This window comes from Gouania willdenowi, chromosome 3 (assembly GCF_900634775.1).
Source record: "Gouania willdenowi chromosome 3, fGouWil2.1, whole genome shotgun sequence".
Classification (NCBI taxonomy): Eukaryota; Metazoa; Chordata; class Actinopteri; order Blenniiformes; family Gobiesocidae; genus Gouania; species Gouania willdenowi.
Window position 1 is genome coordinate 36,394,551 of NC_041046.1, and position 144,179 is coordinate 36,538,729.

Below are 144,179 nucleotides of genomic sequence, written 5' to 3' on the forward strand. Positions count from 1 at the left end.
CACAGAAGTTTGCGCGATAAGAGGAAATTCAACTTCGTAGTGTAGGCTCTATAGCTGCAATTATAAAAATAAAAAGAGCACTCAGAGAGAGCAAACCTTTGCCAAGCGCAAAATATTCTCTTTGCTAGGTATTGGCAGTTATCTAGATCAGTGATCCTCATCATTCAATTCAACTCAATTCAACTTTATTTGTATAGAGCAAATTACAACAAAGTAATCTCATAGCACTATCAAAATAAAAAAAAATTCATAATAAGAAAGAAAAAACCCAACAAGATCCAGATGAACAAGCATTTAGCGACAGTGGGAAGAAACAACTCACTTTTAGGAAAAAATCTCCAGCAGAACCAGGTTCAGCAGTGGCAGCCATCTGCTTTGACTGGTTGGGGTTAGTGGACAGAATGTCCAACAGAACAGGATAGAGAGATAGAACATCAGAGTGTCTCTGACTAGTTGAGCCGTGAACCACAGATCAGGAACTGCCATCATCAGCTTAAAGGCACCTGAAACAGAGCAGAGAGAGAAGGGTGAGGAGAAGGCACTGACTGCAGAAAAACATGATACATTATTATCAAGTCAGCCTGCATTGGCCTTGGGCCTCACTCCCAATGGCCTAGACAACACTTATTGTAAAAGTGACAAATCTCTTTCCGTTTATTGGTAAACTAACAGCGACTCCAAGGTCTGTAAATGCAACCATTCACAGACGAGCCCATGTTTGCTCTCGTGGTTAGTTTATGTTGTGATTCAGTCCTGTTTATGCGGACTGTAATTCATAACCAGCTACATCAGAATTTGAATCTCGTCCCGTTTATTGAACCAGAAAATGCAACCGTTAACAGACGAGCCCATGTTCGCTCTAGCGATCAGATTATCATTAAGTCATGGTACCTTTGAAATTGCGTAATCTGTATCAGATCCTGATGAAATGTGGTTGAGTAATTGAGGAAGCAACCTGACATAAGAGAGTCAAACTGAGATGAGTTTTGGAAATTCTTTTAAAATTTGCCAATGATGAAAGATTTTCGATTTTTGAAACTGATGCAGAATCAGTATATTGGTCCAAACCTCCTACAAAATGGAAAGGAATATTTCACAGCATAAGAACTGTAAGATTACATAAAAAATACAGATTTTGACAAAACTTGTAAAACCGGTGAAAATAAGTTCTCCGAGGAGCTAATAAAGACAGAACAAAACCACACAAACACATAAAGTAAAAGGCAGTGAGGGTTTTGAAAGTGTCCAGAAATGCATCACAAAATATCTCACGGCAGAAAGTTTCAGAGGATGGGCGTAGCAACACTAAAAACATGGTCCCCAAAGGAACGGAGGTGAGAGTGTGGGATGGAGATGAGACTAGAATGGGATTAGCGAAAGGCCCAGGATGGAGTACAGGATTGGAGAAGATCAGATAGATACTGAAGGCCAAGGGCAAGGATGGACTTGTAGGAGGTTTTTGTATTTAATTTGGAGGAGCCGGACTGGGATACCGTTGAGATAGATGAGGGTGGGTGTGATCTGCTGCCAGGGCTTGGTGAGGGTGAGGACCCCAGCAGCTAAAGTCTGCACATATTGGAGCCTTTCCAGAGCTTTGTTTGTAACCCCTCGAGGCAGGAGGAGATGAAGCTGTCAACCAGAGCTGAAGCAATGTGATCAGGGTGAGAAATATGGAGAATATTTACAATAAATGATGTTCCTTCAATTTACAATAACCCTGAGAAAAAAGTTGCCTCGTGTATGGAATGCGCTATACAAATAAATTTGCCTTGCCTTGCCTTGAGATGACATCGATTCATATGTTTTTGTTAAATGTTCTTTTGTGCTTGGGAGATGAATGTGCTTCTTACCTTCTTACCTCCCAATAACTTTCTGTATTTAATTTTTCATGGCTAAGATTATGCACATTACACTGCAGAGCATCAAATGTCAAGACTGCACAATCTTGTTGCAAAATGTCACAAATTTGTTTGTTTTTGTGTCTTGATATTTTTGATGGCGTTATTAAGAAAGTATCCCAATATTCTGGAAAAACATTGCCACTATATCTGTCAGTGCTTTGGCTCTCCATACTACTGAATGCACCACTATTGTAAACTATTAAGAGAGAACTGAATCTGGGTCATGTCAGCATAGAACTTTTAATGCTGGTGTTTCCAATGACCTGGACATCAGTCAATTTCTTTATTTCATCACCTCTGACAGATGACTAGATTTATTAACATAATCAATAACCCTGATACATGTTGTAATCTAAAACCTGATACATGTAACGCTACGACGATGAAGGTTCTCGGCTTCCTTCATAGCATCCTGCTCTCTGACTCCCTTTGTCTTCTGGTGCTTTCCTCCTTCAGTTCAGAGTGCAGGGGTGACCCCCCCACGCACTTTTCACCATTTGCGGGTCTGATAACCAACAGCATGGTGGGCGTGTCTTCCATGGCCTTTGTTCCCCTCTGATTCCTGTTCCAAGAACATTATTTTCACCTCTCGTCTACTACTTTTTACGATGGACTAAATCTCGATTGTACACAAGCATTCAGGTTACAAGAAAACATTCTGACATTCTAACCTTAGCTCATAGAAACAGTGTACAGAATATGACAGTACATGCTACAAACTCAAAACCCAGAGGCCAAGTTATAGGGTCGGTAAACTTGATGATGGGTGCTGCATACTAGAATGTCAGATTAGTATTCCATAATGAAAAATATTGATATTCTTCTTTCTGTCCTAAAATAGCAGACGAATTCTTGTTAAACTAAGAATTCAACTAAAATCCATTAAAAAAAATTGTTAAATAACCTGTTAAGAGCCTTTTAAAGCAGCATTTGGTATAATAAGTCTATCTGTACAGCCATTTGGATCATTCACAAGTTTAGTGGAAAGAAGAAGATTAGCCTGACGTAGAATTCCTACTGAGTAACACACTGAGGCATAAAGGCGTCAAAATCCTGTAAAGCAAAGACTGGGATTCTTGCCAATTGAAGTATGCTGACATTTCACGCACTTCCTTTGATGTCTCTATCCTTGTACAATAAGGGAATGTGACTCATTCACAACTTGCAAACAAAAAAAAATATCAAAGAGATTTCATACTTTTTTCCCTTTACCATGTAAATAATTCTTTTAAATGTGCATTTAGTATCTCAAAATACTGTGAATGATCAAAGCAGACGTCAGCAAGATTTCTGAACAAAGACAAAGAAAGACTGAAGAGAAGTGGAAAATATATAGATAAGTGATTGTTCATTAGGGGAAGACATGCAGGCAACCTGAAATAAATCAGAAAACAAACAAAATGATAAACTTGTGAATTTACATAACATTTAAAAAAAAAAAAAAAAAAAAATCAGAAATAATCTGTGAGGTTATCTAATCACATTTTGTATCTACTTTTTAGAGTTTGCTTCTGATCCGGTTTCTACACAACTTCAGTCCAATGACATCTATTACTTAGTTTCTTAACTAATAAGCATGACAGATGAAAATCAAAAGCTCCCTGGCTGTAGAAGTGTGGGTGTATTTATTGGAACAAATCCTCTAGGACTTGCTTCAGATTTATTAGAGGAAGAGTGTGTTCGCCTTTGGGACTCACAGCATTTTGTTTATTAAGAGTTGACTGAACATGAACGTCTTCAGGCTGGCTGATTCACATTTTATGTCTTACCCTCATCATTACTTTGTTTATCACAAACTTATCCTATTATCAAAGAACATGCTTCAAAGAGATTTTTTAATGATGTTGGGTCTTGATGGATGCAAATGCTGGATTTTCAATTTCTAGTAGAAATAATAAACATTATTATAGTTAGATTAATTTATTATTTTTTATTCTCCACCCACTCTGTCCTACAGGGTAACAAGTATATATACTGTAGTCTGTCTGTGCTGATTTTGGGAACAAGCTGGGATCCACAGTCTATGAACATAGATGGAGATAATCACATTAACTCCCGCGTGTATTCTTACAGCCAGTGGACTTCCATTAACACTATTGAAATATGTTTTTGAACTGTAGAATGTATCAAAATAAGTTAGAAAGAACCAGGTCCACACAGGAGAATCCAAGGTTTGCTGCTTCCTTTGGTATCGATTCGATACTAAGTGAATACATGGCCAGTACTGACGATATGAATCCGATTCAATACTTTTTATTATCTAAGGTTATTGTGTCATCAGGCTGCTGAACTTTAGTTGTAATAGTAAGTTTTCCTATGGATTATTTTGTTAAAAACTAGGACACAATATGGGCAAAGCTTAAAAATTACTATGAAATACTTGTTTGGAATCAGTAGAACAGTAACAAAACCATTGTAATGTGTGATTTTTTTCTGAAATGAACAAGGTGTAAAAATTCTCACTTAAGACCAAATTAGAGTAGACACCTGAGAAAATACAATACTAAAATATAATACAATATCTCCCATTCGGTGCAGTTTTTCTCTGGATTTGTCTTTACTAAAAGGAGTGTACAATATATGGCACCACAACAAATGTTATAATGAGGCCAAGTCACCTTTTTGTTGAAACGGCATCAATGACTGTAATCAGGAAAGAAAGAAAACAAGAATCAATCTTCTTACACTGATATCATTCAGTATTGATATCAACGCTGGTATTGCTCCTATAGACAATAACATGATTCCAATTAACCAAATATAAACATGTTTTTGGATTGTGGGAGAAAACCCACGCAATAATGAGGAGAACATGTAAACTTCACACAGAAAGGACCCAATTAAGTGTTCACCCCGGGGCTTGAGCCCAGGACCTTCACGTGTGTGTGAGGCAGATGTACTATACCACGTATCAAACTCAAGGCCCGGGGGCTAACTCTGGCCCTTTAGAGCATCAAATTTGGCCTACAGGATAAAGTCGAAATGACAGAAAACATGAATCATTGTGTAAAAATACCTAGTAATTCAGTTGCAGATATATTACCCAATGTCATTTTAATCGCAAATTGTTGAAAACTTCCAGAACAGAGCATTGCACCCCAAATCATGACTGACTGTAGATATTTCACACTGGACCTTAAGCAGCTTGGGTTCTGTTCCTCACCCGTCTTCCTCCAAACCCTTGGACCTTGATTCCCAAATGAAAGGCACACTTTACTTTCATCAGAAAAGAGGACCTTGGACCACTGGCCAACAGTCCAGTCCTTCTTCTCCTCTTTTTTACTGCAAAAACTGAAAAGTACAGTAAATGGTGATTTCTTCACAGTATTCTAATTTTTTAAATTCCTGTTTTTCTTGGTTTTATGAGCTGGAAGCCCAAATTATGTAAAAATAAACCAATAAATACTTGAAATTGTTTCAATTGAGGTGGGTCAACATGGCAACAAACAAAAAAAAAGATTTTTATTGGATATTTTATTTTAAATCATATTTGGTCATTTCTGTCTCATTAAATAACCTTGTTACTTCCAGTTTATACTGTATGTCTGCATGGGTTCTGCAGTAATGGGTATATGATATGGAGAGAGTAACTGGAGAAAGCCAACCTTTAACTCAATTTTTTTTCTCCAGACGATGACCTTTGTGCCCCAAACTTTGACTGGTTGCATTTGTGACGCACTGTACCACATACCTAGAAATGTCTGACCTTGGATTGCACACCGTCTCTAGAGGCTGAGTTGTCAAAGAAGAGGTCCCATGTGTGGAAGGTTGTGCATTCTAGTAGTGACACTGTGTGTCTTCCTTTGTCCTTTTAACCCTGAAAACTCCATTATAGCTGAGTGTGATAGCAGAATCAGGCGCATAAGCTGCCCAGTGTGGCCCTGCCTTTAGCTCTGTGCACCTTCCAGGTAACTTAGATTTAAAGGTAATGCTTGATTCAGACCAAAATAATTATTCTACATCTTATTATCTTTAATGTTAATAAAGGTAAATACTTCTCAGTTAAGGCACTGCAGCAGGACGTACCTGGGAATTCAAATATGATCTCTGAACTGTATTCGTTCCTTGTATGTTTTGAAACATGCTTTTCTAAAATCACAAAATGCAGTTTACTACATGCTTTGCGGCCCCCTTTAACCAGTCTATGTTATAAATATTCATGTTTCACAATAGTTTAGTCTTTTATTCAAATACAGGTCGTGGTTGAAATAGATTAAATATTAAAACTGTAATAATCAAGCAATCCAATTAGCTGAAGATCCTCAATTGTAAACTGTTTTGTCTTGACTTCCATCACAAAGCACACAGTGTATGCCATGTTTACTTTAATCTGACATCACATCAAAGACAATGTCATTGCAGTAACATAGTGGTACTTGACATAACTAAAATGGACTGTGAAAAGAGTTTAGTGCATAGCAAATATCTTCATTAGAGACCTGAGAGTCGGCAGATGCAGAAAGTTCACCTCTGGCCCTCGTTTCCCCTTTAGTCCTACAGGGATTCCCCTTTTCTTACCTAAAGCTGTCAGTTGAGAGTGTGCCAAATATATGCACTTACTCTTTCCTTCATTTTTAAAACAGCTACTAGCAGTACTTTATCATGCTAATTCCAACATATCCTTTCATGTTGGACCCTGACAGCATCCTCATGGTTTCCAGAAATGATGTTTTAAAATTTAGATGCTGCTCTTCCAAAGCAATGTCGTTTTTTTTTCAATGATGTGTAGTAGAATCCAATTTGTAACCAGTAGGAGATAGCTTTATCAACCATTATCTTGTTGTTTTATTATTTATGAGAAAACGTGCTTGTGTCGGTATATGGTGACAAATGTGTTGCTGTGCTGTTTACTAAAAGCGGTATTGTGTGTTGATAAGCACAGCAGTGATGTCCTCTGATGTCCTCTACGCTCTCCCAGCCCTCTGACAACACTTCCACTATAGTGCACGTCACAGTGAGAATGTGTGAATAAATGCTTATTATGTATGTCACGAAAACACATCAATGATGATCCTTATTACTGAATAAATATTGCATTTGTGAATAATCAGTACATTTTAAAGGGGCCATATGTAGAATTTTGAAGCAATTTCTGCCACGAAGAATCCTCCACTCTCAAGGCGTCAACGGGACGAATACAAGTATATAGTTATTTCAGAAGATGACATCTTCAAGTATTTCACCTCCAAGTGAACCAGTAAGTAACCCTGCTCCTAGCAGAGGCTGAGAAAAATGACTTCGCACCCGCGATGGCCTTCAAGGACAGCTCTGCTGTAAATAGGCTTATACTCTCCCAACCGGTGGAAAAAAGGTACTACAGGTTGGCCGGGCCAGCAATATATGTAATCTAAAAAAAATCACATATGGCATGACAGGACATGTTTGTTAACGCTCAGATTTTGATTTTAGGTATTTCAGACATATTTAAAAGTTGGAAGTTTACAATAATTCTACATATGGCCCCTTTGGGTTTTTTTTTATTTATTTATTTTTTTTTAATTTTTTTTTTACAAAAACAATCTTTTACAACTTACTTAAATTGTTTACAGTTTTTACAATATGCTTAAAAACTGTATAGGTGACTCATTTCACCAAACACAGAAGAAGAAAATAATCTCAGATAAAAGAGTGAACCCCAAAATGAAAAGAAATGTATTTGGTTATGATATAGTGTTTCTTGATGGATTCCCAACTTGGATATTTCAGTCAAACTATTTCAATTTGGCATATTTTGTTGTAAAAAATAATGTGGGAGTGACTGCCTTCTATGGGTTGGAACTATTACATTTTATTATTGGCTGATAATGGTGGTTCATGACGTTTTGGTAACTTCTTACTTCAAGAACCCCCACTGTTGGCTCCGCCCCTTCTATAAAAACTAGCACCTGTCGACTCTGCAATCTGTGGGAGTAGTTTGGATCGAGAAAATTGTGAATAAAGAGGTATAGTGAGTATTGAGTAGGTAGTTAGCATAGCATAGATTGTTCTTTTGATATTTTAGTATAGACTGGGTGTGTCGTAAAGGTCCAGTATTATGCTGTCCATCTTTGTTCTAACAACCCCAACAACATAGTATTTGAGATTTATTTTCCCAAACTCGACTGTTTTCTGGAGTTTTAGCCCTCTGGAAAGTGACTTTCTGAGCAATTCTAAAAATGGGTTGATTTGCGGCCTACTTATGTGGCTACCTTGTAGCTTACTACCACCGGTATGACTGCGTGAGTGACTGGTGTGAATGAATAATGGTTTCTGTACGTGCTTTGAGTGTCCTTGAAAAAAGCTTTATAAATCCAAGCCATTATTATTATTATTATTATTATTGTTATTATTACTATTTAAGCGGCTATTGTGATTGTGAGTCAGAAAAACTCTTTTTCATGAAGTGTGTGCACTGCGCGCTAGCTGTAGCTGTCTGCAGAGCCAGAGCAGCAGCAGCAGCCACAGAAGCAGAGGAGTTCAAACACTTCAAACATTTACTGGAGCTGCTAAGTTGCTTTCTTCTCATCATCTCCGCTAGTGATTACAGGAATAGTCCATTCAAGGTGATAGTTCACTGTTTTGTCCAACCATTGCGTCACATTGTATCACAAAGACGGCCAATATCAAAGGCAAAACGAGGAAGAGTTCCCGGTGTGTGATGTCACGGGACGGGGAAAATCCAACTTGCCAGTTTGGAGCTGATTTTACAAAATGTGGAATAACAAGAGAGTTAGGAAACGGAACTTTTTCAACTTTGGCCCTCTGAATGAGGCTAAAGAGATGTAAATTACTGTAGCAAAACCATTGTAAAGTGATTTTTTTTCTAATATTGCATCTTTAACTTGCTCTACAAGACCCACCCATGATCAGGGCATTTGTTTAAATTTCCAGCTAGCCAAAACCTTGGGGTTTAGTTATACGTTAACCACTTGGCAATAACAGAGAGGAAATCAATACAAAGGACTTTTAAATAAGATTTTGTTTCACCTTTTGTTCAACATTTCATCGACAACCTCTGAATATTTTAACTCCTTCGCTGCTAGCCATTTTCAGAATGGCTACCCCCCTCCCTGCCAGCCATTTCAGAGCATTTTGACTGATTTTTAAAGACCGGATATTTTGTACTATGACAATCTGATTCTGAATTACTCTACTTTCATTGGAATTTTTTATTTTTTTAGCTTGCTTTGTTCTTCTGTAATCAGCAGTTGAATAGAGGCAAGTTTCACGCAAATTGCCAGTTTGCTTTAATGACACCTCAACATTGTTTTCTTTCTATAAAACAACACTGAGACTGGGCTTTTGAAGGCAGAATTATTATTATTTTGCTATCTTTGGGTCAGAATTGTATAGTTTGCTTACTGTATTTTGGTCTTCCTCCAACTCTCTCCCCCCGTCAGTCCCCACACACGCAACTTCCTCCTCCCGACATGCCAAGTATCACTGTTTGTCCTGGTTTGTTGATCGTTTTCTCTTACGATCGCAACACTCTCAATAGTCCAATTAGTTCCATACATGCTCTGGTCGAGTGTGAGCTGCTGGTAGCATCACAATCTTCCCTCGTAGCGCCATTTTCAGTCTTGTCCCTGGCTTTTCCCTCCCCATCGATGGTGATAATCATGGCTAATCTCTCATCCAAAGGTGCGCTGCTGCCAACTACATGGTACCAGTTGGTCACTACGTCATAGTACAAGCCTGATTTTCATGAGAACTCCATCACACTGTCTCCTAGCAACCTCTGTCGAAAAATACAATTGACCTATTTTTACATCAATGGCAGCGAGCATTTGGATTTGAAATGACGTATTTTTACGTCAATGGCAGTGAGTGAGTTAATGGATGACAGTGATGATCAAAATATGAGCAGCGTCAGACTTTAATTCTTATCTGTCTTCAGGGAAACAATGATGGAGGAAGAACAATACTCACTCACTGGCCTCACACTGAAAATAAATTAGTACAGACTCTTGAAAGTACACTTTAAACCTACCTCTCTTTGTGAAGAAGACTTATGAATATTTGTGGGTGATGCCCATGCCCACAAATTCAGTCCTCACAGTGTATTAGTCTCATCGTTATAAAATGACGGTGGGATGGATTATATTTAAGCTGTAACTCAAGTCCCCTCGGGGATTTTTTGTTTAGTTCTTACATTGAGTAAAGGTGCAGTTCGCAATGTTGGAAAGCTAGCAAGATTAGCGCTATAAGACCTCCTCGAAGCTACACCCCCTTCTCCCCCTCCCCATTCAAAGCCACATCCTCACAAGCTTTAACACACATCTGATGTAAAAATAACAATGCCACAAAGAAAAAAACAATTAATGAGCTGTCCAAGAAAAAAAGAGCAACCTCCGTATCACTTATCAGGCTTCTCAGATGCCTCATTTGTTCTTGAAATTTGGGGAGACAATGTCATGTGATGAATGTGTACGTAATCCTAAAACCTGGATCTTGTGCTCATTTGAGGCCTGACAGTTAAGGAACATGACTGAGTTTTCAGGCATTTCTTAAATATGAGGTAATTGTCCAACGACAGAAAAAAAAACTTTTCTCATTGCAGGTTGATATTACACACATGAGAGGCATTGTTGCAGTTTTTTTTTTTTTTCTTTTTTGTACATTTGAGACCTATCAAAAAATTATTGAAGTGTGTCTGAATTTTGTGTTCTTTTCTTTAAATGATGTAGACATATAATGCAGTTTGAGTAAACTCTAAAAATCTATAAAGCATCTCAGGCTGCCTAAGAAAAAGGTCTTTTTCCCATCAGTGCATACAAACTAATCAACTATTTGCTTACAAAACTGTGCATCTCAGCACTTCTGCCACTGAACCTGGCAGAGTAATCACTCCAAATCCCAGTTTGACCCACTGTGTTTTTCTTTACAAATTTGGTGAAGAGATGATACACAATGAATAATGGGCGGCAGGATGAACAACATTAACAACCTACCTGTGAAAAGTCTTTTAACATTTAGCACTTTCATGATCAGACAATGAAGTGCCACTGCTTAGCTTGCATTTAGCGTGTCAATGTTAATTTGCAAACTGCCATTAACTCATTATCAGCAGTGGGACTTGTGAAACAAAAATGTCATGTTTTTCCTTGGTGGTATCTAAACCTCAAACACAGAACTGATGCACTTTGTTTGTTTCTCCAATTAACAAGATAAAAACTAAGGCCCAACAATACAATAATACAAAAATAATCTGTTCTGATTCATTTTGGACTTTTATTCTTATATTTGCTGTTGTTTTGTGAGTTTTTATTGTTGTTTTATAACATTTTCTGTCATTTCGTATAGTTTTCTCTCATTTCGTTGTCGTTTTGTGTGTTTTTAGAGTCATTTTGTGTACAGTATTGTGTATTTTGTGTCACCTTGTGCATTCTTCTGTAATATTGTATTCTTTTTAAAGTCATTTTGTGCGAGGGCCGCATGTGCTTACACCTGCTTTAGACAGTTGATTTAGTAGAAACTCTTCAATTGTGGCTGTTGGGAATCTTGTTTTTTGGGTGAAAAAAGGTTGATTGTTTTTGCCAAATGAAAGCAACCCATCAAAATGCAGCCTCCAAAGCAGCGCTTCATACAAAAGACAGAAAACGTTCTTTTATACAATCAACACCTCTAATGCTTACCAGTCCCTTCCCATGAGTCACATGCATGTTATACTCCCTCCCACCTTTTTGTGTTTTTAGTCAAGCCTACATAACACACATTTATCACGCACTTGTGACTCATGTCTTGAATGAGTTTGAAGTTGTTGATGCACCAGCAACCTTAGACCAGTGATTCTCAACTGGTGGGTCGCGGACAGCTGGTCAAAAATAAATAAATACTTAATGTTGGATTTGCCTTTTATTTTCAAAGAAACTTTTCTTTTGACAGGCATGCTGTGAAATGCATGTTGCACAAGAAAATACATGTATATAGATTTATGGGTTGCTGTTCTGTTGTAAGTGTGTGTGTGTGCGTGTGCGTGTGTGTGTGTGTGTGTTCGTCTTTTCAACAGCTATTCAAAAAAACTACATTTGGTTGGTTGAATTAAGTGGGTCACGATTGAATGACCGTGGCAAATGTGGGTCCCAGGCTGAGACCAGTTGAGAAACCAGTTATGACCAGAGGTGGGTAGCAACAAGTTAGATTTACTCCGTTACATGTACTCGAGTAACTTTTTGAAAAAAATAGATTCACGAGAGTAAATTTATTGAGACACTTCTACTTTTACTTGAGTAAATTTGTAATTTTTTTTTTTACTTTTACTCCTTTACAATTCGAGAGCGGTGATTTAGTTACTTTTAATGTCAGTCTATTTATTTTTGCTCTCAGAAAAGCTGTTTCATTGGTCATTGGTCTATGGCTTTCCTGCATCATCCTATACAACAGGGAACAACCAATCTAGTGTTGACAATCAAACGCGAGAATTCCGCCCATGGCAAAACATCCAGCATATCTTAATAATGTGACCATGGCACACAATGAGCAGCCATCGACAAGTTCAGAGGAGACAGTCCACCCCTGGCCTCATATAGAGTCCATGTTTTCTTTCACGCCGTGCAAGAACAACAGCTATGTTATGCGTTGCTGCCTTTACCAGCCGAAACGGGTTGACATTTCTGCATGCAAGAACTCCACTTCTAATTTATGGAAGTATGTCGCGTTGAATTTTTTCCCAAGCTAAAGCTAGCTTCAGTCAGTCAACAGTCTTTCGTTATCGGCTAAATTTAAACTCTTTTTTTTCTCAAAAAATGCAGGTCACCTTGGAAAGCCTGAGCTTATGTCACTCCTAAGTTTTAGCAGTTATTTTTGGTTTTTCACTTCATTTATCTATATACAATTAATACTGATATAAAGTAAATAAGAAAATGAGGTTGAGCATCAAGAGGAGGGGAAGACTTGAAGAGGGGATGGGGTGGTATAGAGAGGGGTGACGAGCAGAGGTGTGCAGGAGGGAGAGAGAAGGGAGGAGGGTGATGTACTGGAGGGAAAGGAAATTATGTAAAGAAGAGAAGGTGAAATTGCTTTTATTTGTCACGTTTTCCTTACAAAGCATTTGAATGTATACGTTCTATAAGAATAGATGTTGTGATTTTGATGTTTTTGGAATAAATAAGATGTTAATCAGTACTTGAGTACTTTTTCACTTTACTTGAATAAATTTCCTTTACATGTACCAGTACTTTTACTTGAGTACCGTTCTTGGCTACTCTACCCACCTCTGGTTATGACCTCAGCTATAAGACTACATATTGTTTAACTGATGCTTAACATCTACTCGGTTATGGTTGAGATTGTAGAGATTGAGTTTTTTTTATTAGATGTTTTCAGCTACACTCAAGTCTGCACTACATAGACCTAGAAGTAAAAATCAGAAAGTCAAGCCATTCCAAATTTCCAAAATAAAACAACAAAACAAACTTTCTGTGTATGTGACTTATCATCTTGCTCAGAGACTATGCTCACATTTATATTATTATATATTTTAGACATGTTCTTGTTTTCTTGAAAATCAATTTCTGCTAGAATTGACAGGGGGACACTAACTGGTGTGGAGGTCAGCAATACAGGCTTTTGGATATTGATAGGATTTGATAACCTCAAAGGAGACATATTAAAACAACACAACATTACAACACAAACCTGCATTTGATTGTTAGCTGAGGGCATAATTTAAATCTTTAATATACATCATTAATCAAACGCAATTCATCTTCTTAAAGAAAGCTATTGAGATCATTGTGGAAGGTTTTTAACAAAGGTTTTTTCTGAACTGAATGCAAAATACATTTAATAAATAGGCAATAGGTTAAAAAACACTGATTTAGAGGCTCCTGAATAGATTTATTTCTATAGTTTTTATCCTTTCCAGTAATCTCCCCCCGGGTGTTGGACCAAGACTGGCACTTTATTTGTTAATTTTCCACTCTCTACCTGTAGTGCCATCCCATACCCCCATTTGAGAACCACTTGAATAGTCGACCAGTTGATAAGGAAACATAGTGGGCAAGAATAAATAGTTAGTTGGCAACATCTCTAGTGAGGAATGTTTGTGCCTATTTTCCAGCAGAGACAGAAAGACAAAGTGGGAGAGTTTAATGGTGTGTCCCAGGGCGAGGCTCCCCTGTTCCCCCTCATCAAGCAAACTGGTAGTGCTTTAGCCCCATTATGGCTACAGAGTACCCTGAGCCAACGCACGCTCCATGGCCCTCCCCTCACTCATTCACATTGGTGACGTCCAATCACTGGGAGGATGGAAGGATGCACTACTTTACAAAAGATGCAAGGTAATGGGCGTTATGATAGAGTTAATGGAATAGAATGGGTTGGGTTGATGATCATTTTTTAGAAGGAATCATATAACAGCACAATCTAATCACAGAAACAAATAACTGCCATAGTCTGAGAGGGCAACACTTGTCTATCCTTACAGGGTCGATTACAGTCATAAACAGGCTTAGACTCACTTCAATATCTACAGTCTGACAAACATGTTTATTTTTTAGCTATTGGCTGTATCTAGGAGCTAAATCTCTAATAGTGCTCTCTTTCTTTATATCTCTCAGAAACTCTTCACACACTCATTTGATAATAGTGTCCATCAATCTGTCCATTATAGAGCTGAACTGCTTCTATACTTTCTCTTCATAATTTTTTTTGTTGTCGTTGTAAATTATGATTTCAAAAATTAGTAAACATTGCTTTTTTTATCAACATGTTGGACATATTTTATTCCTCAATTGGGAAATGTTTCCAGAGCTTTTAACTTGGTCTCTACTGCCCCCTAATGATAACTTTGTATAAACACTGTTTCAGAATCAGAAATACTTTTATTCCAGAGGAAAATGACTTGTGTCACAGAGGCTCAAGAAATATTACAAATTAAAATATCTATAAAAAAAAAGGCAGGGACATTTAATGGGTGGGACTAGAGATTACTTTAATATGCAAAATAGGTTAAACTGAATTTAAAAGTAACTCCATCTTCAACCATGATTAGGGTCATTGCACAGTAGAACTCACAGTTGACACAAAACTATGTTTACTCTGGCAGGTTGGAAAAAGACACACAAGCAGTTACAGGCACACAAAGGGCCTGTTGTTCCCTCATATACAGTAAGTGCTTTGAACTGTCAGACTCACGTCTTCAATCACTGGCAATGTCTTATATAGAAAAAAGTTAAAAAAAATAAAACCAGTGTTATGAATAAAATGCCCTTGTATACAGTTATTTGAAGTGAAAAGTATGACTATTCTACACATATTTATTAAACAAAAATATTGGCTAAAGAGTTACATTTTGATGAATGACTTAAATTCAATTCAACATTATTTGTGAGGGGCAAATTACAACAAAGTCATCTCAATGCACTTATCAAAATATAAAATTCATAATAAGAAATAAAAAACCCAACTAGATCCACGTGAACAAGCATTTAGCGACAGTGGGAAGAAACAACTTCCTTTTAACAGGAAGAAATCTCCAGCAGAACCAGGTTCAGAGGTGGCAGCCATCTGCGTCGACTGGTTGGGGTCAGTGGACAGAAGGACCAATAGAACAGGATAGAGAGATAGAACATCTGAGTGCCTCTGACTAGTTGAGCCGTGAACCACAGATCAGGAACTGCCATCATCAGCTTCAAGACACCTGAAACAGGAAGAGAGAGAAGGACGTGGAGAAGGCACTGACTGCAGAAAAACATGACACAGTATTATCCAGTCAGTCTGCCTTGGCCTTGGGCCTCACTCCCAGTGGCTTAGTCAGCACTTATTGTAAAAGTGAGGAATCTTTTCCTGTTTATTGGTAAGCAAACATTGAAAATGAGAGCATTTACAGACAAGCCCATGTCCGCTCTAGCCATTAGGTTATGTTATGATTCAGTCCTGTTCATGTGGACTGTAAATCATAACCAGCTACATCAGAATTCTAATCTCTCCCTGTTTATTAAATCAGTAAATGTGACCGTTTATAGACGATCCCATGTTCGCTCTCGCGGTTAGGTTATGTTATGATTTTGATTTTGTGGAAAAAGGTGTGACACTAGTGCTTGGTGGAGATTCTTAATATCTGTGTAGAAGGCAGATAATTGGTCTTAAAAAACACACTGAAAAGAGCTAACAAGCATAAATAAAGACAAAGGTGTGACATGTGACATCATAATCACATTATTATATTAAGTATATTTAATTAAAGTAGACTATAGAGAACAAAGAGAGTTGGCCATATTCCCTGTTATATCTTTCAGAAAGAAAAACTTAAAAAATTGGTTTATTATTACACTGGATCCCTTCTAACTTGTTTTTGTCTTTCCTTGCTGGCAGGACATTATAGTGTTTCTTCAAACTGGTGTGAAGAAGTTATTTATTTCCTGTTCCCCACCCTAACAGACTAGTTTTCTTAATTTAGTTCTACATGGATAGACTTCATTGTCTCCTAGGTAGATAAGGAGTCTATTATGTTCTTCTTGTAAAATTTACAACGGCTGCGACGTGGCTATAATCAAACTCACGGTCTTTTAAAGTGCTGTGGTTTTACACACTCCTCTTCTAATACACACCTTGGCTGGAAGTTGTTCTTTTTTGGTCCTTCTACCTTTACAAACATCTTATCAGAGCACATCGCACAGATTAATGATCAGCTGGAGCACAAAGAGCCACAGAGAGATAACCATTTACGACAGTGCACTTTTAAATCTGCCTCCATTCAAAACACAATTTACAATAGCAGTCCTTGTCTCTTCCATCCCATCTTCATTGGAGAAAGAGGATTATCTAGCCATGATTACAGGTCTCTATCTCAAAAAGGCTTGCTTTAAAATCAATACCTCAGCTCTCATTACCACAGAATAGGATGTATATGCTTTGCAAACGAATCGGTTCTTTTTACATTTTACAGAGATGCACAAAAGAAAAAGAAAAAAAACAATATGAATTTAATTTATTATCTTTGTGAGTTGCATGTTGATTCATTTCCTTTCATCATTGGGGGATTGTTGTTCAGCCAAGCTGCATGCAAACTTGTAATAGTTCTACATAGCAGCAACTTTAGCTCCATGTGGTCATCGCTTCCTCCTGCTACAGCTTCACAGAGATTGTCCGTAGGCCAACACCAAATATATGTTTTTTGTATTATGTACAAGCTGATAAAATGTGATAAAGAAGTAAAGAAGATCCAGCATAAACAAACTATAACATTTAAAATTTCATTTTTGCAATTATTTTAACAGGAAGTTCCTTTGAAATCAGCAGTATTACAGTAAGTATCATTGGAATCTTACATTCATTTTAAACCTAATTCTGACTTCATCTGTCCATCAAGTTTCTTGTTTTTCTTTTGTTACATTTTCTATTTATTTATCATCACCATCATCAATATTGACCATATTATCATCAAATTACAAAAATATGGTTACGGGCCGTGGTTTAAATAGTACTGATATATCCTACTCAAGTAGAAGTACTGTTACTTGATTGAAATTGTGCTCAAGTAAAAGTAAGTCATACATAGAATACTCAAGTACAAGTAAAAAGTATCTCAATTAAATAGTACTCAAAGTAAAAGTTACTAATTACTTTCACCCCACATTTATTATTGATAATAAATCTTGCCACGGTTCCCTTGCATACAGTAAACATCTCATGTATAAACTTAAAAAGGAAGAGATGAAATCTTGACCAATTGGAACTTAATTTATTTTCCACAAAGGCATCTGTATAAAATAAAAGGTTTGTCAAAATGTAATTTTTTTTTTTTAATAACACCAATGATTTCAATTCCAAATTTTTTTAAAAATCTCAGGCTCTAAGTATAGCATAATATAACATATATTATATATAACATAATAGGTAGAAACAACCTGTAACAAAGAAACTTATCTGGGTGTTGATCAGAAGTGGCACAACTAAGAACATATGAACATGAAACGGAAATAAAAAAATAATCACAAAAAATACTAATTTATTCAGCAAGGGTTGGGTGTAGAAAATGTATTGAAATAATTTACTTCTTTTAAAACATAATTAAGTACAAGTAAAATTACAGATTTAGAAATATACTCAGAAAAAAGTACACATAAAAGCAACTAAAAGTACTTTCACCTCTGGTTAGAGGCAGCTTTTATCAATAAACTAGTGTGAAAAATTTCACTCAATTTTCTTGAGATTCCTTAACACGTTGAAGTGAGTTTTGAATTCTCAGATAAAAATGCAACAAATCTTTATTCGAGCACAATTTTTTATTTAATTTTTATTAATTGTTAATTAAAAGCAGATCCAAAATGCAGCCATTTGTGGATCTTATCTACTCTTATACTCAGCAGCTGATTGAATCAGTGGTTTTGTTGTTGGTCAACAGCGCCACCCTCTGATAACTATATATTATTACATCATGACAAGCTGATATCTGCATACTCACATTTCTTCTCCAAGGCTAGCTGCCCCGCATCATTAATCACTTTAAACAGTTACTTTTAAAAAGAATAACCTTCTTTCAATGTTTGAATCCATCAGGTTCCCTAGTATTCAAACAAGAGAGAAAAACACTGTGTCAAATATGATGGTGAACAAAGGTCTCTTGTGAAACTCGGGTCAGAATTTTCCAGTTCTAAAACTGAACTTCAGACCTGTGTGGCTACATGACAAAGTGGCCGATGGTAAACATTTTACTGACAGCCACGAGAGAGGAAAATAGCTTACTGTTGTTTAGGAGAAGAATGATGCAGCAAATTGGAGGTGTGGTTCAGTGATTCCTGTCTTTAAGAGCTGTAAGGGCCCTTTACTTTGTTTCATTAGGTACATAATGACTATATGACTCATTTAAAAACTCATGCATAATCTACACTGTTTGACCCTTTGCAATTCAGGAAGTCAGGTTTACGTCACAGATGACATTAGCGGTTATACGGGTGCCATCTTAAAATAGGGGAAAACAACTTGTATGTCAGGTGACAAAAATGTCTTTTTTTCAATACATTAGTGATTCATATCCCCAGTATGCACATAACTATCAAGAAACACTACCAGAAGAGGCCAGGTGACGATAAGTTATCATTGCTAGGGATATCTGAGTGTCCATATAAAGTCCCAGCCAACACTTGGATGAACAATCCAAAACATTGGCCCAATTTCACCTACGCAGATCTGTACAATTACCATATTGATGAACCCCGTGAGTAACACGCACGGTAAAAATCCTGCTGTAAAATCCTGACATGCCATTAATTACAGTGTACTTTATAATGACACTACATTATTATTGCCATCTAGAATGAAAATTAAAGCCACCGAGATGCCCCTAAATTCCTAAATGCAGATCTTAACTGTTCGCTGACCGGTTATGAAATGTAGAGTACACGTAGGAATGGGACATTTTTGGAGACCAGTTTGTAACCATTTCCACCCAAACAGACTCCAGCATTTTTGACCGTTCTATGAAGGAAAACCAGTTTTTTCTTTGTTTTTTTTTTTTTCTTTTGGGATGATATAAAAAAGGCAGTGGCTATGGATACATTAAACATATCCATAGACTGCCACTCTGTGCATATGTAGTACCCCTCCTTGGCCAGTTTAGGTCACGTGATAGGTGCACCACGTGACTTAAAGTTCTGTCAGTTGTATTTTAGCTCATATTTGTTCTTAGCTACCCTGCTAACCCTTTTATTATAGCCCTATCCCTGTGTCTAACCCTATCCCTATCCCTAACCCACGAAATACCCTAAAATGTTTATTTTTGTTGGATATGTATTTTTAAAGGTGGAATTTGCCATGTTAAATATGTTAAAATGAAAAAACCTATATGTCAAAAGTGGGATTCAAACCCACTTTAGCGGAAGGAAGAATCCTTGAGTGCGGCGCCTTAAGACCACTCAGCCATCCTGACACGGTGAAAACACAGGCAAATTACACTTATGTAGAAAAGGTCGGGAAAACACATCCATATTCCCGGGGGCCATTGATATGTTTAACGTATCTCTAGACACTTTCTATAAAAATATATATCTGTATTATTTTTACATTGGATGAACAGCCAAACACACAATAGTTCTTCGGCACGGTGAAACCTTTTCTGTTACAACGGGAGTCAAAACGTAGATAACGTTGTTTTATCCCCAAACAAATAATGGCGACTGGCGTTGTGAGGCAGAAACGTCACAACTTACCTGAATATTTTCAATATCTAAAAATAAGATTTTCATTTGTTAGTGGAAGGAGGCCTAAAGTAACAATGACAAGACAGAAAGCATAGTACATCCAACTTGTGTTTATCTATAAAACAGGTCTCTATGACAACATAGATCTAGGTATAGATCTCCTTACAGAACAAGAGCTATTTCTGAGAAGAAATAAGATGGGCTTTTGTTTATTCAGGCAACATTTTTCTGGAATTTTTTTCTCCTGACATGTTTCGTCTGTCATGTGTCCCTATGAAAGCCATCAGAAAATGCTACTCCCTACTTGTAGGGACACATCAAGGCATATCACCTCTGAGGAAGACTGGCAGTTGACATTTCCTGAAAAACCTTGTCTGAATAAACGAAATCTCAACATATACTTAAAAAAAGAAGACAAAATGAACTTACTGGAATTATTAGGAATAAGATGGACTGCTGTCTGAGTTTTTGTAGGTTTCTCACACATGAGAATAATCAGTGAGCTAATGCTAAACATTTTTAGTGGAACTACTACATGAATTTCAAGTACTTTTTCTTATCACTTTAACAAAGTTGAAGAATAGCATCAGTGCTGGTCTCGACTGGTCTTATTGGAAAATCTCGAGTCTGGCCAGTCCGTCCGAGACCAAGATATGATGGAGTGAAAATGCTCTCTAGTCCAAGACAAGACCAAGACCTTCAAAATGTGGTTGTGAGACTGATGTACAACACTATTGCTCAGTGGACCTGGGACAAGGGGTTGACATTAAAGAGATTGTGAGTTCTACCGTTGTTTCTGAACAGAATTTGCATGTTCTCCTGGGATAGCGTGAAACCAGGACCACTTTTATACCTTGAATCACCTAGGTTCGGATTTACATTGTTCTTAAGCCGGTCTCAAGTAGCCTGGCGATAAGCCACACCCACTTCCTTACTTTTTGTAAGAAAGGGGAATGATAATGCCCTTGTTTCTGCTCACTTCCTCGGTTTGAAAGAAACCGTACCAATGGGGGAGTGGTGGCCTAGTGGTTAAGGACGCTGGGCTTGTAATCGGAGGGTTGCCGGTTCAAGCCTCACCTGGGCCATCACTGTGGGATGCTGAGCAAGTCCCTTAACCCCGAACTGCTCCCCAGGCGCCGCAAAATGGCTGCCCACTGATGTACTAACATTACATGGCCAATTAAAGGCGAAAGCCCCAATTTCATCTTTCATCTTCATCAATAAGAGCCATACAGAAAGAACGCCAAGGCGTACGCCATGGAGAAGATGTTCGCAGCTGCGCTCTGCTCTGTTTTAAAAGACCTTGGGCCTCGTGTACAAAGACTTGCGTGAAATATGGCATGAAAAAAGAGTACGTCTCAATCCAGAGACAGGCATACGGTCTTAAAAATTCAGATGTCTGAATCTGTGCGTAGGACTGGATCCACGCACCTATCCTTTGAAAATCTGAATCAGCGTGGATGTGACCACACATATGCCCCCTCCCTGTCCACGCCCCCATTTACGTATGGCAGTTATATTGAAATGAGATCAGCACAGGGATTTCCCTCAGCGTGATCAGTAAGAGCTTCAGCTCTTGCTTCCAGTAACACAGGAAAGAAGAGATCTTTAAAATTAGGCAGTAGCTATCCGTACGGTTGCTATATCAATATACCGACATTCTATCCTTACGCAGTGCCCCTATTTGTCCAGTTTAGGTCACATGATAGGTCAGTCATTGGCCAGTTTAGGTAGCATGACTAAGACTAAGACTGACCTAACCGTAAACCCAACCCTAACGCTAACTCTAAGACGCTACGTACCTGTACTTTGGTAACCATACCAATAGCACCGAGGGTTGTCCGTACGGTAATTGTACAAATAGACACTTTTTTAAAATGATTAGACCGACAGTAACATGTATGAAGAAGATGATTCAACATTGAAGGTACTTTAATTAATACAAACACACAGTTTGCTGAATGCTTGACTGTGGGTGTGTTAAGAAGTGGGAAGCAGATTAAGGAAGAGACAAAAAAAACCTATATTCTACTACTACTGCTACTACTACTACTACTACTACTACAACTACAACTACAACAACTACTACTACTACTACTACTACTACTACTACTACTACTACAACAACTACAACTACAACAACTACAACTACAACTACAACTACAACTACAACTACAACTACTACAACTACAACTACAACTACAACTACAACTACTACTACTACTACTATTACTTTTACTTTTGCTATTACTGCTACTGCTACTGCTACTGCTACTACTACAACTACTACTACTACTACTACTACTACTACTAATAATAATAATAATAATAATAATAATTTCAAAATATGACATTCTGACATCGGGCTTAATGTTTGTCTCGCTGCCCTTTATCTGACCATCGACAGGCTGTGAATGTTTAACAGGTACTGTAGGTGTGACTCAGTGGAAAAGGCTTTGGTACTAAAGTGCTTTATAAGTAACACACCTCCGCCCATAGTATGCTCAATAAATCCTTACCCTTTAAAGCATCAACTATGTACGCCACCTCAGGACTTGACGTGAAAGACCGCACATTTCCACACCCACTCCAGGTTCTGTACATCAGGATTTTTTTTTTTTTGCTGTGGATTTTGACGTACGCACATTTTTGGGCGTACGTACCTTTTGTATGAGGCCCCTGGATAAATTGTTGAAGCCATAGCAAAAAGAGGATTTAAAATCACAAGTCTGTACTGTACTACACGCCATTTTCTTCTGCTGGCTCCTTTTAGGGAAAAATATCTACACTTGTTTCGCTATTGTCATCACGACCGCTCATCATTTGATTGGTTACTGTTTGTGTTTGCCCCTCAGAACTCAAACACCTTGTGAGCGCTTCTAGACTAATCGCCTCTATTAAATATTAAAGGAGATTAGGATGGAGTCAAGGCTAGGTCTTGAGTACTACATCACGTGATGTAGGTACGCCTGCGTAAACCTGCTCAGGGTTTTCTCAAAAGTCTGTCTGCTGCCATGATCCCTACAAACTCTACCCTTCAAACCCTGATATATTTACTACAAACATTGTTAGCTTGACTTTATTCATGAAAATAACTGAAAGTAAACTTTTATTAACAGTGTGCATGTGCGTGTGTGTCCGTCAAGCCGCTGATTGTTCCTTCATGCTTCCGAGTGATTGCACCCACCATCTGGCTTTCTATCATAAGCAGCACTTTACAGAGAAGACTTCATCATGGTGTTTGACAAATCACATGACACAGTGTATCACTCATATGCTCAGTCAGATGTTCAGCACTCAGAAAAACTGGCCCATGCTCAACATGATGACATAATGACATACACAAGTCAAAAATAGATCACATGAGCAAACGTTTAAATGGAAGTAGACGAGCTAAAATGAAAGCTTCCTGATGTGGGAGTTGAGAAACTGATATTCCTGTTAAACGGAGGACGGTGTCACTGCGAGGCTGAGACTGAGTTCTAAAATAGCTGTCATCAATCTGTGTGTGTGTATGTGTGTGTGTGTGTGTGTGTGTGTGTGTGTGAGAGAGAGAGAGATAGAAGGGAGAGAGAGATGTGCTTAGGGTTAATAAACTCTCAAGCTAAAGTCAAATAATGTGAACTGGAATTACTGCGGCTGAATGAGGATGAAGAGAGAGGAAGGTGATCACACTCAGTTGCTAATGGAAACAGACTGATAAGAGAACAAAAAACTGGTTTGGGCGGCTGTCATTTCTCAGCCTCCTTCAGCCTGTTGTTTTGTTCTGTTTGTGTTTTTCACACAGTTCTCACACAACTAATCAAGCAAAAGCTGTATATCGTTCACATATAGGTGAGGACACACACTGTGCATGGACAGGCAAATAACTGATAGTCACTAAAGTGACCTAATATAGATTTGCTTTGCTTTATTTCAAACGTGTGAGTAACACAAGTAAGTAAACTGAAAAAAATAAAAAAATAAAAAATATTCGGGCAATATATCGAGATTCAAGATATATCGATATTACTATTTTGACGATATAGTACATTACAATATTAGCTATAGCGATGTATTTTTTATTTTGTAGCTTATTTTGTATCAAAATACTTGTTTTAGGAGTCGCCGCTTTCACTACTTCTCAGAACAGCTTGAAAAGCACAGTTAGATGAAAGATGGACCCAGACCTGCCCCTAAACAAGCCACACTACAGACCTCACTCACACGTGCTGTCCCTTATAGTAGTATACCCCCTTTCTCTTATTTCTGAATCCAAGTACCCCCTTTGCCGAGTTTGCCGACTACAACATTTTGCATAGAAAACTATTTAAACACAACTGTAGAGCAGAATGATGGAATGAATGAGTGATGACACACATTTCAAAGAATCTCTTTTTGTAAATAAGTGGAAAGAAACAGTATTTAATGCAGTGGTTCCCAGCTTTTTTGGATCGTGACCCCATTTTGATATCAAGAATTTTTGGCGACCCCAAAGACATTTTTTTCAGGAATTAGTTTTTTATCATGTTTGATTTTTTTTTTTTTTTTTTTTTACTGCATTTCAGTTGAACTAGATTTATTTTTCACAAAGTAAAAGTATGGAATTATAGTTGTTTTCATGTGTTGTTTTGATTTTTTTTTTTTTTTTTTTTTTTTTAAAAGAACAATTTTAAAATTTTAAAAATCGAGAAATTTTGAGAAATTTCAGGCAATCCCAAGGTTGAAAAACACTGGTTTAGTAGCTCCTGAATAGATTTATTTCCATAGTTTTTATCATTTCTGGTCATATCACACCTAGGGTGGGACCAAGAATGACACTGTGTTTGTGTTTTCCACTCGTTTCCACGTACCCCTTGGGGTACACGTATCCCCATTTGAGAAACACTGTCTTATAGGAGAAACAGCCAAACTTGACAGGTATATATATATGTCCCACCATTAGTTTTTTCCTATTGAGTTGAAAAGGTCATACCCAGAATAAGTACGTATAAAAGCATGATCGTTTTTCCAACTGCAATTTTATTTTTAATTGTGTGTATTTTTCCCTTTCCAGAAATATTTTATCATTATCACGAGCTCATTATTGTCTCGTGTATCTTATCATATACTAGAAACTCATCATTGCACTGATCCTTTTACTGCTGTCTGTTTCTCTCCTTTTATTGTGGCAATGATTACCCTCCTTTATCATCACCATACTGATGGTGTTAAGCTACATTGTACCAGCAGCTGCCCTGGAACAGTCTGATGGAATTATAGCAGAATCACCTCAATCACTACAAAACTAGTTCAGTCATATCTAATTATATGTGGGATAGAGTCCTGCCCATGAGCACAACAGCAATGGCGGGGAGGCATTTAGTAATATTTAAATAGCAAATTGGACGACATCCTGAAATTAATTTAAAAAAACCTGTGGACTGAAAATATATCAATCCTCACGGTGGTTAATAATCCCAATTTCCTGATTGATGTCCAAATATTAAAATCTCAATTCGATTATACACTGATTTTTGATGATTGATAGAAGAATTATCAGAATTATTTACCAACTTGGTTTCAGAGATCAGACAAATTCTTTATTTATCAAATCAGGGTGATTATAATGTAAAGTTTAATTGAAATGCAAACATTAGTTTTTATGTTTAAAACCAAAAAGAGCGAGTTCAAAGATTATTTGTGAGTGCATCTTAGAATGATGATCACAGGAGGACGTTTTATTTTAGCACTTCATGAATGGAATAATTAAATAAATAAATAAATCATTGATTTAACATCAGTCAGCTGCTAAATTATTCAATATTTTTCAGTGTAATTGAAACATTAAAATTAGGAGGAGTCACCATGGTTTCTACAATTTGAAAAACAATTTGAAAAAATGTAGTTAATCAAAGTTTAAAAATCGATTATTTTACCACTCCGGATGGTGAAAATTATGAGTAACCATGGTTACCACAGTTTTGTGTATTTTCCTGTTTTCCATCTCTGACGTGAACTTTAGAAAGTTTAATGAACAACATTTCTGTTTGATTTCAAGTTCCATTATATTTTCCACGAAATTATTATTTTTGGTTTTACAATGATCAACGGACATTGTGAAACTACAAAAAAGGATAAAAAAAAAAAAAAAACAATCAAATGCATCACATCATCACGTAATGCACTGCGCCAAACCAGACACAAAACTCAAAAACATCTGTATTACAGTTCATAAATGTAGCTATACTTGGAGCCTCAGAATTATTTTGATTTTGAATTGAATTAATTGTTGTTATTTTATTTGAAAAAACAATTGTACTTTTTGACAAACCATTTAATTCATACAAATGCCTTTGTGGACAAATTAAGTTACAATTGATCTGCTCTCTTCCTTTTTAAATGTATACATGAGATGTTTACTGTATGCAAGATGTATTACCAAAAATAAATGTGGAGGGTGAAAGTAACAACTAACTATTAATTTGAGTACTTTTTAATTGAGCTACTTTTTACTTGTACTTGAGTATTTTGTGTATTACTTACTTGTACTAGTACTTGAGTACAAATTCAATAAAGTAACAATACTTCTACTTGGTGGGATATATCAGTACTCTTTACACCTCTGCAAATCTGTATGTGAACGTCCCCTATCACTGTGCAAAACACCATTTATATTTTTGTCCCTGTGAACAAAATGTGTCACACCTCCCCAGGGCCTGCCTGGAACTTCCTCCAGCCAGCAACCATCCATGAAATGAGAAAATCTATAATGCATTTAATTCACTTCTCTGTAAATCAAGACTCGCTCTCACAATGGCACTGAAGAGAATAGCAAACACTGCATCATCCTTCTTTCAACCTTTTTTTTTTTTTGCATTTTATGGCATGCAGTAGTTATTACTCACTGCTTTGTGCACACTTGCATGGAAGCAGAGAGTCTCCTGCTCCATTGGTACTTTTTTCCCTGCAATGAACTCAGCTTTTTGGCAAACGCATGAGTCTGGGAGTTGAGAAATGACTTTGCAGCTCTCTAATTATTTAAAGTGGATGCCTTGCATTGCCTTGAAAATAATCACACTGTAGTACTTTAAAGGTCCCATATCATGCTATTTTTCACCCATCTCCATTTGTTCTAAGAAACCTCAAATACTATGTTTTTGAGGTTTATTTTTCCTAACTCACCTGTTTTCCAGAGTTTTAGCCTCTGAAAGGTCACTTTCTGAGCATCTCTACACAAACAGGCTGATTTGCGGCCTACTTATGCAAATTCATGTTTATAGACAGGGGACACACACACACTGACACACACACTGACTTCTTCCTCCCTGGGTAGTGGTGTAGGGCCAGAGGACGGCCCGCCCTCCTCCCACCCACTCCGTAGCCGAGCTCGTGCTGCTTTATAAACATGAGACAGAGCGTAGGGGCGGGGTGTTTATTTTTTTAATTTTTTCACATATTATTTAATTCATTTTATTAATATATTTTTCTCTTATTTATTTGCATTTTTCTTGTATTTCAGTTCAAACGTATCGTGTTTAAAGAAATACCAGAGTTAAAAGTTCAATAAATGCTTGTTCTCAAATCAATGAATAATCGTCTTTCATAATCGTGATTACAATATCAATCACAATAATCATGATTATGATATTTGCCATATTCGAGCAGCCCTGTCACACACATTAATATATATACATGGGGATCGAATTCAAATTGATTCTCAAGTATGAAAGAAAGGGGCGGAAAACACAAATGTAAAGATATTTGGAAGTTTTCATTTTAAAAGCAGACAGTCTGCCCTTTAAAACCCACCAAGGACAAAGGCAGTCGAAGGAGATCATATTTTGGCTCAATTTCCTTGAGATTTAATTCACTGGATTACTATCACGGTTACATAATGTTGTACAGTCATCCATGAATTGTTACTGATGATTTATGATTGCTTACACAGCACTGTCTTGTTTGTTGTTGTGTAGAGCAGCAATAAAAATAAGCCACTTTTCCCCCTCGCACAGAATGTTTTCCTTTGTGTCCTGTGTTCACTCTGCATGTGCGCAGCTGTTCAGTGTGGCTCTCACAACTCAATAAACAGTAGTCATAGAACGCTTAATGAACTAATGAGTGAGCCTTATCATCTCTGTTTTAGACCCTGCGTATGTTTTATTGTTTTTGGGCCGCTGCCTTGCTTATTTTCTGTCTTTGGTGCTCTGTGGTCATATGTCCAGCACTGGAGTCTTGCACATTAAACATACAATATTCAAGCCTACATACAGTGCATTAGGCATTTGATTAATTTCATGGTCATGCAAAAAAAAAAAAAAATCATCCTTTAAGAAAAATAATTTCTAAAATGTGTTTATCATGGGATAAACACATTTTAGAAATATTTTTCAACATGGGAAATTCAGTTTTTAAAAAATGCTCATCTTAAAATGAATAATGTTCCTGTGATTTATTTAGTAACAAAGGGGAATATCGACTACAAACTACACTCATCACTGGGTTTCTTAAAGAAGCTAAAATAATAATAATAATAATAATAATAATAATAATAATAATAATAATAATAATAATAATAATAATAATAATAATTAATCAGCCAAAAAATCAAACTAACGAAAGGTACCTTGGTCTCAGGCGTTAACATTTAAAAAAATAAATAAAAAATGTTTCTTTTTATGTTTTAATGCTATTAGATAGTGTGTGTGTGTGTGTGTGTGTGTGTGTGTGTGTGTGTGTGTGTGTGTGTGTGTGTGTGTGTGTGTGTGTGTGTGTGTGTGTGTGTGTGTGTGTGTGTGTGTGCGCGTGTGTTTTTTTTTGTTGTAAAACACTCTTATTTATGATCAAATGTGTTGTTTTGGCAGTCATGGAATAAAATTTGCCTCAGTGCTGTACATCCCATATGTGCTGGCATTGCACTGTATTATAATTTAATGTGTTTATACAGTACATTTCATGTTATACACATATTGCACATAAAACTATGTCCTAATCAACCTGTTTGAAAGATGATGGATGAATTAAACTTTAAGTGAATTTGGGTTTCTTATTAGCAGAGGTGAAAGTAGTAATAATAATAATAATAATAATAATAATAATAATAATAATAATAATAATAATAATAATAATAATAATAATAATATTTGTACCCATTTTCCCCCAAGGGGAAATTATTTAACTGAGCTACTTTTTACTTGTAATTGATTATTTTATGTATAATTACTTGTATTTGTACTTGAGTAGGATACATCCGTACTATTACACCGCTGCTTATTAGCTACGTCACAGTTTCTGGAAATAAATAGATTGTATCGTGTGTTAGAAGAACGGCTGGCACGTGGTTTAGAGTGAGTTAATAGTAATTAATGGTATATAATGCATGTGCATATAAATATGAAGTCTGTAAATGAGCATTTGTTGTTTTTTTTTAGTTTGTTTTTTATTTCATTCATAGAGCATGAAAGAAAAAAAGGTGAGTGTTTTCCCAGTCCGATCTAGATTGCATATATCTATGGTTGTTCAGTCGTGCCTGGGAAACGTTGTGAATGCGCATGTCAGGATCGCTGCAGAGATCCTGCTGCTGCCTCGGCTCATACGATTAATCGCAGGGATGGTGTTGACAGCAGTCGGGGGTCGGCGGACGCACAGTAGTACGCGTTAATTTGATGTTTGGACCTGATGGGAGCTCATTTTACACGGTGACAGGCACAGAATATCCGTAACTTCCGCTGTTTGTAGAAGAGGGCGACGCCGACTGTACGCGGACTCGTTCACTGAGGTACTGATGGAATTCCCCACTGCTGCTAGATGGAGAAACCGAAGGGTTGGACTGGTTATACATAATTAATAGCAAACCCATCTGCTGTTGAAATACCAGGAACATGCATCTGCACCAGGTGCTGACGGGTGCTGTGAACCCCGGAGACTGCTGCTACTCAGTGGGAAGCGTCAATGACATTCCTTTTACGGTGAGTCGTTTATTTTTTGATGACTTTCTTGAGGCTAACCGCGGACTAGCTAGCCTTACTTATGTGGCTCGTGTGTACAGGTGGGCTAGCGGCGCTAAAGCGCAGGGGCTAACCGGGAATTAAGATAAACAGACGGTCCTGAAATATGAGCCTACCGGCAGTAATCAGAGCATCCTCAAACAGTCAGAAACAGTCAGTCACCGAACTAGCTCCGATGCTCCGTGTTCTTGTGCCAACGCACGGTAGCGTTTGTATAATTCATCGCTTACAAGACAGCGAACGCTAGCCACTCAAATGACCTTTAGCTGCATCTGGTAACGTTAGTATTACTGCAAGGGAATCCCTGCTACGATATCAGCGGGTAATTGCAGTTCGACGTGCCCGTAGTATTGTGTTCTCAGAGATGCTGTACATTACAACCCTACGAGTGTCGGCATACATGTGCGTTTTTTTGTTGTATTTCCTATTATCTCCATGATTTAAAGGCAGTGTGTGTGGTTTCTGTAGTAGCTTAGCTCGCTACCATTTGGCGTTAAATCCTCACGGATCATTAGCTTCCTGTCATCAGCTGCGCCAGGCGTGACGTAGACAGCCTTATATGGATACATGAGCCAGCAGCACAATGGCAAGAGCTGGTCATACAGTGTCATTTAAAAGTACATGTGTACTTTTACTATGGCTGCACTATTATGGCCTAAATGATAATCATGATTATTATTATTATTATTATTATTATTATTATTATTTTTATCAGTATTGTACTCACAATTATTTATCATGTTAAGGGAAAATCTGTATTTATTTTGCACTACTTTAAAAAAAAAAAAAAAACAATATATGAACAGTTTAGAGTGCAAAATGAAGCTTTAATTAAAATATATACAAAATAAAAAAGAAATTAACCCAATAATTTCAAATGTACCAAGGGTAAAAAAAAAAAATACATTATTACAGAGTGCTTTCACTAAATGCAACTCATTGTTGCGTTTAGTCTCTGCTGACTAATGGTTGAGAAAATGCCCGATTTGATGTGCAGCAGATCCCACATTTTAAATGTAAATATTGCTGACAACCAAAATCGTGATCATGATTAAAATTTGATTAATTGTGCAGCTCTAGCTCCTACTTATTATTTATTATTCTGATTCAAACATCCTTTTATCACTGTGTAACTTTGTGTCATAGAGATGTCTAGTTTACATAGTGAATGCCAGCATTTTACTCGCTGTCTACTCCAACAGTTTTACTTAATCCAAATAAAAGCTTTATGATGTATTAAGATGCTTCCACTCCTACATTACAGATTTATCACCTCCACATATCCAAAGGTGTAAAGAGTACTGATATATTTTACTGGAGTAGAAGTACTGTCACTTGATTGAAATTGTACTCAAGTACAAGTAAGTCGAACATAAAAGTCAAGTACAAGTAAAAAAGCATATATATATATATATGTGCCATGTGATGTGGGTGACAGCATAATAGGCTAAGAACATATGGATTATGTTCAGTTTGCCTTCAAAAACAGTTTATAAAGAAACTATGAAAAGAATATAATAAAAAAAAAAAATCACAAATAATAATAATTTACTCAGTAACGGTTGGGTGTAGAAATGTAACTTTACAAATTTTAAAACTTACTTAAGTACAATTACTGATTTAGAAATATACTCAAAAAAGTACAAGTACTCATAAAAGCAAATCAATTACAGTCACGGGTACTTGTAATCCACTGCTTTTTCCTCTGTCCAAATGAAACTTTATGATGGATTTATATGTTGTCTAAGGTGCTTTCACTCCTAAATTAAAGATTTACCACCTCCACATATCTAAGATGATCAAGGATACAATTCAGTTTTCATACATAAACTACAAGGTTGGATTGATATGTGAAGTTTTATCAGTAGTGCAATGCATGTGATCGCCTACAATTCACAATTACCGGTACGTATGTGAGATAACTGACAACTTAAATTGACTTTTGGTGTGATTGCGTTGGCATTTGCTCTGTTTGGAATGGACTTGTCCTGTTAATATTTGCGATGATCTCTGTGAAATAGGTTTTGTGAATAGTTGGGTGGGTTTGTGTGGTTTCTTTACCATTTTATAGTGAATCTTAAAATCCTTATTAAAAAGATGCTATGCAAACTACTTTTGCTAATTAGAGTTTACCATTTAAGAGTATAAATGATTTAATTTTTCTGTCTGAGATGTAGAATAACAGTACATTTACATTGAAAAGTCAGAGTCCAAATCGATTAAACGAGAAACAATAAAAACATATATTACAGGTAAGATTGGGGAACAGACAGGGGTAAATGTCTATTAATATTGTAAATACTAGGTAAATAGAATGTACTCTTGTGAAATTTATTCTTAGCCGAAATTGCAGAATTCCAAGCGCTGAAATGCAAGAATAATCTTGTATAACTTTTTGAGAAGTTTGATTTTCTAACAGTTGAGCAGTGATGCTGCACCACCTACATGCCTAGTCCGTTTGGTTACGGTGTTAAGTTCATGTTTCTGTCTCCTCTGTCTGTTGCATTACAGAATTGCTTTTTTCTTTCTCACAGATCAAATCATTTGAATGAGAACAGACAGATATTGCACATGTACAGTAGGTTCCAATCTGCTCTAAAACATGGTCTTGAAGTGTAGGCTTTGGAAGTTGCCACAGGATACAGATTTATGTGCCTGGTGTTTTCCTTCTGTGTTGGAGGGTATTTGAAGAACACATTATGTCTAATGCAGTTACAGTCACACCCACCCCAAGGGTTATGTCCAGACACACTCTACTAAACCCAGCCCACGGGTGCTCCATCACCATCAGGGAATCAATCATGAAGGGATCGTTTCTCCTACAGCAACAGACATCATATCAAATGCTTTATTTAGTGTATATTTATTTGCAAAAACAATGAGATCAAATGTGTTCGTATCTGTGTCAGTCACATCGCACACATATTATAAAGACTGCAAAGCCATTACTATGTTGTTAATGTTTAGCGGAAAAAGAGAAGTTTTCATAAATAAGTCTGCCAACTATTGCATAAGTCTGCCAACTATTGCCTCAATTTCAAGTGTCAAGTCTCAGAAAGCCGTGCATCAACAATCCACTTTAGCACATTTCTGCTGTTCAGTGATTCATGCTTGATCAGGTGACCTGACAAATGGATTAGTTGTGGTGACACACCTTTTATTGCTCCTTGTTTTTAACCTCTATCTATTTTTTTTTTTTTCAATCTCAAAATGCCAAAACCATTTTGTCACTGCAGCTTTGTTATTATGTATCTCACAAAAGTGAAAGTAAATGTTCTATTAGATCTTTTCATTTGACAACAGTGAAGTAATGACACTTTGCTACAATTTAAAGTAGTCAGTGTACAGATTATAATACAGCACAAAACTAGAAAACACTGTCACTGCATTATCACCTAACTATTAATATACAGTAGGTAGAATTGTACCCCATTCTTTAAAAAAATTGTGATGAAATCTGCAATCCAGTTTGGATGTAAAATTTAATAAGCATCGCTCAATTATTAACTGAGATATTAATTTTTGAATTTTCACCAATGATGAAAGATAGGGATTTAGAATAAAATGTTTATTTATTTTAAACCAATCCATATTTAAACTAGATCCACCCCTTAGTTTTTGAGTTTGACTGTTTATAGACAAACACCCCTTCGTGAAAATGTCTAAATTCAGCCCAAAGTGTCAGCATTCTTATTCTTATTTATGTTGGAATACTTCCCAACATGATAACTACCAACATTCCTGAACTCCTGAAGCAGCTTCACAGAAAGTCTTTGAACGAGCCTCTCAGCTGTGTTTGAGCAGGGGCACATCTAAGACCTGCTGGACTGGTGGCCCTCTAGGACCAGGTTTGGACACCCCTGCTGTAATCCATGTCTTAAGTCTGTTTATCTTCAGCAAACAGTGTGTGCAACACTTTTAGGAGAGGCTTTCTCTGGGACGATGCAGTGTGCGCCGTATGGTCTGAGCACATTTTTATAACAACAGCACTCAGAGAACGCAAACCTCCGCCAAGCACCAAATCTCCTTTTTGCCAGATATTGGTAGTTATCTTGATCAGTGATCCTTCATCATGGTACCAGACATTTCAATCCTCATTACTAATGAGGCCACGATGAAATGAGCAATCCGGATCCAATCCTGTTTATGTCCGAAGGAATAAATGCAACTCAACATAAATGAGTCCAATTTTAAAAAGATTGACCAGTTATGAACCTATATATGAATATTTGAAATTTTGCTAATAATTAGAGAGGGATTTCAATAAACGGATCTAGAATCTGCATAGTGATCCAGTTCCCCCCAGTTCCAAAATTAAATGGAACGTTCCGTGGCGTAAGGTCTATCGTTGGTAAAAATGTTGTCACAATCTGTTCCTTTGATGTAATCATGCTAACAGACAAACAAATACATGAATAAATACCGGTGAAAATGTGACCTCCTTGGTGGAGGTAAATAGCCTCTTCCCAGTATCTTTTATAAGAATGTAATAAGGCAGCTTTTGTTTAACCACTGCAAATTAATTTCAACTTAAAAGTGTGATAAATTGCTGTTGGCTAAATCAGTGTGGCCTATTGTGTTTATTAGTGTGGAGGTGCTTTAAACAAGGGTAAAAGTCTGATCTGGCCATGTTTTGTATATGTGCTGCTAGTTTCACATTGCAGTTATGCTGCAGACAGCAGGGTCAAAGTACACGTCAATAGGGGTTTTCCTGGGATTGTGAACACCATAGGTCAAAATGTACTGGCTTTTAATCACTTTGTGCTAAAGAATTTAATTATTGCTCAGTACAAAAAAATGTGAGGCGAAGCAGCTGTGAAAGTGGAGCATTCGCGCATGATTGCACCGGACAAGACAGGGCTAAAAATGGTTTTTGATGAAATTTATGAAGTTATCTGTTCCTCTTATCACCACCACAACACATGACTGCTTTCACCATGTTTCTTTTGAAGCATTCCCATAAAAAGATGCTAAATTTCTGCCTCTCAATGCCTTACATTATGCAAACACGCTCTAAATGTGTTAATTATTATCAAGTATTTTATATTATATTCTTATTTTAAATAGGTGCCCGCTGCCCAGTTGAACTTTTTTTTTTTTGAGTGGTTACATAGTGTAATGCATGATCTCTCTAAAACAAAAGTGGATAAAAACCCCATTCCTATTAGTGCAAATCATAGTGTCTGATTTCACTTCTATTCTCTGGCTTACTATCCCACAGACTTTAAAAAAACAACATATTTAGTAAATGTGACACTTCAGTAAGCTTTCAGTGAAGCCCCTACTCTGCTTCTAAGGAATTGTTTGATAAAGTGCTGTGTCATGTTTTCTTTTTACTCTACGGCGTTGTTCCAGTTCCATCAATATTATTCTGAATTTGCTCTTCTGAGAAGTGTATCATTGAGGTACTTTAGGAAAGTTAGCAGGAGGAAGGAAGGAAGGAAGACGCAGGCTTTGCTTCAAGACAATTTTTGTTTGGTCAGCAGTTGCAAGCTCAGTTTACTGAATCTGTCTCCTGTTATTATAGTTTTAAAATTGCAATAACAATCTGGGATGGCCAGCAAAACATTTGCATAATACATTTAATCACCAGAAGATGATTCAGCCTTTTCAAAATGTGTCCAGGTGTCATTTTTAAAGCAGTCATGCAAATATTATGTGGCTCAAATGAACGTTTATACATTATTAGTGGCAGGGTGCTGTTGACATTTTTTTTAATGTTCAATATCTGATTTTAAAATATCAGGAATCAAAAGTGTAGTCTCATAAAAGATGTACTATTTATATTTGGTGTCAAAATATTCAATGCATGTAATTCATTTAAATGCAAATTTTGTAATGTCTAAAGTTTGATTTAAGAATGCTGTCTACCGTATATTACAGCAAAAGTTTCTTAGACTGTTGAATGTGTTTTGCAGTGCACCAATTCCTATCTTTTTTTCATAAAAACCCAAGTGTACACAATAAATGTAAATACATGCACTTCTGTTAAATAACACTATTCCAGTCACACAAACAGGATTTAGATTTGTTGATAACTTCATACTTTGTCTTCTGCTACAAGTGAGACAAACCAGACTACCGGTACTAAATCCACCTATAGCTGCACATAAAGTTCACCCTGATATCTCTAAGTATTCTAAGCGTAGTTCCATTCCTTTCTTTAGTGCTGTGTCACTGTGTGTAACATAAATTGTAATGAAGGAGACGCATGCATTGAAACAGACCCAGACCAGATAAACTAATCAGTAATGACAGGTTATGCCTTGTTTACTGTGTAGAGTCAACCTTGTATGCTCTGCCCACATGCTTTGAGTGTGTAATAGAGGTGTACATTGCCATTAATCTGACGATACAATTCACGATTTGCATGTCATGATACGATATATCCCGATACTAAACAATGCGATATACAGTATATCTGGATATATACCTTTTATTTTCAATTTTTTTATAATTAGCAAATGAAAGTGTGATATTTCCTTTAATTTATATTCTTTTAGGGTGACATTTGAACATTCTGTCCAGGGACTACAGATGAAAAATTAATGTACACTGTTCCTGTTAAATAGGCCAATAAATAAAATGCAATACAAAATGCTATTAATAACCTGCAAGAACAAGTAAATGGTAACTGTAATTCAGGTATCAATATATATAAAAAAACAAGTAATATGTTTATCAAACTGTTCAATTACATTTTTCAAAAATGTTTAACTTTTTCTTCTACAACATATTCTGATTCTGTTCAGTTCTTAAATTCTAAAAAAAACAAAAAAGTAAGCACATACAGTACATCTATAAAAGTACCTAGTATGTTTTATGAAAAAAACTGCAATAATAATCTAAATTGTATTGAGGTAGTTTAACGAGGTCTGATGTAGTTCACTGACACCAAGTGAGTAGGTGTTCACCTGCCATAATAATAATAATAATAATAATGATAATAATGCATGTGCACATGTTGGCTCAATCAAATTATTTTTCTTTTTCATTAAAAAAAACATGATTGATTAATTTGGACATCTTTTGGATCGATATGATAATCGCTAGGGCTGGGCGATATGGACCACAACCCATATCTCGATATTTTTTCTCAAAATGGCGATATACGGTAAGGGTCTGCGATCTGCCGATATTAGATCATTAAGGATTAAAACACGATGACGATCACCCAAATCTCGGAGATCGTAGAACCGTCTGTAGTTCACATTTTAACCCTCATGGTGCCATGTCTGCGTCATATGTCTGTGGTCTGTACACAGCACATCCAATGGTTTTTTTTCACACCGCTCCCCCTCCCCCCCAGTGCACGGACACACAGTGTTAGCTGTGCTGCTTCCTCCTTGTCTGTCTGTTTGTTAAACTCCATCAGTTCTGAGTGTTAAAGCACTTAGAGACGTTTGAGGAAACACTGCATGTATTTGTCTTCTGTAACTAACTCTCTGCCGCTCCGCAGCAGCAGAACGATAAGGCTCTGCTGCTGTAGCTCACGGGGCTGTTTACACATTCTTAGAGGGACAGTATCCCGAATGTGATTTACATTTCAGCCGTAATGAAGGAAAAAGTCAAAAGTGACACAAAATGTTGATATTGTGCTGCTAGCGATTAATAAAAGGGTCTTTGTGGCATTTTTGTCAACTAGGTTTGACCCATTATTGTTTTTGGCGGCAGTAGCTCAGTCCGTAGAGACATGGGTTGGAAATCGGAGGATGGCCAGTTCAAGTCCCAATGCGGACCAAAATACAGAAGTTGTTCTCTGGTAGCTGGAGAGTTGCCAGGGCACTTCTCTAGCACTGTCGAGGTGCCCTTGAGCAAGGCACCAAACCCCAACACTGCTCTGGTGCGCTCCCTTCATTGTAGAAGCAGCCCCACTCTGACACCTCTCCAATGATGCATGTCCACAGGTCCTGTTTGTGCATGTGTGTGATTCGGGCCTATGTGTGTGAGAAGCATGTCCCTAATAAAAAATATAACAGAGTGTAACATAATTTCCCTTCAGGGATTAATAAAGTAATTAAAATTAAATTTAAATTAAATTTTCTTGTAAAACTATTGAAAAAACAAATAAATAAATGGAGTTTATATCACCTATAGGCAAACTGTGTGAAATGAGGAATTGTGTTACAACAAACACAAATGGAAATTACTAGACTGATCTGCTGCCTTGTTATGTAGCAAGTGTGGCTAATGCTGATGCTACACTACTTTAGTTAAACAAAGTAAAAAGACTGTGTGACTAAAATAACTTTGATGTTATTTGTACTTGGAACTTCATGAATTGCTTACATACATTGTTTTTTAATTATTTGAAAATGACCTTGTCTGAAATGGTCTTTTATTCTTTTTTCCATTTAGGGCGATGATTTTAAGTAGGTCAATTGGTTTGTTTTATTAGTAAATAACTTTAAAATAGTCTAAATGATTTTAACGAAAAAATTGTGATAAAATCGTGATCGTGATTTTACAAAGAAAAAATTGTGACCAGAAAGACAAATCTCTGCTGATTTGGTGATGCAAAATGCCACACAGACACATTTTTTTAACAAACTTTTGCCTTTTTCTCCTGTAAAGGACAGCATGTGTGAGTGAGTTCTGTAGTGTGTCTTGTAAAGACAAAGGTATGGGTTAGAACGCACTGTTTTGAGAAATAGTGAAAGCAGTGACTCCTAAAATAAGTGTTTTAAAACAAAATTATCTCTTTAAAAAAAATAACGATAAAGGCGATATTGTAATTTTCTATATCGCCAAAATAGAAATATCGACATATCGAACGGTGAAATATCACAATATATTGCTGACGAGATAGTTTCTTACACCCTTAGTAAGAAGTGCACAGTGGTCCAGAACCGTGTGAGACATTCCAGCTGTAATGTTGTAAGAGTAATGTCTGCAGCACTAGTATAGCTGCACCAAACAACTCGTCACCACCTGTCACTCCAGGACAATAGTGCAGTATGTGTAGAAGGTCTTTTGTCTTTATTTTGGGATGTCGGTGCATTATTCCGTTGCTGTTGTGCGACCGTCCGGCTGTGAGCCGCTACTCCAGTTCCCCTGAATAATGAAAGACACGAGCCGTCCTCCTCCAACGGTGCGGCTGCCTCCAGGTCAGCCTGTCTGTCTCCCAGGTGCTGTTGCCATTCCTGCCCTTTTGCTCATGCCAGCTGCCACCAACCTGCATTGTATCAATTTTCCTTTCTGCCACAAAGCCGTTGTTGATACAAGATGTGACCTCTATCTATTTACAGAACATTACATGGATATATTGATGCATTGAGCTGTAAAACTGAATCTTTTGATGCGTCTGTTACATTTTATTACAGTATGTAGCTCCTGTGCAGAGGTGTAAAGGGTACTAATGTATCCTACTCAAGTAGAAGTAGAAGTGGGGACCGTGGCTCAGTGGTAGAGTGGCTCATTCAATAACCAAATTTTACCCACATTGCCTCGTATGAACTGTGCATGAATGTTGGTGGTGGTCAGAGGGGCCGCAGGTGCGAAATCCCTGCCAGTCTGCCCCAGGGTAACTGTGGCTATATTGTAGCTTACCACCATCGGTATAATTGATGAGTGACTGGTGTGCATGAATAATGGTTTCTGTAACGTGCTTTGAGTCTCCTCGAAAAAAGCATTATATACAGTAAATCCAAGCCATTATTATTATTAAGTACTGTTACTTGAGTGAAATTGTACTCAAGTACAATTCATACATAAAATACTCAAGTACAAGTAAAAATGTACTCAATTAAATATTACTCAAAGTAAAATTACTTTCACCCCCATACAGTAAACATCTCATGTATAAACCTAAAAAGGAAGAGACCTAATCTTGCACAATTATAATTTATTTTCCACAAAGGTATCTGTATAAAATAATTTTTATTATTAGTATTTGAATAAAATTACACCAATGAATATCATTCAAAATAAAAAGTATAGTATAGCTAAATTTATGAACTCTAAAACTGGTCATTTTCATTTCATAATGTCCGTTGTCATTTTAAAACAAAAATATTAATTTCCTCAGCAACGGTTGGGTGTAGAAATGTATCTATTTACTTCTTTTAAAATGACTGATTTAGAAATATACTTAAAGGACAAGGACCCATAAAAGCAACTCAATTACAGTAACGTGAGGACTTGTAATTTGTTACTTTCGCCTCTGCTCCTGTGTTGGTTTGATACAATTGTCAAGCTGTGCTGCTATTACCACACTGTGCTAATGTAAGTGTAGCATTAGTTCCCTTTCAGTCGATTCACTCGGTACAACACATATAGTATGGGATATCACGCCCCCGCGTGGCCTACTGAAGAAAACCTCTAATCACGCCTTTAAGGCAGATGATCTGTGATGACGTAAATGAGGCTCCGCCTGCCTCATAAATACGCTGTCATCACAGTCATCCTTCAGTTCTTACGCTCTTCACCTCGCTAAGAACACCTCTACCGAGTGGAGCTAACAAGCTGCTGCTAGTTAGCTCTGTCTCTGCCTTGGCTACTGCCTACTTAGAATTAGTTTAACTGCTCCTGTTGGTGTTAGCAGCTGCTGCTGCTGCCCGCGGAGCGCTAGTTCTATTAACAAGCTTCGGTGTATCAAAATGAGCACGAAGGCTAACGCGAGGAAGAAGTCTTCTGTTCGCCCCTGTCCTCAGGGGTGCGGCTTCTCCTTACACGATAAGGACCAGCACGAAGCATGTCCCGTCTGCCTGGGAATAGTCCACGCCAGGAGAGCGTTGACACAGCCCGAGTCCTGTGCGTTTTGTCGCCAGCTTCGGCGTTCAACCTTGGAAAGGCGGGTCACTTTCGTGGAGAAGGTTCTGGGAAAAGCTGCGGTCGCACGGCATGACCCTCTCCTATCCGAGTCTAGGGACCCGGCTTCGTCCGAGTCTGGTGATGAGGAACCTGTGGTCGAAGTCCCCGCTACTAGCTGGGCTGACCACATGGAGTACGTGCACGGGTTGGCCGAGGTCGAGCCGGAGTTCTCCGAGGGCTCTAACCTGCCTCTGGTAGGACTAGAAGCCGACCGTGAGGACGATGACGTGCTGGACATCGGTCTGGACGTTCATGGTTTGTCGGAGGATGAGCTAGATGCGTTGTCGCCTGGAGAATGTGCCGCCGCTGCTGCGCCGGTTAACCAGGACGACACATCTTTCTACTCTCTGTGCCGCCGTGCAGCTGAGAGGCTGGAAGTGGAGTGGCCCTCTCCTCCCCCGGTTCAAAAACCGTCACGGTTTGCGGGATTTTTTCTCCCTCCCGAGCCTAGGGTGGTTAAGAATAGCCTGCCCATGTTCCCGGATTTTATCTCGGAGTTGACATCAACATGGAACAAACCACTGTCTACCCGCGTTACGGTGCCCGGCTATGGACAGTTTTTGGATTTGGATGGAGCGGAAAAGGCTGGCTTAGTCAACCCTCCACCTATGGAGCCTTCTCTGGCTGCGTATCTGGCGCCTTCTCACAACCATGGCGTGAGCGGCCCCACATCGCTTCCTTCCAAGCACTGTAGATTTTCCTCCTCGCAGCTGGATAAAATCTACAGAGCACAGGCAGGCACCGCTCGTGCACTGAGCTCTGTCACCATGCTGCAGACCTATCAGGCTATGCGGCTGGCTGAGCTCAGTTCGCTGCTTCCCCCCGACAGCTCTCTGGCTCCTCTTCTTAACGAGGTGAGGGTCGCCACGGATTATATCCTCCGGGTGTCCCGCTGTGCAGCGCTCTCCCTCGGCAGAGGAATGGCGTCTACCGTGGTGTCACAGAGACACCTGTGGCTGACTCTATCGGATGTTCCAGAGAGAGACCGGGCCGTTTATTTGGACGAGCCGGTATCTCCCATGGGTTTGTTCGGGCAATCTCTTGACGCCATTCAGGCACGTTTTGAGTTAGGGAAGAAACAAGCTGAAGCCCTGCGCAGCATCATACCCAGGCGTGACGCTAAGCCCAAACAAGCGGCAGGTGCACGCAGGCCTGCAGCGCCACCTCCGCCGCCCTACAAGAAGGCTACACCTCCGTCAGGTTTCGGACAACCGGGGAAGGTGCAGCCTCCTGCGCCGCAGGTTCCTCGTCATGCTCCACACCACTCGGCTTGGAGCAAAGGTCCGCCGCAGGGCTTCCAAAAGGGCCCAGCGCATAGGCGGAAGAAGCCACACACCTCCTAGCAGTGGGACTGAGTGGAGAGGGACTGAAGCAGCAGGGAGACGCTGCTGTCCCTATTTTGTTGCCGCCGAAAAGGCGCCGGCCGAGTTCTGTTCAGGGGCCCAATCCCAAAAGGCATTGTTCTCTCCTAACACAGTCTCCCAAGCACAATCCCCCCATGCACACAAATGCACATCTGTTACCTCTGTTTATAAACCCCAGTTCGGGGGTGTTGAATGTTTCTCAGGTTACTGTAAAGTTTTGCAATGTTCGTCACTTTCTTGGTGCCCCCTTTAAAGGTTCACTCTGTGCCTACTGCAAATATGCCCGTGTGGCACTCAATAAAAAGTGCATTTTGTATAAAAAAACAAAGAAAAACAACACAAGCTCCAACTCATGTAAACCTGGTCGGTCATGTGAGGCTGCTACCCCCCAGCACGCTAGAGGGCAGCAGCACTCCACCCACAGTGCTACAGGTCAGTCCGCTCGCTGCCCACCTTCCCAGGTGGCGCGCATGCGCACTCACCCCTTGGGTAGAGAGGACCGTTGCTATGGGTTACCGGTTACAGTTCCGGGTCAGACCTCCACGCTTCACTTCTGTAATAAACACAGTGGTAAAGAAGGAGGCTGCAGCTGTAATGAGGGAGGAAATACACACGCTTTTGAGCAAGAAAGCGGTGAGAGTGGTGCCCACTTCGGAGATGAAAAGAGGTTGGTACAGCCGTTATTTCATTATTCCGAAGAAAGGGGGGGGACTCCGTCCTATATTAGACCTGCGAGTGTTGAACAGGTATCTGCGGACGTACAGGTTCAAGATGCTAACACTCAGACAGCTACTGAGCGCTATCAATCCGGGGGATTGGTTCACAACTATAGATCTCACGGACGCTTATTTTCATGTGGCAATACACCCGGACCACAGGCAGTTTCTAAGGTTTGCATTCGAAGGTGTAGCCTACGAATACCTTGTGCTTCCGTTCGGTTTGTCGCTCGCCCCTCGCACCTTTACCAAGTGTGTCGAGGCGGCGTTAGCTCCTATGCGGGAGAAAGGCGTGCGTGTCTTAGCCTATCTGGACGACTGGGCTCTGTTAGCGAGTTCGAGAGAGCAGTCAGCAGCAGATCTGTCTCTTGTTCTGTCCCATATCCGAGCTCTGGGCTTTTCAGTGAACATGAAAAAGAGCTCGCTGACCCCGAGTCAGCAGTTTTCTTTCCTCGGTCTGGAGATATGCTCTTTAACCGGCCGAGCGCGTCTGTCGGAGGGCAGGGTGGCCGCGTTTCACCGCTGCCTCGCTCAGTTTCAACTGGGACGCAAACTACGTTTCCGATTGGTCCTGCAGCTTTTGGGCATGATGGCGTCTATGATTGCTGTAGTGCCGCTCGGACTGTTAAAGATGCGCGCTTTTCAGCGCTGGTCTCGCTCACACCGGCTGTGTCCACAGCGTCACCTCCAGCGGATGTTGATAATAACTCCGTCTTGTATGATGGCTCTCCACCCTTGGAGGGATCCCGGGTTACTAAGCCAGGGCTCCCCGGTAGGGAGGGTGTGCTTTCGCAAAGTGGTGACCACAGATGCCTCCCTGATGGGATGGGGGGCTCTGTGCAACGGAGCAGCAGTGAGAGGACTCTGGACCTCAGTACAGAGCAGGCTTCACATAAATTATCTGGAGCTGCTGGCAGCTTTCTTGGCCCTGAAGTATTTTCGCTCTGTGCTATCAGACCAACATGTTCTGATCAGGACGGACAACACTACAGTGGTCTCGTACATAAACAGGCAAGGGGGTACACGATCACTTCCCCTGCTAAAACTGACTCACTCTCTGTTGATGTGGGGCAGTGTTCATTTTCTGTCTCTGAGAGCCACTCATGTTCCAGGACGCCTGAACCTGGGTGCAGACCTTCTCTCCAGAGGGGGTCCCCTTGTGAGGGAGTGGAGATTACACCCTTTGGTAGTGGCTCAGATATGGGTTCGATTTGGCAGGGCGGAGGTGGACCTCTTTGCTTCCAGGGCAAACGCCCACTGCCCCCTGTTCTTTTCCATAACAGACCACAATGCACCTCTGGGTATGGATGCGCTAGCGCACCCATGGCCCAACATGCTCCTGTATGCGTTTCCCCCAGTAGAAATGATACTGCCTGTGTTGGAGAGAGTGCGTCGTCAGGGTCTGTCCCTGATTCTGGTGGCCCCTCGGTGGCCTGCGAAATCATGGTATGCCGAGATAATCAATCTACTGGCAGCGGAGCCGTGGCAGCTTCCTCTACGCAGGGACCTCCTTTCGCAGGCAGGTGGAGAAGTGGTTCATCCACGTCCGGAATTGTGGCAGCTACATGCCTACCTGTTGAACGGTCAAATTTAATGGCTCAGGGTCTGCCCCCAAGTGTGGTGGCAACGATCCAGAGTGCTAGGGCATCATCCACTCGTGGCTTATATGCTTATAAATGGCGAGCATTCGAGCAATGGTGTCAGGACCGAGATGTACTCCCATTTCAGTGTTCGATTGTGGAGGTTTTGACTTTTCTTCAGGAATTGTTGGATAAAGGTCTGTCCTTTTCCACTATTAAGGTTTATTTGGCGGCTATATCTGCCTGCCATGTTGGTTTCAATGGAGTGACGCCAGGTGCGCATCCGCTGGCCATGCGTTTTTTAAAGGGAATTCGCCGGCTGAGGCCTGTGGTGAAATCCATCATCCCCTCATGGGATTTAACTGTAGTGCTGGATGCTCTCTGTGGCCCCCCTTTTGAGCCTATGGAGTCAGCAGATATGAAATTTCTGTCATATAAGACTGCACTACTTCTCGCTTTGACCTCCGCTAAGCGAGTGGGCGATCTTCATGCTTTATCAGTGCATCCTTCTTGTACCCAGTTCACTTCAGATGGTTCTAAGGTCACATTACGCCCAAACATGGCATATGTGCCTAAGATCATCCCTTCAGCTCATAGCTCCACGATTTTTGAGCTAATTAGTTTTTGCCCTCCTCCTTTTGCATCTGAGGAGCAAAGGAGGTTACATTCCTTGTGTCCTGTACGTGCTCTACGTGAATACATAGACCGCACTAGGAGTGTGCGTTTATGTGACCAGCTGTTTGTGTGTTTTGCTAATCCAGCTAAGGGTAAAGCCCTGTCTAAACAGCGGCTTTCTCACTGGATTGTGGAGGCTATCTCCCTGGCCTACAACAGCAGGGGTCTTCAGTTACCTCAGGGTGTAAGAGCACATTCGACCAGGGGCGTATGTACATCGTGGGCTTTGTTTAGGGGGGTATCTTTGAGTGACATCTGTCGTGCTGCCAGTTGGTCATCACCACACACTTTTGTTCGGTTTTACCGTCTGGATGTAACGGCCCCTTCGGTGGCCCATTCGGTTCTTTCCACTGGGTCTAGCATGCACTAGAGGTGCTGGAGGTTGGCTTCCGGTTCATAGCTGCTCTGCGGGGCGTGTATACATGTCCCATACTATATGTGTTGTACCGAGTGAATCGACTGAAAGGGAACGAAATGTTATGTCTATAACTTCTGTTCCCTGAAGGAGAGGAACGAGGTACAACACTTCTTTGCCCCGCTACACAGATGGGCTCGGTGAAGAGCGGCTACTGAACTGAAGGATGACTGTGATGACAGCGTATTTATGAGGCAGGCGGAGCCTCATTTACGTCATCACAGATCATCTGCCTTAAAGGCGTGATTAGAGGTTTTCTTCAGTAGGCCACGCGGGGGCGTGATATCCCATACTATATGTGTTGTACCTCGTTCCTCTCCTTCAGGGAACAGAAGTTATAGACATAACATTTCGTTTTTGTTTATATTTGATTCTTATTGTACATGCAATACTTTAAAATCTTATTGACTGTATTAGTTCGAGCCCGACTGATCAATCGGTGCAGCCGATTTTAGTTATCACCAATTAATACAGAATTAAACTTTGTTTTGATTCATATTTAGGGTATTATATGAATTTGCTTTCATCATGTACACTATATGTCCTGTTTGTATGTTTTTTCGTCTATTGGCAAGTGGCAGATATAGATATTGGCTTTTTAAAATCCCGAATAGAGGTATCAGCATAGCTCGGTCGGGCTCTATTATTATTACAAATCGTGCAGCACAGTTCACTGTATGCATCTTGATATCAATGGATTTGACACTTTGTGCTGTCTTCCCATTTGCAATTTTTTTTGTAAACAGCAAAAGGGTTTTTACTGTGTTCCTTTTTGGTTTTGCACCTTTCCATCATTCAGTTAATTAAATTCTATCAATGAGAGGTCATTTTCTATTTCTTGAGGCTTACTAATGTGACTTGATTACATTGTTATCACATTTACCATACACTCACACTTTTGACTTCTGCCAGCTTGGTGTTGTGTTGCTGCACATGTGGGAAGTGTTAGCAGTTGCAGTTTGAGATTACAATAATGCAGAACTATTGGTTTTGTTTAGGTTTTGCGTGTTTTTTTGCTGGTCTGACTTTGTTTCTCCACTTTGCTGTTTCTTTTCCAGGCCTATGGCTCAGGGTGTGATGTAGTGATCTTGGCCAGTGACTTTGATTGTGTTCAGATCATCCCAGGAGCTCAGAATGGAAACATACAAGTGGGATGTGTGGAGTGCTCCCACCAGCTTGGCAGGGTAAGTGTCATCTGAGCACCGAGACACAATCCCACAAGCAGTTTTCCTCCTCCTGTGTTGTCAGAAGACATTAGCAGTTAGTGTCGGGGATATGGAAGCACATTTAGCTGCATTTGCTTCAGCCTTCTTCTGCCTGCTGTTTTTTTTCCTTTCCTGCACCATTCCCTTCCTGCTCCCCTCCTGTGGGATTGTCTGTGCAGAAGCACTGATGATGTGAGTAATGTTGTGATGATGAGCACTGATCTTTATTTTTAGATCGCTGCGTCCTACGGAAATACGGTGTGCATCTTTGAACCTCTTTCTATCAACCCAAATAAACGCCACGAGGTAAATGGGAATATTAGTTTAATAGACAGATATACTGATTGCATCATGTGCTGCGAGTTTAATCACATGTGTGTCAATAACAGTGCATGGTTTGTGTGTGTGTGTGTGTGTGTGTGGCTCTTTTAACACTAACAGCAGCTAAACTATCAGTGGCAAAAGACAGGACAGTTCTTCCTTGATGCCATCACCTACAACCTGGCGTGGGATCCACAAGGTACGTTCTGCTTTGAATGGTTAATCCTTTTCCTCCTCACCCCCCTTTTTTCCTGTGTTATGTAAGATTAACATCGTGTGTGTAGCCCCGTGCACTGTTCTAGACACGATGGGGCGTGAGGTGTGCATCACAGTGCTTTTGTGTCCTCAGGGAACCGTATCCTAGCAGCCACCGAACGGCTCCAGCTGTGGGCCCCTCCGCTGACTTATGCCCTAATAGAGGAGGAGGATGGTCAGATGATTGAAGACAGGCCTCACCCTGTCCTCAGTGACTGGAACTGTGTCTGGCAGTGCAAGTACGTCCCATTTTAAGGTTGCAACACAATAATGGAAGCATGTTTCTAATTAAGGTTTGGCCTATTGGGGCAGCTTTGGTCAGGGAGTCAATGCACTGACAAAACTGACAAATTTGTGTCAGAATCAGATATACTTCTTTCATCCCAGGGAGAAATTGCTTTTTTTTTTTTCTTTTTTTTTTTTGATCCAGAAATATTTAAAATGAAAAGAAGGAGCAATAAAACATATAAAATAAAGAAAAGGAAAAGAAAAGTATAGTATAGTGATCCATTTACCAACTACACTTTAAAATCAAGAAACTGTCAGGATCAGAATTAGAAATACTAAACAAAGAAAGCAAGAAACAGAAAGGAAAAATGTACATAATGAAGTAAAAAAATGTTAGGTGCACACATTACAGTAGGAAAAAATAAGATAAATAATTATAATAATACAGATATATTCAACAAGGAATGATTTCCTGTGGCGTTCTGTGGAGCATCACGTGGTGGGATCAGCCTGATGCTGAAAGTGCTCCTGTGTCTGACTAGCACATCATGGAGTGGATGTGACTCATTGACCAAGATGGGCTTTACCTTGGACAGGGTCCTCCGCTCTGTCACCATCATCAGAGAGTCCAGTTTAATCCCCACAACATCGCTGGCCTCGTGGATCAGTCTGTTTAGTCTGTTGGTGTCTGAGACCCTCAGTGTGCTCCTCCAGAAAACAACAACGTAGAGGATCGCACTTGTAGAACATCCTGAGCATTTTCCTGCAAATGTTGAAGGACTTCAGTCGGCTCTGGCCCTTCCTTTAGAGGGAGTCTGTGTTCTTCCCCCAGTCCAGTTTATTTTCTTATCACAAGTCCCAGGTATTTGTATTCCTCCACAATGTCTACACTGACCTCGTGGATCAATGGTGTCAAACTCATTTTGGTTCAGGGTAAAATATGGACCAGTTTGATCTCAAGTGGGCCACAGATTTTAGGTGGGGAAAACCACATTGTGCCCTTGTTTTCAATATCAGTCCCTGTACAACTTCTTGATTTTGTAACTAATTTTTGTGTTATTTTGAGGAGTTTAGTGGAATTGTTTGTGAGAAATTTCAACATTTATGGTAAAGTTTGTTTCCACAATTTGCAATTAAAAATGGCTGCATTCTAGTGCTATAAACATGGGAAAACTGCGAGCCATTCAAAATATTGTGGAGTTTCTGAAGTTGAGATATATACAACTGAATTATTTGGTAAATTACACAATAATTTACACTTTTCCACTACGTTTGGCAATGTAGAATAATTCATTCATTTTGGGATGCAGTTACTTAAACTTTAAAAGACATCATCTCAAAAGGCTGAAAGCACAACTTAGTAACTTTTTCACCTTAATAAATCCTTTTCATAGTCCCTGTGAGGGTAATACAAGTGTTTATGGGGTGATTGGGGGTCTTTTCCCCCCTGCTGTCTCTGGCCAGAAAACAGCACTTGCAACTTTCCTGCCTCCGACCCGGTGGCAAGACGTACTGCTTTATGGCAGCCCAATACAAAAGAAATGGTGCGTTCACCTGCAGTCACTTCAATCGCCTGTGATGAGTTGCTTGAACACAGTGGTGCTTTTTTTTTTTTGTGGTCACTTCATCTCCATGGACGTCATTAGGAGGGAACGCGATCAGCCAGTTGTCTCCTCTGTGTGACAGAGGAGACAACTGGCTGATCACTTCCCTCATCATAAACAGCTCTGTTTTTATGGTTTTAATGTTCAACTTACTGAGTTACTAATGGATGAGTTCACTCAGAAGGTAGGCTTATTCAAGATTAACCGCTTTAATTTTGCCCCGGTACGTTTTGGAGGCCTCCCGCTGCCCGTCTCACTGAAACGGGAGGGAGGAGCTGCTGCCTCAGGGTGTGCGAAGTCTTTGCAACAGTGATATAACCAAAAGGGACCTTTAGGGGAGCACTAAGCGAAAGTTACTTTGTTCTGCTTTAACTCAGGAACCTGCTTTTGTATTTTGGTAATTTATCCCAAATACTCTAAATGTGAATGGTTGCTTATTGACATTGGTATACTACAAGCCAAACGTCTCATTTCACTGAACTGGAAAAGCTGTAGGGCTCCCAGCATTGGGCAATGGGCTAAACAGTTGACAATTCTACCACTGGAATGGATAACATATCTCCTGAAAGGAAAAATGACTTGTTTGAATCTAAATGGAGGCCATTTATCACATATGTGGAATGTGTGGATCTATCCGAGGATCATAATGAGGATGACTCTTGAGACTCACTGGACTTGGGGACTATACCTTGCTTGAGTTTAATTTACCTTTTTGTCTCTTCTTTCTTGGAACTATGGAAGTCTCTGTACACTTTTGTAACTTGTCATTCTTTGTGAAGAAACAGAAGCACAGACATGTCTGAAAGTTTGTACCATTGTTGTGTGTTGTAAAAGCTAAAAATAAATAATATATTGTTGGAAAAAAAATTACACATTAATTAATGTTATCTCATTTCTACTGTCTCCCGTGGGCCGAATTGGATGCCCTAAAGGGCCACATTTGGACCCGGACCTTGTCTTTTGACTTTAGCTCAGTCGACCTGACAAAGCTGTCCACAGCAGCCCTGTACTTCACCTCATGCCCCTCCCTGATACACCACAATATAATATATATAGGAGCAGAATGTAGAGTTTTGTATAATGTATTTTCAAAGGTGTGAAATATATTATTGTTATTTGATGGTACTGACGAACTAATCCCATCTAGATTCACTGGAATGAATTCATTTTAGTGACTCTTCATTTTTGCAGCCTCTGCTTTGATCTGTTCAAATAGGCACAGACATTGAACACCATATTAGTTATTGTCATATGATGACACATGGAAAGCCAAAGTGAAAGAGTTGTGAAAAGACCGATATGACCACAGGCTGAGAGATGAAACAGCTGGCAGGAAAACCAACTTGTGTTGTTTGCACTGTGGATGTTCCCCAATAGAGAAGTGAATATAGCTGATGTCATTGTTTGTCCCTTTGTATGTTACAGGACTGCTGCGTCTGTTCACGTGGCCAAGTGGTCTCCTGATGGGGAGTACTTTGCAACTATGGGAAAAGTATAACAAACCTCACCAATAACAGATGGAATTAATTTTTAGTTGGTTCACTTGAGGTTGGTGTGCAGAAAATGTTTTTAACGTGTGTGTTTGTGTGTGCAGGATGACTGTTTACTTAAGGTGTGGTATCCTACTACGGGCTGGCGTTCTGCGGTGGTGGTCCAGGACCCATTGGACAAAAAGTCTCCTCCGGTTAACTTCTCTTTTGTTTACCTGGCACATCCTCGCTCAGTCACCGGAATGTCTTGGAGAAAGACCAGCAAGTACATGTCAAAGTAAGCTGGCACATGCACTTATTAAAGCCAGTGTGGCAAGTAGTGTTTTCAACACTTTAACATTGACATGATGTGTGTGTCACTTATTGGTGATTTTAGCTGGTATGTTTGTTTACTTGTTCATTGGATCCACATTAGTTTCCATCGCGGTAGTTGCTAATCTTCCTGGGGTCCATACAAAATATTGTAGAGTTAAAAATAAACAGAAACCTTGCATAAAAAGCTACATCAAGACACATTTTAATTACACCAACAAATACATTAAAAAAAACATGATATATACATTAAGATCAGTAAAAATATGGTTTTACTGACCATTTAATAATAATTCATTTCATTTAAAAGCACCTTTCAGGCCACCCAAGGACATGTTACAATAAAAACAAAAATAAACAAAATAATACAAAAAAGAAAAGAAAAAACGCATACTTTCTGATTTCAAGATAATCAAATTTCTGCTACTGGACACTGCAAATTTTATAAAGAAAACTTGTGAATACTGATGCAAGTGTTGTGTTGTGCATAACCCGTGGCCAAGCTGCTGTTACTATTTTTTAAAATGCACACCATGAATCTCTGACCTGTAAAGCAGGCGTAGTGCCAGGTGTGAGGTTGTTTTTAGGTGCCCACAGTTTAACAGGAGCCCAAGCTCGAGTTTTTGTGGCTTTGTTTTTGCACGTCATTGTTTCCCTGTGGCCTCCGAGCAAATGAAAGATGTCAAATCATCTGTGGAACCACAAACAGGAATGAGTTTAGAATGACAGTAATTTAATTTGACATGGACACAACTGCAGTGTATCTACCAAAATGAAAACATAATGATGATAATAATTAAAAAAAAAAAAATCAAACAAAGCTAAGAGAGAAATCTTGTTCGTAAAGCCTGGACCCGTTCGAAAAGGAGTAGGAGGAAGTATCAACTATAGAATTCATGTAATCGACTATACGTTCATCTGTCTAGACATACACATACAAGTATATACACAACTATTTACATTTTTTTTTCTCTTTAATACTTATGCTTTGAGAAGATAAACTTTATGTATTTATGTTTAAATTCAGACATTTTTTTGATATTCATCCATCCATTTTCAGACCCAGTTCTTCCTGGGTTTCAGGGTCGCAGGAATTTTTTTATTTCAACAAAGTGATCCACAACCTAGTACCGCTTACTGACACACAAAATATTTTTTTGTTGTCCATGCATGTAGTGATCGAAAGTTAATTTTGCCTCGTAAGTTATGAGTCTCAGCTTTTTCAATAAATAATTTCTGAATATTTTTTGGGAGGAGAATTTCAGCAATTTAACATCGTCGCACATAAAAAGAAACTGTTCTGGATTTGTCTGGTAATAATTACAGTCTTTGCTTCTCTTTTTGAATCAAGCTATTTCTGATTTGCATAATCATCAGAAACTTTCCGTAAAGAGATTTACAAGCTAAAACCTTCTACATTGTACGTTTTTAGAGGTTCCGTGTGCAATGTGTTGCTGACGTCGTGTGAGGATGGTGTGTGTCGGTTATGGTCGGAGACTTTGCTACCTGAAGACAGTTTACTTGGGGGACAGATCTCAGAGAACACCCAGTCCTTCAGTTCCAGTCTGCCTGGTTTGGGAGGCAACAAGGACAAAATCCAGCATGCCCTGGAGGTATAGTGAGAGAGAGATGGCAACGATGGACCTATTAAACCTTACAAAATCTATCCCTTTTGTGAAAGCGTTAACTCTATTCTCTGTTTTTACTTATTTAAGTCAATTCACCACCTAAAGCATTTGCGGCGTGGTCGGCGACGATCTTCTGCTCTGGTGGCCCACAGCGAGCTGCTGCCCTCTCAGCTGGGCACGCAGGACGCCCACACCCACCGCCACATTGCTCATCACGCCAACGCTTTATGTCACTTCCATATCTCTGCCAGTATTAACCCAAACACAGGTAAATTCGATCTCAATTCATTGATTGATTGCAGGGTTGGGGTCAATTACATTTTTAAATTACAATTACATCTTCATTTATCCATGTTCACCTACAAATCAATTACAATGTGATCAGTGTTTTTTCCAAGTACAGTTCTTATTTTCCCCTGAAATCAATTCCAATTACTAAAATGCAATTCCAATTACATTCTCAATTAGTAAAATGCAATTCCAATTACATTCTCAATTAGTAAAATGCAATTACAATTAATCACAACTACTGAGCCTTTTATAAATAAGCCCATAAAACTTAACCTTCCTCTTGTGTTAGCTTTCTTGTGATTTCTTAGGATAACCAGTCTGTATTCATGATGTCTTAAATCATCTGTAAAATACACAAAAAATATTATCTATCATCTAATTTCTTTTTAATCTCTTGTTTACCTAGTTGGACTTTATCCATGAAAATATTGGTATTAATATTTTTCTTGTGGGTGTCTAAGCCTTTTTTGAGTCTGTATACCCCTCAATTATAATTTTTTTTAAATGTTAAAATAATATAAATATAAACTTGATATGAAACATATTTTAATAATTGCAAACTGTTTGTGTAAGCCATAGAACTGTAACATGGTTCCCCAGTTTTGGATTTAATTTAATTGTAAATGGCAGTTTTTAAAGAATCTTTATGACAATTACAAAGTCAATTATCTGAATTCAATTCCGATTACAACAGCAACATGTTTTTTTCAATTATGATTGCAATTATAGTTACGTAATAATTGTAATGAATTTTCAATTATGTGATTACACTAATAATTGACCCAAACCCTGAGTGATTGATTAATCTGTAAGGACAGCTCTCAGCTTTAACTTTATTTAAAATGCCTTTCTCTCTTCCTCACACAGATATCCCAGCCGTGCTCGCTGACTCCACAGTGTTCAACCCAGAGGATGGCACTGGTGGTGGAGGCTTCATGGTTCACTGGCTCAACAACAAAGACCTTAGCTTTACCACCTCTATGGACATCTTTATGCTACAGCTCCGCAAGTTTTCTGAACAGCAACTGGACCAGGCCACTGATGACCCTCTGGATCCCGAAGGATCCCCAATGAAGTTTGACTTTGGTACGAACCATAAAAACAACATTTGACACATTGTAAAGTAAAGCAGTGTCCTATTGTTAAAGTTCACATGGTTTTTCTAAACTACAAGACCTAGATGAGATGTCTGACAAGGCATCATCGGAACAAGGCGAGGAGGGCGAGTCTGCGGAGCAGGGAAGCACCAAGGCGTCTTCTCCTGGATCCAGCTCCAGCATGCCTCTGCCTTCTATGCTGCTAGAGCGAAAGATGGAAACACTAACTACTGAGTGGAACAAGAGCCCAGACATGCTGTTCACTATCCACCCCATTGATGGATCCTTCCTAGTCTGGCATGTGAAGTATTTGGATGAATTTAACCAGGGCATCTTCAGGCAGGTTCAGGTGAGCAAGAAATTAGGAATATGCCAAAAAATGATGATGATGACAAAAAATTACAATGATCATATTTTTCCTCACATGGTCCCACTGGGAATTGTGTAAGATAGGGTTGGGATCATTCATATATATCTGTAAAAAAACTTTGTTCTGTTAAGACCCAAAGAGGAGGGGGACAAAGTCTTGGGTCAGATATTAGAGCCCAGAGTTCACAGCAAACATGGTGACGCCGCTTTTGGTTGTTATCCTGCAAAGAAGCGGAACAAACTGCCAGCAGAGCTGAAGTCAGCATCCAATGTGAAAATTTTTAAATCCAAGTTAAAAACTTCTCTCTTCTCTCCTGCTTATGACTGAGGGAGATTTAATGTTTTTATTGACTTTTAAACTTTGTTTAATGTTTTCTGTTGCACTTTTTAATCCTACAAAGCACATTGAATTGCCTTTTGTATGAAACGTGCTGTACAAATAAATTTGCCTTGCCTTAATTCAGTTTGACACCCAGGGTCGGATTCACTAAGATCTGAAATAAAGGGTGGTAAATCAGTTGCGTCCCTAAATCCTTTGGTGACAGTTTCTTCACCTGCTGCGAGGAATTCACTAAGATTGCAGCAATGATTAGTGCACGTGCAGAAGTGGTGGAGACCACCCTATTTAAATGAGTGTTTGCTTGTTCAATGTGGAGACGTTAGTGCACAGAAGCACACAATGCCATTTGAGGAAGTTAAATTTGAGACCGATGGACTTCTCTGTCTGCTGCACAAACATTTAATAATGTAGAAAACTAAATAAACAATTATTATTGTTATTTTTAAATCTATTGATATTTTTTGTCACCGTTCCATCAGGTCCTGTAACTTTGCTCTGATCAGTCCATGAAAAGTAGGCAGATTTGGACAGAAACTGTCCTATTGATTTGTTGATACCATTGATCTGAGTTAATACATCAATCAGTCTGCACCATTTGAAGATGATCTACTGACCATCATCCAGCAGGTCTGACCTTCTGAGTAGCGCTGTGTCACCACACTCTCATAGTGTATGTGAACATTGTGCAATCACTGAGTAATTTACGCATCTGATCAGTTGATTCTGGCCTGATTATTCTTCCATCAGCGCGACACCAGAGTTTGACGGTCTATCTCAACGGTTTTTAGCCCTGATTGTGTTTTTACATAGTTCTGATTTTCTTTTCCCAGGTGTCCTTTTCCTCTCGTATTCCAGTAGCGTTTCCCACTGGAGATGCCAACTCACTGAGTAAAAACATCCTAATGTATGCCTGCACTCTGACTGAGGGTGAGAGTGCTGGCGGGAATGAGCAAGGCAGAATGTTTCATGATGTCTACCGTTCGGCCTCAGCGACAGCTAACCTTGGTTCACCTGCTTTGAGTTCGTCCTCTATGAATCGCCCTGGAATTAGTCCAGCCGTCATGATGGTTTCTAAACATGTTGATGGATCTCTCAACCAGGTAAAGGAATACATTTGAGTTAATTTGATTTTTCATTCTTGCTCTGTTTATTATATGTATGGACCAGTGTTTCTCAAATGGGGTGTGCACTGACACTACAGGGGGTACTTGAGAGAGAGGATACTCATTCTTGTTCAGGTGCCAAATACGGAGCACCTTAATCTCAAATGGGCCACAGATTTTTTGCGGCAAAATTAGTAATTTCAACATCATTGTGCCCTAGTTTTCACTTCTATACATACATAAAATACAAAATATATAAGAAACCGACAATATCCAAGCAATAAGTGATAGATATCAGTCCCAACAGGATCTTCACTTTAAATTTTGTAGATTTTGTGACCATTTTCTAATTAATTAAGGGAAATATGTCATAGTTTGAGGAAAATTTAAGGATTTTGTAAGAATTTTGAGTTTTTTTCCCAATGATTTAACATTAAAAAGCGCTGGGAAAACTGAGTCCTTGCTAATGTTGTTGAGTTACATTTACACAATGATTCATGTTTTCTCTGTCCTTTTTACGATCTCCTGTGGAGAATTGCTTGCTTCAAAGGGCGAGATTTGGCCCCCGGGCCATGAGTTTGACACATATGATTGAAATTATCATGATTTGATCATGAACTTAAAATACAAGAGTTAGATTCGGTCACACCAGGCTTCAGATTACCCAAAATAAAAATAAAAAAACATACTAAATACCGTTTCATTCCACTTATTTACAAAAGGAGATTCTTTAAAATGTGTATTTTCACTCATTCATTCCATCATTATGCTCCATAGTTGTTGTTTTTTCATATTATTCTGATCAAAATGTTGGAATCTGACAAAAGGGGGTACTTGGATTCAGAAATAAGAGAAAGGGGGTACTTTGAGAACCACTGGTGTAGACTATAAGGCTTTTTAAATTACACATTGTAATTTAATGTCACACCAAAATCTAAAACTTGGGATAAGCTGATGTTTTTAAAATGCTTTGTTTTCCTTCTTTTCCAGTGGGCCGTGACATTTGCTGAGCGTTCTGCCTTTTCTAATGTACTGACCGTATCTCACAAGTTTCGATACTGTGGCCATCGCTTCCATCTGAACGATCAGGCCTGTCACACGGTTCTCCCCCTGCTGCTCACCTCCTCCCACCATAATGCCCTACTTACCCCTCCCTCTGCCCCTGGCAGCCTGGAAGGGGAGCAGCCACCCATCTTTCCTCTTCCAAGGGGGCTTCCAAGGTAGAAACGATAATTGGGGTTGGCAATAAACAAACAAACATGTAATTTGCTGAAATAAAAAAACCAACAGGCTTTCATTAAGTTATATTTCTGGATTCTTTTCATTAACAGGAAGCAACTTCGGAACGCAGCAACAAGAACCTTTCATGATCCCAACGCTATTTACAGTGAGCTCATTTTGTGGCGAGTGGACCACATCGGACCCCTGTCCTGCACAGGAGGGGTCTCTGAACTAGCCCGCATCAACTCCCTGCACACATCTGCCTTCAGCAATGCTGCCTGGCTCCCCACTCTCATACCAAGCTCTGTACTAGGTAAAGATTGACTGTAGTTTCAACATAAGTGTGCTTGAGAGTAGAGTTGGGCGATATATCGAGATTCAAGATATATCAAGGTTTCTGTTTTGGTGAAATAAAACATTGCCATATTGCATATATATATATATTTATATATATTATAACTTATTTAGTTTTAAAATGCTTGTTTTAGGAGTCGCTGCTTTCACTACTTCTCAGAACAGCATGAAAAGAACATTTAGATGGATTTCTGAGTGTGTCCTAAAAACAGACCTTCCCCTAATCAAGCCACACTACAGAACTCACTCACACGTGCTGTCCCTTAGAAGAGAGAAAAGACTCAGGTGGCACATATTGTGCAGCTGTTTGTTAGTAAATGTACCTGTGTGGCATTATGATCATCAAATTTAACCCATAATTGTTTTTTTGGTTTGACTACCTTTTAAAATAAAATGATCAAGATTTATATCATATATTGCTATTTTGAGAAAAAAATATTGAGATATGAGGTTTTTCTCCATTTCACCCAGCCCTACTTGAGAGTAATGTACAGTTCTAATGTGGTGGAAAGTTTTTGTTTTTGTTGATTCATAAACGTCTGCTTGTTGTTCAGTGATTTAGTACCTGTTAAACTTTGTCATTTATAGAAAATGGATTTAATTGTATGTTCATACCAGTGAAGGCTATGTTATCTTTACAAACTGTACAGTATATAAAATGTAAAACTAGTATTTTTTTAGACACAAAATTCAATAATTGTTGATTATTCTGCTGTGTGAACTTTGATTAATTCTCTCACGCTCTAATACACGTCATACTCATCATTCAGGAACATACTGTAACAGCGCCAGCGCCTGTTTCGTAGCATCAGACGGTAAAAACCTGCGTCTCTATCAGGCTGTGGCAGATGCCAGAAAGCTGCTAGACGAGCTGTCGGATCCTGAAACTTCTGTGAGTCGAAGCACAATTATCACTGTCGACACAATGCTCAGTGGTTATTGAAGTGTTTGCTGTCACTCTTCAGTGAATGTTACTGAATTATACTCACTCTGATACTTTTCACTAGACTACAGTTTATGTAGAATAGGAAAGACTCATTGTAAAATGTTTGTCTGCATTTAATTTGTTTGGTATTTATACATTTGTGCCTAATTTATACAGCAGTCATTCAATGTGACATCAAACAAATATTTGTTCTTATATTTAAATGACCCGTACCGTCTCGTCTCACATTTTCACTACTAAATGCTACAAATTATTGTACAAGCTTACTCGTATTAAATGGTTTATAATCCTTTCATTTCTATAATATTAATCACTTTTTTTGCTATTCATTCTATTGTAGAAACTAGTTGGCGAAGTGTTCAACATTGTGAGTCAGCAGTCCACTGCCAGACCAGGATGTATCATAGAGCTGGATGTCATTACAAACCAGGTTAGCACTGTGGTGTGGGAGTTTTCTTTTTTTTTTATTTAACCACTGCAGTAGCAGTGATCTGTATTAAAATGTCTTGAAGCACTGGTCATCAGAGTAAGGTCAGTGCTTTCTGTATTATTTTTCATCCAGTGCGGTTCCAACACTCAACTGCTGCATGTCTTTCAAGAGGATTTCATACTTGGTTACAAGCCTCAGAAAGAACAAGATGTTTTCACTGCTGCCTTTGCATCTGGTGAAGGTAAAACAGTATTTAGATGAAAAGGCTTTTATTATTATTCTATCTTTATTAACAGTACTGTGCTAATTATTTGTTACCTCCCAGATTACGAACCTGCCCCGTTTTCTGAGAAGTTCTTCTTGGTTGTGATTGAAAAGGATCTAAACAGGAACTCTGTTCTACAGATGTGGCACTTGCACCTCAAGTCCGTGCAGGCTTGTGTTGGTAAGTCGTTTAAAGCACGACAGCATCCAAGCCCCTTTAACCCCTTTGTGCTTCTATATCCAGATGAACCAAGTCCAGATTACAGCTTTCAGAGTCAACTAATGGTTCCCAATCAAGCTTTGAACCCTGACTCGTCTCCAGAGACATCTCCTGTCAGACCACTGCCACGCTCTGCTTCTACAGCCAACCTGCAATCAGCCAGCAAACTCATCCTAAGCTCCAAGCTGGTTTACAGCAGGAGGCTTGATTTGCCCCACGGGGTGGAAGTTACTCGAGCAACTCCTTCTGCAGGTTTGAAGACATTGAAATCTAGATTATTCTGCGGCCTGATTAAAGTAGCTGTACAAATGTCTTGGGTGTTACTTTTAAAAGTATTGAAACCCTATTTTTACTGAGGACTGATGGATTCAACAGAATAAAAGAAAAGCTGGGGAAAGAAACATTTACATTCCATCATAAGAACCTGCTTTAAAGTATCTCAAATGTCCCCTTAGGTCACCTGAGTTCCTCCTCCATCTACCCGGTGTGCCTGGCTCCATACCTGATCGTCACAACGTGCTCAGATTCCCGTGTGCGGTTTTGGCGCTGTGCAGTGGAGGGTGACGAGGGCTTCAGCGAAGAAGACCATGACAACCGCTCGTACCGCTGGGAGCCTTGGATCCTGATGAACGAAGAGGAGGACAACAACAGTGCTGTGTGTGTGTCTGGACGCCCAGTAGCTGTGTCCTGCTCTTACATCGGCAGACTGGCCGTGGCTTTTAAACAACCACGACAAGCACAGGTAAAAACCCAATGACCTGATTAAATATTACAGTTCCAATTAGAGAAATAAAGCAACCATATACTGTATGTCTCAGTGTTAAAACAAATATAGTACAGTAAATGTATGGTTGATGGATTGCTTCAGATTTTGTTGGAATTTGGTCAAAGTCATTAAATTAAATGTACGTCTAATTTTAGCTTAAAATGGGAAGTAGTTGTGTTCAGTAAAACTGAATGCTTGTGCAATTCTATAGTAACTCATTATGACCCTATATTACTTGTCTTATTCACTGTCTGAAATCTTCAGACTGCCCTTTGCAGCAAAATGGTTTTTTTTCACGGTCTGCATATGCTGTCAAAGGTCAACACTTACATGTAGTGCATTTTTACGACAGCTATGCATGTTTTATTATTGCATTGAAATATACACATTTATTTAATTACATATAATTGTAGTTACGGTGGGTTAGTGGAACGAGCGGGAAAAGTAAGCAGTCAACTATTTTACCTAAAGGTAAAAAAAAAAATATGAATGTTCTTCAAAACTAAAAATAGCATAAAATGTGCAGTCACATCATTTTGAACAGTAATAAAGTTCTTCTGACTGCAAAGACAAAGATTTTTTCTATTTTTCATGCTCACTGTTCAGCAAAGCCATTCTTGTGCCCCTCAGTTTATTAACCACTGGTCTAGAGCATCCTCAGACTTAACATGATCCGTTTAATGAGCCGCTCTTGTTCTCAGATGCTGGGGTCTCGGGAGGACTTCTCCATGCATGTGTCCATCTATGAGTGCGAGTCCACTGGTGGCTCAGAATGGGTCCTGGAGCAAACTCTTCACTTGGATGACTTTACTAGACCCACCGCAACACTGGATCCAAGAGTCAGCGTAGACTCCAACCTCTTTGTTTACAGCAGGTTAGAGGTTTAATCCCTGTACATTTACATCACACTCTTACCAGTGTCTAAATGTTCACGGTCTTGGTTTTATCATCACTTGTAATTTTCTCCACTTCAGGTCTGACCTCTACATGACCAGAGATCATAGCTCCCCCAACATTAAGCATTATGTGCATCTAGATTGGCTTTCAAAGGAGGATGGATCCCACATTCTCACTGTGGGCGTGGGCTCCAACATCCTCATGTATGGCCGTATTTCTGGTGTGGTCAATGAACAGACCAGCAGTAAAGAAGGCGTGGCTGTTATCACCCTTCCTCTAGGAGGCAGCATCAAACAGGGCATTCGTTCACGTTGGATCCTTCTTCGAACTGTGGACCTCCTGTCATCTGTGGATGGTACACCATCACTTCCAGTCTCCCTGTCCTGGGTGAGGGACGGCATCCTGGTGGTGGGCATGGACTGTGAAATGCATGTGTATGCTCAGTGGCATCAGGACAAGAAGCCTGGCGAGGGAGAGGAGGGCAGCTTATCCTCTGCAGATATCGCCGGAGGTCAAACCACAGGGTCCTCCATCTTTGAAGGTAGAGCCAGGTCCAAGAGTGTTTTTGAAGGGAACACTGCTGTGGATGAGGCTCTTCGGGCCCCCACAGGACTTCAGGAGGGTGGGCTTTTTGAAGCTGCTCACTCCCTGTCTCCAACACTACCCCAGTATCATCCCACGCAGCTGCTGGAACTCATGGACCTGGGCAAAGTTCGTCGAGCCAAGGTAAATTAATTCAAGCTTAAAGTTGCAGTATGTAAGTATTTTTGGCTTTATTTGGTCATTTCAGAGATACGAGCTTTAATGTCGTAGGGGAGTGGTGCCTAGTGGTTAAGGACGCTGGCCTTGTAATCAGAGGGTTCTCGGTTCAAGCCTCACCTGGGCCATCACTGTGGGATGTTGAGCAAGTCCCTTAACCCTGAATAACTCCCCAGGCACCGCAAAAATGATGCAGATTACCACTAAAATCTACAACTACCCTTTGCTGTCACATATACCTGCAGTAAATCAGAGCCAAGAGTAAATGACTGGTTGAAATCTACACATATATAAAATATATAAACACAGTTTTTTTTTTTTTCATGTGATAGGCAATCCTTGCTCACCTGGTTAAGTGTATTGCGGGAGAAGTGGCTGTAGTGAGAGATGTAGAGGCAGGTGAGGGCGGAGCCAGAAGACATCTGTCTCGGACAATCAGCGTGACTGGCAGTACGGCAAAAGACACCATCGTGGCGGGACGTGATGGTGGCAGAGACTACACCGAAATCAACTCCATCCCACCTTTGCCCCTCTACTCTCTTATGTTGGCTGACCTGGACACGTCGTACAAAGGCCCGGAAGAGGCTGCCAAAGGAGCTGATGGAGAGAGATCCAAGATGTCCACAGATGACCAGTATGCTGACCTCTTCCAGGTAGTAGGAGATAAGTGGGTTTTAACCTAGTTTCAATGAAATATACTGTTTATTTTTATCTGATTTTTTTTTTTTTTTCTGGTCACAGGTTCCAACAGTTACCACTGACGACTTTGTAAACTTTGCTACTGATAAACCAGAAAAGAAGTCTCGTGTTATCAACCTCTCTCAGTATGGACCTACATATTTTGGACCAGAGCATGCTCAAGTAAGCTTTATCCTCGGCATGGCATGTTTTTGAAAACTGAATTTGGTTTGATCTAAAGATCCAACATCCCCTTATTTGTGCTTCAGTGGTAGTTACTGATAAAATGATGCTGTGGTAGTAGCAGTAAAACAAATCTATATGCCCTCTTGTGTGTGTCCAGGTTTTGTCAAGTCACCTCATGCACTCCAGCCTTCCAGGACTGACCAGACTCGAGCAAATGTTCTTGGTGGCCTTAGCGGATACTGTTGCCACAACAAGTGCTGAGGTCACAAGCTCAACAGATCAAAAGTACACTGGTAAGTGCAGAGGCTTGGGAAGTTTGATTTAACCGATATAAGCAATAGATTGTGTATAACAATGTTGGAATTTCAAAAACTAGGATTTGGAAATAAAGTTATGCGTAATAATCAAATCTATTCTTTGAATGTCAAATGAGTTTAATCAGTTGACAATGTTTTAAGTTTTGTTATCTCAGTTTATTTGTTTAAGGTCTGAGAATTTTTTAAACATGTGAACAGTGTGTTAACCAGACATCAGAAAAACACAGTCGAGGTGAAAGGTTTATTTTTAGACCAACGATAGTATGTATCAGTCACTGATAGTGTGTTTGGCCGTCATTGCTATATTTCACTGTGTGGAAGGTGCTACTGTGAACATTAGAATACACACACTGTAAATGTTTCTTCATCCTATGTATAGTTTATCTCCAGCAATACATTTTTTTCCTAATACAAACAATGGGGCTCACAATGTTTAAATTATTTTTATGAATTTTTATTAGGATTATTTAGTTTTTTCTTTAAAAAAAAAAAAGAGATTATCGATTTGTTCCAGGACTAAGTGCACACTTGGAGTGTCTGAACGTTCAGGGACAAGTGAGAGATTCCTTCGAAGCATCACATGAACTCAAATATTAGTGAACTTTAAATGGGGATCCCAACATAATTGAGAAGTGTATTGAAAAAAATGTGAAAATACAAAGTCTTTTTCATTTTTAAACTAGGCGGTGAGGCTCTTGATGAGTGTGGCCTTAGGTATCTGCTTGCTATGCGTCTACATACCTGCCTGCTCACCTCGCTGCCCCCACTTTATCGATTGCAGCTCCTCCACCAAGGTAAGAAATGCCCAATCAGTGTCTTTAGAAAACAAATATTCTTTGGAAATAGGAGTAAGTAAACTCTTTATTTTTTAATTTTATGGTAGGTCTTTCCACGTGTCACTTTGCATGGGCCTTCCACTCAGAAGCAGAAGAGGAGTTGCTGAACATGATTCCAGCCATGCAGAGAGGCGACCCACAGTGGTCCGAGCTCCGAGCTGTTGGAGTCGGTTGGTGGATACGAAACATCAACACGCTGAGGAAAATGGTGGAAAAGGTAGCGAGCCTAATCAAAAGGGGAAAGCATTGATATGCCACCAAAGAAACGTCTCACTTTCTTTTACTTTAAAGCACATGTGCCAAATCCGGCCCTTTGGAGCATCCAATTTGGCCCGCAGGAGAAAGTAAAAATGACTAAGAAAATGTGAATCATTGTGTAAATGAAATTCAACTATATTTGCAGGGGCTTACAGTTTTCCCTCTGCTTCTATCGCATGATTGCAGTCATTTTTTATGGTAAACTGTTGGAAAATATTCTTTAAAAATCTTAAAATTTTCTCAAATAGAAATTTGTTACAAATCTAGGAATTTTATAGTGAAGACCCTGTTGGTACCAATATCTATCACTTATTGCTTATATATTGTTGGTTTCTCACAAATTTTGTATTTTACATATACGTACAAGTGCAAACTCGGGCACAATAATGTTGAAATTACTTGTTTTCCCACATAAAATCTGTGGCCGCCTTGAGAATAAACTTCTGCGTATTTGATCCTTGAACAAAAATGAGTTTTACACCCCTGTACAGTAACAAATAACATTTCACATCTTCTTGTAAGGGTTGATTAAAATTATGTTTATGTGGTTTAACTCCCTCCAAGTGTGAATATTGGGTCCTAATTCTTTCTAACAACATGTCCCATTGGTGAAATTTACCCTATATTATATACAGTATTTCTAAATAGCTAAATAGAATAGCTATTTCAAGTACGACGTTTTGCACACATTGTTTCAGCCATTATATAAAAAGTTACTGATTGAAATTTTGTGTTTGTGTGCGTTAAGTTGGGTAAAGCTGCGTTCCAGCGACAAAACGACCCCTTAGATGCTGCTCTGTTCTACTTGGCCATGAAGAAGAAAGCCGTCCTCTGGGGTCTCTTCAGGTGGGCTTGCTTTACTGAAGCCTTAATTATGTTGAACTAAGTTCATTTTGAACACACATTTATCACTACAACATCCTGTTTTATCTTCATTAGGTCTCAGCACGATGAGAAGATGACTCAGTTCTTCAAGAACAACTTCAGTGAAAACCGCTGGAGAAAGGCTGCTCTAAAGAATGCCTTTTCCCTGTTGGGAAAGCAGCGTTTTGAACAGTCTGCTGCTTTTTTCCTTTTGGCTGGTTCCCTTAAAGATGCAATAGAGGTGTGAAAAAAATGCATGTTATAAAAGACAAACAAAATGCAAACAAACAGTTTCTGAACAATAAGAAACTTCTAAGGTTATTTTTTATATTATTCTCTTTAATATGTGATTTGGAAAGATTTACATTTCCTCCGGTTTTTAAGCCACATAGAGAATTAAAATTTGCACTGATAAGATTCCCACAGATTTCCACACTGCACAGTCCAAACATTGAGATAACCAGCCGCGCATATATATCTGCCTGCATCAGTTGCAGGAACAAAAGAACACTAGCTTAATGTGCACAAGACCTCCCAGCCATTCATCTTTCCGTCTGATGGTGTTTCAGGTGTTGCTGGAGAAGATGGAGGATCTCCAGCTGGCCATGATTGTAGCGAGACTGTATGAAGCTGACTTTGAGAATTCCTCCACCTGCCAAGGCCTGCTGTACGAGAAAGTGCTCGGCTGTAACCGAGACGGAGGCGGTTACCACTCTTCCAAACTGCACCCCGACCCATTCCTACGCAGTATTGCCTACTGGATAATAAAGGACTACACACGTGCTCTGGATACGCTACTGGAGCGGATCCCCAAAGAAGATGATGATAACCCTGGTTAGTGGGCAGTAGCTGTCAGGGTTGGGATCAATTATAGTTGTAATCGCGTAACTGATAATTAATTACATTTTCGTAATTGTAATTGAAAAAATATGATGCTGCTGTAATCTTAATTTAAATGGAATCAAGTTCATATAAATGACTTTGTAATTGGCATGGAATCTCTATAAAAACGGCCATTTACAATTTAAATGCAAAACTGGGGAACACCATGTTACAGTTCCTTGGCATACACGTACAAAGTTAACAAATATTAAAATATGTTCTGTATCAAGTTTTCACACTAACTGTCAGTTCTCTTGAGGATTATTTTATCATTTTAAAAATAAATAAGAAATTGAGGGCTATACTGACAGAAAAAAGGCCTAGACGCCCAGCTCAAAATATTAATACCAAACCATTTTCATGGTTATCGAAGTCTAACAAGTTAAACAAGACATGAATATCATATTGGATCATAGATAATGTTTTTTAGTGTTTGACTGCTAATTAAAAGACACCAATCCAAAAAACTGACCTGTTATAAGAGATGCTAACAGAAAGCTAGACTTATTTATTAAAGGCTCAGTAATTGTGATTAATTGTAATTGAGAATGTAATTGTAATCGAAAATGGATAATTGAAGATGTAATTGAAAAATGTAATTGACTCCAACCCTGGTAGATTTTACCACAGCAACACAAATGAGCTCTGCCTTCATAAATAAGCAGTATAAATAATACTGTGTGCTTTGCTTATGGATTTTTTTATTTCCTCTCTCCGGTACACACATGTAGATGTGATGGTGAAATCATGCAACCCGGTGGTTTTTAGTTTTTATAACTACTTAAGGACTCATCCTCTGATCATTCGTCGGCATTTTGCCAATGCAGAGGGCACATCTGCAGCTGCAGGCCTCAGTGCAGAGAAGAGCTGTGCAGATGAAATCAACCTCATTGAACGTAAACTCTTCTTCACTACAGCCAATGCTCACTTCAAGGCAAGTCTTTAGCTTTGTTGCCATATCCTCTGAACCGTTTCGAGTGTTTTTAGAAATTAAAATAGTCTTTGTGTCTCATAATTCACATCAGAAGAAACATTTTTTTAAGATTTTGCTCTTGTGAATTTTCTGCAGGTGGGCTGCCCAGTTTTAGCTTTAGAGGTCCTCTCCAAGATTCCCAAAGTTTCCAAAAAATCTGGCTCGTCACCTCTTAGCAAAGCCTCGTCAAAGATCAACCTAAACTCCAACAAACCCCTGGAAAACGGCACCCAAGGAAGTCTGGACTGGAACTCCCCAGCAGTGTCTTCTCCTGCCTGGGGAGGAAATGACAGCGCAGGGGGTTTGGATTGGAGCAAACCTGTTGTCAAGGTAGAGGACGACGAGCTAAATCTCGACTGGGGAGACGACACGGTGGACGATGAAGACGAGGACGACGTTGGGATAACGATGAAAAAACCATACGATGAGACTAAAGCAGGCAAAGGTTCACACAATAGTGGGTCTAAACTACAACGAGCGGACTCACAGGTAACAGGGTCATGTGTTAAAGGTGGTTTGTTTTTCTGTGTGATGAATTGAGTCCCGCTAATGATTATATGGTAACAATTTACTTGAAGTTTTATACATAAAGGCTGACATTACGCGGTTGTTATGACATGACACTTGTCATTAACATGAATGAGGTGTCATAAAGGCTGTCATGAATTGTTGTTTGTAACGCTAATACCCTACCCTTATAGGGCAATGGTGGCATGAAACTCCCTGCTACCATTAATTTACCAAATTACCAAAAAAATTGCAAACATAGCTCCAAAGGTGTCATAATTTAACAAACAACACTTAATGACAGCTTAATGACACCTTATTCATGGTAATGACAGCGTAATGTCAGCCTTATGTAAACAAATTCAAGTAAAGTGTTAGATAAATTATTTGGGAAAATATAATCTGACTATAATTTGTCTATAGCCATAATTTACCAATTGGAGCTATGTTTACATGTCTCAGTTAGCATGGTTTTCTTTTCTTTTTAGATAAATGTAACATTTGGTTGTAACATGAGAGACACTATTAAGTTATTAATTTACTCTCATTTCAGGGCGAGTCTGAGGTGGACGTGATCGCTGAGCAACTGAAATTCCGTGCGTGTCTGAAGATCCTAATGACAGAGCTGCGTACTCTGGCTACTGGCTTTGAGGTCGATGGAGGGAAGCTTCGCTTTCAGCTCTACAGTTGGCTTGAAAAGGAGATTGCAGCCATGCACAAGATCTGCAACTACAGGGTAACTTGTCTGTATTAGCAAGGACTTCTTCTGTTGTGTTGAATGGGGTTGGTAACAAAATCATTCTACAAACGCACACAGGTGGAAGGGAAGGAGGAAAGTTCCGAGGTGGAACGGCGAGCGGAGCGCACGGCCTCTGTGGACATATCAGAAGATGCACTGGAGCGTTCGGATGCCGGAACTTATGAGCGCCACCAAATGGAGCGTCGGCGTCTTCAGGCCAAGCAGCAGCACTCTGAAAGACGGAAGGCTTGGCTGAGGAAGAACCAGGCCCTGCTGAGGGTGTTTTTGTCTTACTGCAGCCTTCACGGAGCCAAAGGAGGTGGAGTCACCTCTGTTCGCATGGAGCTTTTGTTCCTTCTGCAGGAGAGCCAGCAGGTACATGATCATTTATGCATACATACTCGACCAAAGCAGATCAATGTGTTTCTACAGCAAAATCACTCACTCTCTATTCTTCTTCTTCAGGAGACCACAGTCAAGCAGTTGCAGTCGCCTCTACCTCTGCCGACCACGCTTCCTCTGCTTTCTGCCTGCATCGCCACAACCAAAACAGTCATCGCCAACCCTGTTCTCCATCTCAGCAACCACATTCACGACATTCTCCACACCATCACACTCATGGAAGTTCCTCCACATCCAGACATCATGGACGATCGGGTTAGAGCTCAAATAAGAATGCACCTTTACCTTTAAAGGGATCATCCATTGTTTTTACGAATGTGGCCTAAAACTTCTGAAATGTCATTATTAGATGATCTACACCTAACAGAATGCAACCTATTTGTTTTATTAACTTGTAAAAAAGGGACTACTTTACCATTTTAAAGTCTGTTTTCCATCATCTTGAAATCACACGATTGAAGATGTCACATAGCCCTATTTGCCTGTTAACATCCCACTGTTTTATATTGGAGTGAAGCATTCAGCCCGCTTTTAGACAATTCATGCTGCTTTTGGTTGTTCTGCACGGACAGTTGAAGACGCACAAACCCTGAGGTTAGTAATCCTTTTGCTTGGGACTCATTCAGCAGTCTGTGATTTACTCGCTAATTTCAGGCACCAGAGCATCACCCGCGCACTGTTTAAGGGAGAGTAAAGGTCCATTAGGAGAGCTCTTCTTCTCTGCTTCATCGTCTACAACCATAGTTGGAACTGTCACCCCCGCGGTCATATATAATTTTTCGGGTCACAACGGTTTTTATCCTCTTTTGTTAAACAAAATAGGTTTACATTGACTCTTTAACTTTCCTGATTGTTTAGAGCAACCACAAGGAGCACAAATCACGTGATTTCAAGATGGCGGAACATAGGTTTTGAAACAGTAAAATTGTCCCATTTTTAAAATTTAATTAAACAATTATGGTGCAAAGTAATCAGCTTTGTTTGAAATGTACTTATTAAAAGATCTATGCCAAAGATTTTAGGCCACATTTGTTAAAACAATGGAGGATCCCTTTAAGAATAGAGATCCGTTTTCCTCACAGGCATCTCATTAAGTGAAACGTGTCTTTCTACCTTTAGGTACATTCTCTGCACACACTAGCAGCATCTTTGTCTGCATGTGTTTATCAAGCCCTGTGTGACAGCCACAGCTACAGGTAACTCGGGACTTTATTTTTTACTCATCTTTGGAGAGAATCAGGGTTATCTTTGTAACTTGTATTTTCCTGGGAAATGCTGTTTTTCCAAAAACTAAGACTCAATAAGCGTTGCTGAAATTGAAATGGAGTTTATTTTGCCCAAGTTTTGAACACCTTTTTATTTTTTATTTTTTTTGTTAACTACAATATTCCTTATTTTGTTCCTGGTGTGAAGCAGCCAGACGGAGGCGAACCAGTTTACAGGGATGGTGTATCAGGGACTGTTGCTCAGTGAAAGGAAACGACTCCGCACAGAAAGCATTGAAGAACATATAACCCCCAACTCTGCTCCTGCTCAGTGGCCAGGTAACAAAAACCGTGTTTATAAGAACTGCTTGATAATTGGATTGGGAAAAAATAGAATAAGGATGGTTAAGCCAGATAGAAACTGTAAAACTGGGCTGAGATGGAGTTTGAATAGATCCTACTCAGAGGATGAATATGTGGCATTAGTATGAACACCAATAGCATGATTGAGAGTGAGAGAGAGAGAGAAAGAAAAGCAGGGCAGGCAGTCTGTGTTTGTGCAGAGAGGCAGATGGTGTTCTATAAACGGAGCGCCACGGCCTCTGGGAGGAAAATGAAAGGCAGCGAAAGGATCACGCCATTTTGCAAATGTTTCATAAATGTGGGTTTTTATGTAGCAAAGATCAGGCTAATGCTCAATTAATGAAGATGTATGTCTTTGTCATTCTATTTTCTACTACGTGTATTCATGACATGATTTGTGGCTGTGTGTGTTCCTCCTCGCTGCAGGTGTGTCGTCACTGATTTCTCTGCTCATTTCTGCACGAGAGGAGGACCAGCCCAAGCTCAGCGTGCTGCTGTGTGAAGCAGTCGTAGCCGTTTATCTTTCGCTGCTCATTCACGGCCTGGGTACTCAAAGCAGTAATGAGCTCTTTAGGCTGGCAGCACATCCACTCAACAACCGCATGTGGGCCGCTGTCTTTGGAGGAGGAGCCAAAGTGATTATAAAACCAAAGAGGCCGGATGTTCCACCAGGTAAAAGTATTAATTTGCTATAAATTGTGTTTTTAATCCTGTTTTCTTTGTACCAAGTTCACCCTTCTGGTCTCAATTCACTTTTCTCTTTGTATGTATCCCCCTCTAGTTGTCACTTTTTAATTTGGTGTTTTGACTGATTTCTATGTATGAATCTGTTTTATTTACTTCCAAGTGTTTTTTTTTTATTTTATATATTTTATATATTTTATTTTTTACCTACATACTGTACATGTGCACCTGTTTTGTTTTATGTGGATACTCCTAAGATGCAGCTGCTGGTGTGTAGTGTCTTGTGTGAGTGTGCCCTTTGCCCTGTGTCCCAGTGCCAGCTGATTTTGAGGCAGCCAGGCCAGAAGAGTCCAAAGAGACAGGAAGACCTGAGCTGACCCCAAACCCCACTCACACCCCCACTGAAACTCAGCACCCCAAACGGCCCCCTCCTCGAAACGCACGGGGAGAGGGGCCGGGCCCTGTGCCACCTGCAGCTAAGGCCAGCTGTGAGTAACTGGGCTGCTGGTTTGCAGTGCTGGTTTGCAGGATTGCAGTGCATGTTAAACTGCAGGTTTGCATCGCTGCAGGTGCTTGATTGACCCACTTTCCCCTCCATCCTGTAACTAATAGTGAATGCCCATCACAAAGAAATTCAGCCAAGCAGTGATAAGCAGGGTTGGGGTTAATTAAATTTTTCAATTGCAATTACGGTTTCAATTATCCATGTTCAATTACAATTCAATTATGATTACAGTGACTGGCATTTTTTTCAATTACAATTCGTTTTAATCCTCAGAAAGACTATTATGTTCTCAATTACTAAAGTTCAATTACAATTAATCACAATTAACCTAGCCTGATATAAATAACCTAATCAAAGCTAACCTTCCTCTTGTGTCAACTTTCTGTTAGCATTTCTTATGATAACTGGTCCTAAATCAGCTGTATAATACACATAAAAACAAATATCTATAATGTAATTTCTTTACTATCTATTGGTTATCTTGTTAGGCTTCCTAATCGATGAAAATAAAGGTTTTAATATTATTGGTGTGGGCCACTGAGTTTTATTTATTTTTTTAAATGGTAAAATATGGAAAAGCTTGAGATATAACACGTTTTAATATTAACTATATATGTGTAGAACTGTACATGAACTGTAACATGTTTCCCCAGTTTTGTGTTAAATTATAAATGTCAATTTTTATATAATTTTCGATACAATTACTAAGTAAATTATCTAAACTCAATTACAATTTAACTGCGATTATGACAGCAACAGATTTTTAAGATTATAATTGTAATTAATTATCAATTACACGATTGCAATTATAATTGACCCCAACCCTGGTGCTAAGTGTTATATTTGCGTGTGAATTTGTGTGCGAGCGTGTGTATGTGTGTGTGTGCCGAATTTGCATGTAACGCACACTGTAACGTCCTATGTGTTCATTTTGTCATGCTACTCACGCAACAGCCGAGCCAATAGCGGAGTGTTCTGAAGCTGAGGCTCCGCAGTCCTCTCACACTAAATGTGAACATGACGGTAAACCAGGTACTGCCCAAGAGTGTGCTTTAGTCTGTAGATGTTCTACTAGAGAAGTGGTTCTCAAACCTCTTTATAGTTTCTCGTATTTGTTGAAAATAGGTCGTATTTGGAGCTGCTCAGCTTGAAAAGTCAGTCTGTGATTGAACACTGTTGATTAATAGTCATGAGGCCAAATTCTCACCTCAGTTCTCAGTATTTGTGAGGGATAGAGATAGTTTGACATTTAGACTCTCCATCTCTGAAGCCACCGAAGAAGCTCCCAGTGCGGACTTGAGCATTTCGTAAAGCTCTTTTAGATGAGAGGCATTCTTAAATGTCACCTGTTGACACAGATTCATTGATAAAACTGCCCTTTTGAGAGCAAATGCTAGCTTTCATGCATGACACAGACGGAGCTACTGCACAGCTTTTAAGTCCCAATTTAATATCATTGAAACATGTTGCCAATCTCATCACGTCTGCTTCGCTCAACTGCTGTGAAAATAAGGAATTGCTCTCCCCATGACTGCTTAATAAATGTTTTCATTTTGTTTGTGGTTGATGTGATAGTTACTTGTCTTGTTTTGTCTGGTGCAATGTCCGCTAGTCACCCAGGAGACTGGTGCAGGTTTGTGTGCAACCCTAATGTGTCTTGCCCTGTTTTTTTGTCCATAACGTTTGTATTTGTGTCATTTACTTTAGACTTTTTTATGTTAAATTTTCCAACAAAGCAATGAAGTTACAATATGAGAAGAACTTTGTATTCCCTGGAACTATTCTGTGCTGTAAATTGAGTGTGGAGTTGATTCTTTTCCTCCAGAGCCATTTTTTGTTTTAATGAAATTCCAGTTTCCTGGTGTTTGACGTCCAGTGCATTTGAAAAGTGTCATTTTTATGCGTTTTTTCCGTTGCCCTCAGTGGTTACCCCTCAGCCCCCTGCAGAGGACGTGGACCGATACAGGCGCAAATTCAATATGCTGATGTTGGTTCCCGGACGTCCTGTAAAGGAGACGCCGGCCGCGCCCCCTCCTGTGCCCATTGAGAGACCCACGTACAGGGAGAAGTTTATTCCCCCTGAGCTGAGCATGTGGGACTATTTTGTTGCTAAAGTAGGTCAATATATGAGAAACACTGCATGTCTTCAAACTGTCTCTTGATGATATCATTACTTTCTATTTTTAAACTGGGCTTGTTTACGTCCTTATTGATGTCTGTTTTTTCTTTCTTCCTCCTCTCAGCCCTTCCTGCCTCTGTCAGACAGTAATGCTCTGTGCGATTCAGATGAAAGCGGTGCTGAGGATGACGAGGATGATGACGATGCCTTCCTGTCTGACACACAGATGACCGAGCACTCCGACCCCAACTCGTACAGGTCAGTGTCTCTGGTTTAGATGAGCTTCTGTGACGTAGCTTAGCTTTCGTGTTTGATGCCAATCTTTACTCTTGTTTGCAGCTGGGCTCTGATCCGTCTCGTCATGGTCAAACTGACTTATCACAATGTCAAAAACTTTATTCCTCTCACTGGACTCGACTTTACAGGTGAACAGTCACCCTCATGCTGAACCACAGACCACTCTTTAATGGAGCATAGGACAGGATCAAGAAATAAGACACCATAGTGACACGACGGCCGTTTACTGCAGTCATTAGCCAAGCCAGCGCAGAAGATGCGCTTGAACTCTTCATAGGAGAGCAGCTGATTGTCATGGTTCCTCCATCTGTGCTTTTTCAGTCAGCTGTCTGTCTTTTTCTTTAAGATTTGGTGTCTGAGTGATAGACAATCTGGTATGGATGCCGTCTATTTCTGTCTGTTCACGTCTCCCTGTTGGTTCATGTATCCAGGTTTGTTTTTTGTCCGTGTGCATCTTTTTGTCTGTCACTGTGTGTCTCCATGTGTGCAGTTTTGTCTCGTCTGTTCCCTACATGTGTTGTGTGAGCGTTTGTGTGGATGCTGCGTGCCGTGAGTATGTTTGTGGGGCTGAGTGTGATTGAGTCAGTTTTCTGGAACGCACGGTTGGGCCGTGCTTGCGTTCCGTGGTCAGAGGTGTAGTAGCACTGTGTGAAGGTTGTGTGTGTGTGTATGAGCTAGTGTTGTGGTAGTCGAGACCGGTCTTGGTCTTGAGACCAAATTTTAAAGGTCTCGGACTCTGAAGCATTTTGACTCGGTCTTGTCTCGGATTCGGGCTGCCCCGACTCCGACCGTTCGAGACCAGCACTAGTTCCTGCTATTTTTAAACTTTTTTGTAATGTGATAATAACACGGAGAAGAACGGGATATCATTTTTTCACAAATCCTGCCCTATGCTCCTTTAAAGCCAATATCATTTTCCTTTAGGGAGCTTAATAGGAATCAAGATCATACAGTAAATACTGTTGTTGAGGGCTGTATCATTAGTGCCTCCTTCTCTTTTCTCAATGCTCAATGTGAGTTGTGCATTCCATCACGTCGTGTTCACAGACCTGCCCGTCACATCCCCCCTCACCAACACCGTGTTGAAGACCTTGGAGAACTGGGAGCAGTTGCTGCTGGAGCGAATGAACAAGTTTGATGGCCCACCTCCAAACTACATCAACACTTATCCCACTGACATGAGCGCAGGAGGTGGCCCTGCCATACTGCGACACAAGGCCATGCTGGAGCCAGACAACACACCGTTTAAGTGCGTAATAGATACGTTGTTACACACTTTCTGGTTTGATGAGGAAAAAGCTTTATAAACCTGTACATTCGGGATAGAAATAGGATTCTTTCATTATTGCTTAAAAACATTTAAACGGACAATGAAAATTACGTTGTTGATTTCTGATAAGTTTGCTTTATTTAAGCTAAATGAATAGACAGTTGAAAACAGCAAATAAAAGGTAAATATTCATGCAGCAGTATTTAAATAATGTGTTACTGATACATTTTTACTGTTTCTTTGGCTTTGTATAAAATACATCTATCAATGTTTCAGGTGATGAATTAATGGAGTGCATGTCTTTACTCGCACTCTGTTAATATTTTTCACATTTCACAAAGCCAGAAATCTTTAATAGGAAAATAGTTTCAATGTTTACGTGCCTTTTTCTTACTCTTTAAGGTTTTTCAGTAAACTTTAAGGAAATTAAGCAAAACTCATCCTGGCTCCCATCAGTTGAACAAATAACGTTGAGTGTTGTTTGGAATAGAGCAATAAACAAAATCAAACAGACAAATGACTCATTTTTATGGATATGTTTTTCTAGGACAAAAAACAATCAGTCGTTTCCCACTCGAAGGCTTTGGCACTTTTTGGTGAAGCAGGAAATTCTTCAGGAGACTTTGATTCGATATATCTTCACTAAGAAAAGGAAGCAGAGTGAGGTAAACGGCACACTCTCACTTTTCTTAATTTGTTTAATCTTTAGCAGTTCAGAGCTTGGTGTGTTTCAGCTAACATTGTTTCCTCTTGTACTTGTGATGATTGTTAACAAATTTGTTCAAAACAAGGTACTCCTACATCAATTCAGGGATTTATTCTACTTGTACTTGTGATGATTGTTAACAAATTTGTTCAAAACAAGGTACTCCTACATCAATTCAGGGATTTATTCTACAACTGCAGTTAGACATTGAAACAATTCATCAGAAAGGCCATAAATAGCATTCTAATACAAACACTACTCTGTAATAGGTTTTTTTGTCACCTGTGAAAGTATGGGATATATTAATTAGAAAGGGAATATTTTGTCCTCAAAGTTTAAATCGAAAATGAATATGAATAATTTAAAACTTGAAGTTCATCAGCTCAGGAGCAAAATATCATGTCTTGGTTAGCATATTGTGGAGTTGTGCTAATCTGCTTTGATCCAAAGAAAGTTTAAGGTTTTTCAGGAAATTTTGTCTCCTGACATGTTTCGACAGTCAACTGCCAGTCTTCCTCAGAGGTGATTTGCTTTGATGTATTTCCACGAGTTCTCTCATAAGGAAAGTATCATATCATGATCAAACCTTGTCTGAATAAACAAAACCTTAACATACTTTTCAAAAAAGAAGACAAAATGAACTTGCTTGAATTAAAGTTCAGTAATTGTCAGGCCTGACTCAGTGAGATATTAAGTCTTATGTGGTCCAATGTGACACCCATGGTTCACTTTTCTCAGAACGCAATTTAAATTAAGATCTTTCCCTGTTGCATGTTAAAGTGCATGTTGAAAATCACATTTATCTCTGTTGTTGATATTTTTGTTATATTTATTTTGTCTCCATGAGTGTTAATCGAGCACAGAAGAGTTCACTGCCTCAAGTCCTGTTGGAGAACATGTGCACATTATTATGCAATTACTCTAATGAACAACTGTTTTTAAGCTGCCAGTGTGAAATAAAACACCCAGTAATTGTCCTATTTTGTGCTTTGAGTTGTTTAATAATAAGGCAGCCTGACTCACAGTTAATACTTTGAGTTATTGCTGCCTTAGCAGAGATGGACTGTTATTTATTTGTTTTATCCCCACAATTGCATCCTGCTTTCATTTTCTTCCCATTTCATGTTTTATTTTTCTGTTTGTTTTGTTTGCTGTGGTGCCGTGCTGTGTGTCCATATTGCTTCTGTGTGTGTATCGTGTTGTGTTGTGTTGTGTAGTCTGTAGAGAACCATAAGGACCATATAAGCCCACCCTGCTTAGCTGGAGCTAGCAGTCTGAATAAGGTAGTACCAGCGTAGCCCCTGACTCTGTCTGTACTTCTATGTGTCTGGGAGAGTCACTGCAAAGCCAAACTTGAAGGAGCACAAGCATTAATAATGTAAGATATATTCTGCAGCAGCTATGCTAGGTTCCAGTGTTTCAGTCTATGGTTAAAAGTGGCTTTGAAGTGAATGTGTCATCTCTCCTAGCTTGGCTTTTTAGTGACTCCTCTGTTGATATTTCCTAGCTCAATAACTGAGGTTCACATAATCTCACACCAAGTCAACTCCCTAATGCTCACTGCTGTCTTCTCTCAGGCTCTACTAATTCTACTGGATTTCAAAATACCAATGTAAAAATCCATTGGCACACAAATGTGCACTAACTTGCATGCTCACCGTGAGGTTTCTAAACCTGGGATGTTTTGTCTGCACTAAAAACCTAATTTTGCTGTTGAAAACGTTCAATAATGCTTATCTCTTTGCTTTTTTTATGATTTTGTTTAATGATGTCTTTCAATGTGGCAGCACTCCAATACGCTGAGTTTCACAAAAATCAAGTGAAATGCCAAAATGGATCTTTTGCTTACTTTTACTAACAAAAAAATAATGGCCAACTAACAAAGAAAAGGCTTCTGAAAGTGAAAGTGTTGCTGTTTTTGTGTGATTTTGGACATTTCTGATGTCTGGCTTTCACAGGTGGAGGCCGATCTCGGCTACCCAGGTGGAAAGGCAAGAATCATCCACAAGGAGTCGGATATAATCATGGCATTTGCCATCAATAAGGTCTGTAATGTATAAAAGTAAATGTTACACTAGCACTATGGTTTTCAAACTTTTTTGAGTATTTACCGCTTTGAATGAATGTCAGAATTCTATTTATTACGGAGGGGTAATTAGAAAGCCAACGAGCAGCATATTTAAAAAAAAAAACAAATAAAAAACAGCACTAATAATAACAAATATACACATGCAGAAAACCAAGAGGTTGTAAGGTAAACTGAATAACGAGGTGTAAATGAATAAGGGGCCAAATGCTTGTGTAAGTGAAAAATATTAAAATGTAAAATAAAAATAATAATTCATAATATTTGCTCCCCAAATAATCCTGATCACACATTTTAAAATTTAGTGAACTAAGAGGGAACAATTAACATATTTCATCATGAATGAAAAATCAATAACAAAATGTAACTAATCACCTGCATAAAAAAATAATGTATACAAATATACATTAAATAAAGAAACGTTTGCAATCTGTGCCAAAAAGCTTAAAAAAACAAAAAAAGTAATGATTTTTTTATGTCAGCTATTGAAAGTTAGTTTATTGTTCCGCTCCACTTCACATGCTGACGTATATCATTATTTTTTAACTGTAGCTCCACGTTACGTTTTGTTCCCAGTCACATATCTAATACAGTCTAATAATGGAATGCTCTTTTAATTTCTGCTACATTTTTAGATTGTCATTATTTCTTTGTGTGTAAGCATTTTGGTTAGTGTTAATGATTTTTATTGTCAATGAAGAAAGGTTTTTAGAAAGATTGGCATTAAATTTAAAATGTCCTCCTGTTTGTCGCACCCCACCTGTCGTACCTCCATTCCCCACCGGAGAAGCACTGCTCTAGCACTTTATGTAATGTAGTTACTGAGTTTTGAAGTCTGATTTTTTTACCCTTTGGATGAAATACTTTCTATTTAAAACAACTTTTATCCACTTTCTCATTTAGTAATCACTGAGTACAAGTTTGTATTTTTGAAGGACTGTCTGTGTGCTTATTGTATCTTCAGGCCAACTCCAACGAGATCGTTTTGGCCTCTACTCACGACGTCCAGGAAGTGGATGTGTCGACTCTGGTGTCTGTGCAGCCTTACACTTGGATAGGAGACGACTTTGACAAGGAGTCGCGCAGGTCAGCCACGCATCAGATTTACCTTAATGGGTTTTTATTCTGTATATCCACTGCTCGGTCATGTGAAGAGGAATGGTGTGTTTCTTCTTTCCACAGCTCTGACGACATAGACCATCGTTCTTCTCACACTAACATTTCCCAGAGCAGCTCTGTTCCATTCGCACCGCCACATATCTCTGCAGTCTCTGCATCCATGCCCTGGCTCGGCAGTGGTCAGACCAGCATGGGAGCCAGTGTGGTGAGGGTCAATTACATGTTTCAGTTACAATTACATTTTCAATTACCCATGTTCAATTACAGTTCAGTTACAATTAAATCACAATTATTTTTTAAAGTCGATTACAATTATGTCCTTGATTACTATAGTTCAATTACAATTAATCGCAATTAATAAGCCTAATCTCATTTTTTGTGACAAGTGAGTGGAAGCAGACTTGGTAACGGGTGGCTACAAATCGTCCTAAAGTGGCAAAAACGTGGCAAGAAAACCATGTAAAGTTACTGAAATCGGCCAAAAGTAGCCAAGAGGGGCCAAAAAATGGGCAAATAAAGAGAAACCAGGTGGTATGTAAAGTCAAAAGGTAGCTTAAATGGGCAAAATGTGGCAAAGAATTGTGAAAAAGGGCAAACCTTTGGAAGAAAAAGAGTAAAAATGAAGTGGAAAAAAGGAATCAATTGGTATTTACAGCTTATTTAGATGAAAAGTAGCCAAAAAAAATGAAAATTGATTAGTGTCAAAAAGAACTTGCAAAAATGGACAAAAAGAGGGGATAAAGGATATTTATTGGCAAAAGGTAACTAATATCTGAAAAACGTCAGGACTTTTTGAAAATTGGACAAAGGAAGTTTCCTTCCAGTATCACAAACCTGGGTTACATCATTTATATAGTTCTCAATAATAGCCAATAGGGGGCACTAAAAGCTGTCTCCTGAGATTAAAAAGAAACGTTGTGTCACAGTGTCATTTAACTTACTGTTGCATTTCATGATCTTTTACTTTTCACACCTAAATGTTAACAAAAAAAGACTCCTTTGTAGTCGGTGCACAGATTCAGTCTTAGTTTGTATTTTAGTTCCTTATCAAAAGGGAAGCCAAACAAAACCATGTCGACTAAACAGCTGGCCTGCTGAGTCTGTTGGTGCTGATACACGTCTGCAGCTAAAGCCTGATAGCAGCCGGCTGCCCAAGGTACACATGTGCGTCACACATCCTCACTCCCAGGGTTCTCCATGTTCCCGCCATGTTGATAAATGTTCAGTATGATACAGCAACGAAGCCGGGACACAGGAGTTATCTGTTCAGAGCAGTGTTTAGTGGTTGGAACAGCTGATCTATGCCTCTTTAATAAGATTAAAGATCCTTCTTCACTAAAGTGAAGCAAATCACAAAATGACAATAATAACAGATTTGTTAGAATGTTTTGTCTTCTGTTTCTACAAGTTCAAGCTGGGGATTTTTTCACAGCTTTGATTTACTATTTTAAAGTTCAACACCTTCATAGTTCCTGCATCATTAGACAGATTTTAGTTTTTCAATAGTAACGGTTTATGGCACCTGTCAGAAGAATGATGATGGATTATCTTTTACAGGTTTTTGATATAGTATTTTATTTTGAACAAATACAGTAATACAGGAAACAATATTACAATAAACTAAAGATTTATTGCAGATGGCTTCCTTCCAGAAAAAACAAAAACAAAACAATAAGTATAGGTTCTTGTACATTATTGATGGTCTCGATTTGCAAGTAGATTCTGCAAGTAGATTCTGCATGCTTTGGGCATAAAAACACTGATTTTAAAAGGAGGTGAAGGCAATGGTTTGTGTGTTCAGTGTCAGTAAAAGCAGCAGCTTTATATTGTTTCCTTTAGAATAAACTCTCCAGTCCTTTTAAAGTTCATTAGTGCAAAACTTCATTGGTACAACTGTCTAAAAAAAAAAAAGCAATTTTTCAGTTGGTTTAAAAAGAAAATTGATAGTTTTCCACAACAACCAGGCCATAAAAAGATTGTAAAAGAAAAAAAAAAAAAGATTGCAAAACTGCATCTAAAGGACACTTGTTTCCAACATACTGTAACTCCAAACCCAAAACAGAACTAGATTTGTTCTCCTTTCTGCATTAAGTTACACATTTCATGAAACATTTCAACCATAAATATTTGTCAGGTTCTATTGACTAAAATAACTTAAATAACACTGCAATTACTTCAGTTATTTACTTTATTAAAACAGATTTTTTTTTTTTTTTAACCTTTAAAATGCAGACCAGTTTGGTACTGTTAAAAATTGGTAATGAAAAAAATAAAAAGGGAATAGTTGGGAATAATTTCATTCATTCATTTGTTCTTTCATACTGCACCCATCATATCCACTGGAAGGAAGTCCCTATTAAAAATCCCACACACACCGAGGATAAACAAAATTATTCTTACTTAAATTAGAGGAAACCAATGCAAGTACGCACAAGTTATCTTTTAATATGACAGTTTATTGTGACTAAAGTCACAGTAAAACAATGCAACTGTTTTTGTAATTTTTGTTAAACTAAATGGTACTAAATTAACTTTTCCTCATAAATAATTCAAATTAAGTACATCTGACAAATTAATTAGCATTGTCTTACTACTTGGCAGATAATGAAGCGAAATCTGAACAACGTGAAGAGAATGACCTCCCATCCAATCTACCAGTACTGTAAGTGCAACACTGGGCCCAGTGGGAACCTCTGCACTCAGATCATACTGTTTTAAAACAATGTTTAACTGTGGAATTTGCCTTCTGGCTCACCTGCTGCTTTTTTTCTTTGTTTCTATTGTGTGTCTGTGTGTGTGTGTCATGTGCGGTGGTGTGCGTCAGACATGACGGGGGCTCAGGATGGCAGCGTGAGAATGTTTGAGTGGAACAGGCCTCAGCAGCTCATCTGCTTCAGACAGGCGGGCAACGCCAGAGTCACCCGCCTTTATTTCAACTCCCAGGGCAACAAGGTGGAGAGCACACACACACAGACCACTGTAGGGACTGTTATGTCTATTCCATTTGTCTTTTCTGATTACGCTGCGTTTTTTTGCTGCAGTGTGGTGTTGCAGACGGCGAGGGCTTCCTCAGTCTGTGGCAGGTCAACCAGACGTCCTCCAACCCCAAACCGTACCTGGTGAGAGCACACAGCCCCACACCCTAAAAACTCATCATCCTGGTGCTCAGAATGTGCTCTGACTGATTCTGGTCTTCTTCACGTCCTCAGAGTTGGCAGTGCCACACTAAGACCTGTGGTGACTTTGCCTTCATCACATCCTCCAGCCTCATCGCCACAGCTGGACAGTCCAATGATAACAGGTCAGCATCTACCAGGGTTGGGCTGAATTATTATTATATACGGTTTAATAGGAAAACTACATAAGCAATATGCCAGAACAACACTGAAAAGGATGAGTATAACAATAGCAGGGGTTCAATTATGAACTGCCTAAAGGATGAAATAAAACAAAGCAGCAACATGAACCATTTTAAAAAGCTTTTTAAGTCGTATATCATTAGTAAATATAAGAAAGAAGAGCAGCAATTTTACCTCGGACAGCAATAATATAAAATGGTATAAAATATATCAATACTTAGTAAAAAATATAAAAGGTATATATTTTGATAGATAATATTATTAATTTAAATATTACCACTCTATATTTTATATGTAAAATTAAATTGAAGAAGTTTGTGAAGTAAATATTCAATAGTATCTTATTAATATTATGTACATGTCATGTACTTGCGCGTGTGTGTGTGTGTATGTATATTGTACTTCCATGTATAAACTGTATATATAAATCTATGTGAAATATATATTGAATGTTTATTGTAAAACTAGTAACATTAGTTTCCTAATTATTATATATATCATATTTTTTTAATATTATCTAGAGAGCCTAGTTCTGTTTTTTGTTTTTCTGAAGACTGCCGAAATAAAATTCAAATTATATTTGTAATCGCATAATTAATCGTTTATTACATGTATGACATAATAGTAATTGGGAAAAATGTGTTGCTGTTGTAATCGGAATTGAATTGTAATTGAGTTCAGATAATTAACTTTGACATTTATACCAATATTTTCATTGATTAGGAAGCCTAACAAGGTAACCAAGAGAAGAAAAACAAATTGGATGATAGATAATATTTTTTCGTGTATTTTACAGCTGATTTAAGACATGGTCAAAACATAAGAGATGCTAACAGAAAGCTAACGCAAGAGGAAGGGCATGTTTTATAGGGTTATAGGGTAATTTAGAATGTAATTGACTTTCAGAGGAACATTTTTTATTTTAATTGTAATTTGGAAAAAATTTGAAAGTGGATAGTTGAAAACTTATTTGTAATTGAAAATTGTAATTGACCTCAACCCTGGCATCTACTGAGTAAGACGTGACGAATAATAACTGGGTTTGGTTATTTGATTTGATTACCTTTTTATATTGAACATGAACACAACAGCAATGTATTTACCTCAATGAGAAAATAATTATTAAAAAGATTGAAAATCATACAAAGCAAATACAGAATAAATGGGTGCAAAATCCTGCACGTGAAGTCTGTACATGTTTGAAAAGGAAGGATAAACTTATATTATCCTACCCCTTGTAATATTTAGTACTTTATTTATCTACATTAATAACCTTATAATGTACAACTGTGTACACTATTAAAGGAGTCATAATAATTTAATGATGTATATATATAATTATACAATCCATACAATCCACTATACATTCAGAATCAGAAATACTTGTGTTGCAGAGGCTCGAGAAATATTACAAATAAAAAGAATAAACACTAAACAAAGAAAGAAAGAAAATTGTACATAATTAAGTAGGACTTATTAAATAACGATGAAATACAAGTGCACACATTATAGTAGAAAATCTATAATACAGATACTGTATATACAAGAATAAAAGCTATCAGGTTACAGTGATGAATTGTACAATTTATTGTCATTTTACTGTAACTCATGCACTTGTTTTTCTAAATCATCTGTAGAAACGTGTGTCTGTGGGATACTCTTATTTCACCCGGCAACACCATGGTCCACGGTAAGAATAACACCAATATTAAGATCTATTTGAACAGTGTAACCGTCTCCTGATGATGAGTTGTTAATTTGTCATCTTAGCGTTCCCGTGTCATGAGAACGGGGCCACGGTGCTGCAGTACGCTCCCAAACAGCAGCTGCTCATCACCGGAGGCAGGAAGGGTTTCGTGTGTGTGTTCGACATCCGCCAGCGGCAGCTCCTGCACACGTTCCAGGCACATGACTCGGCAATCAAGGCCCTGGCGCTCGACGCCTTTGAGGACTTCTTCGTCACTGGCTCAGCAGAGGGCAACATGAAGGTGACGAGAACTGCTTACTTACCCTTTGACCTGCCAAAGTACATTCTGATTTCATCACAATTAGGAATTGTAGGATGTAATGGCGCGTTTCTTTTGGCGGTATCGGCTCTACATGGCTCCGCACTCCATTTTTGCAGATCGTTTTTGTAAGAATGTCCTAGTGGGTAGGCTGAAAAAGTAGTCCAAGGTTCCAAAAATGCAGTCAAAGTGTATTTATTTACAGTGGTAAAAATGCAGCAGTATTTACAGCACAGGCCTGACATCCAACTTGCAAAAAAGTGAAAACAAAGACTGAGCTCTACACAAAATTCTGTTGCAGCTCGGTACAAACTTTGCTTTACAACTTGACAGCTCTGACACCGACCACCAACCACCTCCAGCCTCCTCTTATATAGTACTGAGGGGGAGGTGCCAAAGCAGATGATTTGAGGGAAAATCAATTAACTAATCTTAGACAAATGAAAGACCAAAAATGCATTCAACATTTAAACAACAATTGTATATTAGCATTAGCAATGTTGAGAGGTAAGCAAATGTTGACATATACTTGAAAAATGGGTTTGTGTGTCTGCTAAGAAACACCCCTCCAATCCTATTACATGTGGTACCTTCCATGAAGCACACCACTATATGAACTTATGACAAGCTTCTTTCCTGCTACTTCCTGGTTCAACAAACAAATCACATGGAGCAATGGGTGACAAACACTTTTTTTTACTACTAATGATGCATTTGTTTCTAGATTAAAACCTCACAAACAGTTTAGAGGACACGGTTTAGCCCTGTGACAGTTTCCATTGAGCACCAACCTGACACGCAAAACTGCCAGACTCCACGGATTGCACTCTTTTGCTGACATCGTCACAAGATCGCCAACAAAAATCAATGGTGGCCAAATGCTTTCTCTCTGTGCTTGAGTTGATGACTTTACGCTGTGATGATTGATGAACCAATCAATAGCAGGGTTTCCATTACAGATTTTCACAAAATAAAAGCAATATTTCAAAATTTCAACAAAGTATATTTGAGCTCTGAACGTGTTTCCATTGAACGTTGTTTTGAGCTGGAGCCTCGTCACTCCCATGAAGTCTCATCCCGCGAGACTTTGCTGCAGAAAGACGGACGCTCCAAACCTCCTTATAACACTCTGCATTCCTTTGTTGTTTCACGTCTAATGTGGCAGTATTAATTTTTTAAGTATAATGCTAAGAAATGTCCCAGTCTCCTTCTGTTTACATGTACCGCACCATGTTTTCTCGGAGAGAACTGGTCATCTAACCAGTTACGTCATGCTCTGTGATGTGCATTTGCGGAAAAAGGACTTCCATGGAGCTTTTGCAACATATTTCACTATCGAAACGTCTGAAATTTCTCCTCAAAAGTGTCAGAAGTTTTTAGCGATATTTGATTGTTTTTTCAAAATTCATGTGTTTCCATTACCAGCCTTTATTGCGTTATTTAGATTTTGTGCAATTACAAGGGTAATGGAAACCCAGCTAGTGTCTGCTTTGTGCCTACGTCACATTTTCAGACCAGGGCTGCTTTTTTGGGAACCTCAACAAAGGAGGTACTGAAAAAAGCAGCACCAGGTACCATGGAGGAGCTACTTTTTCCCAGTCGAAACGGGAAAAAGGAGAGTAGGAACGATACCGCCAGTGGAAACGCGCCATAATTTAACCGAGTCAGGATACAAAAATTGTTTGTCCTCTCACCTATCCTGTCAATAGCAGAGATGATTGGTGTTATTGCATATATCATAGATTCTCACCAGCAAAATAATTGACTAAACTTGTTTAAATTTCTTGGAGAAAGTTGAACCTGATAAAAGGACGGTGATGTTCAACTCAGACAGTCGGTCCTACAGGTTCAGCTGCTGCATCATTGGTCATACTGTATCTGCAGGTTGTCATGTGGGTGGAATTATCGTATTCAACTGTGAAATGAGAAAAAGATCAATGCCATCCACTCATTTTGCTGTTTTTCTGTATAAGGAAATAGCCCAAAATGCATTGCATCAATGCTCGGTCTTCTTTCTTTTTTAGCCACAGTAAGTCCCATTATAACACTGAACAATCTGCAGGACATGTTCGTTTTATAAATTTACAATTTTCAATAATAAAATAAGGATTATTAATGAAATGCTGTTTATTTCTAAAGGTGCTGCTCAACAATCACTCAAAACCATTAATCCTGCAGGGTTGTTTTGCTGCTGTAGTTTGGTATCTGATTGGTTTAGAGCAGAGGGGTTGCATATTCTCCTTGTTTCTCCACATCTCTCTCTAATTGTGCCATCAATCTGCTCTGCAAAAGGTCTGAAACAGAAACCAGCATTACAGTCAGATCCCAGCCTTGGATTAGAGCATGTTAGGCATCAAATACACAATCAAAATTAAATTTATCAAGGGATCAGTGTGCACAAGCACACACAGACACAGAGTGGGGCCACAGAACAATACAGTTTCTTCTTCTCCTGACAAATAAAGAGAGGATATGCCTTCCTTTATCCCATGCAACTCTCAAATGGTAGACCTCATGTGGCTACCATTGTTTGGCACAAAGGACGGTTTAACATCACGTCCCGCGTTTAATGATTCTGATACTGTCAGTGAACAAAGGTCAGTAACCATTTGCACGTGTAAATTGAGAGTTTTAAATGTTTGTGGATCAAACCAGTGATCTATTTCTGCTGTTATAATTCATTATTTGTCATTTTTTTATTCTTTGTGTTTTAAACTGTCGTTCTGTTATCAGTTTACACGTTCGAAATAACGACATCAATCATTCAATCAATCAAATGTATACGTTACCCGTCGTATAATGTAAACAGTGTGTTGGCATGTTGGGTTCAACACAATGATGATATTTAGATTAAGTTTCTTAAATTTTCCTTTAACCGAGGTATGGGCAATATATCGAAATTCAAGATATATCGAGATTTCCATTTTGGTGATACTTAAAATTACAATGTCACCTTCATTGTTTTTTTTTGTTTTTTAATACAGCTTATTTTGTATTTAAATACTTGTTTAACTTGATTGCTGAGTGCATTCAAACCCAAACCTTTCCCTAAACGAGTCACACTACAGAACTCACTCACACGTACTGTCTCTTATAGCAGAAAAAGCCAAAAGTGACACATATTGTGCAACTTTTTGTTAATAAATCTGCCTGTGTGGCATTTTGCATTAGCAAATTTAACCCTGAATTGTCTTTCTGGTCAGACTTTGAGTTAAAAATGTCGCCATTATGAGAGAAAATATTGAGATATGGGTTTGTATCACCCAGCCCTACTTTAACCTACCTTAATGGAACTGCATTTAAACCAATAGTGCAGCATTTCCAGTCCAATGGCTAGTTTGGATTTGACCACAGCTGCTTAAATAAAAAACACCTCATCTGTTCTGTCTGCGTCTCCAGGTGTGGAAGTTAGCGGGTCACCGGCTCATGCACTCTTTCAGCACCGAGCACGCCAAGCAGTCCATCTTTCGCAACATTGGTGCTGGTGTCATGCAGGTGGAGACGAGGCCTGGGAATCGCATCTTCACGTGCGGTGCAGACGGCACTCTGAAGATGCGGGTCCTTCCTGACCGCTACAACATCCCCAGCAGCCTGGTCGACATGCTTTAACGCCCACGTCCATCATCCCAGGGCCCAAAGAGAAACAGTACTTGTAGAAACATAGGACTAAAGCTTGTATAACACTCATAAGAATTTAATAGTAGCAGGGAAGGGGAGGAGTCTGTCAGAAGGTTGTCCTGCTTTTGGCAGCAGTGATTGATGTGTGGACAGAGGAGGTAGATCGTGTTAAGAATGAGCTGCAAACTGTTTATTATCCCCCCAGAGGCTGAAAATAAGCAGAAGATACCATACTTGAGTTTAACGCTAGATTTATTGTAATTTTCTTGAAGAATCTCTTCTCTTAGAGTGTGTCCATAGGAAAGCTATGCATGTCCTGTTCTCGTTCCGCGGTGCAATCACAGGTCTATTGATAGTGCTCTGTAAAAGTGCTCAAGCAAAAATGTAAAACAAAAAAAAAAGTGTGTAACTGTCGTCATTTTGTGCCCACAGCTGAAATCTCTTTAGCATCTTCTGTAACCAGCACTGTGGTTTGTTTATTAAGTCAGTGGTTTCCAGTGTGAGTCCAGTTGTTGGAATCTGCATTTTATTTTTTGAATGGATTGAAAACTCCCTTAACCCACTCCTGCTTTTTAGCCCAACAGTTCTTAACCTAACAGAAAAGTTGATGGTGCAACACTCTTTATAGTAACTCCCTCTATAGCCCCGCCCCCTCCCTCTGTATCCCTGGCAGCTCATCACTCGCTCCGTCCTGGAGTGTGTGTTGACGGCTTTGTCCACTATTCATACGCCTGCCCTCAAATGCCTGTTTGTGCTGCCGACTTTGCTAGAACATTCCTGATCAGAAGATGATGTGTTTTATTCCTGTGACTGTGATTTCAGTGTTTCCATCTGTCTGGTCCAAAGCTTAACGCCCCCCCTCCCACCCAGAGCAGAAATGCAAAGGTTCACTTCTGGTTTTTACACAAGAGAAACTTGATGGGTTTTTTTTTAGATTTGCTTTTTAAATTCAGTTGATTTTATTTAAATTTTGTGCTTGTGTTTGGTTGACTACTGTTCCTTTGTATAACTATTTAACTTATTGCCTTTTATTCAGGAATGCGAGGCGTTTTACTGTATCTGATTGGGACAAGTGCAACACAGTCGACTGTATGTAAGTGTTACCTGGCTAGTTGTTTTTACTGTTTCATCCATAAAGAATAGATATTTGCACTCAAATTCTGGAGACACTAAAAGTTTATTTGGAATAAATGGAATATCGAAGAAACTGTTATACACAAATGAATGTCTGGCTTTATTTTGCCTAGTAGTTAAACATTTGAAATAGATTTAATATATAAATGATATAGATATAAATATATATAAATATATATATATATATATATATATATATAAAAACCACAACAATGGCTTGTACAAACAGGAAAGGGTTTCTTTATTTTTTATTTGTATCCTACCTCTAGGATTAGTTGTAACTTTGGTTGAGTGTGTTTGTTATTTATTAAAGAGGTTTGTGTTTCTCTCCCTCTTTCTTCCCACTATGTGTACTATATGTATTTTAAGTGTTACCAATGGTCCTACTGATGTCTGGTGTGTATGTGGGTGTGCATGTAATAATGCAAAAGAAGCCAATAACATGGGTACACACTTACTGGGGCACTTGAGCCTGAAGGTGTGCTAGAGAACAGGTCATGGTCAGTTTTATCTTTGTAAAGTGAATAAATTCTTTTTATTTCATCAGCCTCGATTTGGCACTGTTTATTTTCTCTCATGCTGTTTCCTGACAAACCAAGTAGGAACGTGTACAGGTGTATAAAAACACATAAAAGACTTCACGCAAATACGACATACGGCAACAACAGTAACAACCAAAGAAGTGAATCTTTAGGCTTCATTTGTATAAATGTTAAAGCCCGAGCATTGTTAGTCTAATATCACAAATGTTTAAGTTTATACATAAACTTATAAAAAGTAACATGTTTGAATATATGATGATGTTTGAGAGAGTTCACAACCGGCATGTGTTCATAAAACACTGATTCCCAACCAAGGCCACATGAGCACAAAGTAGGTGTATGTCAGGAATATGTTACTGTGAAAGTACCCAAAAGTACTCATCTGTCTGGAGCTTAAAACTAAGGGTGGCCTAATACATTATGCGAATGGATATCACAATATTAAAACATCACAAGATATATTATCAATGGTGCGGCAACTTCAGGTGTCAAAAGGTCTCACTTATCGCAGAAAATGTAGAAATGTATGCTAATATTGTTGAAAAAGAACAAGTCCATATCTTAAATCTGGGCTGTGTAGACTGTTCTAGTTTGATGTTTTAAAGAACTTCTGGTAACACTTTACTTGAAGTTGTATACATATAGGCTGACATTACGCTGTCATTATTATAACATGACACCTGTCATTAGCATGGATAAGGTGTCAAGGAAGCTGTCATTAGTGTTGTTTGTTACCCTATCCCTACCTAACCCCACTAGATCCTTTCACATAACCCAAAAACATCCACGTAGCTCCAAAGGCATCATATTTTAGCGAATGACACTTATTAACCGCCTTGATGACACCTTATTCATGCTAATGACAGCGTAATGTCAGCCTTATGTATAAAACTTGAAGTAACGTGTTACCTTCTTATGCATAGGTAATACACAGATAGAAACATCATGACATTTTTGAGAATGTCCTGATTTGAGGCATGAATAGTCAGTCTGTTTTTGTGTTCTACTTGCAAAGTGAAACTTTTTGCACTTTCAATAGAAACAACTGCCCTATCAGTCTTATTTCTGTAATTGTTTATTTTATATTTTATAGTCATTTGATTTGAAAAGGTTTTATCCAGAGAATATGTACGTATGCCCAGAGTTAGTTAAGCTTTATTCTTCCCTTTCCAAATAATATTGTCTCGTATCGTTATCATGAGTCCAGTATTGTAAATAGTCTTGTCTCTTGAACTTTGTAAACCATCATAACCAGATAAAACACATGAACAGCATTTAGTATGAGGACCAATATGATGCAGGAGTACATTGGACATGAAGTGAAGGCTCAGGGGGTACACCAGGCAAAAAAGGTTGGGAACCACTGTCCTAGGAAGCAAAACTACCATCAGTGGAATAAATGTTTGCCAGCGGATCGTTGGATCTTAATCTATGAAAATTATGTCCATTGTTTGACTTAATTCTTTACTCGTCTGATATGAAGTGGACCACATAGAGCCGGATGTAGCCTTGGTCCCACACATACAGGTGTCTGTCTTTGGGGCTGTAAGACAGCATTGCCAGAACACCACCAGGAGATCTCAGGTCAAAGGTCATGTTAACTGGCTTTCCCTTCAGCAGGTCAAAAGCAAAGGTGACCCTGGTGTCCTTGGTGTCAGTGATGTAAAGGACCCCACAGGCAATAAAGGCATTGCCTGCCTTAGTGCGCGGGTACGTGGTGTTGATGTAGGACGTGACGGAGAAGGTCTTCTGGTCCAGCTGTGCCACCATGATGCTCTCGTCCACACTGGATGCAAAGATCAGCCACAGGCCGTTCTCGTCCGCTGCTAGCTTGAAGTAGGTCTTGGAGTTATGGAGCAAGTAGGCCAGATTATTGTACAGCGCGTTGTCAATAGCGAGAGTGAAAAGCTTCTTGGAGTGAAAGTCGAATCTGTGGAAAAATCCGCAAATTGTGAAACTGGGAAAACAAATCCATTTCCACACATGAAGTGAGTTCATGTGAGTTCAGCAGCTAACCTGGCAACACTGGAAGTCCCAGCGATGTGATAATAGAGGGAACCGTTGTGCACAGTGTGGCCACAGCCCTGGTAGAACTTTCTAACGTCTACATTGTGGCTGTTGTTGCTCTGAAACGAAGTAATGCTTTTATACTCCTTTACGACTCGACCTGAAGGAGAAACGAGCAGAATGTGAACCAGAGTCACAACCTCTGCTGAGCTTTGACCAACTCACCAGAAAAGTGCTCGGCAACCCAGATCCGCTCATCGTTCAGCTTTGCCGTGTCTTTCATCCACGTTCCAAACGTGCTCTCCATCTTTGTCACGTTTCTCGGGTTGATCAGAGACTTGATCAGACATTCTGAGAGAAAACAGATTACGGACTTTTTCAAATATCTACAAACTTCACTGAATAGCTATTTTGTGGTGGCAGCACACCGTTCTTCTTAACAGGTTTCTCGTGGAGTTTCATATTTTCTTTTGCAGGTGAGGTTTCATCATTTGGTACAGCGTGCACCATCCCTGTTGAAAACAAACAAGTGTGACAAGAGCATCACCATAAAATGCATTTAATGTTGATCCTGAATTAACCACCTACCCAAAGTATGAGCTGCTTGAAGGTTCGCTCTGTGGTGTCTTATTCGAGGAGGCCCCTGAGGTCCTGGAGGTCCAGGGGGACCCATTGGGCCAGGAGGTCCCGGTAGACCAGGAGGACCTAAAAAAAGAAAAATCCTCAAATGCAACTATTAACTTGGATTTATTCTACTTATATGCTTATGTTTTTATCCTTTATCAACTTTTTTTTTACCCTCAATGATGACATCATTCAATGGTTGACCGATTTCTCCAGGTGGACCAGGCTCTCCGGGCTCTCCTTTCTCCCCTGGTTCTCCTTTTTCCCCTTTAAAGCACACATAAAGAAAGTCTAATGTACTTGTAATTTACCTGTATTCAGCCTCCATTGTAAATGTCCAAATCATCCCATTGACCAGACTGGTAGAGCTCCCTAATGTCATTCACCCTCAGAGAGGAATTTACAGTTCTACTGGAGTTAAAAACCACAAAGACATTTTGATCTGGCAGAGAAAAAGGCAGCAGTCACTCATAAAAGGCAGCTTAAAGTGCTCGACTGTATTTGTCCTCCAGGTTACACTCAACCCTTCAATTGTTGCATCGCAGCAGAAATGAGCAGCACCGCTCGAGGCTTTGGTGAGTAAAAGATTAACAGAACTTCACTTTTTACAGACCTTTCTTCCCTCTTTTTCCATCAGCCCCAGGCAGTCCATTCAGTCCTGGGAGGCCATCAGAGCCATTATAGCCAGGCAGACCATCTGAACCGGGCAGACCTACAGTAACAGAAAAGACTCGGGATGAATGGGAGAGAAGACGGAGTTATTAAACCTAATAGTAAAGCAACAGTGTGACTGTGGACATTCTTACCTGGGGGTCCTGGGGGTCCTGCGAAGGTGAGAAAGATCATATAAGACATGTTAAATAGTGACATTTTGCACATATTAAAGTGGTTTTCTAGGTCAAACATACCAGCTATGCAGACTCCTTTGGTGCTGTTGCAGATGTCAATCAATAATTTGATCTAGGAACAAAAGATTAATGAAATCCCAGTACATGCGCTCACTCTCAATGCTGCATTCAAACTCCAAAAAACAGTGTCTATCATGTCCTTCTGTATGTTTTTGATCAACCAAGAAATTATAAGATTATTTTTGAATTATTAGGTTTTCTCTTTAAACCATATATTTTTTAAAACATTTCCTGTTTGAGTAAATTTGATCTGATTAGCATAATCTGTTAATCCTCAGGAATATGTTGACACAATGACTCTTTTGTTTTTGTTTTCTTAATGTTTAACAGTGTGTGCATATTTAGTCTTCTAAACAAAAACTAAATTTACCAAATAAGTCAGAATGTTTTTTTCTTTTGGATAAAAGAAGCTCTAACTTTTTAACCCATCATCAGTCATGAAAACTAACGTTTATTTGATATTTACTTTGCTTTTGTTGGTTTTTTTCCTTAATATGTTTGATTGTGAGTTCCCTATGGTAACAACATCTTACCGGCACCATGGAGTAAGTCATCATCATCATCATATCCTTCTGCTCTTCAGCCTTGTAGAAACGCTGGCTGTGTTGGTGTTTGCGTTTCATCTCATGCTTCATCTTTTTCTCTGGTTCCTCTCCCACCTCCTGGTTCACTTCCTGCTCATCAGACTCGTTGTCTCCCTCAAGATTAATCTCCTGATATGAATTCTTCCCTTCTTGGCTCCTCTTGTTCCTGGAGAACTGGTACTGGTATTGTTGATGCTCTGCTGCACTGGCCCGGAGCCCTGCTGCTCCTCTTGGCACCTCCTGTAGGAACTCCACCACTGAGCTCTGCTCCACCTCAGCAAGTCTGGCCTCTGTCTGGTCCAGCCTGACTCGCTGGTGGTTCTGTTGAACCAGCAGCATCAACAGGCCAACAGAGTTCATCAGAGCCACAGCACAGGTCCCGTAGAGCACGATCCGCTGAGGAAGAGTCATGCTGGGAGTCGGGATCCACATGGTGACCACTTCTCCTTTGTTCTGGCTCGCTGACTTCAGCATTCACAGGGAGGAAAGTTTAAGTGTAGAATAGAATGTGATCAGAAGGTCCTGGTTTGAAGACAACCAAACCGAATCCTTGCCAACCAAACTGGAAGAGGTTTGATGTAATTTAAGGTCCAACCTTGATCATATCGTCCATTCAGCATCAGTGAAGGTCCATCTGAAGTCAGGTTGCCAAACGCAGGGGCTTTTGTGTTTTGTGCCAACTGGAGAAGGGGTATTATGTGCATGTGTGTGTGTATATGTGTGTGCGCACATGCAAACCAGTCACGTAGGAGTGGGCATTTCACAATCCTCTGGGCTTGTCTGGGAAGAAACCTCCGCCTGTTCAGTCACCTGATTTATATTCATTACAGTCCATTCTACTGCAGCGCCGTGGGCAGACTGACATCACACACACACACACACACACACACACTGTAGACTGTTGTCATTCTTAGTACTCTTATGTTTTTTGGGTCTTAATGGGATTTCCTTTATGACACTTTATGATGTGGTCACTACAATCTAAATGACTCCCAGAGTTTTTTTTATCTCTTGCTTTTTTTTATACCAGCTCTCCCTCCCAGTTCATCTCCCTCTAGCTTTCATCTCTGACCGCCTGTAACTATGACCCATTTCTATTTCTTTGATTCAGGCCACAATAGTGACATTTCACTGAGGACAAAATGACAGTTGAGAAGGAAATTAAATAGTGCTGCAGGCGTTTGGAGCTGCAGTCACATCGAAAGGCTGAGGCAAAAGTAACAGATTACAAGTACTCATGTTACTGTAATTGAGTTGCTTTCATGGTTACTTGTACTTTTTTGAGTATATTTCTAAATTAGTAATTTTACTTGTACTTAAATACATTTTAAAAGAATTAAAGTAGTTTATTTTCATCACCCAACCTTTAAGCAGTAAATTATTATTTTTTGTTTTCAAATGATCAACAGACATTGTGAAACTACAATAAATGAAACGACCAGACAACAATCAAATGCATCACATTATAGCTGACCAACCAGATGAAACATAGAATGCTGGTTATTTCACCCTGATCATTTTTTTTTACATTTTGAATTTAATTCATTAATGCTATTTATTTTTTATTTTATTTACATTTTGACCAATCTTTTGTTTTATATAGATGCCTTTCTAGAAAATTTTCAAAATGATATGTTTACTCTATGCAAGGGAGGGAACCATGGCAAGATTTAATACCAAAAATAAACGTGGGGGGTGAAAGTAACTAGTAACTTTTACTTTGAGTACTATTTAATTGAGCTATTTTTTACTTGTACTTCAGTATTTTATGTATGACTTACTTGTACTTGTACTTGAGTACAATCTCAATGAAGCAACAGTACTTCTACTTCAGTAAGTTATGTTAGTACTCTTTACACCTCTGCAGAAAGATGCTGCTGCCTTTCACTTCCATGGAGGTGGGATTTCTGTTGCTTTGTGTTGGATTGACTAATACATGTTAAGGAGCAGGACTCCATTCATACAGCTGACCTACATGTATGAGGTAGAAGGCTCCATCACTGTCTGCAGATTGTGGGCTCCTGCCACAGGCTGTAGGTCACTCACTGATGGCTAGTTGTTGGACAGCTGGAGGTGATCCAGCTGACATGTTTGTTCGTTTAGCTTCAATAAGTGAAGGCTTTCCTTTGATCGCTCTCATTCTCTTCACTCTGCCTGTTTTCAAAGAGATGCAGAAAAGCTGCAATTCCACAGAAAAGAAGCTTCACTTCACTCTTTAATAATTCATTCTTGCACCAGGCTTTTTGACCTCCTGGTTTCTGCTGTTTTTTTTTCCTCCTCCCTCTGAGATACAGCTGCTGGGAAAGCAGTCTTATCTCTGCTCTCTTACTCCCAGGCTGAGGGGTCGATGACCAAGGACACTCAGTTGACCTGACTAACATGTCCTCAGAAAGACTGTATCTGCACAATCGTGTCTTTCTCATAATGTGTTGAGGTTTATTTAGACAACTATTTTCAGGAAATTTACTTTGAGATCCATCCATCCATTTTCTGACCCACTTATTCCTGTTTTCAGGGTCTCGGGGGTCTGCTGGTTCCTAGACTTTGAAATGTACTTTGATTTCCTGACAGGTTTCGACTGCCAACTGTAAATCTACTGATCGCCAAACTTGAGACTTCTCTCAGGCTGGCCACGCCCTCTGTCACCATTATTTAGCCATGCCCAGAAAGAACTCATAAGGACACGTGAAAGCGATCAGTAGATGCCTCTGAGGAAGACTGACAGTTGGCAGTCAAAACATGCCAGGAGAATAAAGTAAATTTCCTGAAAAAAGTTGTCTGAATGAATGAAACCTTAACATATTAACATATAGAAAGTGTCTATTTGTACGATTGTTGTACGGACAACCCCCGCTGCTATTGGTACAGTTACCAAAGTACACATACGTAGTGTCTTAGGTTTAGGTTATAACCCAATATTGCAACAATTTTTAGGGATAGGTTTAGGGTATGGTTTAGTCTTAGTCACACAACATAAACTGACTGACCTATCACATGACCTAAACTGTCTAAATAGGGGCGCTGCGTATGAATAGAATGTTGATATATTGATACGGCAACTGTACGGATAGCCAGTGCCTAACATATATCTACTTTACTCTATATCATTTAAAAAAAGAAGACAAAATGAACTTGCTGCTCTTTCTCAATCAATGTGCAGAAAATACCTTGTTGTCTCAATGGGACTCACTTGTATAAATATACAGTAGGTTATAAAGAAAGAAAATCATCTAAATCTAATTGCATTTGAAGTAAATAAAATCTCACTTTTTTGCAAGTTTAATAATAGTTGACGTTCTATAGGTTTTTATAATGTAACTGTTTGGAAATCCCATCACCACAGAGGACTGAGTTTGACTTAAAGCTTTGATAGAATGCTCTCCTGTGACCTGTTGAGTTTCAGCATTAGATAAACTCTGAAGCCAAAGTGAGCTCACTCTATAGCTGCATGTGATGTCTCTCTAAATCTATTTGCTTGTGTTCACGTCATCCCCTGATATAAGGATTAAATACTTTAACTGTCCAATAAGCCAAGACTACCCAAGACCTGATGAACAATCATTCTTAGAAATGAAGTCAATTCAGTTCAACTTCATTCGTACAGCGCCAATTACTCATTGCAATTATTGAAATATAAAATATTTGAGATAAAAATTCCACACGAACAAGCATCTGCTACAGTGGGGAGAAAAAACTCCCTTTTAACGGGAAAATGTCTTCAGCAGAACGAGGCTCAGAGGTTTAATATTAACATTAATAAAGACAAGAAAAGAACATTAACTAAACTATTCACATTTTAGAGAACACACGTGTGGGTGTAGAATTTCCAGTGCGTGACAAAACAAATAAATAAATAAATGGTCATTTATTTATATTAGATATGGGGTGAGGGGGGTTTATGTTTATATCAGTATTGGTTATTATCAGAAATCGGAAATATAATGTTAGAAAATATCATTATTTCTGATATTGGCAAAAAGCTAATGTCTAACATCCTTATACTTTTATTCCTTAATTTCATAATCTATTCCTTCATTAGTTCAACACCATGTTGAAGATGGAATTACAAGAATAGCAATTAATAATAAAAAAAAAAAAATCTGATGAATTTAAATGAATGTTGCTAAGATGCCAAATATTTAGTCCTTATGAAGCTCTTTAGATTATTTTGTCATTTAAACAAATGTGAGCAGTGAGACAAAGATTTTCTGTTACACTTTACTTGAAGTTTTATACATAAGGCTGACATTATCTTTAATTATCATGAATAAGGTGTCAAGAAGTGTTGTTCACTACATTATGACGCCTTTGGAGCTATGTTGGCATTTTTTGGGTTAGATGGAGGGATCTAGTGGCTTGGTTAGGTAGGGTCAGGGTAACAAACTACACTTAATGACACATTATTCATGCTAATGACATGTGTCATGTCATAATAATGACAGCATAATGCCAGCTTTTATGTATAAAACATCAAGAAAAGTTTTTTGACAGATTTTCCAACATTTTCCAACTTGTTTCTCCTTTTTTCTATCTCCAAAATCCAGCAGAAACATCTTCGGCCGACTTTCTCAGACGAGACTTCTTGACCAGGGCAGGGCCTCGGCACACAGTTGGTCATTTGAGTTTTGCACATTCTTGGACTCCAATGTGGGCAGTGAGTGACTTCAGAGAATCCTTTATGCAGACAGAAGCCAGAGCACAAAGGACGTTACAGCCACCCAGCATGAGAAATGTAAAGATTACTCATCTTAACCACCATTATTTGCTTTCCGTGGTATAATACTGGGTTTTATGTTGGCTAAAGCCACAACAGAATGTTTTAGTGTTGAAAGAAAATCTAGAAATGTAAATGCTGCAAGTTGAATAGAATGTAAAAGTTTATCTAAGGCAGTGCTTTTCAATCTCAGCTCCTGAAATTATTTTTCAAATATTGCATCATTACAAAAATGTATAAACCTACACATGGCGACCAATGAAACACTACTTTACATGTACATTATATGGAAACTCGATATAAAATATTGCAAAAAGTACTTCCAAATAAATGTGTAAATATTTTGTTTATTAGTAAAATCATAAACACATTTTATGTTATATATACAATACTAGTAGAGTTATTCTTTACTCAGTTTATTTCTACTACAAAGATCTTAAATATTTAAGCTGAAACGTTCAAAGATTAAATAATTGTTATAGAATTTAGGGACACAAATGGCAGTATATTGTGTTTAATTGACATAAGGATTATAAACGGGTCCTTGAAAAATATTGTCCCCAGATTTGAAAAATTTTAAGAACCCCTGACTTAAAGGACTACAAATCTGTTGCTATAGTATTCAACGAAACATGCAAAGAGTGATCTTTGCTGAACTGAAAAATCAAATTTCCGCAAGAAGCTTTAGAAAGTATTTGTGCAAGAGTTTCTATTTGATGCCTGCACTAAGAGTCAAAGTCGTCCATTAAAATGTTATAGATATTGTTGGAAATATGCAGGATTTTAATGTTAATGTTAATCTAATCAAATATTCCAGTAAAGCAGCAAACAATTAAACTTATTTGTTATCATTATTATTAGCGATCAGCAGACGCCTTTGACGAACACTGACAGTTGGCAGTCAAAACATGTCAGGAGATAAAAGTAAATTTCAAAGTAAAATGTCATGTAAAATTACAAAAAAAATCTGAATAAATGAATTCTTAACATATTATTATTATTATTAGTTCTCTTTTTTTTTTTTTTTGCAAGAAACATGCAAAGTGAGAAAGTGGAAAATTAACAAAAAATAAATTTAAATTATGGGGTTTTATGATGTTTATAATTAGTTAAAAATTATAATAATAATGATGATGAAAATCATTTTGATTAGAACAAGAACTTAAAATACAAAAGTCAGTCTTTGTCCCACACAATCTATAGAAATATATGAATTCAGGAGGCATTAAATAGTGTTTAGTTCTCCCTATTATTTCAAATGTCTGTTATCACGCATTCATTCCATCATTATGCTCTATAGTTGTTTTTTTCAAAGAATTCTGTACAAAATATTGAAGTCAGACAAAGGGGGTACTTGGATTTAGAAATGAGAGAAAGGGGTACCTCAGCCAAAAAAGTTTGAGAACGACTGCCTCAGACGACAAATGCAGATATCGTTAAAAATAAAAAAATAAAAAATTTTAACAAAAAAAAAAGAAAAATCTATATTCTAGAAGAGATAAAGGTATAGTAACAACAATACTGTTAATGAACTCTTCTTCCTCTCGCGTACAGTACAGCTGTTACTGTGAAGGATTCCCAGCTCAGTTCTTTTGATGTTCAAAGGACGCCCGACTCCTTTTCATCTGCAACAAGTCAAACCAACATTCACCCAAAAGAACTGAGTCCTGTAAACTCAAGGTCACCGGCACACTTCCAACACCTCAAGGCTGTGACTATAATGTTTACCTTTTTGTTCCTCTGTTGTGGCGATTGCATTACCCTGACCTGGCTGGTTACCAGCGCGGCGGCTATAAAGGCTCAGCTCAGCTGCTCTGCATCATTTGGACCAGTCAGGTTCTCACATGGATCGAATCTCTGCTTGTGAACGGGCGATGACTCCTGTCGCACTGGACACCATAACTCCAGACCTGGTCTCAATTTCCTCAAACATCACCGTGATACCTTCACCCACCATCTCCATGGCAACCAGCACCCTGATACTGTTGGTGGGCCTGCTGCTGGTAGCCTGGGGCCACACAGATAAAACAACAGTTCCAGGTATGTTGGGTGGGAACGTGGGTTTTGGTGGAGACTGTAAAACAGTGGTGGGCAACTTCCACACAAGCGGGGGCCACGGACGTGTATTTTGTTTGATGGAAGGGCCACATTATCAACATTTAAGTCAGCATTTAGAATAATGAACGATCATTAACACAGGAAGCAACAAAGACTTTTTATCATTATTTTGTGTGCTTTTTGTACATTTGTTGTCCTTTTGTGTATTTTTCTTGTAAAATATATGTTTTTGGAGTCATATTGTGTTTGTGTTGTTGTTTTGCATTTTTTTTGGAATAGTGTATTTCTGTCGTTTTGCTTTTTAGTTAGTACTGTGGGTTTACGGAGTAATTTTTTTAGTTTTTCATGTCTTATTGTCTACTTTTGTTTTCATTTTCTGTAATTTTGTATATTAATTTGAGTTATTTTGTGTGTTTGGTGTAATTTTATTTTTATTATTTTTTTTGTAGTAGTTTTGTGTTTTTTAATTATTTTCTGTGTTTTTCTTGTCTTTTACTGTATTTTCCTGCAATGCTGTAATTCTTTGTATTTCTTTTACTTTGGGGGCTGCATAAAGTTAGACCAAGGGCCAGTTGCGTATCTGTCTGCTGTATAACATCACTGGTCATTTACCACAACAGGTCCCTCCTTCTGTCTGGGTTTGGGGCCACTTGTGTCGTACGTCCGATTCATCTGGACCGGCATCGGCACCGCCAGCAACTACTACAACAGCAAGTATGGAGACATCGTGAGGGTGTGGATCAATGGAGAGGTGACGCTGGTGCTCAGCAGGTTTGTGTAAATTAGTCAAAGTCAGATATAGTAAAAAGTAAGGGTGTTTGATCTGTTATTTATATTAGTTATTGGTCAGGGATCAGAAAAAACGTATATGGACAGCTAAAATCTTCCATATAGGCACTCCAATTTAATCTATTCTATTCAATTTGTTAAACTAGTGTTTACTTTGCACTTTGAAAATACTGTATGTTGTTTTTGTTGGACTTAATGAGTTCATTTTTGTCAGGTTTTCTAATATGTTTTGTATTAATTTTATTCAATTTGTAGAATATTGTCATGTTTAAGGTAAAAACGTATGAAACCCAATGGTTAATGATAAACGGATCAGTTTTCTGTTGTTATTGTTCTCTGAGTAACATCACCAAATCAAGCCTTTTTTAACATTCCAAACAATATAAAAAGTAATAAAAGTATGTATGATCCTTGCTGATGTCATTCCTGTAGATATCGTATCGGCCAACACCCATGGCTGTAACATCTGTATCGTATTGGAAGTGGAGAGGTTGTATTGTTTCATACAGAAAGCTGTTGTTGTGTTGTAGGGCATCAGCTGTGCATCATGTACTCAAGAATGCACAATATACGTCACGTTTTGGGAGCAAGCTGGGACTGAGTTGCATCGGTATGCATGAGAGAGGCATCATATTCAACAACAATGTCACTTTGTGGAAAAAGATACGCACATATTTCACTAAAGGTAAGGAGACATTAAACCTGCATCATAAGGACACACACACACACACACACACACACACACACACTTCACTGACTCTCTAACTGTGTGTGCTCAGCGCTGACAGGTCCAAACCTACAGCAGACGGTGGAGATCTGCTCCTCATCCACAAAGACTCACCTGGAGAACGTGGACAGTTTGACTCATGTGGACGTCCTCAGTTTGCTTCGGTGCACCGTGGTGGACATCTCTAACAGCCTGTTCCTGGGTGTGCCTGTCAATGGTGAGAATAATACTCACTGAGTCCCATAATAGTCACACTGACAGACAAACAGGTGAAGATATGTGCAGAGGTGTAAAGAGTACTGATAAATCCTATTTAAGTACAAGTAAGTCATACATATAAAATAATCAAGCACAAGTAAAAAGTAGCTTAATTAAACAGTACTCAAAGTAAAAGTTACTAGTTACTTTCACCCCCTACATTAATTTTTGGTAATAAATCTTGCCACGGTTCCCTTGACTACAGTAAACATCTCATGTATAAACTTCAAAATGAAAAGAGATGAAATCTTGCACAATTAGAAGTTGATTTATTTCCCACAAAGGCATCTGTATAAAATAAAAGGTTTGTCAAAATGTACAATTTAATGAATTCAATTCAAAATTTTAAAAAAAATTCTCAGGCTCTAAGTATAAATACATTTATGAAGTTTAAAACAGTGCCTTGCCAAATGTGCCAAGTGGGTAACAACAATAATAGGTAGAAACCCCAACCTGAATCCAGCATGTTGTTTAATTTGAGACCATGAAACAGAAATTTATATATATATATATGTATATGTGTATATATGTATATATGTGTATATATATGTGTATGTGTATGTATATGTGTATGTATATATGTATGTATATGTGTATGTATATATGTATATATGTATGTATATATGTATATATGTATGTATATATATGTATATATATGTATATGTATATGTATATATATGTATATGTGTATATATATATATATATATATATATATATATATATATATATATATATATACATGTATATATATATATGTATATATACATGTATATATATATATATGTATATATACATGTCCTATATATATATATATATAGTGTATATATATATATATATATATACATGTATATATATATATATGTATATATATATATATATATATATATATATATATATATATATATATATGTATATATATATATACATGTATATATTTTACTCAGTAACAGTTGGGTGTAGAAATGTAACGAATTACTTGTTCATTCGGATTTCTTGAATTTTTTTCTTTTTTCATAAGAATTTTATATTTTCATAGCGTTCCAAGATGACTATTGATGTAATTTGCGCAATATAAGTGAAGTTGAATTGAATTGAATTGAACTTTACTTCTTTTAAAACGTACTTAAGTATAGGTAAACTTACTGATTTAGAAATATACTCAAAAAACTACAAGTACCCATAAAAGCAACTCAATTACAGCAACGTGAGTACTCACTTGTAGTAATCCGTTACTTTCACCTCTGCATATGTTCTATAGATTATGGACAAACATCACTGTGATAAGTTTATCCTTTGCAGAAAAAGAGCTGCTGCAGAAGATTCTGAGATACTTTGACACGTGGCAAAATGTGTTGATCAAACCTGACATTTACTTCAGGCTGGGCTGGAATCAGCAAAAACACACAGCAGCAGCGTGAGTCACACATTCATGTTTCTTTATACACTATAGATGTGTTCCTTTTAACATGAATGCATGTAATACTGTTCAGATTTGGGGGTCAATTACATTGTTTAATTACAACTGTTTCTTCAACTATCCATGTTCAATTACAACGCAATTATGATTACAGTGACCGCCATTTTTATTTTAAATTACAATTACAATTAAAATTAAAATTTATATTTTTCCCCTAAAAGTCAATTATAATTAATCACAATTACAGAACCTTTAATAAATAAACCCATAAAACGTAACTTTCCTCTTGCGTTAGCTTTCTGTTAGCATCTCTTATGATAACGGGTCAGTTTTGACCTATGTCTTAAATCAGCTGTAAAATACACTAAAATAATATCATCATATGATCTAGACCAGAGGGTCTCAACTAGTCTCACCATGGGACCCACATTTTGCCATGGTCATAAATCACAAACAAAACTTTTTTTTTTAGAAGTCAACCAGCCAAATTCATTTTTCAAAAATAGCTGTTGAAAACACAAAAAGGCTATATTATCTTTTTTAAAACATAAATCTATGTATTTTCCTGTGCAACAGGCATTTTACAGCATGCCTGTCAAAAGTAAAGTTTCTTTCAAAATAAAAGACAAATCTGACATGAGAGACATTAAATATTTATTTATTTTTGACCAGCTGTCTACGACCCACCAAGTACAGGTCCATGACCCACAAGTTGAGAATCACTATCCTAATTTGTTAGGCTTCCTCATCCATGAAAATATTGGAACTAATATTTTTGGTGTGAGCCTTTTTTCTGTCGGTATACCCTTTGATTTAATTAAAAAAAATTAAATGGTAAAATGACCGAGAACTGACCGGTAGTGGGAAAACTATATATGAAACATATATTAATAATTGTTAACTACGTATGGTTACGCCATAGTAGTGTATAACATGGATCCCTAGGTTTGCATTTAAATCGCAGTTGATATTTTTTTTAATCAAATTTCCATTACAATTACAAGGTCAATTATCTTTGATTACGAGTACAATTTTTTTTTTTAATTACATCATAATTGTAATTAATTATCAATTATGTAATTGCGATTATGATTGACCCCAACCCTGATTGTGCTGTTTGTTTTGTCACAGGCAGGAGCTTCAGGACGCCATTGAAAGCCTGGTGGAGCAGAAAAGGAGAGAAATGGAGGAGGCAGACAAGCTGGACAAAATCAACTTCACAGCACAGCTCATATTCGCACAAGTCAGTAACACCTACAATCTATCCAATAATGTTGTTTTTTCATTGTAAAGAGTAGGGGTGAGTATTGAAAAGGATGTTGCAATACGATATGTATCACGATACTTGGGTCACGATACAATACTATCGTGATATATTCTACCTAGTTAATATCAAAATTAAATGTAGAGATGAAAAATCAAGTTGCTGTATATGTTCATCAGAAGATATTGATCATTCAGACAAATTGAGTCAAAACTATTTGCTTCAAAACATCCTATTTATGATTTATTATTAGTGTTTTTGCACATTTTCACTGAAAAAAAGAAAATGCAGTGTTACACACTGCCATCATAAAATAATGTGCAACAAGTTTCTTTTCACTGAAACTACTGTGTAGAAGTCTCAAAGTAACCATGACAACATAAGTGAGAACATTAAGGATAAATCACCCTGAGTTACTGACAATGCACAAAAATAAGAAAAAATAATTTATCCTATTGTATCAGTTTAAACACTGATCTGAATAGATTATATGAAAATAAAATGTCTGGGTATACATAAATATTGCAGGAATTACACACTGCCATCATTAAAATCAAGTAACCATTGCAACACATTGAAACCATTGTAACCACTGAAATATTGCACAAATACACAAAAATATTGATTAAATATCAGAAAAAAAAAAAAAAAGTTTAAATCAGCATCCAAAAAAAATCGCGATATATTGTGAAGTCCATTTTTTTTCACATCCCTAGTAAAGACATATTTATCCCTATAACTCCAAAAGTATCATATTTGATACATGAAATGTGGAACTCACTACATGATCAGTGTGATGTTTTTATTCTTGAAAACTCCAATGTATATGATTAATTTAAATACATGCAATACAAGGATAATTCATATATATATATATATATATGTATATTGTTTTTTTTTTGGTTGTTCATAGAGACCAATAAAGGCTCCAGTTTCAGAACATTAGTATTTTCTGTCATTTATTTATTAATTCAGGTTTTACAGGGTTATATCTCTTATGCTTCCACATTTTTTGAACCTACTTTGATATATCTGTATCTGGTATCCGATGTGCAGAACCACGGCGAGTTGTCTGCAGAGAACGTGAGGCAGTGCGTGCTGGAGATGGTGATCGCTGCTCCCGACACTCTGTCCATCAGCCTCTTCTTCATGCTGCTGCTGCTCAAGCAAAATCCAGATGTGGAGCTGCAGCTGCTGCAGGAGATTGACACTGTTGTAGGTGAGAAACGTGACGTCGTAAATAATGGATGTGTAGAGTCATTCAGCTCTGTGGGTGACCCACCCCAGCTATGGTGAAATATTAGGTGTATTAAAGCAGAGAGACAAGCAGTACAGAAGCTCTTTAGGAACAGAAAGGAAAGGAAAAGAAGAGCCTCCACACAACAATACACATTTACATATTTTCATAATGCAACCTTTGATTTGACAAAAAAGACGCCAGTTACGGTTTAAAAAAATCATTGGGCAACACATTAAAACCAGTCACTCAGAGGTTCCCAACCTTTTTTGGGTCGTGACCCCAAACTTTGATACAACAAATGTCCGGTGACCCCAGAGACACTTATTTTTTTTGAATTGTTAGTTTTTGACCACGTGACAAATACGGAGCAGCCAGGATTAGTGCACAATGTGACAGGATATTTTTATACTGCATTTTATTTGAACTAGATTTGTATTTGAGAAAGTTTAAGTATAGAATACAGTTATTTGATATCTATTCTGTGTAGTGAGTATTTTAAAATTAATAATCATTAAAAAAAAATTGGAAAACAGAATTTGAATCTATTTTACCTTTTTTTTTTTTTTTTTATTTATTTACCAATTAAGATGACCCCAATTTTCATTCCAGGCGACCCCACATGAGATCCCTACCCCAAGGTTGAAAAACACTGCAGTAACTTAAAATAGTGGAGTGTAGATGAATCTTTGTTATTTGCTCAGTCAAAGCAGTGACAATAAAGAGAGAAACATTCAATGTAATTATTGTTTTTTTGTCTTTTCTTATTTTTGTACTAAATTTGATCAGTTTGCAAAGAAAATTTTCAATAAATTATTTTACACCATTTTGGACATTTTTCCTGGTTTAATTAATTACTCATTCACTCACATAGTAATTTATGTAATGACACTGAATTACACCAAATTAATACATTTAACAAAGAGATTCTATTATTTGTTAAAAATAATAATAATTAATAAATAAAATAAAAAGTCAAACTACTGCTGAAAGGGAAAGACAAGTTTACAAAAGCATGATGAAATGTAAAAATATACAGAAAATGCAAGAGGTAAAGGGTAAAATCATGACTATAGGTGAACTCCTAAGCCTTTGATCAGAAATCAATAAATACAATCAAATGTAAAGTGTGTAGCATTATTCTTTATTTCTTTGTATGATGTGTCAGTAATGAGTCGTGTGTGTGTGTGTGTGTGTGTGTGTGTGTGTGTGTGTGTGTGTGTGAGTGCAGGTGACAGACCTTTACAGAACGGGGACCTTCAGCAGCTCCAGGTTCTAGAGAGCTTCATCAATGAATGCCTGCGTTTCCACCCAGTGGTGGACTTCACCATGCGCAGAGCCCTGTCTGATGACGTCATAGATGGCTACAGGGTTCCTAAAGGAACCAACATCATCCTGAACACCGGCCGCATGCACCGCACTGAGTTCTTCCTCAATGCAGATGAGTTTCACCTGGAAAACTTTGAGAAAAATGTACGTTTCGCAAGTCCAACAATTATAACAATACATATTCATTCATTCGTTTGCTTATTTATATGTTTGTAAAGACATTTTAAATTCAATTCAATTCAAAACAGCTTCATTGGCACGAGAAACAAGTTTATATTGCCAAAGCAAGTGTGACATTGAACAATGTACACATCAAAATAATACATGTTTAAAATAGCAACATTTTTCTAATGCAAAAGAATGAAATCAAATTAAATTACAATAAGGTTTTACTATATATATATATATATATATATATATATATATATATATATATATATATATATATATATATATATATATATATATATATATATATATATATATATATATATATGTGTATGTGTATATATGTGTATATGTGTATATGTATATATGTATATATGTATATGTATATATGTATATATGTATATGTATATATATGTATATATACAGGTATGTATATGTATATATACATATATATATATATATGTATATATATGTATATGTATATATATGTATATATATGTATATATATATATATATGTATATATATGTACAACAAAAATATACAAGTTACAAGTGTTATAAAAAAGGAAAAGGTTATGTGTAGAGTACATATATCCATATACAGTACACACATGTACATACATATATACATATACATGTACACAAACACACATACATGCATGGGCAGACTATTTATATATACATATATGTCGTGAGACTATAGGGCACATGTGTCAAACTCGAGGGCCGGGGGCCAGATCTAGCCCTTTAGAGCAGGGACCAATTCTATTCAATTCAACTTTATTTAAATAGCGTAGATTACAACAAAGTCATCTGTGCGCTTAACAAAATAACATCGCCAACCTTTATGTACCTGTAAGTCTGAAAGGCTACCAGTTAGAAATCACTTCTTAAATACTAAATGTTCATGGTTTCTGTCAGGGACCGAGGGTCAAAGTAGGAAACACACCAAAGCAATTCAAGTTTACGGCTTTTATTTAACCAAAAAATAGTCAAAAATGACCAAATAAATGAGGCCAAAGTAACCAAATGTTAACAGAAGGAACAAACTGAACATGACACAACCCAACAGACCTCCCAAATGACACACAGGGGGAACATTTAAGCTGGCAGATCAGACCAAACATGAAGGGAGTGACTAGACTGACACATTACAAACATAGTTAGATACATAAATTGGTAAGTAAATTAGCTAAATCTAAATAAGCAAATAAGATTTGGCAAGTAAAATACATTGACAAATAACATTAGCAAATTATGTATAAACTGTAAATAATATCAACTTAAATTGACATCCCAGATCTCCCCTCATGTCCTGCCATGGTTTAGGCCATAGGGGTGGAGCCTGGAAGTTACACCCTGGAGATGAATGAGTGACAGCTCTCCAGTGTGTGGGCGGGGTCAGCCCTCACAGTTTCACTTTATGTATTTATTTTTTTATGGTATTTTACAAAAATCCACCTTGCATTTTTAAAAATATATTTTGAGGAATCCTATCAAATATAACATAGCAGTCATCATACATCACATTTTGCAGCATTTAAAAACATTGGTCACAATGTTTAAGTGAAAATAAACATTTAAAGATGGTAATTTATTGCTAAAATGTTATCGGGTGCAGCAGTATTGAACTCCACTGAGTACTAACTGCATCTTTTATCTGTATTTATCTTTGTGAGTTTGAATCCTGGAAAGTAAATGTGATTTTAGATGGAGCTCATTTTGTGAGTAGAGCTCCTAAGGGCCCCTCACAGGGTCCCTGTGGGCTACCTGGTGCCCACGGGCACCGTGTTGGTGACCCCTGCGTCAAAGGATGATCAGTTCTTTTATAAAAATAAAATAGCAAAAAACAACAAAAATGAGGTTACAGTGTCATGTGACTCAGTCACTGACGTATGAAATGATGCAATGCTTGTTTTGTTACTTTTATATTTAAATAATAATTTGCAGCATGTGATTGGTCAATGACAGTTGTAGGTCACGTGCTTCCTAAATGCTTTTTCTCCTCCAGGCTCCTCGTCGGTTCTTCCAGCCCTTCGGCTCAGGCCCTCGTTCGTGCGTAGGGAAGCACATCGCCATGGTGATGATGAAATCCATCCTGGTGACGCTGTTGTCCAGGTACTCTGTGTGTCCTCATAAGGGCCTGACCCTGGACTCCCTCCCACAGACCAACAACCTCTCCCAGCAGCCAGTGGAGCACCATCACCAGTCCCAGCACCTCAACATGACATTCTTACCCAGACAGAGAGGCAGCTGGCCCCCACACCCATCACTGTGAACCTAACCAACACATGTGTTCATACTGTGCTGTACAAAGCTTTCTCTGCTGTATTATAGTTAAAGATCGTATGTAACATGTAAGCTTGGACATGGCTGTGCTGAAGTAAAGTTAAATTATTGTTGTATTTGACACGGGGTCTGTGGTTTGTGTGGGTTGTTATCCAAAGGTTGACGTTCTTCTCCTCTTCTCGTTTCCTCCATCTATCCACAACGCGTGTTTATGTCGACTCAGATCTTCCTAAATCAGGGACATCAATATAACTTCACCCAAAGTGTCACATTAAAAGCCCAGTTTCATTTCATGTCAGTTAAACCTTAAACCAGGTAAATTCTTTGCATTTCATAAAGAAAAAAAACTTTATTTTGACATTTTTATGACCTATTTCTGAGATTTAAACAAGTACGTGACCATACTAATCAAATCACAACTATAGGGTGCCGATTGTAAAGTTGCACATGCTAAAATAAACAGCAACTTTTAGCAACAAACCACATTTTAAAAAATCATATGTGAATTTTTTAATGTTATTCTTTACCAGATTTACAGCAATGTTACTCGTTCACGTCAATGAGCTTTTATTTTGTTACTTCTGGTGAATTTATATATTAGCTCAATAGTTAGTTTCACCTGTGACATTTAGAATTAACGTTTAACAATTACATTGAGATTTAACATTTGGATTTAATATTTAACATTAATATTTATATTGAACGTTTAACATTTAGATTTAACATTTAGATTTAACATTTAGATTTAAATTGACCATTTAGATTTAGATTGACCATTTAGATTTAACATTAAGCATTTAGATTTAACTGTTAGATTTAAATTTAACAGTTAGATTTAACATTTAACATTTATATTTAACATCTAGATTCATATTTAACATTTAGATTTAGATTTTACATTTGGCATTTAGATTTAATATTTAACATTTAGATTTAACAGTTAGATTCAACATTTAGCATTTAGATTTAACATCTAGATTCATATTTAACATTTAGATTTAGATTTTACATTTGGCATTTAGATTTTATACTTAACATTTAGATTTAACATTGACATATTTTTATGAGAAAAAAATATCACAAATATTGCTGTAAATTAAAAAAACATGTTTTTTTTTTAGAAGTTTGTTGCTAAATGTTGCAAAAAATGTGCTGTTTATTGTTTACTGACATTTTATTTCTCTTCATGCTAATGCAAACATTTAATCTTTTAAATATAATCAGGGTTTTTATTTTATTTTTATTTTTTTGTATTGTTGTCAGAGGTTTTATTATAATAATAATTATTCCACCAAGCCTTAAAATGGATGTGATTTTCAACACCAGCATAGTATATTTTTTAAATTTGACTCATCTTAAGTCTCCTTTTTGATTTGTTTTGATTTTAAGTGTTTATTTAAAACGCTACGACAATCACGCAGCATCCTATGAAATGGCGCCGAGTATTAATGCATTTACAGTTTTAACCGTAATGCTGTACATATGCTGTAGGTGGCGCTGTAGGACTGTATCTGCGATGACTGAACGGCACCAACGAACGAAAAGGGTGAGTATAGAAATAAACAAAGCTATAATATAATGTCTATAAATTGCATTCATGCATTGTATACCGTGCTTTTTGCTTTGTGTAAACCCTGACCAGCGATATAAAAAGATATAAGACAACACTGGGGGTAGATTGAATGAATTTAACAAAAATAGAATAATTTTCACGATACCACATTTGTTTATATTTGTGAATGTTTGTACAGAGAAAACTGAGTGATTCAAACACGGAAGTACAAGAAAATTAATGCAATTGTATATTATGGCCAGCAGGTGGCAGTACATTAATGAACAACAGATTTAACTACAGAAGTGGGCCGCAGATTCTAGGCAGGAAAACAAGCAATTTCAACATTAATGTCCTCCAAATGTGTACTTTACTTATAAACCATACATAAAGTATGTAAGGCACCAACAACATCCAAAGTGACAGATATCAGTCCCTGCAGGATTTTCTCATTCAAATGTCATTGATTTTGTGACCAATTTTTATTTAATTTGGAGAAATTTTATGAAATCATTTCAGGAAAATGTAATTCTTTGAACAATTTCAGATTTAAAATGACTGCAGTCATGTGGGAAATTTGAGAATCCTCTCCATATATTGTGGAATTTCACTGATTTTGTGTATTTAGGTATATGGGCTGAGATATCTGAATTATCTGGTGTTTTAGACAATCATTTATGTTTTTTCTGTTTTATTAACTTTCTCCTGTGGGCGTAATTGAATGGTCTAAAGGGCCGGATTTGGCCCTCCAGGTCTGGAGTTTGACCCATGTGGGTTATAAGAATACTTGCTAATCTACCGATGGATCAAGAACAAAATTTAAAAAAATATCAAACCAGGTTATTAAGAAGTTTGACATCCATGCTATAAACACACTTTCATCCTCTTTCTCATTATTCCAGATCAAAATAAAATGATCAGAGACATTTTTAGCCACATTATAGTTTATTCAGCATAATTATATATAGTATATATGTGACATTCTTTTAGTTTCACTTTTGTTCCTTTTAGTCTGGTAGCCTCTTTTCCTTTGATTTAAATTAAAACCTTGTGATTTTTGAGATTATATCATCGGAAAGTGTTATAAATGTGCTTTTAGTTGTTCATTTTTGGAAATTTGTAGTTTTTTCACCACAGAAGACGTCACTAACCTTTGCGGCTGTCGGATTATTACGTCACCTAGTGGAAGTGCGTCTGATTGTCAAATCAAACGTGATGGCCTTTTCCTAACACATTTCCTTAACCCCATGACGTCATCCACGGGGTTATGGAAAAGTGGATAGGAAAGGAGATAGGAGGGACTTTTCGGACGCAGCCGATTAGTAGAGAATAGTTTAAACCAGGGCACACGGTGGCTTAGTGGTTAGCACGTCCGCACACAGCAAGAAGGTCCTGGGTTCAAGCCCTGGGGTGGACACTTGGGTCCTTTCTGTGTGGAGTTTACATGTTCTCCCCGTGCTGCGTGGGTTTCCTCCGGGTACTCCCACAATCCAAAAACATGACTGTTAGTCTCTAAATTGCCCGTAGGAGTGAGTGAGTGAGTGAGTGGTTGTCTGTCTGTGTTGCCCAGTCCTGTGATGGACTGGCGCCCTGTCCAGGGTGTACCCCCGCCCAGCGCCCTATGAGATTGGCACCGGCAGATCCCCGCTACCCTGATAAACAGGAATAAGCGGGTATGAAAATGGATGGATGGAGTTTAAACCAGGTGGTGCTAATCTGATGTCAACTGTCCATCGGTGATGCAAGAGACTGAAATGTTAGCAACACACATGACCACCTGAGAGCAGCTGATGAGAGTTTCCCCTGCTCAGATCAACAAGCACAAAAATGAATAAATAAATGCCCATCACCACCACTGTAACTGTAGTTGTATCTGCTCCAAGGCGTGTGTGTGTGTCCATGTAAATCAGTGTATTTAATGATCACTTCCTAGCAGGTGTCCTGTGATATTGCAAATGAATCATTATTTTCTCATCAACCTTGGCCTTGTTCCTGTCTGGATGCTAATCATAGCGCACACACTCTGCTGCAGCTCTGGCTGCTACTCAATAGATGCATTTTGTAGAAATTTCCAGGGACACGCTCATTTCCACAATCATTTTCATTCCATCTGCCGTGTGCAATGATAGAGCGGTGAGCCCAGAATGGATGCAACAGGAGAAACCAAACTCTGAAAGAAAAGATGCGACTGAATGAAGCGTTGGCTGTTAAATTACCGTGATCCAAAATGAACTGATAATCTCATCATCTACTAGTCTTGACTGGAGTCTTCCTTGTAGACATGACACCTCTAATTTATTTGTCTTTGGTTGTTCCATTTTAAAACCAAATCAAAATAACAAATAAACAGTGTGGTTATTTTGTCTGCCCCCGTATGTGGGTTCTCTAAGTGTGGTGAGCTTAAAATGTGAAGCTCTTCTCCTAGTTCCCCTTAAATATCCAAATATCCCACAAACAGAGGATTTCATTGGTTTTAAGTCGGTAAAAAAAAAAAAAAAAACATTAATGTAATGTAATTGTATTTACTTTATTAAACCATAATAGTGCAAACTGCATACAGTGCTTTTAATGTACAACACATGGGACTTTTGTTTGTTTACGTAAATGTGTTTTTATTAAATTTGTTCATTAAAAAAATTCACAAGAAGATTTAATTGTTTGTCATTTCAATCTAAACAAGCCGCACCACAATACACCTGTTTCCTCTGATAGCTTCTACTTAAATGTGTGAAAAAAGCCCTCAATCATATCTCACATACATTTTCCAATTATATTTCGTCCTTTTGCACTAACATTTTCCCTTAGAGACAGACGTATAAAGCGGGTTTGTTATGGTAGAAAAACAAAAATGTTCATAAAACATCACGAATTACATGTGAATTATTTTGGCTGAAAAAAATTCTGTCAATTTCTATTTTTTTTTGCTTAAAACCCTGTACTAATAATTACAGCTACTTCTCTCAGTTAGAAACTGCTTCAGGCCTTCAGCATCATGTTTTATTTTTGTACTTTATTTGCGCTTTAGGCTGAAGAAAACTGTCTCACATTAACAGCCTTGATTACTAAGCGATGGAAGTATATCAGAGTTTATACTAAAGGGAAACCTGTGAGAGATTTAAAACACCATTTCTCAACAACATCTGACATTAGCGTTAGCACGCACAGCCATTGCAGCAGCTTCAGGCTTTAATTATCATTGCATAACCCAATACTGCCACTGTCAATCACCATCAATATCCATCCATCCAAAATCATCAAAAAACAACTGTAATGTTAAATATTACTTTGTTGATTGCTGAACAGATCTCTGGTCGTCATTTAACTCTTCCTGTTTTAGTTTTTCGCTTTGATTCTTTGAGGTAGGGCTGAGCGGTATACGGTTCATACCAAATACCGGTATATATTTTCATTATAATATGAATTTTTAATGTATTTTTGAAATGAATTGTTCCCAAATGTGTGTATTTGCATGCATGTGTTTGAGCATGTGCATGTGTTGGTTTAATTAATGGTAAAAGGGAATTGAAAAATACTTGTGGTTTGAAACTGTGTCTGCTGTGGAACAGTGATTTTTTCCATGCATGGTTTCCCTCAGCAGTAGTTTGAATACTTTGAAAAAACCTCTTACAGTTGCTGATAGAGTTCATTCAGACGACCTCAGAGTTTGTAGGAGTTTAGGATTTGATTCCAGTCAGTGTGGCTCCATCTGATGGACTTTTTAGGCTTGGCTTTCTTTTTGTAAATGTCTCCAATTTTTAATTTGTGGTTTTCTTTTTCACATGATGTGAAATTTCCTACTCCTGTTCCTAGTTTGGCAGACTTATGGAAGTGAAATACCAGACGGTCTATGAAAAAAAACAAAACGATCTTATAGGAGCCTTAGTGGAAGAAAATTTAAGAGTATGTCCTGTGTAATGCTCAGACTGACAGAACAATTTAATACAGACACGCACACACGCACACGCACACGCACACACAATGTAAGGTTGAAAAATGCAGTATACCACTACTAGCAGCCATTTTGTCGACTACCCCCACTCCCCAGTTGCTTGTTGAATCTCTGCTCCTTTACTTTAAAGAAGAGGGCCTTGGTTTCCATGGAAACATCATGGTGAAGTGGCAAAGAACTCATCTACCAACATTGTTACAGCAAACTGCCTCCTCAAAACTCCAAAAAACCTGTCCTGGGATCAGTTAACTTATATCCCTGTTCCTGTGCTTCACTAATTTCCACGACTCGTCCGTCCTGCGTTTTTTTAGGAGTCACAAGAGTACGATGTAACACTCAAACTCATCGCACACGCACAGTGAATCTTTCCCAATCAGGATGGTCTGAGCACAAACTCAGAGAGAATATCTCTCACGAGAAAGCTCTGCATCAAAAGAAAACTCTTCCTTTGTTGTCGTTTGCAATGGCGCCCACTTAACATTGAACATTACAGGAAAGTGTTGGTGCTCATCATCAGAGAAAGACCCTATTCTACTATTATTTTATAGCCCCTGTTTTCTGTAGCCTGGAGTTTCATGACTTTGAGTTTGCAGAGAACAGACCGCATCACATCAAAGCTCGTTTTTTCAGCCCTGACTGGCAGCACCAGTGTGAGTAGAAGTTGGTAAAGTCATTGAAGTAGAGCTTGACTAATATGGGATTTTTTGGGCCAATGCAATACCGATAATGGGTTTTTTAAAAAAGATAACCTAAAGGAAAATATCCCAAATATGAAGACAAAGAAGCAGAACACTACCCAATTAAAATAAGGAACTTTAATTAGTGTAAACCCACTGATAAATAAGAAAAGGCAAATGTGTGCAAACAGTATTTCCAGAATACAATGTAAAAAAATACATTATTCAAAAGTAGAGTTGGTCAAATCTCAAACAGTAAACATGGATAAATAAAAAAAAGGCAAAAGTTTTAATGTAAACAATCAACTGTGCACGTCTCCCTGTGTTGTCATTTTGTAATCATTACTGCCTATTCATAAGTGGCAGCTTATAATGCAGACTTTAATAAGTAAATAATAATAAGTGAATCATTTGGTTACTTATTAAAGCATGACAGATTAATCGGTCTTAGCTATAGACAGCCTGATTAATCAGCCACACTGATTAATTGGGTTAAGCTCTAATTTGAAGGCTGATAAATGTAGGGTTGCCAAACATTACACATGTTTTCTTCCCATTGGGTCTCCTGCATGTGTTTAGCGTGTCCTCCCTATGTGCCCACTTTGCTGAGACACCAGCTACCAAACACGGTCTAAAAGGCAATTGGAAAAATGTCACAGTCCAATGACATGAGATAAATATAACTTAGCATTTGGCCAAAATGAATGAAACAAATGAACAAAAAAAGAAAATATTAGAAAATGAGTTTTTATTTTCTTTACTGTGAACATTTAAAAAGGTTATATAAAGGTTTTATCTGGAGTAAAACAACCACCTCGCCAACCTAAAGTGGCCTTTGTTGAAACTCTATATTTTGCCTTCATCCATTATGACATCTGCAAACAATCCCCCCCCCCCCCCCCCCCCCCCCCCCCCCACTGCTAACACACTTTAACTATTAAAGGTCAACACAGAGTTGCAGCCATGCTTCCATTTTCCCTTTTCCCTCTCCAATGCCAGTTTTTTTTTATATGAATCCTCCACTAAGACGTTCAGCTCACATGCAGAGCAAATATAAAACCCCTTCAACAACGACTCCAGGCCAAGTGATGCTCTGCACCTGAAAATGGTAAATGGACATGATTTATATAGCGCTTTATCACCACACTGAAACAGTCTCAAAGCGCTTTACATATCAGCTCATTCACCCAATCACTCTCACATTCACACACCAGTGGGACAGGACTGCCATGCAAGGCGCTAGTCGACCACGGGGGGCAACTTAGGGTTCAGTGTCTTGCCCAAGGACACTTCGACACATAGAACCCCCAACCTCTCGATCAGAAGATGACCCTCTACCACCTGAGCCACCGTGGCTCAGGTGAAGCCAAAGTTCAAACATTCTTGTCGTGTTCAGAATGCAAACTCCTCTTTGACTGAGGGTTGTTATCTCAGCCCCGTGTAGCATGACTCTTGCTGACCTACCCGCTCGAGTCACTGTTGATTATACAGTAGCTTTGTAGTCATTCTCCAAATTGGCTCCACATAACTCAAAGTGTTTTATGCTCACTGTTGACCCTGTTACAAAACTGTATCTGTGTAGCAGCCCAAGCCACAATTTAAATGCATTAGACACTGAATTGTGTTCTAGAGGAAATATTTAGGTTTGATTTCAATCAAGTATTTTCTCATATTTCAGGACGTAAAAATGGGTTAAAGGCTATATATAATAATAATAATAATAATAATAATAATAATAATAATAATAATAATAATAATGCATTGGATTTATACAGCACCTTTTTTGGTCACTCAAAGTGCTTTACATGGCATTATTCTTTCACTCCACACTTAGTGGTGGTGAGCTACTATTGTAGCCACAGCTGCCCTGTATATATAAGATAGCTTTTTTCACAGAAGTAATTCAATAAAAACAGCTAAAAAGGTAATTAAGTAAGTAAGTAAGTAATATTTATTTATATAGCACCTTTTACAGACAGGAGTCACAAAGTGCTTCACAATACATACAGTGCATACAATACAATACAAAATACAGTTACTGTCACAAAAAATATGATGGTCATATAAGGAGTCAGAGATTAAAAACAAAAACAAAGCAGAGAAGGCAAGAATTTTAAAGTTTAAAGTTAAAAACGACAATAATAAAAGATTTACCATATCAAATAGTTTATTGAATGCATATGACTTCAGACTGTTCTGAGTTGTCTTTCCTTTTCTTAGGTTATGTCTCCGATAGCAGCAGGTCATCCACATGGCCTCACCGTCATGTGTTTGGCTTCTTTAGCAGATCATTGTAGCTCAGCTGAGGGTTCTGCTGTCGTTGCTGTTGGTTTATCCACCTTAAGTTGTCACTGCATGACACACGCACACAAGCAGAGACACACAGACGTGTGAACTGATGATGGCCAGTGAGCCTGAGGCACGGGGCTGGTGTTGGGGGTGTAGAAGGCAGACGAACACCATCTGGAGCCCAGTGTCCATGCTGAGCGACAGTGTGCGCCACACCTGGGATGATGACAGCAACGCCTGCAACGGTTGTCGGACCACCAACTGCACACCCACCTGCCCCCCAAACCAGAGCACATTAGCTTGTCTATGAAAGCTCAAAACAGCCAGACGCTCTTTCTGTTTAACAGCAGCTTTACGTCAGCAGTTCATCAATCTCTCATATCATGGAAACACTCATGCTACGTTCACGTTGCAGCCCGATACCAATTTTTTCTGTATCTGATTTGTTAAAGATAGTTTAAACAACACAAATTAAACATTTTTAAAGGCCACTTTCATTTTTGGTTCCAAGGGAAGATCAGAAATTTTAAAAGTGAGGGTGTTCTATGGGTAGGGCAACCGTTGACTTCCAATTTAGTTTGATAAATTATTTTACTGAAACCATGATAAAGCTGTTAAGTCAGTGATACTCAACATGTGGCTCCTTATGTCTTGATTTTAATTATTATTACCCCAGAAAACCTTAAAAGCGGAAAACTTTTTAACCCCTTTTTACCTTTTTCTTTGGCCATTTTCCAAAAAAATTGACGCTTTTTTGTTTTTTCAGATTTTAGATTCCTTTTGCTAATTCATTGCAATTTTTCCTAATTTTGTCCATTTTTTGTTGAGTTCTTTTTCATACTTTTATCCATTTTATGTCGATTCTTTAATAATTTTTTGCCACTTTTCATCCAGATGAGCTAACTTTTGCTCAATAAAAAACACTTTTCCTTTTTCCGAGCCTGTGGTCACGTGACTGTCGTAGAAGTGAAACCTTCTTAAGGCTTTCACCAGGTCACATGACTTGGTGAAAGATGGTTTGTCTCTCCAAACTTACATAGTTTAAGAGGGAAGCCCCGCTAGGAGCATTGATACTGTCAAGCGCTGTATATTGGCCTGAGGAATCATTTAAAATAACTCATGTGGGTCAACTTTTAAAATATACTCAAAAAAGTACAAGTACTTTTTTGAGTATATAAGAGCAACTCAATTACAGTAATGTGAGTACTTGCAATCCATTACTCTCACCTCTGGCTATATATAGCTGCGTGAAAATGTAAAATTGGCAAGTTTTGCTTTGATTTGCAGACGCAAAATTCAATTTATAGAAAGCTGATGCTAATTCTGAAAGAAGGATGTCAGGATACTAAAAGAATCACCATTTGTTTAGAATGACAAACGTTTTGGCCTTTGTTTGCATTTACAATGGGGATAGAAACATTAATGCTAGAGCACAGAGAAGGTTTGCTATGGCATCCCACAGATTAGCAGAAATAGGAAAAACAACCTCTCCTGTTGGACCAACAAGCAAACGTGATGTAACTCTTGAAGTACATTGTAAAAACAATGGCTTTTTTAAGAAGAAAAATGCACAAAGCAAAAATGTGGCTCAGGAATGGTGGGAGGTGTTGATTTGAGATGCTGCAAACGTCTAAATTAGTATCTGTGGGATGTGTTGGACATGAAGTCTATGCCCTTATAGGACATAAAGGAATTGCCGCTGAACACCAAAACACATACAGGGGACTTTTTACAGTATATTTTTGTTTTAGACGTGCAGCAAATGGAGGGGTTGCCAATTTTGGATTTTTTTGTCAGTGCACTGCATAATAAACACAGTGTTTATTCTTTCCAATCTCTCTAGATTGATTAATTATTTATGGTACAAAACAGCTCCAATGTCTCCAGATTTGCTCACTCATCACCTGGATTGACTTCAGATTTCCACATTTGGAAAGTGCCAGATTTGATGTGAATTGGAACCAAGGGGTCATGGGATTTTCACTGCAGGAGATGAATTTCAAGTCTTCATGAATGAGTCTCTCCCATTTGCTCTGTTAAAACACAGGCAGCACTCTTACCCAGAGACAGAGAGCGGGAGGGAGAGAGAAAGAGGAAGAAACGGCCCTTACAGCATACAGAAAGAGGTAGAGAAAGTGTTCTAGTGGAGAGAGCGTGAAGAGGCTGAGTGTGACAGGAGGAGGAACCCAATGGTGGGGAAAAGGGAGGGAGGAAGTGAGAGAGGGGGACGGCTTTAGAGGGAGACTCAGAGTCGGAGAAAGTAGATGAGTCAAGAGAAGAAAAAGAGGAAAACTGAGGGAGAAGAGCTCCAACAAGGAGGATAGCTCAGCAGATCCTCTGTCAGCAGTCGTCTCACCGCGGCAGTGATCCCGGCTGGGAGGGGGAAAGTTCACTTCTCTGGGGGTAACAACTAAAGCACAAGAAGAGTTGGCTTTTACCCTTTCTGGGTTAAGATCTCAGGAAAGAGGGACTAAAGAGGAGAACAGAGCTCCGGCAGCGCCTGAGAAGATGGACTCAGACTCTGGAGAGCAAAGTGATGGAGACCTCTCTCCAGGTAAGACTAAACAAACAAACAAACAACAACCTCACTTGGTCACTATGCAGCTTTTAAGAAACTTGCTTCTTTAAGATGAGCTTTTCTAATCTGATGTAAATTAAAGAAGCATGTCTGGTTCACACTGTTCCATATTCAAGCCTTGAATACGGGCTAGAAGAATACCTTCTTTTATCTGTGATATATGCACTGACACTGACACTGGTGATGGACTGAAACTTCTCGAGTCAAAGCCAGCACAGTCACCACCAGGATCAGACAAGCTCCAACGCGTGCACTTGGTTTGCTCATCAACACATCCAATGACAAGGAAAGAGAGTTCATAAAAGATCTGCGTTTAGTAAAAGTTGGGTTGGTGGGTTGGTTGTTTCATGGAAAAGATGTTTTACGGTGTCAAAGTGCAAAGATTTATAGCAAAGCAGAGCATTGTAAATTAAACACGCTGAACCACGAAAACCGAGAGTTCTCAACTTTCCACCCACATGATAAATTCATCGAGTAGTGACAGTGGAAAACTGAATCTGGGGAAACCAGTATGTGTGGGTTAATGGATTGTTAACCAAATGTGTTTCTACAAAGATTGAAGGAATGAACGAAACTAATAACCATTTTGTTATCTACAGCACGCAGGTTTTGCTGCTTTTTCCGCCCGCCTGATCAAACAGGATCATTCCTGACGTATGAGTTTCTATTTAAAAAGATTCTGGAACCCCATCTGTTTTTATTTCCCACTCACATTCACTAAGCTGGGATTTAAAATGAATATTCAAACCAAGAGCTGAATATCAATCAGCAAGAGATTAAATATATTAAGGAGGTTTTTGCAAAGCACAGAATACTAGATGCAATATTTGCCTTCGATCAATACAATAATTCACTTCATGCCCTAAAAGGTAAATACTTTTGAAGACTATCCTTTATATCTGATAGGCGGCAGTATAATACAAGACATATGACGTATATTTATGGTAAAATTTTGTTTGAAAATAATATTTATAATGATATGATAAGGTTGTTATTCATGCTTGTGTCCAACAGCTTGGATGTCAGAAAGTAGACAATAGGGATGTATGTTTGATAAAGTGGTGGAAAGCATCCAAAAAGGTGATACGATACTAGGTAGGTACAGCTTTAGATAAAGGAATATGAAGGGTTGGATGGTTGTAGATTTTCATCTGGGCCTTTCTGCACTTCAGCACTCCTGTACCTGGATTTTGTAAGGAGACAAGAGAGAGGGAAAATGGGGAGAAAGGAGGGTGGGTGGAAGGGTTTGAACAAAACAGAGTTGAGAAGAATGGCTGCGTATAAGTAGACAGGTCAGGTGACTGAGGGTGTGGTTTTAGGTGTGGTCCTGCTCCCAAACCTGTTATTACATTAACTTAATTTACTACAGGAAAGAACAAATGAGTTAGTGTGCTTTTGTAGTCATTTTATATATATTCTGTACTACGACGCAGGTTCACTTCTTACTCGGCTAAATCTCCGTGGAAACTTAGACTGAACGACTAACCTGGTTGGGAGTAGGTTTGGTTCTGGATAATGATCTGAGCGAGTACAAAAGTCCCGCCTACTGACCAATCAGTTCTGTTGAACGATTTTCTCCCCATTGTTGGAAAATACTGTTTATATCCTGCTTTGTAGTACAGGGGCTCTTTGATAGAGAATGTTTGGTTAGGTTAAGCCCGCTAACAGAGAGATATTCCAGATATACTTATCCAGATTTGTAGTACAAGTAATTTTGTGTATTTTTGTTGTTGTTTGGTGTATTTTTCTTTATTTTTGTGCATTTACTTTGGGGGCCACACAAAATTAGACAAAGGCCCCCCGGGCTTCCAGTTTTCTGCTCTAGAGGAATTTATTGTAATATTGACTGTAAGGGAAGAAGTAGCAGGGCAGCGTTTAATGATAGTCTGTAAAAAGGCAGGATGGGGAAGCAGGGGAAGGTGGAGCCCAGGATAAGGTAGTGAAAACTGGGAAGGTGTTGCAAGGCCCTGGGAAAGTTTGAGGTGGAAAGTGTTCGAGAAGAAATTTTTATAGAGGATTGATGAAAATCTGGAAAACATCCAATGGGTCACTTATTGTAAAAGTGATAAATCTTTTCCTGTTTATTGGTGAGCTAACAGCGACTCCAAGATCTGTAAATGCGACCGTTTACAGACAAGCCCATGTCCGCTCTAGTGGTTATGTTATGTTATGATTCAATCCTGTTTATGTGGACTGTAAATACCAGCTACATCAGAATGTGAATCTTTTCCCATAGATTTCCAGTAGTAAAGAGAAAATGTAGGAAGAATGAAGGCTTGTTTATTAAGTCTTCAGCTGGGGTTCTGGACATCTTCTTTCCTCATGGTCTCCAGCCTTTAACACACCTGAACATGACCTAACACATCTAGCTGTGCAGAACTGGTAATGTGCTGTTAATCCTATATAAGTATGCTGAAACAGGGAGACCGAGAACAAACAAAACCATGGCCCTGTAGAGGTTTTATAACGGCCATTCATGCTCCAAACTGAACTGAACCTTTGAATCAGCTGGTGAAGAAACTGTCATGTGAAGATCAGTAAACTTCATGTACAACATTGTTTGGTGATGCATCTCTGAATCTTCTGCTGAGCATTGTGATTAATTCTTACATTTTAGTGTATTAAGCAGTAAAACAAAGGTATGAAAGCATTTCATTGTCTCCACTCCATCTTTTTATCGAAATCTTAATTCTTGAGGCAAATTTTCCCCCCAACAAACCTCAAGAAAGCACATTTTGAAAACAACTCTATTTTAGGACCCTGCATGAGTGCACGTACACTAACTGACCCCTGATGCTTTTAGTGAAGATGAGGGATGTGTGATTGATTGAAACTTGCAGTATTATTGTACTTAAGGTCAACAGTGTAAACACTGTGGTGTTTTGTTTACTGAAGGGTCAACGTTCTGCCTTCGAGCTGTCATTGGTTGTTGTTCTTTTTCCTCTCACAGATAATTTTTTACGAGAATATTCTTGTTTCTCTCCATTTCCCACAATCCCCTGTGTACAAACTCCAAAGATTCTATCTGACGTTGATTAATGAATCTTTATATAATGTTGTTTTTTGAGAATATGTTGACAAATGTAACTTTAATGACTAGCTAAACCCCAGAACCCCTTTTTTCTGCTGAAAACAAATATATTTGGGTATGAAGTAATCAAAAGTCCAACTCATTTTAGTCAAATGTTTGAAATTGTATACTAATGTATTACTGATACTACGCTTGACGTCAAAATGAGTATGTAGTGCGTTCACATTAGATGTATACTATATTGGGACATTTTTTAAGCCACCACATGATAAATTGCGAACAGAATGTAAAACTGTCCTGGGACTGGCTTGAAGCTAAAAATCAAACATCCTCTTTTCAAAACAAAAGCATCTCTTCTTGTCTTTTGTAAACAGGGCTCCTGTTTTGAAGTTAATAGGAAGTTTTGTCAGTAGCACATTGTGTTTCCTTGAGTTTTATGGATCAAATGACCACATGTTGATATTCTACTTGGTCACTTTCTCACTTGAAATGCTTTCAGAACTTTCAAAGGTGGCGAATTAACAGAGATATTTAGCCTCAGTGTGCTTCAGGTTTTTGTCGTTGTAGGTTTGAAATGCATCTTTGGAAACTTGGAAGTATACTTCAGTGGGAACTCTCCCCATCCTAATCATACTTATAGTATATAGTATACAGTATACTCATTGAGTTTGTAGAGTATAGTAGAGAGTGTGCCATTGCGAACACTGCCAGAGTATTTAAATTTGGCATATTTTGTTGTAAAAATGAAAGAGTGTTTGCTCTCTATGGGTTGAAACCCGGAAATTACAATTGAGAAGGGAATTGCTAATAGAGAGCTATGTTCACCACACAGTAGCTGTGTTCACATTACCCTTTGAAATCCACTAAATTTAAATAGCAAAAAAAAATTGGTATTGGAAACACTCAAATATCATTTTCACACTTTCATGAGGAGGTTTTCCAGATGTTTTGATATTGAAATATATCGCAAAAGCGCTATGGAAAACCTTTTTCTGCAATTACACGTCACAATACGTGAGGTACCTGGTAATAAACAACTAAAAACAATAGAGACTGAATGTATTGCTTTCAAAAAAAGTAAAATGAACTGATAAATAAAAAAAGATAATCTAGAGATAAGTTCTCAATGACCAGGCTTAGAATTTCCTGAGTAATGCACCATGAAAGCATGAAACCCACAAACTGGTTCTTCCGGCAGTGTTTTGCTGAAATAGAAGTGGACATGAACTCATCTTCTCCTGAATCAAAGCTAATCAGACTGTGTGCACACTTGTTGTCCTGCTTCACATGCTGCATCCTAGAGCATTATGTGTGATATGATGACGGAGCATAATAACCAATCAGTGAACAGCCTTTTTTTCCTATGCTAATTCCTAAAAACTATGCGACTCCATCTGAAGCTAATCAGCCATCTGAAAAAATGTTTACAGACATTTATGTTTACTGCAGATTTGGAGGGGAAAGCATCTTTTCTGAGAAGTGGAGCTGGTCTGGGAGCAGCTGTAGGCTGGATGAGGGCAATGAGGGCGTACACACTGCTTTTATTGCAAACAGAGGGGGGAAAAAAGCTGCAGATGTTGTTTGATGACACAGATGAAATCTAAGCTTTGAGCAGGTGATGGTCCTGAGAGGTAATTCATGTATTTGTTTGATAAGTGCAACAAAGACAAAAGTCCTTTAGTTCAAGCCAAACAGATTGGCCACATGCTTTTAACAGAAGAGACTTTCAGAAGGAATCAGCCTTAAGTTGACCAGATATTAACAAGTAAAAAGAGAAAGCTACCCACACCCTTCTCATTCGTTCCTACCAACACATGCACCCTTTCTTATACATTTTTGACTCTGCCTTTAATCTGGTCCACAGATGGAGAGAGCTCACTGCCTACATCCAGCACTCAACACACACATGCACGCACGCATACACACACACACACGCACACACAAGAGACACTTGAGACACCGCAAGCTGAATCTGGAAATCTGTAACACGAACTGGGATAAAAAAGGATGAGGCTGTATGTGGAAAAGACGACTCAGGAGAAAGTGGTTTTTAGCAGCCGGCAGCTGGCTTTTGATAAACCCTATAAAGTTTTTTTTTTTTTTTTTTTTTTCACACTTACATGTATGCAAAACCTCGCTTAATAATACGGGCAGGATTTTTTTGTAGTTTTTGTAGCTGATTTGGATAGAAAAGGGTCCCCCAACTGAAGAAGAACCTCATGGACAGAAGGGGGAGAGAGGCTGTGGTATTTACAGGAGGCAAAGCAAACATTCACTGAGGGAGAGATCTTTGAGGAGGTACAGAGAGATTTAGGGTTGGGCTGCTGTGAGCTGAGTATGTTGAGCTTTTTCAACTGTCTGGTTTGTGAATCTCTCACTCCTGCATCAGTGGTTCTGGAACTTTGTTGGCCCAAGAACCGTATTTTCTCTTTTTCCTGAATCCAAACCCCCTTGTTTGTTTTTTGCTCAGAATACTATGAAAAAACAACTATAGATAATAATAATGGAATGAATGAGTCATAACACACATTTTAATGAATCTCATTTTGTAAATAAGTGGAATGAAACAGTGTTTAGTGCCTCCTGAAAATAATTATTTCTGGTCATGCCTGGTATGGGACTGAGACTGACTCTTGTATTTTCAGTTCACGTTCAAATCAAGATTATTTCGATCATAATTATTATGATTATAATTTCTAACTAAAAAATAAACATTATAAAACCTCTTTCATTTGTTAATTTTCCACTCTCGCTCTCTCAAGCACCCACTGTAGGCCCATCGCTGTGGGCGACCGTGGCTCAGGTGGTAGTGGGTCGTCTTCTGATCGAGAGGTTGGGGGTTCTATCCCAGTACCTGACTATGTGTCGAAGTGTCCTTGGGCAAGACACTGAACCCTAAGTTGCTCCCAGTGGTCGACTAACACCTTGCATGGCAGTCCTGTCCCACCATCGCGTTCCCCCGTTTGAGAAACGCACTATCAACAGGAGTAAGACCAGATGATTCTGTTTGGTCTTGCATGTCCTTACCATGAGAATGATATCAAATTAAAAGCAAATTAAAATGAGATCTTGCCTCACTGCAGCAAAACAACAGCAGTAAACAAAATAGAGTGGGAGGCGGTCAAACAAAGAGCTTTTCACACTTTCTCACTACTCTTACACGCTGCTGCCGCAGAAAATTTCCAACCATGATTTCCGTCCCAACATTTTGCAGCCACTACTTTAACAACTTGTATCCTCTTTCCATTAAAACTGCTTATTCTGAGAGACAACAGAAATATAAGATAATTAGTCTGAAGGTCAATATGTTTTTATTGGATAATGATGGTGACAGAAAGTTTCCACTCTAAGTTATTATGTTTTAAAGCCAGAATCCAAACGTACTCTTATGATGACTCAGCTTAGGCAGACACTAAAGGCTTTTAAAAAGAGAATGTACTCATTTAAAGCCAGTCACAAGTCTACAAATAGTAAGTACGAGACTGTTTTTATACGAGTGTGTGTTCACCACAGTTATTTCCTGGTCATTAGTGGTGGCTTTGCAGCCAAGAGTGAGCAGAGCTGCTCTGCGTTTTACATCGTAATGTAAGACGAAGACAAAACTAGAAGTAGTGTGTTTAATTTTGTTCTTTAGTCATTTTTGTCTCTCCGACGGTTACAACTGAATGTTGTTACCTTGCAGTGAGAGGAATCCATCAGGTTGAATTCAAACATGTTATCTGGACCATAAAACAATCCACTTAGGAATCACTACAGTGGGTCATATGGTGGACAGAAGTAACATGTTGCAACCGGATCTTGCATGTTGCAACCATGGTAGCTAAAATAACTTTATAACACGCAAATGAAGCTCAACTAGTAGAGAATAAACTCGTTTAAAATAGAGCAGGACAATATCGTCTATATCAAGATATATTTATATATATTTTGAACTTGTTTTATTCAATCACCCAGTACAAATCACATCATACAAATATTTAATATTATTCATAGAGTACAGTCAAACAGTGTCCTCCTTTACAAATTTTTTTGTAGGTTATTTTGTATTAAAATACTGGTTTTAGAAGTTGCTGCTTTCTCTACTTCTCAGAACAAATAACGCTCAGTTAGATGGATACTGAGTGCATCCAAACCCAAACCTTCCCCTAAACAAGCCACAATACAGAACTCACTCACACGTGCTGTCCCTTAGAGGAGAAAAAAGCTAAAGTGGCACATATTGTGCAGCTGTTTGTTAATAAATGTGTCTGTGTGGTCTTTTTCTTCAGCAAATTTAACCTAGAATTGTCTTTCTTGTAAAACTTCATTGAGTTAAAAATATCAAGATTTTTATCATATGTCATTTTGAGAAAAAATATTGAGATATGAGTTTTGGTCCATATCGCCGAGTCCTGGTTTCAAATAATAATTCAAGTTGGCGTAAGCATTACACAAACTATATACCATTGTGTTGGCGGTTTATGGAAACAATTTCATTCTTTATGTAGAAAACTTTATTTCTATAGTGATTGTTGTTAATACCAACAGGTTGTTAATACCAACAGGTTGCACACAAAGCTGCAACATTTCGGTAGATTTTTCTTCTTGTATTTTATTTTATTTTTCTTTAATGCTGACATAAGTATATTGATCAGATAAGGATTTTTGCGATTGTTATGCATTAGCCCCAATACAGCAGTTTGGAAAGTTATCCTCCTTGTCTTTTTTTTCTTTCAAATACGTCATTCACAGTTAAAAAAAATAAATAAAAAATGAATATTTTAGGGTTGGACTAAAATATATCTAGACAATTTGCTGATTTTCCCTTACATTCCCTGTTTTTATTTTTGGTAAAATGTTCTATATCCAAATATTTACATTTAACTACAGTTGATGAGACTGCCGCAACAAAAGGAATGTCTGATAAAGCAGAGGCAGAGAAATGTAGATTTATGGCAAAAATATAAAGCAACAATATCATTAAAACAAGCCTGCATGGACTGAACACAGTTTATTTTAAAACATTTTTCATATTTAGTATAAAATAACGTCTCGGAGTCACTATGTTTCTTTTTCTCAAAGAGGTAGTTTCTTCTGTTAAGTGCAGCGCTAACACTATCAATGAAATAAAAATGTCAACATTTTGAATAACACAAACTGAGTTACTGTAGGTGATGTTTGTGGCACAGAGGATGGTCAAACCATGTCTCAGCTCTTTATAAGGGCAAAGGCAGTCCCAGCCTTCCCTCGAAGTGATTTAAAGCTCCTTAACGTGAACTCGGTGAGAGTGGATGAACTAGTAAACAAACCAGGAGGCCAAAGTTCTTGGAAAAGCTGGCAAAAGCCTGTGTGACTGTGCGTGAGGGTGCTTGTGTGTAGGTCCCCATTATAAGTGATGCCACAGCATGCTGGGACTTGGCCATGCTCTGTGAGAGGAGCGAGTCATCCAGCGCCGGAAAACACTTGCTTCCTCACAGTCGGCTCAGGGCTGTAGATCTGGTGAGAAATGAGAAACAAACAGACTGAACAAAAAGAGTTGAAGTGGAGCACAAGTAAAGGATACATCCTAAAACACAGCTTCAGATGATACTAAATAAGGGTGAGAAAATGCTGTGGATGTGGCATTGTGTGTATGATGTAAAGGAGATTTTACAGGAAGTAAAAATATGTATATTTATCCCATCTCACTTTTTTCATCACTTTTTCAAAACAATAAACACTTGGATTTGAGTAGTAATTATTGTTGGGCGATATGGACTAAAACTCACATCTTGATTTTTTTTTTCCTTCTCAAAATGGCAATACAGTATACGATATAAATCTTGATATTTCTAAATTAATAAAGTCTTACCAGAAAGATGACTCGAGGTTAAATTTGCTGATGAAAAATACCACATAGGCACAGTATTTACAAACAGCTGCACAACATGTGTCACTTTAGTCTTTTTCTCCTCTAAGAGACAGCATGTGTGAGTGAGTTCTGTAGTGTCGCTCGTTTAGGGGAAAGGTCTGGATTAGGATGTACTCAGAAATCCATCTGACTTAGTTTCTCATGCTGTTCTGAAAATGACAGAAAGAAACTACTCCTAAAATGAGTATTTAATACAAATTGAGATATAAACTATATCGATAAAGGCGATATTGTAATTTTCTATATCGCCAAAATAGAAAATTTGATATATCTTGAATCTCGATATATTGGCCAGGCCTAGTAGTAATATATTTGAGTGTATAATGCTGCTGTTATGATCTATTGATTCTTTTACATTTGTATTGGTCTTATCTTAAAGGCCTAAAGTAAAAAAATGCATATGTTGACAGAGCAGTGGGAAAGTGAACTACTGCATAGTGAGAAGGTTGTACATTTGAGCCCCATGAGGCCTGGCCCTTCTGTAGAAAGTTTGTATTGTGTTATATTCACCAAGCAGATTCACACTAGTCTGCTCAGGGGTTTTTTATAAAAATTGAAAAGTTGCATGTTAAAGTAAAAGTATCATATACTGTATAATTGGGATGGAATGAAACACTGCGTTCACAATATGATATGATAGACGATATTGGGCTCACCATAACAATAAAATATTCTTCAAAAGTAAATAAGGACCAAAAAATGTTGGCGGAGTTTGAGATTCTTGCCAAGGGGGGAAAATAAAATAATGGAATTAAATATATAGACCTTCTCAAGATTCACGCCAACCATAATGTGTGTAACATATGCGATAATGCAAAGAATATTTGTAACATAATTAATAATGTTGACTACAAAATGTTGCATCGACATTTGTTTAATGTTATTGACTTCATGATAAAATCAGGCCGCTTTCTGCTTCATTCTTGCTGCAGTACCATACATGAACTGTTGGGTGCAGTCTCGCTTCACCTTTTACATTGTGAAGAAGAATTGCGTAACAGCAGAAGAACCAAACTAAAGTCTCAAAAGTTTGGGACTATTTCACTGAAAACATATACTACACACCTGAGGTAGAACAACAAAATAATTCATAGATATTTTGTAGAGTCACTGTGTTTTGTGGCACTTAAAACACGTGTTTATTATGTACATTATATTAGGAATTGTATTCTATTGTATTCTATTCTGAGAAAACAAGTTCTGATGAACTATGACCGGGTTCGCGGAACGTCTTCACGTCGAATAGGTCCTTGGAGAATTCAGTCAAAAGACTTGGTTCCACAGAGTTAAACAAATGAAATTGTGAGACGTAAAATCGGAATCTACTTTAAATTACCTTTGAGACGATATATCACACAGACTATGCTCCCATAAATTTTGAAATGACCGGAATTGGGGAGTGCGCCCCGAGCCCATTTAAAAAAAAAAAAAAAAAAAAAAGTGCTCAGAGCATCTCATCATATTAATTCATAGAGTATTCATACCAAACTACATTCCGATCAAAGGAGAACTAACGGAGGAGTAGTCATTTGAAAAATGGGGCCCCCTGGCACCCCCGTGACACGTACGTGCTAATGGGCCTCATTTATATATTGGTATGTGCCAATGATTTGGTACCACCAACCATCGTAATACTTGACTAGCAAATAAATGAGAAATCGACTTTAGTTTTTTTTTTCTTGGGCCTAAATTGAAAATCGGGCTCTGAGCGTCTATGCGTAAACATCCATCCTATCAAATTTCAGCCTGATCTGTTCTCGAATAACAGAAGAGTAGTGGTTTTAACTAGTGTACACAACAAGAAGAACAAAGTGAGAGGCGTTTTCAGTCCGGTGGCCTGTCCTAAAAACTTTTTAAGGTGTAATGCATGTTGTGTAGAAATGTTCATGCTGGAGTTTAGGTTGGAAATGAGCCTGAAGAGATGAAACGCCTCTGTTTCTTTTTACATCGGCCTTTCACTCTGTCATTATCGTTCACACATCAACACACACACACACACACCCACGCATTTACTCAAGTTTATATAAATAGATAGAGTGCCACTGTTTTAGAAATCAAACTGGACTGTTAAACTGCTCTTGTGTCAATCAAGCATGCATTTTGCAGCATATGTTGGTGATTTGTTCTCTGATAACAATAACACATGGAGGAATATGAAAACTTCAAGCTGCTGGGGTCGATATTTAAAAAAAAAAAATCAGATTAAGACATAGTGTAGGTCTCATGGATAAAGAAATCAAAGATCATTTGGTTGGGAAATTACAATGTAAAAGGTTGAAATTTCCACTCGAAAGTTTGTTTTGATCTTCACCATAAACACTGTTTATTGACTTTGTCAGTTAAGTTTTGCGTGTTGCATTGTGGGATATAGAAGTCTTTTTACTTCATTCTTTTTGTGATTTCTAGTCTTTCTTCTCCAGATAAGGATGACAGTGATTTGCTTGACTCCATTTTTGTTGTAGTTTGTTCCCAGTATTCCCCTGATATCACCTCACTTCACGAAACATTTAATATCTACTGGATCTGTGTAGCGTGTGAAAACACCAGAAATGTGTTGGGAAGTCACTTTGGGAGAGTTTTTGGACCAAACACAAGATATCACGTTCAAGTTTTTGCAATACAGCTAAACATTGCAAGCGCTTTAGTTGAATTTTCTTGAAATGATTTGCATATAAGGTAGCATGGTACCATGGTGTAGTGGTTAGCACATCTGCCTCACAGCTATAGAAGGTTCTGGGTTCAAACTCTGGGGTGGACACTAGGGTCCTCTCTGTTTTGAGTTGCTTGCGTAGGTTTACAGTGATCTCCTCCCACCGTCCAAAAGCATGACTGTTCAGTGGAGACTCTTAGTTGCCTGTGCTAGTGTTTGCCCTGTGATGGACTGGTGCCATGTCCAGGGTGTACTCCCTGGTCTAGTTCTCTTTGAGAGCTCATAGGCACCAGTGGACCTTTGCAGGACAGAATCGCTCCGAGCTCTCAGACTAGATTTCTTTGCCACCAACACTTGTAGCTACAAATAATTTTATTTAGCACATTTTTGTCTTTTTAGTCCCTGGTTCAAGAAAAACCCTCTCTTTTTTCACCGAAATTAGTAAATATCTAGAAAATCTCGTATCTTTGCAAGGAGGGCTGGATGATACATCAAGATGCAAGATATGTCGAGTTTTTTCTAATTTGGTAATATAGAAAATTTCAGTATTACCTTTATCGAGATACAGTATATATATATATATATATATATATATATATTATGGCTTATTTTGTTTTTAAAACACTTGTTTTAGGAGTCACTGCTTTTAGTACTTCTCAAAATAATAACCACATAATAATTAAAAGCACTTTTAGATGGATTTCTGAGTGCGTCCAAACCCAGACCTTCACCTAAACCTCCTCCTTGGTACGATGTACTTGTGTGTATTGTGTGAACTTTCTTGATTATGTATTTCTGTTTTATTATGTTTATATTGCACTATGTTTCCGTTTCTTTTCTTGTATGCTTCAGGCCCCGAGAAGCACATTTTGTTTTCATGGAATCATGAAAATGACAATAATCTTGAACCTTGAACCTAAACAAGCCACACTACAGAACTCACTCATACGTGCTGTCCCTTATAGGAGGAAAAGCCAAAAGTGGCACATTTTGTACAGTTGTTTGTTAATAAATGTGCCTGTGTCCCATTTTGCATCAGCAAATTTATCCCTGAATTGTCTTTCTGGTAAGAGTTTATTTGAATTAATTTGATCAGGATTTATATCGTATATTGTAATTTTGAGAAAAAAATCGAGATATAAGTTTTGGTTCATATCGCCAGCCCTATTTGCAAGACTTTCCCAGTATGATTTCATATGGTGGTTAAATCTGAGTAGAGGAAACTAATCTGTGTTAGATTCACATGACAGAAGATTCCAGGCTGTCTGCAGTCAACCAACAGTCACTCAGCAGGATTTCTCTGCTCAATTTTCCAGAGAAGTTCCCAGTGGAAGGAGGCAGAAAGGGGAGACAGCCTGAAGCCAGTTCCCATGCCTGGCTTACCAGTAAACTGAAGCCTGGCTGGTTATTACATCTAAACAATGGCACACAACGAGGAAACCACAGCTGTTGAAGACGTTAGTTTTACAGCAGAGGAAAGGCCAAAGGCCAGCCATCTCACAGGACCCTGCGGCTCACACTGTGTCCTCACAGGATGCTTGACCACTTTCTATCCACATCGGACCAGTCGCTCTGCTGGTCTTCACAGAACCAAGCGACTGTGGTGAAAAGGTGGAGGTCAGCCCTCTACATTTCCTTTTCTATCTCCTCACTGTGATTTCTGCCTCCCAGCTCTTGTGATAAGCGATTAATAACGGCACATTAATCAATCACAAGTCTCCCACTTGTGTGTCCTTTCCCTACTCTACTGGGACCAAACCATTTCAGGCAAATCCGGCAAAAGACCACAGTTGAGATGAGGAGAAAGACATTAGATAAGCCTGTGAATGCAGAGGTAATCTGTTGTGTCCCTCATGGTTCACACAGACCCCTGAGTTTATTATCCTAGATTAAAATCTCATTAGACACATTTAAACCTAAAGGATAAATACTTCTAATTTACAGCAGTCTTACTATGCCTAATATATCTTGATTGCAGCCATGTTGAAACACATTTAAAGTGTAACTAAACCCCAAGGTTTTGACTGACCTGTGGCTGGAAATAAAAAAAAAAAATGCCTTGATTATGGGTGGGGCTTCTGGAGCGGTTAAGACACGTCCAGTCTATACTAGAAAATCTCCAAAGAAGAATCAGCGCTATGCTAACTAGCAACTTAATGCTCAATATCCCTCTGTATTTACAATTATCCCAGTCCAACGTACTCACCACAGATTGCAGAGTCCACAGGTGCTAGTTTTTATGAAAGGGGCGGGGCCAAGAGTGATCGTCCATGATGTAAGAAGCCACCAAAACATCACAATTGTCAGCTTATAGCAAAATTTAGATTGTAACAACCAGGTTTCAACCCATAAACGGCAGTCCCGCTTTTTACAACAAAATATGCCAAATTGAAATACTTTGACTAAAATTTCAAGAGTTGGACAAGAATTAATGAACAACATGAAATTATTTTTAGCAGGAAAAAAAAGCGGTTTTGTGGTTTAGTTAAAATTTTCAACATGGAATAAAAAAAGCAACACTATTTAAAGATAAGTGAGGAGTTGTACAGTTTGAGTGCCACAGGCAGGAGTGAATCTCAACTAAACGCCACAGGAAATCATTCCTGCCTGTGGCGATCAAACTGTACAACTCCTCACTTTAACCTGACAGCTTCTTGTATATATCTGTGTTATATTTGTACATTTGTATATTTGTAATATTATTATTTTCTACTGCAACTTGTTACTTGTACTTGTATTTAGTTCTTATTTAATTAACAGTCTTTTACTTAATTTAGTTAGTGTTTCTTCTCTGATTAATCAAGGTCAGACATACAGTATGGTAATCCTTGGAGTTTGCACTCAGAGGATTGTGGGGAAGCACAGAGTTCACAGAATTACCAGTACCAAAATACTGTTGTTTTCAGTTACTCTTTAAAATGCATTGTAATAAATCCTCCCATTGCATTCAATACATTTGACTGCGGTGGCCAAATCATTGCAGATTAATACACACAATTTATTTGATAGTAGTAGTAGCTTCATTTACACAATAACCTATTTATCTTCATCTTTGTTGGAAGCTTTGTTCCATCAGCTGCTCATGCCCTAATGTTTATGTCTTAACTCCAAAAGAATCGTTACATCATTTAATCTGTTTATCTATCCTACAGCGGACATCTTACCGATCCGTTCACAGCAAAGACAAAAGCACACACGACTATTCACACAGTCAGGAAGATGCACAGAATAATTCAAAGTTTTATTTCTTGCTTTAACACTTAACAGTAAAGCGTGAAAGTGCATTTATTTTCATGTAGAAACAGTAGCTGAAGAGAATGAACTTTAAACTTTGTAGCTTTACTTCATGAATGTATAAAGTTATAGCGGTATTAAAGCTAGGTTATTTATTAACCTTTATGGTCGGCATGCTCCTCTACATCGTGAGCAGCTGTTAATGGTGCAGTGAATGACCTCTTTCAGCATTGGGCCACTCTTTAGAAACAGACTCGCCCACAGCTTTACATGTCATGAATAATGCACATCACTACACTGTACACTCTCACCCTATTTCTCCTTTTCTCTGTTATAGGATCAAAATGTCTCAATACAAACAAAAACAGGCGTTAGAACACACACTGTTTGCGTGTGTGTGTTACCATTTGACCTGTAGGAGTCATAAAAAAGGTCCAGATGTTAAGAAAGGACAGAAATAGTGTAAAACACTGCATATTCAGATTACATATGTTTCTTTTTTTTTTAGCATACACATTTCTAACACATATTTTTACCGTACATCTCTCTGTAAATGAGAACAGACAAAAGCCATGTTCAGACAGGTCTTGATATTTGTGTTATATCAATTTTTTTGTGTGCTTGTTCATATTACATATTAAATGTGAATTCCATCAGTTTAGAGCAGTGGTTCTCAAACTGTATTGGCTCTAGTACCACCTTTCTCTTATTTCTGAATCCATGTACCCCGTTTGTCCGACTACAATATTTTGTTTAGAAAACAATTTTAAAACAAATATAGAGCCTAATGATGGAACAAATGAGTGACGACACACATTTTAAAGAATCTGATTTTGTAAATAAGTGGAAAAAAACAGTATTTAGTGCAATGGTTCCCAACCTTAACCAGAATAAAACAATTCTGGCAAACCCAAAGACATTTTTTTGTTCTAGAATTCAATTTTGATGATGTTTGAGCACAGATTTTTTTTTTTTTTTTTTCTCACTGCATTTTAGTTAAACTAGATTTATATTTCACAAAGTGGAAGTATATAATTACAGTTGTTTAAGATTGTTTGTTGTTTTAATAATAATAATAATAATAATAATAATAATAATAATAATAATAAAAAACGACTGAGGAGGATGTCTGAGGAGGACGACTAATAATAATAATTTTAAAAAATTCATAAAGCTATTGAAATTTTTCAGAAATTTAACAAGGTTAAAAAACCCTGATTTAGTGGCTCCTGAAAATAATTATATGTATGTATAGTTTTTATTATTTCAGGTCATCTCACACATTGCCTGGGACCAAGACTGACACTCCATTTGTTAGTTTTCCTCTCTCTCTCTCTCTCTCTCTCTCTCTCTCTAGTACTCACTATAGTGCCATAGCCCTAGGAGTACACGTACTCCCATTTGAGAAACACCAGTTTAGAGTATTGACTGAATGCAATCCTGAAGTGGCCCCGCATGCACGAAAGAAAAGAGGTCCTTAGGTAAAACGTGACCCCTCATGCCTGCGTGGTCCTGCGTTCATGGAAGTAAACATGGCTGCATCTCAGCGTGTGCACTATTTATTAATTCTAAGACCTCACTTTCCTTCACTGTCCACTTTCCTCTCTGTCCTCTGCCATTGATAGTGTTTACGCTGAGTTTCTATTTTCTTAAATGGCATCGCTGATGGATAGCTTTATTGCTGTAAGCTTACTTTCCACAACATGAGAACACAAGGCTTTGTCTTGTACATTAGGAATTAATTCCTTCAGAATGTGCAGGAGTAAATGGTTTACAGCACGACTCAGACAGTAAGAGAATAAGCCCTGAGCTTCTTTTGCTCTTCCAAAAAGAAAATATATGCACTGAAAAAACGTCTGGAAAAATATTGCAGCAGTAGCATTTACTGGGTGCAAAGAATGCTGGCAGCCTTTCACTACTACGCACACATGCCCAGTAATGCAACATGTGGAAAATCCTCTGCAGATGAAATGGGCAATGAGGGAAAGTTGCTGAAATATAAATGAGGAATCTTTTGGGTTTTTTTCTTTTCTTACTAAAATCTTGCCCAATCTTTAGTTCCTAATTCTGTTTCTCTGTTATTAGTTGAAATGTATACAAGTCAGAATTACTGTTTACGTTTGTACAGGGTGTGTCAGTGGGTTCGGGCCCTGCTAAAAACCCTTATGTTGTCATTAGAAACCCTAAACAGGGAAGCACACATCTAATATTGTTATTCTGTATGAGTGTGGGAACATACCACTTTCCTTGGAGACAATCTATTCCACACAACAAATGTCATCACAGTCTGAAATTAAAGATGGATTAAAGTATTTGGCAACACTTGAAGTTTTTTTTTTTGCATAAAGCTGACATTATGCTGTCATTATATTGATAAGCATAAATAAGGTGTCTTAAAGGCTGTCATTGAGTGATGTTCATTACCTTAACCCCAAAACCTACCTAACCCCACTAGATCATCAAATCCAAAAAATGCCAACATAGCTCCAAAGGTGTCGTAATTTAGCGAAAGGTGTCGTAATTTAGCAAACAAAACGTAATGAATGCCTTCCAGCTATTCTAACTATACATTAATTTAATCTTGGAAAATATTGATTTAAAACTGCAAAAATGACAATATTCCATTGTTTTTAGATTTTTATTTTTATTTTTCCAGAACAAAATCTGCGAGTTTGGAGTTGTACAGTATTACAGGAAATGTTTGTTTTTCTTTCCACAACAAAAGACTATTTTTTAAATTACATATGAAGTTCTTCAAGCTGATACCCGGTGTTTCTGAGAATCAAATGACCACTAGTTGATATTCTACTTGGTCGCTTTCTCACTTAAAATTCTTTCAGAACTTTCAAAGGGGGCGAATTAATGGAGATATTTAGCCTCAGTGTGCTTAAGGTTTTTGTCGTTGTAGGTTTGAAATGCATCTTGGGAAACTTGAAAGTATATTTCAGTGGGAACGGTCACCATCCTAATTATACTAATAGCATATACTGTATACTCACTGAGGATTAGTGTGTAGTATGTTAGTATGTGATTTCAAGCACACAATTACTCTCACTCTGTTACTGATTGCATGTATGGAGATGATGTGGCTCTTTTGGCTGAGTGGATTACCTTCCAAGAAGAAAGTTGTGGGTTGAATCCCAGACTATCCCTGTCTATGTGCCTATATGTCCTTGAGCAAGACATTGAAGCACAGATTTGCCTCTGATGGAGGGCTGGCACTGGTCAACCACTGGGAACAACTTGGGGTTCAGTGTCTTGCCCAAGGACACTTCAACACATAGACCAGTGTCGAACCGCCAACCTCTCAATCATAGGACGACCCCTCTACCACCTGAGCCACGATTGTTAGAGAACCTGGAACAAAGCAATAGCTCTGTTTTCCCATGATTCTTGTCAAATTGTATCAAAAGATTGGAAAATCCTATTATTATAGAGTAATTATGCTGATAGTGGAGGGATTAGAACCTTTCACACGAGTGAGGCGAAAGAAAAGGAAAGGCGAGACGTTTGTTCACCCTGATGAACCAAAAGCTTGATCACCCCCAGCTGTTGAATGTGGACAACTACACACCTGAGAGAAAAAAATAAACCATTGGGTTGTAACCATAGTAATTATAGTTTGAGTACCAAATACTCTGAATTCAAGACATGTTCATTTAAAAAAAAAAAAGTGCAGGAAGCAACAGTATTACGGAGCTTTTTAAGGGTTTATTGGCTCAAAAAATTGATGTAGAATAAATATACATAAAAAATTATCCGAGCAAACTTAAAAAAATGCCATCTTCAGCAATCGCTAAATAGAGAACCTAATCCCTTTTATTTCCATCAGATTTTTTCCAGAGTTTTTTCAAAGATGTCAGTCAGCAATTATCTGAGAGATACACAAAGGTTTGTCGCTCGTTGGTAGGGGAATGAATCTTAAGGTGATTGGACATAAAAGCCTGGAGATCCATTGAAGATCCATCCACAGGTGCTAAAGGAGGCCAAAATGGATGAGGACGTACTTGCCTTGCCTGATACTTACTAAAATTAAGACTCGTCTGTTGAAAATGAGGTTGCCAATTATTCATTAGAAATGTTTTTCATCTGATATAACTTAAATATTTTACAAGGCAGCATGCGGTGTGACAACAAAATATAGATGCGTTGGTACTGTATGTGGGCTCTAACAAAACAAAACCCATAAATGCAGCAACAAGTACAGCATGTCTTGTTTTCTTGTTGTCTTATCTCCCAGCAAGCAGCACTTAAGTGTATAAATGGTGCACTTTTGAACAAAAATTACTAGAAAAAATATAAATATAGACAATAATGAATGAAAACGTTACAAAATGAGAATAAAGTCTATTGGTTGGATTTTTGAGGCCCTTCCAGGGTGGTGCAATTTCATGAACTTTGGCAGGAGGGTACAGGCTGGGGAAAAATTGAATGCATACTTTTTTTTTTTTTGATGCAATTTCAGGACTCGTTTTTATTGCAATTTAATGACAAAACTTCACCTTTTGCAATATCTCACCATTTCTGTGTGTGTGAGATTTTATTGACTTTCCAATGTTGTTTTCATCTGCCGTTTGAAGATGATCACGAATACACACATTGTAGCCTCACAGTCAGACGTGTGTGCTCCAGCTGACGGGTTCCTGCAGGCTTTACTCTGCAAAAGGCCAGTCGGAGCAAGACCAACAACACATCCCACAGCCCGCCTACCAGATTAAATATAAACTATATCAGTAGGAAATAACAATTCTGCCAAGATGCTTCCTCTACAGTAATCTACCGTAGTCACTTTATTAGGACTTTGATTTAGTTTTATCTTGATTACAGGAGCGCAGAAGGTTGCACTGATGGCAGAATTAGTTCATCATTGAAAATCAACCGAAAATGTATTTCATAAGCCTGTAACCAATTTATGACATGGTGCAATGATCTCAGTGCAGATGTGCAGAGTAGTCATAATAAGGTGTCATTGCAGCTCCAGCCTACGCAGGCAGGAAGGATTATCATGGAGAAGGAATAAATATGACAAATGTGCAAACTAATGCAGCGCTCTCACAGACCCAATTTAGCAAGCCACTGTTTAGTAACTTCTCTCGATGAATAAAGTGTTTGCTTGTACCTCTTCACCCTCTTCGTAATGATAAGTCATATGTCCTGACAGCCAATTAAAGCTGGTGGCGATCGGTCCTATCACCTTAGATAAAGACAAATAAATCAAAGGTATTTGTCCAGTAAAACTCCATCACAAACATAGGGTTTGTATAAATGTTCATGAGACCTGAACTTTGGAAAAGTTTTGAGCTTTGCTTTGGGGGATATTTGTGTCCCGTATAGAAGAATACCGTGAATTCTTGTGTTTCTTTGAAAGACAAGGAGGACGACAATTAGGTTGATGCCATTTTTGTTCTGGTTTGTTTATGGTGTTCCCTGTGATATGATGTCACTGCTTGGAACATTACATTCTGGCTGTGTTTGGGTGTGTTTGTGGAAAGCCACACAAATAACAACCTCCATTGTTTTGGCACTACTTTAGACAACTAGCAGAAATGTGTTGGGAAGCCAATTTTGGATGAGCACTAAAACATATTTCTGTTTAGGAAAACTTGGATTTAAAAATAAAAAGTTTAGACATACTTTGAAAATATTTTAGGCATCCTCATTCAAGTATTTGATTAATGACTATTTATGTATCTTTTGAATATCAACATAAAAAGCCATAAAGGTCATATTTCTCTGACTTAAACAAAGGTCAATCCAGATAAACATGTTTCGCTGCAGCTTTGGCTGCTCTCCCTGTCCCACACTGAATGTAGGTTCTGATGCAGCGCTGCTAAAACTGTTGATTCAGCCTTCTGAAAACATGAGACGGAACAAAGAGCCACTGTCTGGTCAACACCCACGGACGGAGCGCGGCGAGCACCTAGCTAATCCTGATGTTTAAAGTCAACTTCACCAAGTCCAAAAACATTCTTATGTAACCAGTATGACCGTCGTTCATCCTCTGCTCCTGGTTTGTTTTCAGTCACTTGTTCCCACATGCTGAGTGGAAAGATGATGAAGATTGTGAGCAGGTAGCAGTGACGCTGTGGGAGTAAGATAAAGATAAGAAACAGGATAGTAGTTTCTCTTCTTTAACTCATTTGGCCACAGTCAATGTTTTTTAATTCAGAATTAATTATTCTGAGTCAAATAATTATGAATTAGTGTTCTGCTGTGTGTTTACATGTAAATAGTCATTTCAAATTGAGGTTTACATGAAAAACATGTAATCCCCTTTATTCAATTCCGCTTTAGGTCTGGTGGTTGGGAAGTGTTCTGATTGGACAGGGGGAGAAAGTGACATATCAGGTCTTTCGGGGAAAAACACACAACAAACCCTTTAAGTTTGGCTACAACGTAGAAGACCACTATTTACTATTAAGAACTATTTTCAGTTTTATTTTGATTGTAGTTTTGAAGCAACAGCTCGACAAAAACATACAGTTTCACTTTCATCAGCTGAGCAGGAGAAGGAGATAGACGACCGTACTTTGGTCAGTCAAAGCCAGTGGTTAATGCAACGGCTGCTCTACCTCACTCCACAGGATTCTGAGCAGAAGAAGAACTTTATGGTGACCTGCATGTCATTAGTGAAGCTCTGTGATCTGATACAGGACTTCATGTCCCCCAACAAAGCTTGTTTCGTTTGCTGATGTCCGTGTGTGTGTATTATAAAAGAACGACCATGCGCAGACAAATAAATAAATAATGTCTTTATTTGTCAAGACCGGAATTAAACGTATACAAGATCGAATAATTATTCCATTCAGAATTAAAATCAAAGTAAACCAGCCACGAAATTTGGATTTAAGTTTAATTCTGAATGTCCATTTTCATTTGGAACAAGGTGTTTACAAGGTCAGTTTAAAGAGGATTTAGTTTTTATTCTGAACTAAAGTGGAATTAAAGCTCTCATGTAAACGTAGCTAGTGGCCTCATGTTCACGTTCACTCCAGCTCAAGCATGTCATTCATCACAGCCTCGAGGTGACAGCCTCAATGTGTGTGTGTGTGTGTGTATGTGTGTGGGAGATCAGAGGGTTTCCTTGTGGCACCCCCTAATCATCTACTTTCAGAGATGCTGACTCACTTTATTTCTCCCACATTTTGACTCACATTTTCAGGCATTTTCACTTTTTTTCAGGGTTTTACAGCCAAACTCCCTCTTTCTTATGTTTACATTCAAGTCGCGGATCTAGAAAAAATTCAATGGGGTGGCAAGACTGGGAGGTGGCAACATATAGAAGACATACATAAAGCATACTGAATTATAGGGCTGGGTATCGCCAGGTACCACGGAATGCGATATATCGCAATATTTTTTTTGCCCGTGATAACGATATTATCGCGATAATCAATATATCACAGGAAAATTAATCCACGATACATCACGATAACTGTCACTGAAGAAATTCAGAATTTATCTACTGCAATGAATTCATTTCACAGGAATTACGAAACATTGTCAATCAATTTCACACGAATGACAGCCAAGCGTATACTGTACTGCACAGTGGCTCTTCTTAACACACACTGACCACAACTAGTCCAATGCCCTTGATTCAAAATACTGCTTCACCAAAATATTGTTAATGTTTGTGCAAATTAACTTTAAGTCATTAAAAACAGAATTAATGCAGAAAATTGTCATTTCAGTGCTAGTATTATCGACTTCTCTGTAAACATGGACACATATCAGTGCTGCTTGTCAAGCACAATGATTATATCCTCTTCATTTCTGTAAGATTCACAAAGTATCTTCACCATGTTTTCTTTGAAAGACATTGATTTATAGACACACAGAAAAATATCTCCCTCAGGAAATTTTGATATTATAAAAGCTATTTGGTCTAATCTAGAACATTGTAGGCCTACCTGTACCCCTAGGGTTAAATTAAAAACCTTGCAGGAGGACCTTGAAAATATGTATGAATCTCAGACAGTGCTTACCAAATATGTAAGCAAATACATTCACTAATTTACATTATTAATGCACACCTTAAATGAGTTCTTTCCTTACTTTTACTAGTAAATATTAGTTTTATGAGCCTAAATATGATTAATATTTTGCCATAAAATGCTAGAAGGCTGCTCATCTATAGTAACAATAGAAAATCTAAAAAAAAAACTACACACATCTTTATTATAATTTTTAACTATGTTTCAAAACCTTTGTAAATTGAACAAATGTCCTTTTTGAAAGAGAATGTATGAAGCTCTCCTCAGCCTCCCCAAACGTGTGCACATTCAGCACACACTGGACACACCCACGTGCACATTGCCTCACATACACTCAAACCTACACAATCCTGAACTCAACTAACTCACAAAGAAGTCCCACAAGTGAACACACAAGCTGCAGCGCACAAAACACGCTCAAACGAGCAAAACCTGTGCACAAACACTCACCGATGTCTGAAGGCCGTGGAACGTCAGTCATGGAGGGAATAAGGAAGGGAGAGAGAGTCCGAGGCCGTTACTATGTTTTGGAATTATGTTTTTTCTTTTTTGTGTGTTCACGGCAAATGTGTAAGGGTTGACAGCTATGTTTTTACCTCTTTCCCCTCGTGCGCCAATGTATAAAATGCACTTCCCAGCCTCTCTCGCGATACT

General features: G+C 38.2%; 4 protein-coding genes across 9 annotated transcripts in view; 3 read left to right on the forward strand and 1 right to left on the reverse strand.

Annotated features, from left to right (window-relative positions):
* Positions 1-29,524: 29,524 nt before the first annotated feature.
* dmxl2 (Dmx-like 2) lies at positions 29,525-89,309 on the forward strand. 6 transcript variants are annotated; one of them, XM_028442352.1, is made up of 56 exons: positions 29,525-29,759; positions 29,859-29,949; positions 46,609-46,734; positions 46,990-47,061; positions 47,197-47,275; positions 47,426-47,570; positions 50,589-50,655; positions 50,758-50,930; positions 52,398-52,578; positions 52,681-52,861; positions 53,752-53,970; positions 54,059-54,330; positions 55,521-55,790; positions 56,784-57,013; positions 57,125-57,327; positions 58,139-58,260; positions 58,655-58,744; positions 58,877-58,985; positions 59,070-59,189; positions 59,253-59,480; positions 59,684-59,970; positions 60,696-60,868; positions 60,969-61,617; positions 61,983-62,303; positions 62,392-62,511; positions 62,672-62,807; positions 63,515-63,625; positions 63,715-63,884; positions 64,674-64,771; positions 64,865-65,030; positions 65,359-65,623; positions 66,403-66,605; positions 66,741-67,133; positions 67,705-67,887; positions 67,969-68,265; positions 68,356-68,547; positions 69,412-69,488; positions 69,706-69,836; positions 70,287-70,532; positions 70,859-71,032; positions 72,973-73,163; positions 73,293-73,426; positions 73,508-73,593; positions 74,513-74,714; positions 75,283-75,400; positions 76,659-76,724; positions 77,400-77,486; positions 78,492-78,613; positions 78,710-78,851; positions 81,248-81,308; positions 81,471-81,598; positions 81,688-81,765; positions 81,856-81,947; positions 83,643-83,695; positions 83,776-83,993; positions 87,411-89,309. In XM_028442352.1, the coding sequence occupies exons 2-56, from the start codon at positions 29,863-29,865 to the stop codon at positions 87,618-87,620; spliced, it is 9,354 nt and encodes a 3,117-aa protein (XP_028298153.1). In that variant the 5' UTR covers positions 29,525-29,759; positions 29,859-29,862; the 3' UTR covers positions 87,621-89,309. The 6 variants fall into 6 exon arrangements, with proteins under 6 accessions (XP_028298153.1, XP_028298159.1, XP_028298161.1 ...); XM_028442358.1 differs by having other exon boundaries at positions 29,525-29,949; positions 69,709-69,836; XM_028442359.1 differs by lacking the exons at positions 29,525-29,759; positions 29,859-29,949 and adding an exon at positions 32,527-32,566.
* On the reverse strand, positions 88,788-94,122 carry gldn (gliomedin). The gene is made up of 10 exons (XM_028442363.1): positions 93,378-94,122; positions 92,845-92,896; positions 92,743-92,760; positions 92,550-92,648; positions 92,111-92,203; positions 91,901-92,017; positions 91,741-91,824; positions 91,538-91,663; positions 91,322-91,472; positions 88,788-91,235 (listed from the first exon to the last, which is right to left on the reverse strand). The coding sequence occupies exons 1-10, from the start codon at positions 93,900-93,902 to the stop codon at positions 90,770-90,772; spliced, it is 1,731 nt and encodes a 576-aa protein (XP_028298164.1). The 5' UTR covers positions 93,903-94,122; the 3' UTR covers positions 88,788-90,769.
* A 5,864-nt stretch (positions 94,123-99,986) lies between these two features.
* Positions 99,987-109,667, forward strand: cyp19a1a (cytochrome P450, family 19, subfamily A, polypeptide 1a). The gene is made up of 9 exons (XM_028474123.1): positions 99,987-100,182; positions 100,821-100,971; positions 101,520-101,674; positions 101,769-101,933; positions 103,274-103,388; positions 104,523-104,634; positions 105,712-105,874; positions 107,124-107,365; positions 109,401-109,667. Exons 1-9 carry the CDS (start codon positions 99,987-99,989, stop codon positions 109,665-109,667), a joined length of 1,566 nt encoding a protein of 521 aa, XP_028329924.1.
* A 10,716-nt stretch (positions 109,668-120,383) lies between these two features.
* The window catches only part of tnfaip8l3 (tumor necrosis factor, alpha-induced protein 8-like 3), a 29,902-nt gene continuing 6,106 nt past the window's right edge, over positions 120,384-144,179 (forward strand). The window contains exon 1 of the mRNA XM_028438914.1: positions 120,384-120,699. Within this exon, the coding sequence (XP_028294715.1) occupies positions 120,654-120,699 (46 nt within the window). The 5' untranslated portion in view covers positions 120,384-120,653. The remainder of the gene's footprint in view (positions 120,700-144,179) is intronic.

Excerpts from the sequence above, each read along its gene's own strand:
- dmxl2 (XM_028442352.1), top strand. The coding sequence starts at position 29,863 with ATGCATCTGCACCAGGTGCTGACGGGTGCTGTGAACCCCGGAGACTGC. Across the intron at positions 62,512-62,671 it reads TTGGACCAGAGCATGCTCAA|GTTTTGTCAAGTCACCTCAT; the intron begins GTAAGCTTTATC and ends GTGTGTGTCCAG. Across the intron at positions 75,401-76,658 it reads AGAAAAGGAAGCAGAGTGAG|TCTGTAGAGAACCATAAGGA; the intron begins GTAAACGGCACA and ends TGTGTTGTGTAG.
- gldn (XM_028442363.1), bottom strand. The coding sequence starts at position 93,902 with ATGCTGAAGTCAGCGAGCCAGAACAAAGGAGAAGTGGTCACCATGTGG. Across the intron at positions 91,825-91,900 it reads TCAAGCAGCTCATACTTTGG|GGATGGTGCACGCTGTACCA; the intron begins GTAGGTGGTTAA and ends TGTTTTCAACAG. Across the intron at positions 91,664-91,740 it reads GAAACCTGTTAAGAAGAACG|AATGTCTGATCAAGTCTCTG; the intron begins GTGTGCTGCCAC and ends GTTTTCTCTCAG.
- cyp19a1a (XM_028474123.1), top strand. The coding sequence starts at position 99,987 with ATGGATCGAATCTCTGCTTGTGAACGGGCGATGACTCCTGTCGCACTG. Across the intron at positions 100,183-100,820 it reads AGATAAAACAACAGTTCCAG|GTCCCTCCTTCTGTCTGGGT; the intron begins GTATGTTGGGTG and ends TTACCACAACAG. Across the intron at positions 101,675-101,768 it reads ACGCACATATTTCACTAAAG|CGCTGACAGGTCCAAACCTA; the intron begins GTAAGGAGACAT and ends GTGTGTGCTCAG.